The sequence below is a fragment of the Lithobates pipiens genome, unplaced genomic scaffold (genome assembly GCF_037356315.1).
Source record: "Lithobates pipiens isolate NorthernLeopardFrog02 unplaced genomic scaffold, aLitPip1_a1.2 Scaffold_13, whole genome shotgun sequence".
NCBI classification, from domain to species: domain Eukaryota; kingdom Metazoa; phylum Chordata; class Amphibia; order Anura; family Ranidae; genus Lithobates; species Lithobates pipiens.
In genome coordinates, this window is record NW_027507718.1 from 404,954,679 (window position 1) to 405,098,857 (window position 144,179).

The window sequence follows — 144,179 nt, forward strand, 5'->3', positions numbered from 1 at the left end:
CCTGGAAATGGTGGCTGTTGAGACCGCCATGCCTTTCTTGGGACCAGCTACCAAGACAAACATCGAGTCTGACTTCCGAAAGGGAGCAGTGGTAGACGAATACACTTTCAGAGCCCGAACCACGTCCAGAGCGTGAAGGTCCACCTCCTTAGGGTGTTTCAGCCTAGGACAGAGAGATGGTAACACAATGTCCTCATTAATGTGAAAAGCCGAGACCACCTTCAGTAGAAAGGACAGTTGCGAACGCAACACCACCTTATCCTTATGGATAACCAGATAAGGTGACTTGCAAGACAAGACCGCCATTTCCGAAACCCTCCTGGCCAAGGTGATGGCCACGAGAAAGACCACTTTCTGGGAAAGAGTCAACAGGGGATACTCCCTGATATTTTCAAGCAGCGGCGATAACACCAGGTTCAAATACCATGGGGGTAACGGTGGACGCACCGGAGGGACTACATGACAAACCCCCTGAACAAAAGGTACTCACTATGAATGAGACGCCAGGGTCACTAAAAAAAGACAGCCAAAGCTGAAAACTTGCCCCTTAATAGCGCCATTACGCCATTTTCTGGTGTACTCCTTGCTGAAAAAACAGCAGGATCCTGGATATGGAAAAAAGAACGTGGATTCCAACCTTTTTCCGCACACATGGAGATGTAGGTCGTCCAGGAACGATGATATATCTTCCGAGCAGAAAAATTTCCATGCTCTCAACATAGTTGGGATCACCGAGTTCGACAGACCCCAGTTCCTCAACACCTGGCTTTTCAGTCCACCTGGAGCTTCGCTATAACGCCCCCAGCCCGACAGGACGACCACGGACAGATAAAAATGTCCCTGGAACCGCAAGCCTGCGAGTATAAGTGCTACCGCATGAAGGTTTTTCCCCACCCATGTCTCGGGTAGGGGTTCGCCTTCGGGAGTTTGCAGCCCGGTGGTCCCCTTGGTTTTCGACCAATGGACCTGCAATCTGATTTCCTTAGGCTACAAGATAGAGTTTCTCTCTTGGTCGCCAAACAGATTCTTCCTCTTCAGCATACTCATATCCCCGGCTTGCCTGGAGGCCCTCTTGGGGGCAGTAAGGGAGTTGCCGAGTTGCAGGGTGGTTGTACCGGTTCCGGAATCGGAACGTTTCCAGGGATTCTACTCAAATATGCTTGTAGTTCCCAAGAAGGAAGGGGTACGTCCAATCTTGGACCTAAAAGCCCTCTATTACTTTGTTGAAGTGCAGAGGTTAAGAATGGAATCAGTTCACACAGTAGTTGCTGCACTCCATCAAGGGTACTCCCTGGCGCCCTTGGACTTCCAGGATGCGTACCTGCACATACCCATATGCCTGGGACAGCATAAGTTTCTGCGATTTGCAGTCGGGAAGCCCACTACCAGTTTGTGGCTCTCCCTTTTGGTCTGGCATCAGCCCTCATGAGTCTTTACCAAGGTTTTGGCGTTGCTACGGCAACGTGGGGTCGCGATTGTGCGATATCTAGACGATCTCCTCCTGAGAGCATCTTCCGCCTCAGAATTAGAGGAGGATGTGGCAATCACCATGCAGACTCTGCGAGAATTTGGGTGGCTGTTGAACCTAAAGAACTCGGTGATTGTACCAACTCAGCGTTTGGAGTACCTAGGCTTGCTGCTAGACTCAATGTAAGCAAGAGTTTTATTTCTCCCTTCAGACAAGCTGCAGACTCTTAGATCCGCGGTAAAACTGCGGATGAACAGCAGGTGGTCGTCGCTTTCCTTTGCATGAGAGTCCTGGAGCTCATGGTGGTCTGCTTTGGGGCTGTACCGTTTGCCCAGTTCTACACCAGAGTCCTGCAGAAGGAGATCTTGTCAAAATGGGACAGATCTCAGTTGTCCCTGGATCGTCAGATTCAGGTGAGCCAGTCAGTCAGAGAATCACTGATCTGGTGGCTGAGGTCCCTGGTGATTCAGGCCGGAAAGTCGTTCATACTACTAAAGTGGACAGTGATCACACAGGACGCCAGCCTTTTCGGCTGGGGTGGAGTAATGGGGGTTCAGTCGGCTCAGGGCCTTTGGTCGACAGAAGAATCCAAGTTGCCGGTCGATCTGCTCGAACTGAGAGCATTTAGGCTGTGCCTCTCCACATGGTCAATGAGACTGCAAGGACGTCCGATCAGGATCCAGTCAGACAACGCCACTGCAGTGGCATACGTCAATCACCAAGGAGGGCGAGTAGCTCAGCCGCGGCACAGGAGGTCGCTCACATACTCAGTGGGCAGAGCGACATGTACTGGTTTTGTCGGCCATTTACATTCCCGGAGTGGAAAACTGGCAGGCGGACTACCTAAGTCGCCAGATGCTGGACCCAGGAGAATGGGCGTTGAATCCGGAAATATTCAGGTTACTGTTGCTGAGGTGGGGCACACCAAACGTGGGTCTTCTGGCCCGTCTCAATCGGAGGGTGCCAAGATTCGTGTCCAGGATAAGAGCTCCATGGGCAGACGCGCTGGTGGCTACGTGGGATCAGTACCAGCTGATCCATGCTTTTCCTCCAGTGAAGCTGTTACCACATCTGATTCGCAGAGTGGAAGCCGAGGGGATCCCAGTAATACTGGTGGTCCCAGTTTGGACTCCGCGTCCCCGGTACGCAGACCTGGTGCATCTGGTGGTAGACGCTCTTTGACGACTGCCATTATGAGAGGACCTTCTGTCTCAAGGTCCGATTCTCCATCCTGCTTTACCATCGCTGGCTTTAACGGCATGGCTATTGAGAGCCAGGTGTTGAGGAACTGGGGTCTGTCGGACTTGGTGATCCCAACTATGTTGAGAGGACGGAAATTTTTCGTCTCGGAAGATATATTATCGTTCCTGGATGGTCTACATCTCCATGTGTGCGGAGAAAGGTTGGCATCCGCGCTCTTTTTTTCCATATCCAGGATCCTGCTGTTTTTTCAGCAAGAAGTAGACCAGAAAATTGGGTTAAGCACTATTAAGGGGCAAAAATTTCAGCTTTGGCTGTCTTTTTTTCAGTGACCCCTGGCGTCTCATTCATAGCGAGTACCTTTTGTTCAGGGGGTTCGTCATGTAGTCCCTCCGGTGCGTCCAGCGTTGCCCCCATGGGATTTGAACCTGCTGTTATTGGCGCTTCAAAACCCGCTGCTTGAAAATATCAGGGAGTTTCCCCTGTTGACTCTTTCCCAGAAAGTGGTCTTTCTAGTGGCCATCACCTCGGCCAGGAGGGTTTCGGAACTGGCGGTCTTGTCTTGCAAGTCGCCTTATCTGGTTATCCATAAGGATAAGGTGGTTTTGTGTTCGCAACCGTCCTTTCTACCGAAGGTGGTCTTGGCTTTTCACATTAATGAGGACCATCTCTCTGTCCTAGGCCGAAACACCCTAAGGAAGTGGACCTTCACGCTCTGGACATGGTTCGGGCTCTGAAAGTGTATTTGTCTACCACTGCTCCCTTTCGGAAGTCAGACTCGATGTTTGTCTCGGTAGCTGGTCCCAAGAAAGGCATGGCGGTCTCATCAGCCACCATTTCCAGGTGGATTAGACAGACTGTAGTACAAGCCTACACCTTAAAGGGGCAGGTACCCCTCTTTCCGGTTACGGGCCATTTCACAAGGGTAATCGGAACATCTTGGGCTTTAAGACACCAAGTGGCTGTCGCTCAGGTGTGTAAGACAGCGACCTGGTCATCTGTCCACACGTTTACCAAGTTCTACAAGGTAGACGTCAGTGCATTGGCTGATGCCTGTTTGGCCGCAAAGTTTTTGCAGGCGGCTGTATAGTTGCAATTGAATATGCAATATTTTTTCTAGTTTTTCGATAAAAACTCAGTACCTTTTAAGAATGCACTGTTGCATTACTTCCGCAGTTTTTTTTTGTGTGCGGTTGTGGGTAGTCACTCCTGTTGAGCGTACCCTGATTTTGTGGTGGAGGTTTCTACGAACTATTGTTTTGTGGGTACAGTTTTACCAGTTCCCACTTGCCATGGTGGATGAGGTTTTTATGCTGTTTTTCCCACCCCTCGTTTGGCACTGCTTGGGGACATCACAATGGTCTAAGAGAGGAGCTGTGTCGGTCGGTGAATATAAGAGAAAATAGAATTTTTTTGTACTCGCCCTAAAATCCTTTTCTCTGTAATTCACCGACCGACACAGCACCCACCCCTCCTTTTATCTTTACGTTATACTGCTTGTTGACGTACTAATTACTGCAAGGCAGGGTGAAGGGCGGAACTGGAAGTTCAGAGTGTTGTGTTACAACTTTGCCTAGTGTCTCCTAAAGGGAAAGGTATACAGTGCCTTGCGAAAGTATTCGCCCCCTTGAACTTTTCAACCTTTTGCCACATTTCAGGCTTCAAACATAAAGATATAAAAATTTTATTTTTTGTGAACAATCGCCAACAAGTGGGACACAATTGTGAAGTGGAACGAAATCTATTGGATTTTTGAAACTTTTTTAACTAATAAAAAAATGAAAAGTGGGGCGTGCAAAATTATTCGGCCCTCTTGCGTTAATACTTTGTAGAGCCACCTTTTGCTGTGATTACAGCTGCAAGTCGCTTGGGGTATGTCTCAGTTTCAGGTCTTTTGCAGACTCCAACAGGTTTTCATCCAGAATGGTCCTGTATTTGGCTGCATCCATCTTCCCCTCAATTTTAACCATCTTCCCTGTCCCTGCTGAAGAAAAACAGGCCCAAACCATGATGCTGCCACCACCATGTTTGACAGTGGGGATGGTGTGTTGAGGGTGATGAGCTGTGCTGCTTTTACGCCAAACATATCGTTTTGCATTGTGGGCAAAAAGTTCGATTTTGGTTTCATCTGACCAGAGCACCTTCTTCCACGCGTTTGGTGTGTCTCCCAGGTGGCTTGTGGCAAACTTTAGTCAAGACTTTTTATGGATATCTTTGAGAAATGGCTTTCTTCTTGCCACTCTTCCATAAAGGCCAGATTTGTGCAGTGTACGACTGATTGTTGTCCTATGGACAGACTCTCCCACCTCAGCTGTAGTTCTCTGCAGTTCATCCAGAGTGATCGTGGGCCTCTTGGCTGCATCTCTGATCAGTCTTCTCCTTGTCTGAGCTGAAAGTTTAGAGGGACGGCCAGGTCTTGGTAGATTTGCAGTGGTCTGATACTCCTTCCATTTCAAAATGATCGCTTGCACAGTGGTCCTTGGGATGTTTAAAGCTTGGGAAATCTTTTTGTATCCAAATCCGGATTTAAACTTCTCCACAACAGTATTACGGACCTGCCTTGTGTGTTCCTTGGTCTTCATGATGCTCTCTGCGCTTTCAACAGAACCCTGAGACTATCACAGAGCAGGTGCATTTATACAGAGACTTGATTACACACAGGTGGATTCTATTTATCACCATCAGTCATTTAGGATAACATTGTATCATTCAGAGATCCTCGCTGAACTTCTGGAGTGAGTTTGCTGCACTGAAAGTAAAGGGGCCGAATAATTTAGCACGCACCACTTTTCAGTTTTTTATTTGCTAAAAAAGTTTAAATTATCCAATAGATTTCGTTCCACTTGACAATTGTGTCCCACTTGTTGGTGACTCTTCACAAAAAATTAAAATTTTATATCTTTATGTTTGAAGCCTGAAATGTGGCAAAAGGTTGAAAAGTTCAAGGGGGCCGAATACTTTCGCAAGGCACTGTACAACCCAATGGTCTAAGAGAGAAGCTGTGTCGGTCGGTGAATTACAGAGAAAAGGATTTTACGGTGAGTACAAAAAATCCTATTTTTTTTATCTATCAAAGTGTTTCCCAGCGCTAAACCTTTTATCTGATTTCTAAATTGCTGCATTTGTAAATTTCAAAAGCCAATATAAAGGAATAGTAGTAGTAAAAAAAAAAGCACTTGTGGGTTTAACCAATCTTGTTTTTTTGTATAATTCTCCTTTAAGGGGGCGTGGTAAGGGGTGTGTTCTATGCCTGCATACTTTTGCTGATAGGTATCCCTCATTCCCATCTCAAAAAGTTGGGAGGTATGGAAGTGACGTTCTGTCAGGGCCATCTTGATACACTCCGCACTAAGCCTACAGTCAAAGGATAGCAAGCAGACATTTTTTTTACACCCACCACAGTCTTGCATTTCACACTTATTTTTACCACTAAACTGAGCTTATATAGTGAAATGGGGGATTTTGAAATCCGTCTGTTTTGATGTTGAATTATAAAACCGGTGGTGTTCTCTCAGATTAGCAAACCTATGAGATCGGCAGGCTCGCCACTTTTAAAATTCAACATCAAAACAGTCAGACGGATTTCAAAATCCTCTTTCCCGATGCCAACATGGCAGCATACTAGTGATAAAGCTCCGCCTCTTGACCACTCCCTCAGGACCAGTGAATAGCATAAAAAAAGGATTGTGTAATATATGATAAAAGAATATACTAATGCGCAAACCAGTACCTAATTAATAGTGAGTAACTGGCAACATGAAATATGTTCCCACTAGTTAGCCGCCCCCCCTCCCTATTCTTCTTTTTTTCCTCTATGCACCAGAGAAGAGTAAGCAGTTCTATGTCCCCCACCTCTGGCTCAGTGCAGTAGCCGTCTGGGTTCAAGCCTCTTCCAGTGGGAAGTCCCAGCGCTCGGGATGCTAAATGCGCTGAAAAGTCTGGGAACCCCTTTTGTGGATCTTGATGGGGTCCTGCAGTGTTTCCTCATTAGGAACTACATCTGCCATCATGTGAAAGTGTCTGTGGACTGAGGCTTGGGAGGGGGCAGCTAGTTCATTCCTTTTCCTTTTTTGGTTCCTTGCACCATACAGAGCTGCCTATCCCTTTTATTCTTTGTGTCTCCTCATATGTGTTCTCCCTTACCCTGGTCTGTTTCTCTTTTGAGTGCCTCCCATACCTCCATTTTTGTTAGTGTTCTGTTCCTCTCTTGTTTGCCCATGGGGGGGGGGGGGGGATCTAGACTGTGCTACCTGGGGCGTCCCAGGCCTCCCTATAGGGAAGAAATGGCCACCCAGTGCTGTTTTTCTTGGGCCAGGGTGCCCTCGATGACATCATCGGGCTGTGCCGGTGATTGGGAGTTCCAACCATCATCTTGCTTATGGGCAAAAGCTCCCTCTTGACAGCAAAAGCTCTTTTGTTGCCCCCTACTGCTTTTTAACAGGTAGGATATCAAAAAAAAAAGTGTGTGTATATGTATATATATATATATATATTTCTTTTTTTATGATTTTATGAAGGCATATTTTATTATTTCTCCTCTCTCGTTCATGTCAAAAGCCCTTCTCTCGCTAGTGCTATTTTCCTTTTCTGGTTGTCCTCATTTCAGCTGGCCCTCCTATTTGTCCTCAAGCCATGAGTCAGTCACCGCTTATGCAAAAAGACCCTCAAATTAAAATTTGCATCAGACGTACTTACGGCCTTGCACTAGTTGGTATGCTAGTTCCACGCAGACAGGGGAAGCCTGTTGCTCTCCCAATTCGCGGTGCAAAAGTTTTGCCCACTCAGTTAGTGTCTGCGACACAAGTGCGGATGCCAGTACAGGTCGCATGGCTGACCCCACAAGCGTAAACAAGGAACGAGCCACCACCTCGGCCTTCCTGTCCGTGGGATCCTTGAATGCAGGAGTCCCCTCAACCGGGATCGTGGTTACTTTATTTAACGTGGATACTGAGGGGTCCACGACCGGAGGAGCCGACCATTTCTTGAAAAGGCTTTCCTCAAAGGGGTAACGCACCGCCATCTATTTGGGGACCGAAAAGGTCCGTTGTGGGCGACCCTATTCCTTGTAAATGAACTTGTAAATTAACTTGTCAAAATAAGTCAGATACGGGAATACCTTAGGTGAATGTGCTGGCTTGCGGGACCCAAAAAGGAACGGTACATCAGCAGAGGGATCCACTGGCTCCTGAATCTTCAGGGTATCACGCACAGCTGTGATAAGTGCTCCAACAAGCGCTTTGTTGCGCACGGACGGGGACTCATCCTCACTGGCCGAACGGTCCTGGTCAGCGTCATCAGACAAGACAGAGCAGGGATCACCGGCCTCAACAGGACCCGAGTCTGCGTCAGAGCTCTCCCCAGAGGACGGGGGGGGGGGCGCTTTTTAGCACCTTTCTTCCCATGCACCGCCTCCATCTTGGCAACAAACTAATTGAGGACCGTCGTCAGGGTGTCCATGGAAACTGCGCAGTCCGCAGGTGACCCGGTTGCAATTGCCTGGATTTCGGGGGAAGAAACACCAGTTTCTGAATCCATGCCGACCTTACCCTGTCTGCCACCCGAAGGGGACTTAGGACAGTGACAGTCCCACCCTCCCTGCTGCCGCTGACTGAGGGGTTCTAACCCGCTGGACTCACCACCCTGAGGAGTTCCGCGCTGTTCACAGCAGTGCCTGTAGACCCCTAGTGCTCCCAAGTGCAGAAACCAAAACTGTGCTGGTGGCAGTCCGTCAGAATGATCTGAAAAACACGCTCAGACTACATAGAACGGCCATTCAGGATCCAGGGACAACAAACAGGAAGCTGAGAGCACATGTAGCTGCTGCTGGAGAACACTGAAATGTGCGCAGGCTTCTAGAAAATGACCGCCAGTGTCCTGAATAGGGAAGCACTGGGAAAATGGCCAGAGGGACAGAGACAGAAATGTGGCAGAGACACAGCGCTGTACTGAAAACACAGCCAGACCCTGACAGGCACCTCTCGGGAGCTTAATACACAGGATCCAGGCACCACCAGCCAGCCAGCCCCCTATCCCAGGTGAGAGCCCTCAGGTAGACACACACACACACACACCGCTCAGTACCACATGCAGCAGGGGAAGATAGGGACAGGGGAGAGAAGAGAAGGTGTGGGACCCCCGAATCGACCTCCCAGGGAATGCCCAGCTGCTCAACCCCGCCGGGGCAGGAACAGCTGTACTTACCAGTCCTGAAGAGCTGGGAGATATTCCATTGTAGATCTACACCTAATCGGTACAGGGTAGCTACTGACCTCGACATACTGTGACGCAGACATCAGTAGCCCGGTCATATGTACTCCCCGGAGCAAAAAAGCTCACCGACCACCTCTGGAGCTGAGGTATGTCGTGGCCTGCTGAGCCGTAGCTGCGACCTGTACACGCTTGATGGCCGAACTGGGGAGACTACAAGGATAAGGGTATCCAGCCTGTCACCCAGCCGGCTGCTGGTAGTAGATCACATGATCAATCATCTTGCGCAAAAACCCAAGCTTCTGCGTAAAAAAGCATGGACCGATGGGCTCCCAGGGTTCCTAGGTCCTTCTCCTTTGCTAGGCAAGAAAAAACTGATGCTGCTTTGCAAGGTGGAGGGTTGTAGCCTGAGGGATCGCCCCCCTGGGCGGAACCAAGAGTTCTGAGTGTTGTGTTACAACTTTGCCTAGTATTGTCCTAGTGATAAGGCTAACAACCCATTTGTTACAGAGAGGAGCTGTGTCGGTTGGTGAATATAAGAGAAATCTTCTTTTGTCAGGTAGTCCACTTGATTCATATCTGAATTAGAGCTTGAATTGGATGCTTAAAGCATCATCACTCTGAAGTGTCATGTGGACCTTTGGCAGAGCGAATGTTCACCTGAGGTTTTGCTGTGGCTCCCTTATGTCTGGTTTCTGCCATAGTTACAGGTGAGGGTAATCCTCAGGAGGATACTCATGGAGTAGGGTGCAGAGTATAGGGTGAACATGTCTTCAAGGAGAAGGCAGAACCTGTGTGCAGACTGTCTGTAGCAAAGTCCTCATAGCGAGAGGGAGGAAGGAAGCGCCTGAAGGCAGGAGTGGCAGTAAAGTGGTGTGATGCAATACCTGGTCATCAACCTGTGACTAAGCTCTAAGTGGCTGAATTTGAAAACTTTGCTCTATGAGGTTAATAAATTCCAAGAAAGCACCAGTTTTTAACTGGATTTGCCCTGGCTGTTACTATCTATCCAGTCCACAATGCTAGTCCCTGCATCAGCATTTACTGGAGGATACATATACAGTAGTACCTTGGATTACGAGCATAATTCGTCCCAGAAGAATGCTTGTAATCCAAAGTTGTATATCAAAGCGAGTTTCCCCATAGGAGTCAATGGAAACTCAGATAATTTGTTACACAGTGACTGCTATTGTATGCAGTACCGCATGTGGCCAGAAGTGGGGGAGGGGGGGGGCGCCGGAAACACTTGGAGATCGCTCAGAGACACTCAGGAACGGAGTGTTTCCGAGTGGTACTGCACACCCCATTGGCTTGAATCCTGCTCGTCTTGCGAGACAACGATCGCAAACCAAGTCAGGATTTAAAAAAAAAAAAAAAAGGCTTGTATTGCAAAACGCTTGTAACCCACATTACTCACAATGCGAGGTATTACTGTATAGCATATTTCCCCAAAAGCGAAATTGCCATGTTCAGTGAAATAGGCCAAGGTAAATGCCAATACCATTCACTTGTATTGGTGGCTGTACATGATACCTGAGGCTCTCCAGAGGGGGAAAGCACTGGGGATTTTACTCTAGAGGATTTTGCAGCCTCTATACATTTGTATGCATGAGGCCTTACACTTACACATTATCTAGCATGCATACAATTATGTATAAAAAAATTATCTAATACTTGGTCTGCTTTAAAAATTCCATCTAAGGACTTTTTTCCTCTGAGAAGGATAAACAGCCTTTTTTCCGGCAAGTTGGCACGATAAAGGTCTAAAAGAAATATAATGGAACACTTTTTCCAATGGCAAATGCAGCTGGGAAACTGGATTTCATAGGCACCCTTCTCGGCAGTACATGAGGGGATAGGAGAGACCGAGCAGGGCTTTTACATCACTTCCCCAAACTGCTGAAGATGGAGCTATGTGCTGTCAACCTAGGAAAGGAGCCAGGTCCGCTGGCGGGGGACCCAAAAAGAAGAGGATCGAGGCTGCCCTGTGCAAACTACTGCACAGAGCAGGTAAGTATAATATGCTTGTTATTTAAAAAAAAATAAAAAAATCAAAAGTGTTACAATCACTTTAAGGATAACCTCTAAATTACCATAACATTTATCTCTGAAAATATACATTTGGACAAAAAATAAAATAAGAAAATAAATACAGATTTGTAGTCATCCTTTTTAATATGTACAATATTCCACAAGATACAAATCCCACTGAAAACAAGTTTAAATAGTAACAGTGTTTTCAAAGCAAAGTAAAAATGGGTATACCATTTAGACACAATTTTTCAGCTCCCCCCCCCCCCTTATTTGCACACAATCTAGCCCATTTGGCTGATGAACCACACTGCTAGATAGCATTTCTTTGGCCAGCTTTAGACTGACTGACCAATCCAAGTGAACCTGCTGGCAGTGTTAAACAAATGTACCCTTGCATGAACACCAACACAAGGATTTGGCAAACTGGCACTAAAGAAAAACTCTATTGTAGTTACAGGGATGAGACAGATCACTTACCACTGGTAGGGGTGATTAAAACAATCAGCTTTTATTTATGTAAAACCTTTATGCCAAAAGGAAAAAATAAATACAAATAGTTTGCTGTAACTGAATTTGCTAGTACATTTAACCCCCCCCCCCCCTCCCGACAATGTTGCTGTGCAAAGGTGCCCCCTGTGCTCATTCACCCAGAGACAGGGCACTCTGATACAGGAGATGTGTTACTTGCCAGATCAACTGGGTGAAAACAGAGGGAAAAGCAACCTAAAAAATAAAAACAATTCCAGCCACCACATCTAATGATTGCTAAGCTGCAATATATTACATTTTTGGGTTTGAGTTCAATACCACTTTAATCAGGGATCCCCCCAAATTTCATGAACTTGTGTGCCATGTTTAAAGAAATAAATTGGCAATATTTAAAGAGGTTTTCACAAGCCAAAGCCAATTTTAGTGTGAATCTATCTCAGATCGATTGTTAGAATAATGTCACGAATATACAGGAAGTATATAGGAAATCATTGCCTCTTATCTATGCACTATATTTCAGAGGTGCACTGTCAAACTTCAAGAACTGGCTAAATGTAAACTTATACTGATCTGTATTTGCTGGAATTTGTTTTTAATGACTTCTCTCCTCTCCACTAAAGGTTCTATGATGTAAAACACAACCCTACTAATGTTAACCCCTGAAATTCAACTCAGTTTTGTATTCCGCATATACATAGTCTGTAATAGTAATGGTGGACATATCAAGTAAACAATCAGTTCACCTCTGTTTGGACCATATCGTTCAGGTGGCATTCAGTCACCAAAATTCAGAGCCCACACATGGCCCTCAAGCCACTGGATTGGGACTCCTGTATAAATACTAATTTTGAAAAAATACAAAGTTAGGAACTAATGGCAACGGAAAAAGGCATTCAAGTGTTTCTTTAAAGACAGGGCATTGGAAGATTTTTGTGAGCAACAAGTTCTGCTTTACCTTTCCAAGCATCTAGTTTGAGATCCATGCATTTTAAACTGTAGGATTGACTGTCACAGCTCGTTGTCTGGCAAGTAGGCTGACAAAGCCAATGGTAGCAAATTTCAAACTATGGAGCTGGTTCTTCAATATGATGTTGATGGAACATACCATGGTTCATTTTTATGCATATATGACTGTTGATCTTTTACAAGACCCTGCAGGTCAATAAACTTTTATATTATAAATCCTAAGGGCATATTATTGTTTTTACGCAGACATTCCTTTTTTATTATATTGGTTTATCAAATTGATACTATGGACAAAAATTATACCCTAAGCGCTTTAGCGGAAGTTGTGTGTTCTCTATATTTTTCTCCCCACCCAAAGGGTGATCTCCAACAGCAATGGGCAGTGGATTGTCCTTAACCTTCTTTAACCACTTCAGGACCGCCGTATTGCCATTGTACGTCAGCACAATGGCACAGGCAGGCAGAATCATGTACATCTACGTGATTGCCTTCCAGCGGGTGGGGGGTCCCATCGGACCCCCTCCCGCTGGTTACGGCGGTCCGATTCGGTGCAGGAGCGCTCCGTGATGAGGGGATGGCCGTTCGTTTTCGGCCACCCCCTCTGGATCGCTCCTGGCCAATGAGAAGCTTCCTCCCCTGTGTATTGTTTACACAGGAAGGAGGAAGTGATGTCATTCTCCTCGGGGCGGTCTTTTTGACCGGACTACGAGGAGAAGAGTAAAAGTAAGTCTGCACGAACACTACACTGACATGTAGGTACACACAGGCACACAAACCCCCCCCGATCCCCCCCCGCCCCCCCTCCCCCCCCAGTCACAGTGTCACTGATTGCATTGATCATTTCTTTACTGATCAATGCATTCAGTGTCAGTTGTGACAGTAAAAACTGTCAGGACAGTTAGTGTTAGGTCCAGGGTAGCCCCCTATCACCCCCCAATAAAGATTTAACCCCCTGATTGCCCCTAGAGTTAACCCTTTCACCCCCTTTTGCCAGTGTCACTAAGCGATCATTTTTCTGATCGCTGCATGTGTCGCTAGTGTCGCTAGGTAGCTAGTTATTTTTTTAGGTTCACCGCCAGGTTTTTATATCGCTAGGTACCCCGATATACTACCCAATAATGTTTTTAACCCCCTGATTGCCGCTAGTTAACCCTTTCACCCCCTTTTGCCAGTGTCACTAAGCGATCGTTTTTCTGATCGCTGCATTAGTGTCGCTACAGTCGCTAGGTAGCTAGTTATTTTTTTAGGTTCACCGCCAGGTTTTTATAGCGCTAGGTACCCCGATATACTACCCAATAATGTTTTTAACCCCCTGATTGCCGCTAGTTAACCCTTTCACCCCCTTTTGCCAGTGTCACTAAGCGATCATTTTTCTGATCGCTGCATGTGTCGCTAGGTAGCTAGTTATTTTTTTAGGTTCACCGCCAGGTTTTTATATCGCTAGGTACCCCGATATACTACCCAATAATGTTTTTAACCCCCTGATTGCCGCTAGTTAACCCTTTCACCCCCTTTTGCCAGTGTCACTAAGCGATCGTTTTTCTGATCGCTGCATTAGTGTCGCTACAGTCGCTAGGTAGCTAGTTATTTTTTTAGGTTCACCGCCAGGTTTTTATAGCGCTAGGTACCCCGATATACTACCCAATAATGGTTTTAACCCCCTGATTTCCGCTAGTTAACCCTTTCACCCCCTTTTGCCAGTGTCACTAAGCGATAATTTTTCTGAACGCTGCATCAGTGTCGCTAGTGTCGCTAGGTAGCTAGTTAACTAGGCTCCCAAAAAGTCCCCCACATGTGGTATCCCCGTACTCGGGAGAAGCAGCAGAATTTATTTTGGGGTGTAATTTGACTTCTGCCCATAGCATGTGTGAGCAATATATCATTTAGTGACAACTTTGTGCAAAAAAAAAAAAGTTTGTAATATTCCCGCAACTTTTGGCAAAATATAAAATATTCCATGGACTCAACATGCCTCTCAGTAAATAGCTTGGGGTGTCTACTTTCCAAAATGGGGTCATTTGGGGGGGTTTTGTGCTATTTTGGCATTTTATGGCCTTCGAAACTGTGATAGGTAGTGAGGAGTTAAATCAAAAATTTGCACCCTTAGAAATCCTGAAGGTGGTGATTGGTTTTCGGGGTGCCGTGCGCGACTAGACTCCCAAAAAGTCCCACACATGTGGTATCCCCGTACTCGGGAGAAGCAGCAGAATGTATTTTGGGGTGTCATTTCACATATAACCATGGCATGTGTGAGCAATATATCATTTAGTGACAACTTTTTGTAAAAAAAAATTTTTATTTTTTTTTTTGTCATTATTCAATCCCTTAGGACAAAAAAAATAAATATTCAATGGGCTCAACATACCCATCAGCAATTTCCTTGGGGTGTCTACTTTCCAAAATGGGGTCATTTGGGGGGGATTTGTACTGCCCTGCCATTTTAGCACCTCAAGAAATGAGATCGGCAGTCATAAATTAAAAGCTGTGTAAATTCCAGAAAATGTACTCTAGTTTGTAGACGCTATAACTTTTGCGCAAACCAAAAAATATACGCTTATTGACATTTTTTTTACTAAAGACATGTGGCTGAATAAATTTTGCCCTCAATGTATGACTAAAATTTAGTTTATTCGATTTTTCTTATAACAAAAAGAAGAAAATATCTTTTTTTTTCAAAATTTTCGCTCTTTTTTCATTTATATCGCAAAAAAAAAAAATCGCAGAGGCAATCAAATACCATCAAAAGAAAGCTCTATTTGTGGGAAGAAAAGGACGCAAATTTCGTTTGGGTGCAATATTGCATGACCGCGCAATTACCAGTTAAAGCAGCGCAGTGCGAAATTGCAAAAAGACCTCTGGTCCTTAAGGTGTTTATTGGTCCGGAACTGAAGTGGTTAAGAGAGTATACACTTTAATTGGCGCCTGACCATCTTTGATGTGTTTTTTCAGTGTACAAATATGTTGCAGATCATTACTGGTAATGGCATTACAGTAATTTAATAGTGGTAACAATAAATCATAGAAAAGATAGTCCATGTCAAAAAAAGCAAAGTGCTTATAAGGAATCAAGGTAAAGCCTCAGGTAAATCTAAAAATATCCCTAAAGTGTATTTCCACTTTTTCAGTCAAATTTGAGAAAACCCCACTACATGTTTGTTATATTTTCCCATTCACACAGCATGTTTAAAATGCTACTAAAAACATTTTTGAAGCCGGCCATAGATGGTTCAAATGACTGATCGATCAACTTGGGTACAACCAGTCTGTTAGATTTTACATGCGTTTATTGCCATTGGCTTTTCTAGCTGCTAGCAACAATCACTGTGTTCTCCTGGCGGGGATGGCTTCCAGTACTGGGAGAACACAATGGCCCAGTGGGAGGGGTTCCCTCCATCAATACTGCCTGTGTTGGTGGGGGAATTGAGCAAAGTTGCAAGAAAGAAAAATCGCTCAGTCTTACCTTTTAGATGTTTTTAGGGGAAGTACCATGGCTCACTGTAAGATTTTTTTTGAACAATGCCAGAGTGAGTCTGTCCCACATCTGTCCTCATTAACATAAATTGCAAGAAGCCTAGCTACTAAATCTTTAACCCTCTGTTAGGACAAATAGTGTTCAGATCTAGTTACAATTGAGAATGAAGATCCATCTGCACAGTACAGACAGGGTTAAATATAGCAAACACATGTGCCCACCCCCACCACAAAGACTAGTAGTGTTGATCCTTGCTGGATGGTCCAGAAAAGAACATATAGAAAAGGTAAGCTGCAATGATTTAATATTTTTTTTTTTTTTAAGTTATGTTATGTGAATGGAGACATGTAACAAATATAAAAGTGGGTACTACACCAATTTGGCTACAAAAGTGGAAGTACACTATGGGGGAGATTACTAAACCTGGTACACAGAATCTGGTACACCTGTACATAGGAACAAATCAGCTTCTAACTTCAGCTTGTTCAATTAAAATGTAAGTTCAACTTTACGGAAAATCTGTAAGGTGACGTTACACTGGGGCCCCCTCCTCATCCCCTACAGTCCTACTGTACTGTAGTCATCTGATCCTGCTCTGTCAGGGACCAGAATGCCGCTGGCAAATCTGGGGATTTTAAATTCTCCTGGCTTCCTCTCCTCACAGCAGTGACAGGACAGGCTAGATGGATTCTGATTGGGCAGCCCTGTTCATACTGATAAATAAGAACGCCTCATCTGCACACGCTGAAAGCTACAGAAAGGAGATTAAGACATAGGGATTTCAAATCCCTGGACCAGTGAGTATGTGGCTGCGGTCCCCCGACAGAGCAGGATCGCAGGACTACAGTACCGGATGTGGGAGGTGGTCCAGTGTAAGGTCACCTTACAGATTTTCTGTAAAGGTGAACTTACAACTTTAAGCTTTGATAAAAAAAAAGCCTAGATGCTAATTGGTTACTATGCACAGCTGCACCAGATCCTGTGTACCAGTTTTAGGTCTCTATGTGCCAATTCAAAAAAAAATAAAAAATCATCAATGGATGTATCTGAAAATATCAAAAGTGACTGTCCGAAAATGATATATTTATTATTCTGCCACAATCCCCTGCACAACAAATAAAACAAAAAAAGGCAGACTATTTCATTGCACAAATCTAACTAGCATGTTGTTACTATGCTCTATGTTGGTTGAATGAGCAGCCAGGTGACACAAGAAGACGCAGTAGTGGGCAGTGGTGTCACCATCCTGGATATGATGTGTCTATCCATGTATTTAGATAGATATTTAGCAGATTTTCATCTTGATTCAGTATGGTATTTGTTAACCAATGGCCATCTACTTATCATAAAACCAACCACTTTACTGCTTCATCTACCATGTGTCAATGGTTTGAAAATCCCTCCAATAACAGCCTTCAGAATGGCAGATCTTGGTATGAGTGTATTATACATACTGATAAGCAGACCATTAGACATGCAGTCTAGCATAATAGATCCAACATATTCACGTACAGCTGTCACTTTGTGTTATATGGTACAAGTCTGTTAGACAAAAGTACTACCAAAGAGACATTCTTTTTTCCTGGTCTACGCATAGCCTCCTACTACTCAAGTAGAAATTGAAATAAATGGTTATATTCCCTGTGGTTCAGCTATTCCAAAGACTTTATCAAAGCATGGAAATGATAAAAATGTGTGTAAAATACTTGTTCGGTTAACAAAATGTATGGATCACCGATATTGACACTTTTACTTAAGATTTTATATGCGAATATAACGATCATTGCAGTAATGTTTTTTCAACTCTTGCTTAAATGGAAAGCTGACATGTTTGTTTAGCTTATATATTTGATGATTCATGAAAGACTTATGGTACACTAAACAGCATTGCTATTTGTCTAGTAAGCCCAGTGTCTCTTTAACTTGTCTGTGACAATTGCAATTATACAGTTCTCTAAACAATTACCTGGACCGCACCTACATTACAGTGTTTAGCATTAAATAATGGTGGTAGGCCTAAATGTACTTAGTCCATTTCATGTTTGTACTACACTTATGATGGTCAAAATTCTTCCTTGTCCAGTTAAAAGACAATTCCACCACTCATCCTTGTATATAAATGACACCTAAAGTGCTAGTTCCCTGATCTTTATTACACGTTGACTTGCTAATGAGATTGTGCAATACTGGAAAAATATTCCAAGATGTCCTGGATGGTGAATTCCATGGTAATGCCAACTCCAGTGTAACATTTCTCAATCAAACCTTCAAAGTGCTTGTATTGACGGATGAACTCATCCTGCATTGTGTGCCAGACCACCTAGGGAGGAAGAGAAAACATGACAAATGCCTGAAATTAGGAATGCACTATGGAGGCAAAAAAAAAAAGAAACTGTAGAACGGAAAATGTAAGGTTATTTCACAAATGGTATTAACTTGGCCACTAGATCCAATGTCTGAATTGTTACTGCAATTAGAGGATAACTATGAACACCAACATTGTTCTCACCCTGTTCAAACTGCAATAATCTTTAAACACATGGTCAACTGAAACAAGACCAACTGAAGTTGCCAACTGGAAAAAAAAATGAACAGGGGGCTGCAACTGCTGACCACCTCCTGAAAGTTCTAATTGCCTTGCTGTTATGCTTAGTTTCAATGGTCACTGTCAGCATGCAGATCAGTAAAGACATTGAGAAGTCAGATGTCATTGTTATTTATATACTTGCTCAAGGTCAAAGACTTAGGCTGGCCATAGACTGTTTGAATCTCGGCCGGTTCAGCGGGGACTGGCCGAGATTCAAACCATGTATGGGCAGGCTGAATGTACCAAGGGTACAACCAGCCTCCTAGATTTTACTTGCAATTATCAATAGGGGCTGCTATAGCCACTAGCAATAATCACTGGAGAATACAATGTCTCGGTAGGAGGGATTCCCCTGTCAGCACTGTCTGTGTTGATAGGGGAATCGTGTAAATTTCTTCCCTACAACCCGAGGTAGCAGGAAAGAAGTTTTCCCCCGTCGTATGACCTGCCTTAAAGTAGAAGGAAAGGCTACACAACATCCCATTTGTTAAATATTGTGACTGCAAAGCTCTGACTCTATTCCCTTTCTCTATTGTGATAAGAGTGAACTCTCTCCCAGCTGACAAAGCCCTGTATTATGGACACCGGCAGATGACATCACTGCTCTAATAGATTCAGCAGTGTTGTCGACCCTCCACGGTACACACAGGTTACCAGGACTTTGTGGTCACTAGACCGCATATAAAGACTTAGGAATAAAGTATTTAGATGGCAATAAAGTTCTACAGAGGGTATCAAAGCAACGGGGGAAGTAACATTTAACAGGTCGGTTTTTTGTAAACTTTTCTTCTACTGAGGCAAGTCACAGTTGGACAACTAACATTTTCTGAAACAAGTGCCAGGCTTTTTTTATTCATTCGAATTGCTTTAACTGGAAGATCATTTAAAACAGTTCTGAAATATACCCATAAGCACAAAGAAGCAGTTCGTACCTGAACGTGGAAAGGGTTCTTTGCATAACAAGGCCTCTAATTAGGAAACTAGCCTTGCAGAGGTGATGGGTATGAGCCATGTGAGTGAGAGTAGACAGAGTTAATAACTCTGATAGGTTCAGTTTCTGTAGAACTGAAAGAACCAAGCTGAGATCACACAGGGTAACAGACTGATGAGGAACTATGTTTAATGTAAATTAAAGCTTTCACTAAGGAGTGAGATGCACATAGTTTTTCAAAGAGAACTGCTAGGGTATATATTTGACCCTCGATGGTACTTCAGGGCATATGTTGATCAAAGTCAGATATTGATCCAGGCCTGACTGAAGAAAGGTCAAGATTTGTGAAGGACTTTCCTCACCTTGCACACCGAGAAGTATGCTTTCCAAATGTGATAATAGAATTAGCAAAAAGTGGATTTTCTAGCTTTCAGAAACATAGGGATAACAGATTTGGGCAGACCCCTATCTTTTAGGACCCGGGCCTCACCAGGCATTAAGGCCAGAGACTGTGGAGAAGGGTGGAAAGCTGATCCTTGGTACAGTAGATCTAGGCAATTTGGGTGAGCCCACGTTGTTGACTGAGAAAACTTATCTGCCAATTTTCCATGTCCGGAATTTTCATGGAGGACAGAGCTGGAACATGAAGTTCTGCCCAAGTCAGAATCAGGTTGGCTTCTTTTTGAGCTTCTCTGATGGTTGAAAAAAGCCACTGCTGTGACATTATCTGACCAAATCCTGGTAAGCTATTCTTGTGCTCGAGAGATCCAGCATGAAGGGATAACCGGATTGCTTATAGCTCCAGTACACCGATAGGTAGACAAGCTGTCTCTGGCAACCTGGTCCCTTCGACCAAGAGAGGATCTAGAACACCTACTTTGCATATCAAGCTGTCATCAATTGTAAGAACCTTTCAGGCTAGTGTAAGGAATTTCCCAACTCCAGAGCTGTATTTGTAAGTCACCAGGGCAGGAATAACCTAGTCTTGCGTGTCAGGTGTATGTTATCATTAGGCGGATGTGTCTTGCTGTTCTACGCAGCCAAAATGTTGAGCTTCAGAAATCTGGAGTGAATTTGGGCATACAGAACTGCCTTGAAGGCAGCAACTATCAGGTCCATAAACCTCATGCAAAAGCGGAGGGTTGGATTGCTTTTGGACTGCAGAATCCAAACATGGGAGCAGAGATTCAGGAGCCTGTCCTGCAGAAGACAATTAATGTACTCCGCAGTATCCAGGATGAGAACTAGATACTAAAAGCCTCTGCAGTATTTGAATAGTTTGTTGGACATTGATTAATGCAGTCTGTGCTGTTTCATAAGAAGAAGGTTATCTAGGTATCCCACTATAAGGATCTCCTGAGGGAAGCAGAGCAAGTATAGAGGGCTAGCACCGTAGCGACAGGTCCAAGGGAAGGGCAATAAAACTTGAAATGTTACATGCCCACCACATACCTAACAATGTTGATGTGCCCAAAAAATTTGAATATTTATGTAGGCATCCTTGATGTCCACAAAGGTCAGAGACTCCCAGATGGAGGCAAGCAATGACCAACCTGGAAGATTTCATGTGGAGTTTGTTCTTTACTCCAGGGAAGATGTTCGGAATCTTTCCGTTCAGCATGGGGCAAATGCCTCTTTTCACTTTGGAAATGATGAACGGGTTTGAGTAAATACCCTTGAAACTTTTATGGAACAATGTCTATGACGGTGACCCCTTAATAAAGGAGATGAGCTAGATCAGTGTGAAGATCAAATACTCTTAACAGAGAGGTCTGCAGTTTTGACAACATGAACTACAGCGGAACCAGAGATTGAAATTCTAGCTTGTAGTTACTGGACACCATATTCTGAGCCCAAGTCTATGAAAAGGCAAAGGCTAACAGATGTCTCCCCACTTTAGTAAGGGGGAGGGGGGGGAGGTCAAAGTCTTGTGATGGAACAGAGTCCCAGGTTTTGACTTGAACATCTACGCCTGGTAGAAGAGATGGAACACTTCTTAGCCCCAGAGGTAGAGGGTTTACAGCCTGAGACTTGACTTTCTTTTGCTGAGGCATTAAAGGGTGCTCTTCCTTCCACTGACATCAGTGATAACATTTTCATGAGATGAGCCAAAGTGCCACTCACCATCAAAATGTATACACAATAAGTGTTTCTTGCACGGATGTTCTGCAGACAAAATCCAAGCAAAAGGGTGCTTCCCTAGGTTTCCAGCTAGGAGACCTATTCTGCATATGAGGCTTAAAAAATATCCACAAGGCCATCAACAACATAGTGGAAGGCCATAAGCATGAGTTCTAATTGTTGGATAATGCAAAGATCAGTTAGGACAGATCCACCAGAAGCTTTAGACCTACCCTTGGAGCAGTTACTCATGGTTTGGCTGATGAACACGGTAGCAATGACAGGTTGCAGGGCAGGGCCAGTCAGGAAAATTAATTGCTTGGAGAGGGCTTCCAGCCTTTTATCCACAAGGGCCTTTAAATAGCTAAGAGCTAAGTGTTTTGGAGGAAGAAAAAGTGTTTCAATTAGATCAGTCACTGTACAAAATGGGTTGTAGGAAAGAGTGCTCAGGAAAGGTTTTAGCAGTCTGTAGACTTTGAAGAGATCTCACAGTGGTAGCTTTTGACATTGCAGTCACGGGTTGCTCTAGCTCAAGACATGACAGTTGACAGAATCAGCAGTAGTTTTAAGGAAGTCTGAGACAGACTATGGAAGGAGAAGGGAATGAAAGGGCACTTGTGACCCCTGTATTCCGAGTCAGCTATCATGGCCGCAATTAGAGAGGTCTGCACTAGCCAGGGGTATGGCGGCCCTAGACCTGTAAAGTGCTCTGCAGCTAACCCCCACGGTTCACAAAGTGTCTGGAATGTGTTTCAACAGACTCCAAGGCCTGCTGGTCACATTACATGTTGGCCCCTTGCTCACAGCGGAATCCGAGTATGGCCTCAGTGGCTATGTTGAGGATCAAATGATCCAGAAAGCTGTAAAATTTGCCATTTTGGTTCTGCAGCATCTGGACACCCTTGACAGAATTAAAAAATGTCTTGATAGAAAAGTAAAAAGAGAGAGAGAAGACATACATTCTCTTAAGAGACTAGAAAAACTGGAGCAAGATGGCAGTGGAAGGGCTTATAATTTGGATGGTGTCCAATCCCCTGCAAGCAGCAGTATAACCCAGTTGTACAAGATTTATATCAGCCCCATTGGCCTTAATGAAAGATTAAGAATTTTTTGCTTTTGAGTTCATATTCGCTTTAAGAGAAGACTCTCTTCTGCAAACAAGAATTAGTACAATGCCATTGTCACAGATTGGGTGAATGTCGAAACCCCAAATTACATTACACACATTTGACACAAATACAAGAAAGGCAAGTGTCATCCAGAGCATCCAATGTGTTCACTGGAACCTAAAGTTGGGTTATTGGAGGGTGTGTATTTATATACAATTTGTTTATGTTATTTTTTTTAATTTCCTTCTCTTTTTAAACATCTTTTTATGGGGAAAGCTGAATCTGGAAAACTTTCTTTCAGAGTATGTTTTGGGGGAACAAAGTTACCTGTAACAAGTTCTCTTCCTCACACAAATGCTTGTCCATCTTCTTGTAGAGATTATCCAGTCCTTTCTTTACCTCCTTACCAGGATAATCCTTTATGACTTTACGCAGTTCTTGCTTGCTAAAAGCTAGCTGGTAGCTTACTTCTTCATAGCCAATTCCTTGTGCAACGCGAGCTTTTACCCCTTCGAAGAATATCTGATATGATATAAACACATATAAATTTGTTAAATTAGAGAATTCAAATGATCAAACATAAAAAAAATGCAGACAAAAATGTTTTTTACTCTGCACCCCAACATTTGCTTTGCTGCAGAAATTTGGCAAATGTCTGAAAGTTGCAGCTAAAGGCAGGCTAGAAAAGCAAAAAAAAAAAAAAAACAAGAAAAAAAAAGTAATTTGTTTATTCATCATGAAAACATGTGTCTATTGATCCTCTGTATAAAGCCCACCCCAGCCATGCGACCCTCACAAATTATCATGCTCATGCAAGCTTCAGCTTGTATAGAAGCACTGTGTACAAATACAAAACATTTAAAAGTTTTCATCAAGCTTTTTTGCAACAGTCAGGTATTTTTAAGGTTTAAAAAAAGAAAATGCTGACCACAAATTGCTGTAAGCTTTACAGATGCAATACAACAGCTTGGCAAACCCTGTGGGTACAGGACTTTAGACAGTTCTACACTAGAACACAAGCAATGAAAGAAGATTACATTTAGTTTTTCCAGTGGATGCCCTAAAGAATATATGACATATGACTGCAGATGGTCATTATATTTCTGCTTGGCATCCCTCTTCTCGGTTTCCAGGCAAGAGATCTTCAAGCGAGAGAGAGTAGCAAAGATGTGATGAAAGTTTTCCATCATGACTACATCGCGGGGTGTCTTCTGGCTTTCATTTGCAACTTTTTCAACTAGAAGAGAAGAAACACTTCTTAAAGAGGAAGTAAACTCTCCCACTCTGATGCTTCTTTTCATTTAGTCCATTATAATAAGTAATTATCAAACTATAGCCACTGTAATCCAGCCCAAATCGCATATTACTCACTGTTTAAAGAAACTTTAAAAATCTTGTTTCCTATGTAATGCCTCACCCTTTTGTTTGGTTTTGTTTTTTGTTTTTGTTCTCTCTTAGTTGGTAAGTTGTAGTGATCGAGCCAGGGTATGCCCAATAGGCTCTGTAGTGTTTTGTTCACATCTTGAAATGTCAATAAAGATAACTTTAAAAAAAAAATAAAATCTTGTTTCCAGGGGTTAAGGCAGCACCATCTTAAAGTGGGGTACCCCTTAAAAAAAAAAATTTAAAGTCAGCAGCTACAAATACTGCAGCTGCTGGCTTTTAATAATCGGACACTTACCTGCCCCAGGGTCCAGCGATGCGGGGGAACGAAGCCCCCCCCTCCTTCCCCGCTCTGCTCGTGGCGCCGTCATGCATACTGTGGGCACCCGGCTGTGGCTTCACAGCCGGGCACCCACTGCGCATGCGCGAGCGGCGCAGGGCGCCGTGATACGCCGTACAGTCACCTGGGACACGTGACAGGTCCCAGGTGAATGTGCGGCGCAAGGGGAAGTGATGTCACCAGCCCGGGCAATGAAGAAGGCAGACTACGAGGGACCCCCTAGCAAACGGTATTTAGAGGTGAGTAAAAAAAATTTTTTTTGCCAATTATTTTTAAATTTTTTTTTAAAATGAATTTTAACCACTTTCAGACCGGACCAATTTGCTGGTCAAAGACCAGACCACTTTTTGCGATTCGGCACTGCGTCGCTTTAACTGACAATTGCGCGGTCGTGCGACGTGACTCCCAAACAAAATTAACGTCCTTTTTTCCCCACAAATAGAACTTTCTTTTGGTGGTATTTGATCACCCCTGCGGTTTTTATTTTTTGCGCTATAAACAAAAATAGAGCGATAATTTTGAAAAAAACGCATTATTTTTTACTTTTTGTAATAATAAATATCCCCCAAAAATATATAAAAAAACATTTTTTTCCCTCAGTTTAGGCCGATACGTATTCTTCTACATATTTTTGGTAAAAAAAAATCGCAATAAGCGATTATTGATTGGTTTGCGCAAAAGTTATAGCGTTTACAAAATAGGGATAGTTTTATAGCATTTGTATTAATAATTTTTTATTATTTTTTTTTTTACTAGTAATGGCGGCGATCTGCGATTTTTATTGTGACTGCGACATTGTGGGGGACCCATCGGACATTTTTGACACATTTTTGGGACCATTGTCATTTATACAGTAATCACTGCTATATAAATGCAGTGATTCCTGTGTAAATGACACTGGCAGTGAAAGGGTTAACCAGTGGGTGGCAGTGTAGGGGTTAAGTGTTCCTAGGGGTGTGTTACTAACTGTGGGGGGGTTGGGCTTTCATTTAGTGTACACTGATCTCTGCTCCAATCACATGGAGCAGAGATCAGCGTCACTAGTTGCTAGGCAGAATGGAAAAATGTTGTTTATACAGCATTTCCTCCATTCGGCCGCTCCGTGAGACGATCGCGGGGATGCCGCGGCGATCGAGTCCGCGGGTCCCGCGACCGGACTCACGGGGGTCCCGACCAGCGTGGGAGCGTGCCACCGGCGGCGCGCTCCCGATGGCACGGCGGCAACGAATATTGGACGTACATGTACGCCAATATGCCTGCCCGTGCCATTCTGTCGACGTACATCGTCGTGCGCTGGTCGGGAAGTGGTTAAGCAGCTTTTCATTTTTTGGTGGCAACACCACTTTAAGTATTGTTTTCCGAGTCCACAGTGGAGTGTATTTCTGCCCTTACATTGAGCACTTCCTGTACTGTTAACCAAGCCTCCTTCTCAATCCAACGTTTCTATGGCAACCCTGCTTCCCTGTTCATAGCTGACTTGTTTTATTTCATAGTATTGACTTGTGCTGATTACCTAGCGTTTGCCTATGTGAGTCCTATCAGCTTCAGCTGATAAGACTGCAGTTATTTCTGTCCCATGCCCTGCTTTACACTGTATGTGATCTCACATTGTCACATGGTGTGTAGAAGGAAGCTCTGAGTGATTAGCAGCCTCCTGGGAGTTCAGTGTTGTGTGCCGTAGGAAGTCCTGATAACAGATAGATAAGACAGAAAGTGTGTGCAGTAAATCAGGGGAGATCTAGGCATGCTCAGTGATGTCATTCTAAAGAACAAAAAGGATTACAACAATACTAAGCAAGTAAGGAGATATCTACAAGCAATGTTCATTAGGGTTTTTTATGCTGATTTACATGGGACAAAGTTGTGGGGGAGGGTTTACAACCACTTTAATAATCATTAAAGTATAACTAAAAGTAAAACTTTTTTTTTAGTTTTGGATAGAGTGGAGATGGATTAGAACATCTGTCAGTTTTTATTGCTGTTTACTATTTATCACTAAAAGTAAAATTAATTACCCAAATTTTGGGTTGTCCCCAGAAAAGTAACAGAGGGAAAATCTTCCAATGGGTATACTAGTTCTGGTGACCTGGGGGTTCCCAAGGATTTCCCTTAATTGACAGGGATTTTCTCTCACTTCCTGTTTGGCCGTGGGACAGGAAGTGATGGGAATTTCTGCAATGGGACACAGATGGCGGAAAAAAATCTGACAGGGGTTAAAACCCTCCCTTGCTCTATCCAAAAGTTCCATAAAGTTTTGCCCATAGTTCTACTTTAAAGAACAGAGTTTCTGGGCCATTCACATGCCTTGACAGAGTTTACAGCCTAGTGTCCCCAACATAGCGCTAGTTATACAGAGGAAGATATGCTGTGGCCAGACTGAATGGGCTTGGATTATTCTATTAGTTTGTTTAATAAAAAGGATTCTACACTTTCAGCAAGCAGATGATTTGTTACTGCAGTGGTTACATTAAAAGAGCATTTTTGACTTAACATAAAATCCTTTTCTTGGAGTACAGTAAACTAGTATTAAACCCTCTGTTTTTTTTTTTAGCTTAAAAGTGGTTGTTAACCCACTATTGTATAAGCATGCAAACCCCTCAGTCATATAAACACTATGTGCCCCTGTGCTTATAAAAAAAAAATCCTGATTTGTACCTATATTAAAGCGTCTCCCAGTGCTAACGTGACTCCTTAGCTCTCTCCTCTGCCCGGCTGACAGCTATAGTGGACGGGGTTGAGTACTGCCGCTGACGTCGGTCGGGGAGGAGAGAGAGTCGAGGAGACATGTGAGCGTCGGGAAACGCTCTGATATAAGGTATAAATCTGCATTTTTTTTTTTATATACAGCACAGGTGCTCATAGTGTTATATAAAACAGAGGGGATGGCATGCTTATACAATCCTCCCCTCCTGAGGGCAACAGGAGGGGAGGATTGTGGAGTGGATGGAGCTGACAGGCAGAGAAGGGAGGGGGTAGGACGACAGAGTAGGACACAGGAGAGCAGAGAGCAGGGGTGTGGATGACGGAGGTACGTAAACTGACCATGGTGTCAGGGCTGAGCAGCCATGATAAACCGTGGTCAGTTTACAGGGGGAGGGCATAGCCAGGCAGGATCAGCCAGGTATTTCAGGTGATACAGGGGGCCAAATTACACAGCACAAGTACTGTGCTGTGTAACAAGCTTTAAGGGAACAGGATCCAATTTATTTTTTTAGGGTAACAAACACTAACTGAACAGTGCAGTCTCCAGTTAGTTATCTTATAAAAGGGATGGAGGAAGAGAAGGGAGGAGCAGAGGAGTGCTTTGCCATCCTAGGCCACAGGGTTGTGTCTTTCTATTGATGCATACAGCATAGGGAGAGACCACTCTAATCCCTGCATGCAAGGGAGGCTCCAAAGGATGCTCCAAGAGAAGGGAGCCTTGAATGAGAAGAAGTTATTGATTCCACCTAGTGGAATGTGAAGCAGGTTGTCTACTACAGGGACATTTAGGAATGACAAAGAAGGAGCATCAGCAGAAAGATAACGGTTCGAACAGCATGTACCACATCCAGACAATAGAGAAATATCTCCTTAACCAATTCCATATCGGGCCTACAAATGATGATATTATTTATAACAAAGCAATCTCATACAAGGTTTCCTGTAAAAAATAAATCAACCACTCAAACACAGGGAAAACATGCCATCTTGATATAGACAATGTGCCTCCTGAACCCAAAACCCTACAGCTACAGTAATCTATTTTGCATGTTCAAATAATATTGGGCTATTTATCAAGTAAAATCATGTTGATTTACTAACAAATCAACACACCAGTAACTATGATTATTTAACCATTTTAAGGCCGGCCATAGACAGTTCGAAACTTGGCAGGTTCAGCAGGAATTCAAACTATGGCCAGCCTTAAAGTGGTTAAATAATTATAGTCACTTGGCGTGTTGATTTGTTAGTAAATTGATTCAAACCGTGTATGGGTAGGCTGAATGTACCAAGATGATCAATCGACCAACGATACAAGCAGCCTGCTAGATTTACTTGTGATTATTGCTAGTGGATGTCTGCTAATGACTGTCTTCTGCCGGCGGGGGGCGGCCCCATGGTTACAGGAAACATTTCCACCATCTATGCCTGCCTAAGGTGGCCAAAATCATTATCTTTCTCTTGTCTGATAATCATCATTGGGGAAAGATCAAATGACAGTACAGTTACCCATTAAGCACTTTATCAGATATTTTTGAGAATTTATATGTGAAAATTCTGTCCGTCAGATAGGCAAATAGGAAATGCTATAAACTAATTTTAGGTTTTGCATAGGGATGCAGCAATAACATTTTTTACGAGTACCGATACTTTTCTTTTATTACTCACCAATTACTGATACCTACCACAACCCATTTGTTTACACTTCAGCTGTCGGCAATGGTACAAAGCATTAAAAAGTTACAGTATTTAAAATTGAAATAACTTTTTTTATTTTGTGCTTTTTTCAATGTGAAACATGTAAATATATTTAAATGGTGTAAAAGTATTAACGAACAAAACAGACAAAAAAAAAGTTTTAATTATTAATAGTTTATAAATTAGAAGTGAACAAAAAAAAAGTCAACAGGAAAATAATAATTAAATGGAGATGAAGAATAAGGAGTTAAATAAGGATAATTAGAGTAAATTAAGGGTTAATAAAGGGGTTAAACAGAGAAACATTTAATTTTAAAAAAAATGTTTATAAAAAAAAAGTTTATAACTTTGCTCTGTAGATGAATAAACAGAAAGATACAAAAAAAAACACAATGTTTCTTTTCATTTTTTTCCGTTTCAGCAGATGAGCAATGTTGTTGATAAACACTGACTGATTTTTCATTTTTTTTTGACAGCTTCAACTGAACTTAGTTTACATTTCAGGTGTCAAATGGGGGAACTTCACTGACAGCTGAATGAGTCATCGGTTGTTAAGGACACGTCAGCCCCGCCTCCTTAACCAATAATTTCCGGCTGTCAGATACTCATGCAAATGCTTAGTATTGGCACCAATAACATTATCAGTGTAACCGCAGTTTTGCAGCAATCACTTTATTTTTATTTTTTATGTAGGATCAGGTTGCTCGCACGATGCCCAACAAACCTTCAGAGAGGACCAAGGTATTCCACTTGCCTGGGTCACCATCCCGATACTACCTGTGGTAAAACGACTTAGGATGCTGCAACCCTATAGGCCTTACCACTATGACAAAGTAGGGTTTCCTTTGTGAGGGCAGGTAATAGAAGTTTAGGTGGCACTGATTCAGGCCTATCCCATTACACAGCGGCTTTTTTTGACATTCATGGGCAAATGTGATACATAAAAAGAAAAAAAAAAAAGAAAACAAAAGAAACAATAGAAATGTACTGCTACTTACCATTTATAAAAACTGCTTTAATAAGCTTCGTATAAGCTTTGTCTAAATCGCCACGTCTCTCAGATCCTCGAAAGATTGACTCTGCCAATTCAGCAAACTCTTCAAACCCAGACACAAATGGAAGAATGCCAACCTTACTCTTCTTTGAGATTTTTACATCCTCCATCTGCTTGATTTGGTTACTCTGCAAAATACAAAGTGTAGAATGTCACGCACATAACCGTATCAATTGTAAAAAATGGGAGAGAGATATCAAACCATGGAAGGTTTCCTAGGGAAGGCCATTCATTATGCTTCCCAAGAATAAAGTGACTGTTCCTCAGAAATAAATGAGGATTGTAGCATGCACAAGCTGACGAGCTTGAATAGGAGGCTATTGCAGAAGTCATTGTGCAGTTGCCAAAAGGCCACACACTGAAGGTCATTTTTTTTGGTGGAGGGGGTTTGATACACTTTAACAAATGACATGATAACATGGAAGCTACAGCTATGCTTAGCTAAGCTGGCACCTACAATGCATTTATCAAAGTTCCTTTTCACAGTAACCAGGACATTGCCAAGTGTGGTGCTGAGGAAGGAGGCGGAATCGACATTCTCTGCTGTCCACACATGGTGGCTCATCTTCACAAGCATATACAAAGAGTTAAAGCTGTCAATCTTGTCGCCCAGAGCAATGAGGTTATTCAGTTCTGGTTCAATACAGCGGAATATGTGAGTCATCATCTGTCGGACCATTTCCTTCCTACAAAAAAAAAAAAAAAATTAAGATGATTTGGGATTTATGATTTTGGTAATATAAGCCCAATAACGTATGCAATGAGTAAGTAATTGTCATTGTGAAAAGTAGAGTAGGAACTGGCCAGAGAGGGATCGTTTTGACACAGTTGGCCAGTTTGCATACACTTGAATCCAGTATATGAAATTGTATAGCATTGTGCAAAGAGTTAATTGAGAATCATACAATCCAAAAGATCTCAAAGTGCGAGAAAAATGGAGAAAACAGACCTCTAAACAGCACATGCCAAACGAAAATAAAGTGGTTCTAAAGTCTAAAGGTTTTTTATCATAATGCATTCTCTGCATTAAAGTAAATACCTTCCATTGTCTGTAAACCCCCCTCTTTTCCCTAACACTTACCCGACTCCCGTATTCATTCAGCGTTGTGCTCGGTTGCAAGTCTTCGCTCCTTCTCTTGCGGGTCTTACAGGCTTTGCTAAGAGCAGTGGGAGCCATTGGCTCCTGCTACTCTCGGTCAAATCCTGTGACCAGAGAAGCAGGCGAGTATAAACCCGTTTATTATTTGAATATACCGAAATGACTTTACAATTGCTATTAATCATCGTTTTGAGTTAGAAATTTCTTTTTTCATTGACCTCCGGGAAGGTTTTACCACCTTCATGACCAGGGCATTTTTTGCTATTCAGAACTGCGCTAATTTAACTGGCAAATGCTCGATCTTGCAAAACTGTATGCAAGTTAAATTTATATAATTTTTTTTAACACAAATAGAGTTTTCTTTTGGTGGCATTTGATCACCACTCTTTCTTTTGAATATATAAATGAAAAAAAAACAGGACATTTAAAAAAAACAAATCAATCATTTTTTTACTTTGTTATAAAACATATCCAATTAAAAAAAAAAAAAATAAAATAAAAGAATTCTTCATAAATTTAGGTGAAAATATAGTCTGCTACACGTCTCTGGTTAAAAAAAAAAAAAAACTCCAAATAAGTATATATTTATTGGTTTGTGTGAAAGTTATAGCATCTACAAGCTATGGTATATATACACACCGACATAGCGACTTATGATAGGACTGCGATAGTGTGGCGGATAATCTAAGCTAACAGACTAAATTACACTGAAGTCGCTAGTGACACCAATACGCTGATCACAAATAATATTGTAAACTAACACTACACTAATAACACTGTCTCAGAAGGTGTTAACATCTAGGGGCAATCAAGGGGTTAACTGTGTGCCTAACAAGTGTAATATATGCTGCCTTTACAAATCTGGATTTTTCCCCTGCTTTTTAGGGAGAAGAAACAGCCAGATCGCTGCTCTTTGTACAGAGTCCTGTGTGTTTGTGAACACACAGGACTCAATTCTGTGATTGGCCACAGCCAATCAGCAGCTCCATGGCCAAAATCATTGGCCGGTACCTGCTGACAAAATCGTGCTGTAGCCAACTCGAACAAAGCTAGAAGATGTACATTTATGTTAAACAGCCTGGCTGCGACGCACGCTCAGCTGCAGTAAATGTACTATAGGCCGACAACAAGTAGTTAATTTACTAACTTACTCTGAAGACAACACAGCAGTAGTTTGATGTCGAGATGAAACCCCACCATCGCCTTCATCAACTTCACCCTGTTAGAAAGGAAGGAAAAAAAAATGCATAAGAAAACACCAAGGTTCTTTCACACGGTCATCAGCGGATCAGTCATGTTTTTATGCCAAGAATAAAACTGATACAGATTCAGGTTACATCAGTTTGCACATCCATCTTCACTTCACATAATTTTTTCCATCCATTTTTTTTTTCGTTGTTGCAGAAACCAATCATATGTGACATAATTATAAACACAAAATGTTTCTTGCCTAAAAATGGACATAAAAAACAGAAAAGCCTTATTCCATAAAAAAAAAAAAAAAAGAGACGGATGTAGGCAGATGTAAACGGATGATAATCTGTTTACATTCGCCCAGCCATAAACACACATTGTGGTTCAGTCTGGATCCATCTGAAAAAAACTGACAGACGGATCTAGACTGAACGCCAGTGTGAAAGGGCCCTGAAGCTTTCTCCCTTTCAAACCCAAGCTGAGAAAAGTCAACTGGAAAGTGGCTCATTAGGTTAATTAGAGACAAAGATTTGTAACTTAAAATTTACTGATCTCCTTTTATTAATCACCTCAGCTCTAGAAATCTTTACCCCCTTCATGATCGGGCCATTTTTTGCTATTTAGCACTGCGCTACAATTGAGCAGTCATGCAACGCTGTACCCAAATGAAATTTATATTATTTTTTTGAAAACCAAACTATGATATATACAGTGGAATTTTTATTTAGACTACTAATGCGGTGATCAGCGACTAATAGTGGGACTGTGATGGTGCGGCAGGAAATTTGACATTGGGTGGGAACTGACACTAGCATCACCAGTGACACTAATACAGTGGTAAGTAATAATACTATATATCTAATATATATCTATATGTATATCTATATACATATACACATACACACACACACTGTCACTGTACTAATGACACTGCCTGGGAAGACGTTAAAGTGGGATTCCGCTCTTTTTTTTTTTTTTCTTACCTGTCTCACAGGTGGGCGAGTGCTACCTTTGATTGGCATCCACGTCCGGCGTTTATTTGACCCCCGGCGCGACGAATCTTTTCCTCAGGATGACTTATAAAAACCTGCTCTGGCATTTTCCATTTTAACTGTGGGCGTCTGAAGCCCACAGGCATTTACTTCCTGGTATATGATGACGTCTGGCTCCCAGCATGCTCCGCTCCATCTTGCACATGCTCAGTGAGAGCAGTGTAATGGCAGATACAGCTGCCTGCCCACTTTAAAAATGGCAAATTCGTACACGTCCTCGTCACGTGACCGGCGTCCTAACGAAATCTCGCGAGATTTCGCAATTTCATTGTCCCCCATGGATTCTTGGGAAATAGCTTACAAATTTCCCAGGGACCATTGCGAGGACGATAGCCACGCCTACTCCCACGGGAGGACAACCCGGAAGTCAGCTGAAACATCAGAAATAAAAGGTAAGTAAATAATTTTTTTTTTTTTCAGGTTTCGTTTAGGTAAGTATGCTATCTGTTGATTTTAATAACATGTACTTTCATTTTTAGGTACCAAACCACTTTAACATCTAGGGCGATCAAATGGTTAACTGTGTGCCTAACCATTGATTGATTTTTACTAATAATCTTTTTGTTTCTTATCACTGCTTTGAGATCTTTCACTCTGTACAGAGTCCTATGTTGTTTATGTTATGGGTCCAAAAACCTTGCCACTTAACGTGTCAGATGCTAGACATGTGCACTGCCGAAAAATGTATTAGTTTTCATTTCATTGGGTTTTTGTTTTTTTTTGTTTGTTTTTTGGGTCGTTCATTATGATCACAATTCATAAAATTCGAAATAAAAAAATAATAAAAAAATATCAGAAAATTTGAAAGAACTAGCTTACTTATAAAAACTAACTATTAAATTATAGGTATTGGAATTTTCTTTGAAATTTTGCGGTTAGTGAATATGGCAAATACAAATTATCAGAAATAATGAATGCCGCATCTAAAACAAATAGAACAGAACAAATTAACAATAATAATAATAATAAAACATTATTATTATTGTTAGTCAATTATTAATAATTTATGTTCCATTCGTTTAGATACGGCATTCGTTATTTTTCAGATAATTTCGTTAACTTCGGATAAATTCGTATTTGTTACATTCACTAACGGCCAAATTTGAAAGAAAATTCCAATACCTATAATTTAATAGTTAGCAATAAAGTTATTATTAATTAGGTATCATTTCAGATTTTTAAAATTTTTTGGGTTTTCGAATTTACAAATTTGAGTATTCGGAAAAATTAAATTAAATGGGTTTTCGGTAATTCCATTATTTCCAAATTAATTAATTTGTCTAAATTTGTTAAAAATTCATTTGGAACTAAACAAATTGCACATGTCTATAAAATTCCCTTCCCATCTGCTTTTTTTATATTGGGACCCCATCTGTGTTATATACTGAGAGATGTCATATTGCTGTATGTTAAGCCGCTTTTTATGTGCAAGTATTTTTTGTACAAATAAAAGTTTTCTATGGTTTTAAAAAATAAATAAAAAATAAGTGGGTGTGGCTAACCGCTGCGCAAGATGGAAATCGGATCCCTCACCTCCTGCACCGACTGGACTATGACACAGAATAGCCGCTATTCAGATATTGACTATTTAGGACAACAGCGAACCAGATTACACCCCTAGAATGTCCAGCCTCATCTGCAAGAGGAAAGACTACCTAGCGTCAGCCAAAGAAGCTGACAGAATTCTTCTCACACCCGCCAGACACAAGAATCCAAGATGGCATCTGCGGCTCTGCACACGGATCAGCAGCGGCTTACACAGACTTTCCTGATGCAGAGGGAATGGAAATATCTACGCAGAATAACTCCTTCTTACCCAGTGTGGCGAACCTTGGCACCCCAGATGTTTTGGAACTACATTTCCCATGATGCTCTGGCATTCTGCAGTGTAGTGGAGCATCATGGGAAATGTAGTTCCAAAACATCTGGGGTGCCAAGGTTCGCCAAGACTGTTCTTACCTATCATCATCTGCAAGCAACAGCCCAGCAAAGTCGCGGATGCGACTGGATTCAGATACAACTGGTCATGAGGTGAGCCCTGTATCTGATCTCATCCCAGCTCATCAATCTCCCATAGCAGCCTTCCCCACCATAAATCAGCCTGTATCAAACACATGAAACATGAAAGAGATGCTCATCTCTCGTCAGAGCTCCCTTCATAATGACATCGCCTCCTTGTTTACCAAAGTCTCATCACAAAATACATGGGGCAGAAAGTTCACAATATTGAAAGTCAAATAGGGAATATGACTGAAAGGGTTAACGATCTAGTAGATGCCCATGACCATACCCAGGAAAAACAAGTGGATGAGAGCCAAAATGGCAGACCTAGAGGACAGGTCACATTGTAATAATGTAAAGATCGGAGGTGTACCCGAGACCATCATGACACGTGACCTTAATACATATGCCAGAAAGCCAATTTCCATGCTATTGCCTGACCTTTCACCCATGGAAACTATAAAATCGATCGTATTCACTGCCTCCCTAATTCCCCCACAACTCCCTGCGGAAGTTCCCACGATGTTCTGACAAAAATTAAAAAAAATTATGCCAAAAACCAACTTCTACTCAAGGTGAGACATCTTGGTCAACTCCCATCACCATACGCCAACCTCCAGCTATATGTAGATCTCTCGCAGCATACGCACCAATAGGAAACAACTAAGCACCATTACCAAACCACTCAACAACCACAAAATCCCTTACCAATTGGGTTTCCCTACTAAAATCACAGTCACCAAAAATGGAGTTAAAATATCTCCACAATGGATGAGGTCCTCAATCTTCTAAACACTTGGGGAATCATTCCTGAACCGCCTAGGTCAGCGCAACCCAATAGCAGGGAGAACACCCAGCCTTTCCAACGCGATCCTCCATGCCGGTAAGCACTAAATCCTAGCTGATTAGTGGACTCAAACATGATCCATATAACCATACCTCCGGTCAGATGCCTTACTCATTGCAAATTGCTCCATGAACTTGCACCCCATAGTTACACAGCAGTCCCAGTTACAATCGGTTGCTGTCACCTTGTTCCTGCTTACTTTCTTCTCATTGATTAGCTCATCTTGTAGGCATGACAACATTTACTAATTAAAAGGAGACAAATTCATAAGAAAATCCAAAAAATTTCTTAGAATGCTCCACTTACCTTTCCCGACGCAGGGTTTTCTGTGGCAAAAACCAACAGACCCAATCTTCACCCTTCACAGTGGGTTCCGTTAACAAACCTTCAGGAGCCGGGGATACTCGGGGAAACCCACAATCCTGGACCTGTAATAGCACCACCACCAGTAAAACTTTATGGCCTTAATACCAAAAGTACTGGATCCTGGGCTCCAGCTCTCTAAAAAGAGAAGCGTTTACAGGCAAAATCTAATTTCTTTGGACACAAGGCCCGAGTACCATTCAATTTGGCCTAAAAGACACTTTGAATGGATCCAGCTGCTTAGCTAGCCCCAGCAAGGACTGCTCCAGTGGAGCTCAGCACAGCACATCTTCACTCGTGACCAACACCTTAGACCAGTGATGGCGAACCTTTTTGAGTCTGAGTGCCCAAACTGAAATAAATAAGTTGGTTTTGTGTTGTAAAGTGCCAACACGGCAATTCGCAAGAGAGTGGTGCTGAGCAAAAAAGAGAGGGGGTGTGTGAGAGAGATGTGGGTGTGTGTAAGAGAGATAGGGTTTGTGTGTAAGAGAGAGAGGGGTTTGTGAGAGAGAGAGAAAGGGGGCTGTGAGAGAGAGAGAGGACACATAGAAAGAGAAAGGTGACAGAGAGTGAGGGGGACAGATAGAGATGGGGGACACACACAGAGAGGGGGGACACACGGGGGGCAGAGAGAGAGGGGGGACAGAGAAATGGGGGCACAGAGAGGGAGAGGGGTGTGAGAGATATGGGGCAGAGATAAAGGGGAGGGCACAGTGAAAGAGAGAGAGAGAGGACAGAGAGAGACAAGGGTGACAGAGAGTGAGGGGGGACAGATAGAGATAGGGGACACACACAGAGAGGGAGGACACATGGGGGGCAGAGATAGAGGGGGGACACAGAGGGGGAGGAGTGTGAGAGATGCTGAGAGAGGGGGCAGAGAGAGAGAGATGGGACAGAGAGAGAGATATGGGATAGAGATAAAGGGGAGGGCACAGAGAAAGAGAGAGAGGGGACAGAGAGAGAGGGGGGACACAGAGAGAGAGGGGGGACACAGAGAGAGAGGGGGGACACAGAGAGAGAGGGGGGACACAGAGAGAGAGGGGGGACACAGAGAGAGAGGGGGGACACAGAGAGAGGGGGGGGACACAGAGAGAGGGGGGGGACAGAGAGAGAGGGGGGACACAGAGAGAGGGGGGGGACAGAGAGAGAGGGGGGGGGACAGAGAGAGAGAGAGAGGACACAGAGAGAGGGGGAGCAGAAAGAGGGGGACACGGGGGCTGAAAAAGAGGAGAGCTGAGAGAAAGGGAGACCTCTAGCTCTGTCCTTATCTGCAATCCCTGCTCTGCCTCCCTGCCCCAGTCTTTGTCTGCAGGTATTCAGTGTATAATTGTGCCCGGTACCTGTCTTCATCCCTGTTCCATCCAGCGGCTCCCTCACAGCCTGCGCCTCTCGCCTGTCCTTGTCTTCTGGGCCCACGGTCAGTCTGTTCTCCGTGCCTCACTGTTGAAGGAGGTTTGAGTAGTCCAAGCTCCGGAAGGCGCCAGGGATGCTGCGCCGCTCTTCAGCCATACAATGAAGCAGTGAAGCTCTTCTCTCCCTCCCGTGCGTGCTGTCAGGCCTGTAGCCTACCACGCGGAGAATGTGGGCCGCCCACTCACTCGTGCAGACAGTTTCCCACACCTTGCCGCTGCTTGCTTCTCTCCCTCGCGTGCTCTCAGGTCTGTAGCCTTCCACGCGGAGGCTGCGGAGCCACCCACTCACTCGTGCAGTTAATTTCCTGTACCTCGCTGCTGTTTGCTGCCATGTTCTCCCCACCGTGAACCAGGACCCTCTCGTGTGCCCACAGAGATGGCTCTGCGTGCCAGCTGTGACACGCGTGCCATAGGTTCGCCATCACTGCCTTAGACACTGGCGAAAAAAACTGAGATACTCCTAGTAGTGGGAGGGGATATATAGGGAGGCAACTTCCTGTTTAGGGTGTGCCAGTGTCCAGCACCTGAAGGTGGACTATAACCCACATAGTAATTGCTATGGCTCTGTGTCCCGTGATGTACAATTAAAGAAAGATGAATCTACCACTACCCAACCATCCATAGAAGACAGATTCCTTCTTACAAGAAATTAATCTACCCAAAATCAACTCCCCAAACTGAATGCCCCATTTACTCCACTAGAAATTTTAGATGTAATCTCAGCATTACCATCTAACAAATCACCTGGACCAGATGGACTCACTGGGGAGTACAAAAAACAATTCCGTACAGTCCTAGCACCCTTTTTATCACAAATATACAATGACGCTGCCTCCTCTTCTCTCCCAAAGGAAATGCTTAATGCGTTGAACCTACCTCACTACAAAACTTCCAACCTATTTCACTTCTCAATATAGACACAAAAATCTATGCCAAACTAATAGCAAACAGATTAGTAAACATTATGCCGTCACTAACTCATCCAGATCAATCTGGTTTCAAGAAAGGGAGACAAACATTTGATGTAACTCGTAGACTCATAAATATAATCCACAATGCTGAATCTACTTAAACGCCTTCTCTGCTATTCCTGGACACAGAGAAGGCGTTCGATAGGGTCCACTGGTCATATCTCCAAGTGACACTTCATAAATTTGTATTCCAAGGCCACATCCTCTCCATTATAATGGCTTTATACTCAACACCATCAGCCCAAGTATACACGTTTGACATGATCTCTAAGCCATTCTGAATTACTAATGGTACCTGCCAAGGAAGCCCCCTATTGCCACTTATTTTCAACCTATTAATGGATTACAGGTTTCAAAATTGGCACTGTAGAACATAAAATCAATCTGTTTGCTGAGGATGTGATGATGATTACCAATCCTGTGTCTTCTCTGGCTTCGGTACAATCTGTGTTATAGAGATTTAGTACCATTTCCTATTATAAAATTAACGAAAATAAAAGTCCTATATTCTAGATTTGGGATTAGATGCTACAACTAGCAACCTACTACGCAACTTCTATACATATCCATGGGCAGACCCTGGAATGTCTTATTTGGGAATTACACTTACCAAATCTACAAAAGGGCTATTCAGTACATTGAAGCTAAACAAATGCTTATTAGAGAAACAGCCAAACTTTCCAAATACAAGTTTTCCTGGCCCGGAAGGCTGGCAGTCTTTAAAATGCTCATATTCCCTAGATTGCTATATATATTTCGTACAATACCTATACCACTTATGAATTCCTACATCAAATCTCTTCAATCCATTGTACACAAATGCGTATGGCAGGGCAAAAAAACAAGATGTAGTCATTCAAAAACGATCAAACATAGACTATCAGGGGGAATGGGGTACATCGACTTGAGAGATTATTACTTAGCCATCATACTGTCGCAAATGAAAGACTGGGTAAATACACACCCAAACACATTAAGGGGAAACATTGAAACACACCACGGCACCGGGTAACAACCTTAAACATTGGTTGTTCAGCACCACCACCAATCTACCACATCTACACCTATATTCAAGCCTCAGTCAAAGCATGGAAAATACTACATTTCACTAAATGGTCTAAACTTCCCACCAAACATCTCCAAATACCTCTCTACACCCTGAAATTATTGTGACCTGGCCTAATTTTACCCCAGTGAATATTAGAACAGGCAACCTACACGTCTGAACTCAGGGCCAAGATATTACAGAAACTCTTTGCTCAAATTCAAACAACATACAATGCACCCATAAAAGATTATTTCAATTACTATAGAATTCAAAAATGGCTCTCAGCACACCCACACCTAGAAGGGGAAATCTATCAGAAAATGGAAATACCATTTCTCACTAATTTACTCTACACTACATGGTTTTCCATAAATCTAAATCTTTTAAAAGATTAGGAAGAGGATTTTCAACCACACTTTTCTGAACAGCAATGGCAAACTGTGATAAGTCAATGTATAAAGCTACTTGTTGCACTTCCGTTTGGGAATTGACACACAAAATAACACTGAGATGGTACTTGATACCACAGAGATTGGCCCAAATTTCAATCAAACACCTCACCCATCTGCTGGAGAAATTGTAACCAAACAGGTACCTTATTTCATAGCTTATGGTCATGCCCAGCCTTAACAAGTCTATGGAAAGAGGTAGAAAATATAATTTAAGATATACAGTATGTCACTTCCCTATCAACTTTACTCCGCAATTGGCTATCCTGAATATGAACGCAGATTCACTACCACTAACTTTTAGACTAGTGATCACAAACAAACATACGCCTAGCAACCAGATTACTCCTAGCTAGGTGCTGGAGAACACTACCACAACTTTGTCAGAAATAGTTACCTTAGTTCAATCACATTACACGTATGAATCTATAATATCGTGTGGAAAACCCTCATGCTCTAAACTTCATAATCTATGGCTTCCCTGGGAACAATGATATGCTAAAAAACTTGAACAACCATTTGACAACACTACTGTACATTTGGTTCAAATTGCTACAACTGCATTTATTGTGCTGCTTTCTCCAGAGCTTCAAAGGTTGCCACTGGAGTCCTCTTCCACTCCTTCATGACGACATCACAGAGATGGTGGACATTAGAGACCATGCGTTCCTCCACCTTCCCTTTGAGGATGCCCCACAGATACTCAATAGGGTTTAGGTCTGGAGACATGCTTGGCGAGTCCATCACCTTTACCCTCAGCTTTGTTAGCTAGGCAGTGGTCATCTTGGAGGGGTGTTTGGAGTTGTTATGTTGGAATACTGTTCTGCAGCCCAGTCTCTGAAGGTAGGGGAACATGATCTGTTTCAGTATGTCACAGTACATGTTGGCATTCCATGGTTCCCTTAATGAACTGTAGCTCCCCAGTGGCGGCAATACTCATGCAGCCCTAGACCATGACACTCCCACCACCATGCTTGACTGTAGGCAAGACACACTTGTCTTTGTACCCTTCACCTGGTTGCCACCACACACGCTTGACACCATCTGACCCAAATGAGTTTACCTTGGTCTCATCAGACCACAGGACTTGGTTCCAGTAATCCATGTCCTTAGTCTGCTTGTCTTCAGCAAACAGTTTGCAGGCTTTCTTGTGCAATATCTTTAGAAGAGGCTTCCTTCTGGGATGACAGTCATGCAGACTAATTTGATGCAACGTGCGGTGTATGGTCCGAGTACTGACAGACTGACCTCCCACCCCTTCAACCTCTGCGGCAATGCTGGCAGCACTCATGGGTCTATTTCGAAAAGGCAACCTCTGGATATGACACTGAGCACGTGCACTCAAAGGTCTGTTCTGAGTGGAATCTGTCAAGTTAACCACTTTCAGACCGGACCATTTTGCTGGTAAATGACCAGAGGTCTTTTTACACTTTGGCACTGCGCTGCTTTAACTGGTAATTGCGCGGTCATGCAATGTTGTACCCAAACAAAATTTGCGTCCTTTTCTTCCCACAAATAGAGCTTTCTTTTGATGGTATTTGATTGCCTCTGCGATTTTTATTTTTTGTGATATAAACGTAAAAAGACCGCAAATTTTGAAAAAAAATGATATTTTCTACTTTTTGTTATTAGAAAAATCCAATAAACTCAATTTTAGTCATACATTTAGGCCAAAATGTATTCAGCCACATGTCTTTGGTAAAAAAAAGTCAATAATTGTATATTTATTGGTTTGCGCAAAAGTTGTCACATCTACAAACTAAGGTACGTTTTCTGGAATTTACGCAGCTTTTAGTTTACGACTGCCTATCTCATTTCTTGAGGTGCTAAAATGGCAGGGCAGTACAAAACCCCCCCAAATGACCCCATTTTGGAAAGTAGACCCCCTAAGGAAATTGATAAGAGGCATGTTGAGCCCATTGAATATTTTATTTTTTTGCCTCAAGCGATTGAATAATGACAAAAAAAAAAATTTTTTTTTTTTTTACACAAAGTTGTCACTAAATGATATATTGCTCACACATGCTATGGGCGTATGTGAAATGACACCCCAAAATAAATTCTGCTGCTTCTCCTGAGTATGGGGATACCACATATGTGGGACTTTTTGGGAGCCTAGCCGCGTACGGGGCCCCGAAAACCAAGCACCGCCTTCAGGCTTTCTAAGGGCGTAAATTTTTGAGTTCACTTCTCACTACCTATTACAGTTTTGAAGGCCATAAAATGCCAAGATGGCACAAAACCCCCACAAATGACCCCATTTTAGAAAGTAGACACCCCAAGCTATTTGCTGAGAGGCATGTTGAGTTCATGGAATATTTTATATTTTGCCACAAGTTGCGGGAAAATTACAAACTTTTTTTTTTTTTTTTTTTTTTTTTTTTTAACAAAGTTGTCACTAAATGATATATTGCTCATGCATGCCATGGGCATATGTGAAATGACACCCCAAAATAAATTCTGCTGCTTCTCCTGAGTACGGGGATACCACATATGTGGGACTTTTTGGGAGCCTAGCCGCGTACGGGGCCCCGAAAACCAAGCACCGCCTTCAGGCTTTCTAAGGGCGTAAATTTTTGAGTTCACTTCTCACTACCTATTACAGTTTTGAAGGCCATAAAATGCCAAGATGGCACAAAACCCCCACAAATGACCCCATTTTAGAAAGTAGACACCCCAAGCTATTTGCTGAGAGGCATGTTGAGTCCATGGAATATTTTATATTTTGCCACAAGTTGCGGGAAAATTACAAACTTTTTTTTTTTTTTTTTTTTTTCACAAAGTTGTCACTAAATGATATATTGCTCACGCATGCCATGGGCATATGTGAAATGACACCCCAAAATAAATTCTGCTGCTTCTCCTGAGTACGGGGATACCACATATGTGGGACTTTTTGGGAGCCTAGCCGCGTACGGGGCCCCGAAAACCAAGCACCGCCTTCAGGCTTTCTAAGGGCGTTACAGTTTTGAAGGCCATAAAATGCCAAGATGGCACAAACCCCCCCCCCCAAATGACCCCATTTTGGAAAGTAGACACCCCTAAATTTAGGGGTACACTAGTGAGACTAGGTAATAAATGGCGGGTGCCCTGAAACTATAAAAAAATAACTAACCAACCAGCGTCACCTGTAACAGTTATATGGTGATCACTGGTGAAAGGGTTAACTAGGGGGCAATTAGGGGGCTTTATGCGGTAGTATATGGGGGTCCCTGGCGCTATAAAAAGCTGCAGCGAACCTAAATACCTACCTGCCTAACTAGCGTCACCTGTGACACTAATACAGCGATCAGAAAAACGATCGCTTATTAGGCTGGGTTCACACTGGAGCGATGCGGGAACGCCACGAATGCGCGGCGGGTTCCCGCATCGCATGCCTCCCGGCGGCAGTTCACACTGCCCTATGCGAACTGCTGGGAGTGTCAGTGAAATGTTACTGACACCCCCAGATTAGTTCGCATATCGCAGTGCGATCTGCAAACTCGGATCGCATGGTGTGAACACCCATGCGATCCGATTCTGCTGCGGGCCAAAAAAAGGGTCCCGTGCGAATTTGCGGCGGGTGCGGCGAATGGCTGAACTCGAATCGCACAGAGATCGGATGTGATTTGCACTGCAGTGCAGTGCGAATCACATCCGTTCTCATAAACCGCTGCAATGTGAACCCAGCCTTAGTGACACTGGCGACGGGGGGTGATCACGGGGTTAAACCTTTATTGGGGGGGTTAGGGGGGTACCTTAGAACTAAAGGGGGCTAACCCTAACTGCCCTAACAGTTATTAGTCACAAATGACACCCGCCGGGTGATCAGGGGGTTAAACCTTTATTAGGTAATAAATGGCGGGTGCCCTGAAACTATAAAAAAATAACTAACCAACCAGCGTCACCTGTAACAGTTATATGGTGATCACTGGTGAAAGGGTTAACTAGGGGGCAATCAGGGGGCTTTATGCGGTAGTATATGGGGGTCCCTGGCGCTATAAAAAGCTGCGGCGAACCTAAATACCTACCTGCCTAACTAGCGTCACCTGTGACACTAATACGGCGATCAGAAAAATGATCGCTTATTAGGCTGGGTTCACACTGGAGCGATGCGGAAACGCCGCGAATCCGCGGCGGGTTCCCGCATCGCATGCCTCCCGGCGGCAGTTCACACTGCCCTATGCGAACTGCTGGGAGTGTCAGTGAAATGTTACTGACACCCCCAGATCAGTTCGCATATCGCAGTGCGATCTGCAAACTCGGATCGCATGGTGTGAACACCCATGCGATCCGATTCTGCTGCGGGCCAAAAAAAGGGTCCCGTGCGAATTTGCGGCGGGTGCGGCGGGTGTGGCGAATGGCTGAACTCGAATCGCACAAAGATCGGATGCGATTTGCACTGCAGTGCGGTGCGAATCACATTCGTTCTCATAAACCGCTGCAATGTGAACCCAGCCTTAGTGACACTGGCGACGGGGGGTGATCACGGGGTTAAACCTTTATTGGGGGGGTTAGGGGGGTACATTAGAACTAAAGGGGGCTAACTCTAACTGCCCTAACAGTTATTACAGTCACAAATGACACCAATGCAAAAAAAAAAAAAAAAAATGACATTGGTGTCACTGTGACTGGGGGGCAGGGGTAATTGGGGGGGTGATCGGGGGGTAAAGGGGGGGTGTGAGTGTGCCTGGCATGTTCTACTGTGTGCGTAGAGTGTTGGTGCAACTCACCGATCCGCTCTCCTCCGTGTCGGAACGAAAAATACCGACACGGAGGAGAGAATACATCACTTCCTCTCCTGTGTTTACATTACAGGAGAGGAAGTGATGTCACCGGGGATTTCTATTCGTCGGGAGCGATCGCGAGGGGGTGGCCATGAATGAATGGCCGCCCCCTCGTCCCGGATCGCTCCCGGACGAAAATCGACCGCCGCAGGCACCGGGCGGGGGCCCAATCGGGCCCCCGACCCGCGGGAGGCAAGGGACGTACATGTATGTCCTTATGCCTGCCCGTGCCATTCTACTGACGTACATCGGCGTGCGGCGGTCGGCAACTGGTTAAACTGCTGTATGGTCTTGGCCACCGTTCTGCAGCTCAGGGTCTTGGCAATAATCTTGTAGCCTGGGCCATCTTTATGCAGAGAAACAATTGTTTTTTTCAGATCCTCAGAGAGTTCTTTGCCATGAGGTGCCATGTTGAACTTCCAGTGACCAGTATAAGAGAGTGAGAGTGATAAAACCAAATTTAACACACCTGCTCCCCATTCACACCCGAGACCTTGTAACACTAATGAGTCACATGAGACCGGGGAGGAAAATGGCTGTCAGGTCACCTGAGACCAGGTGACAGATGCACTCCGTAGGAGTCGGAAGTGCACCGCTAGGTAGTGGACCTTAGGACTGACTGCTGCGGATTGTACCCAGGGAGATTCAGGACACAGGTCTACTGGATCACTAACACAGATCCCAGTAGGAGCTAGAGCATAGATTCCCCAGGGTACGGAGTCTAAGAGCCAGCAGGTGTTTACCAGAGCCTCCAGTGGTGAGGATGGACTTCGCTGCAGTCTGGCCCCTAGGGTCACACAGCTCACACTCACAGTAGACTACAGGAGAAGGAAGCAGCAGGCTGGAACAACAAGAATAGTAAGGGGATAAGGCAGAGGCCAGGGCAACTAGCAGACAGGAACAACAGAGTACACACCAAAGGTTCAGGGTCACAGGCAGACAGGGATGGTCAGCAACATGCCAAAAAGGTCAAGGTCACAAGCAGACAGGAATCGTAGAGAACATGCCAAGGTCGGTAACAGAGACAAACATAGAGCACACGGCAAGCAGGAAACAGGAAGCCAAACACACAATGGATACACAATGGTTGATCAGCACCGCTGCCTTGCGGTGCACAGGTTAATATAGGGTTCCCTGATAGGGCCTGGGGTGGAGCCATGCTTAGAGGAGAGGTTAGCAAACAGAGGAAGATTACTGCATAACCATGACAGTGGCTAATTGGGCCCAATTTGGACATTTTCACTTCAGGGTGTAGCGACTTTTGTTGCCAGCAGTTTAGACATTTATGGCTATGTGTTGTGTTATTTTGACGGGACAGGAAATTTACACTATTATACAAACTGTACACTCGCTACTGTACATAGTAGCAAAGTGTCATTTCTTCAGTGTTGTCACATGAAAAGATAATAAAATATTTACATAAATGTGGAAGGGTGTACTCACTTTTGTGAGATACTGTATGCTATTGTTTAAATAATAAATTGCTTCCTTCCTGATCAGACTGATAAGCTGAAGGTGCTCAAGCTTCCACATTCAGCCATTAGCCTTATAAATTACAATATAAATGTCAGCCAGACTTTTACAAAACCACAACAGATGAGTGAAATTAATAATTCAGAACGTCATAATTTAGATTTACTAATCAGTCCTCTGTGTTCCTTTAGAAATATTGGGTAGCAATTTTGTGGTTCACTCATCAGTTCATCTTCACATAAAAGCTTTCTGTTATTTTCGTAGATGCTTTTAATAGACAGACAATAAGTAACCATATTTTGGTTTAGACCAGAAGTCATTTGCGTCTGTTTTTAGTGGTGTGTTATTACAGTAAATCCTAGTCCAAAAACAAGATATCATACCTAGATATATAGAAAAAAGCATGTTCGTTTTGATGGCACAATAGTTCTAGGAGATAAACTTTCAGCAATAGACAAAAACAAGTAAAAAAGCAGCCCTATTATGAGGGCTCAAGTGATCTAACCCTACCCATACCCGAGTCCCAATATTTAAGGGTCAGTTTATATTTCAGTTCTAGTTGAAGCCCAGTTGGCTTCAGTGGCGGCTGGTGCTCAAAACTTTTGGGGGGGGGGGGGGGGGGGCGTAAACCAACTGAAAAATTCAGAAAAATACTGAAACAAAAACATCAATTGCAGCCACTGTGCCCATCATATGCAGCCAACTGTACCCATCATATGCAACCAACTGTGCCCAGCAAAAGCAGCCACCTGTGCCCATCATATGCAGCCAACTGTACTCTATCAATTGAAGCCTTTGTTCCCATAATATGCAGCTACTGTGCCCGCCTACTGTGCCTGGCACTTACTCCATCGTGGTGGTGGGTCAGGCAGCGGGACAGGTAGCACGGTGATGGCTCCCTGTCCTCCATGCATCCTCACTGTGTGTCTTCTTCCTGCTTTGCTAGGCGGCCAACTAGATTGCCTCTACCTTCAGCTAATCAGGTGCCTGGCATTACATCCGGGCCTCCTGATTGGCTGAGATGCAGTTCTGTGTTAGCAAAGCAAATATTAATTTGTTTTTCCAACACACCTGGGTGCACTGCGAGCGCAATGCTTTGCGCTCACAGTGCACCTTTTTTATGGCTATTAGAGTCTATGGCTCTAATCAGGTGCTTCAAAAACAATACATGAATCTATCCATAGTACACAGAGGGGGGTGGTTGGAGAGAGGGGGCGGCGCCCGAGTGCCCCTAACGGACGCACCACCACTGTAATCATCAGTTTTTATGTTTTACGTCTCCAGTGATGAGAGCAGTTCCAACCCTCCTGCTGCATTTTACAGGGAGAATTGTGGGGGCCTCTAGCAATGGCCACAGCAGGTGTGCAGACCTGGAGCATCACCCCTGATGCAGAAACTTGTATTGCTCCAAGCAAGAGAACATATAGTATGACTGTATCTCTTTGCAACTGACAAACTTTTCACCATATCCTGTGTGTCAAAAGTATAAATGGAGGATTTTATAAGCAGATTTCAGCCTTTCAGGGTGCTACAATACCCAGCCTGCCCCATTATCTATCCAAAATAGGACTGTCTTGAAAACTATTTAAGTCTTAAAAAGTAAGCAGCAACATTCCTAAATATCCAGTGTTCATATCAAGGCAACACCACAAAGATTATTCATGGTTTCAATGAGTGGTCTTCATCAGTAACAGGTTACATAAACACCAGCTCAAAGAACATTCTTTAGGGCCAATTCATAAGAGACCCTGTCGCCGACTTAAAAAAAATGCAGGTAAAACACAAAAAATCAAGTGCTTGTTTTTTCTTCAAATATGTATTTAGTTACCGTATTTATCGGCGTATAACACACACTTTTTCCCCCCTAAAATCAGGGGGAAATTGGGGGTGCGTGTTATGCGCCGATTCCCCACTGTTGCTAGGGCTTTCTGCCACTATCTGCGGCTTCTGTGTATTTTTCGGCCGCACTCGCCCATTCATGGCTATCTTCGGCCGTTCTCGGCTATCTTCGGCCGCACTGGGCTGTTCTCGGCGGCTTTCGGAAAGCCTCCGAGAACGCCCGTGTGTGCCCAAAAATAGCCGAGAACGGCCGAAAATACCCGAAAGCCGCTGAGAACGACCAAGTACTACCGGTGCCATTTTTAAACGGCAAATGACTGACAAGGCTGCAAATGCAAGGCTGCATACGATTGACAAGGCTGCAAATGACTGACAAGGCTGCATATGCAAGGCTGCATATGACTGACAAGGCTGCATACGCAAGGCTGCATACGACTGACAAGGCTGCATACGCAAGGCTGCATACGACTGACAAGGCTGCAAATGACTGACAAGGCTGCAATGGAAGGCTGCAAATGACTGATAAGGCTGCAATGCAAAGCTGCAAATGACACTGACAAGACTGCATTGATGGGCATTTAAATGTTTTTTTTCTTAAACTTCCTTCCTAAAACTTTTTTCTTTTAAATTCCCTCCTAAACTTGGAGTGCATGTTATACACCGATAAATACAGTATTCACTTGCAATGTTTCTATTAAACATGATAGATATTTGACCACCACAGGAGAGTCGATTCCCTAGCACAGTGATGGCGAACCTTGGCACTCCAGATGTTTTGGAACTACATTTCCCATGATGCTCATGTACTCTGCAGTGTAGTTGAGCATTATGGGACATGTAGTTCCAAAACATCTGGGGTGCCAAGGTTCGCCATTACTGCCCTAACACAACTCCCTACCTACATGCACACGATAACACTTATCTTCTAGGAGTGTCTAGTTAATCTCTGTGCAGGCCCAGCATCTCTGCCCCTTCCCTAACAACCATACAACCTTTTATGTAGCCTCCTGGGAAGGAGTAAAGCGAATACTATAGTGTCAAGTGATCGTTCTAAATGTGCTGGGGCTGCTGACATTACATTCAAGATGAAGGTGCCCAGCATCAGTCTCAAGGCTTACGAATGTCCACACTGAGAAGACTTTTACAGGTATGTATCATGCATAAAATATATTATACATATAATCATTACACATATAATCTTGCCATTGACCCTCAATTAGCTGTTATTTAACATCTGGCTTCAATAGGGAATATCATTTTTTGCTTCCTCCTCATTTTTTTTCCCTCTTGCACTCTGTAGCTTTTTATTTCCTGGCTTGAAAACAAACTAGACAGAAATGGTAATAAAACTAACACAACTAACATTAATAAATAAATAGTGATCCTTACCATGGATGTCCGAGACATGCTCTGATGCTGAGATAGATTAAAGAATTTACTGATGAAGTCTTGTTCTGCCAGACAAAGCGGCTCCAGTTCACTTAAGACCTGTTCAAATATCTGAAAAAATACAGGATAGATTGACTGTGTAGACCTTATTAAGCACATTGAGCATTTGAAACTATGAAAGACAATAACCCAAAACACAAAATGTAATAATTAAAAAACACAAAAGGCAGAAATACCCATACACAGTTTAATAGTGGCCATATACATATAGTCAGTTAAAGGCTGCTACTGCCAAAGTGATAATTTTTCCATGACCAAAATATGCACAATGACCTGTCTGCCCAGGAATTAGCACTGCTTCTGAAAGTCAGGCAATGGCAGCTGCTTATTTCTGGGCAGCCGTTTATAAACTGCGCTGCAGAAAACAGGCATGTGCATCCAGTGTGCCCAAATAATGCCTATGATCAGTCATTATTCCAGGCAAAATGCACAAAGTCAGAGTGGCTCTGTGCCTTGTGATCACTGTGATTGCCAATCACAGCAATCACAAATGCAAACAATGCTAGTGTTTGCATTAGAAAGTCCTCACCCATATCCCCCCTCCCCCACCGATCAGTTATTAAATACAACCAAATAGCTCTACTGGTCTCAAAAATGTATACAAAACTAATTTCTGTACAGTGTTGCATGACGAGTAATTTTCAGTAAAACTATCAGAGCACTGAAAACTGAAAAATGGCCTGGTAACAAAGGAGTATGCATGATAAGCCAAACTCAGGAGATAGCAATGGCCAAAATCCACAGTGCACTAGGACAATCTCACCGACTGTTGTCAGTCTTTGACTCCTTTATCAGGCATAGAGTATTTCTGGATCTGGTGATAAAAACAGCTCCCTCCTTGTCTTTTTCAATAACTCAGAACACATAACTTTCACCATTCCTAGAATCTATGATGCTATTCACATCCTGCACTACTAATGAAAGTATCATGGAAGCCTTTTTGCATTTATGCACTAGGCTTTATTAAACTCAAACTCATCATGACCATGACAGTCTTCTTTATTATCTTAATTCTTTTGACCTTAGCTTCATCATTGCAACAATGAGAATTTTTACATTTCCCAATTCATGAGGAAGGAATTGGGCAGACCCCATCTACATTTTCTAAACATAAAACCCTGGAACTGAATGGTTATCACAGAGTGGTACATAATGTACAAGGATAAAGAGATCCCATGCCTAACAACTCCATATAATGAAATTCTCAAAAAGTAAATTACCCTCTATGAGAAAAACTTTAAATTGTATTAATCCGCAAAACCAATAAGGAACTCTAATGCCGGGAATACCCGATCAGACTTTCCGTCAGACTTGATCCGGCGGACCGGAATCCGTCAGACAATTCAATCGCGTGTGAGCTCCAGCTGACTTTTTTCCCCAAAAGTCAGACGGAACTAGAAATAAAACATGTTTCAAATCTATCCAACTGACTAAAAATCGGGAAAACAGTTCGTCTGTGTGCTAGTCTGACAGACCAAATACGACCCAAGAGCAGCTGTTGGCTACTGGCTATTGAACTTCCTTGTTTAGTCCTGTTTATGTCATGACATTCAAAACGAAAACGGACTTAGTGCAGTCGTGCGTGGCCAAGTCCGTTTCGTTCAGAAAGTCCGTTGGACCGCCTCCAAAAGTCTGTTGGACCTAGTCCCTCAAAAAAATCGGGTCGTGTGTACGCGGCATTATACTGTGTATCTGAATCCTTGCTTAGATGTGGTGACTGCATTCTTTTGTTTTTCAGGTTTTTTTTTCTTTTTGCACCTGGTAATTTGCAAATGGCACACACTTTCTGTCTCTCCTATGGCTACACACAATTCTTCATTGTATTTATGGGGGAAGCCTTTGTTAATCCCAATTACATGGGGAGCAATGAGACTAGTAGTTTAAAAAAAGAAAAGTGAAGATGGTTTTTCAACAAGGTGAAATTTTAAAATTAATAATCCATGGTAGCGCACCAATATTCAAATCAAATCTCACAGAAACAAACAGTGAGTAAAATAACAAAGTCCATAAAAATTTAAGACTAAAAGTCCAAAATTGTGAAAAAGTCTTGTATCACTCTGAAAACATCTACTCTGAATCTACTACTGAAGATTCAGGAAGTGTGAGCGGCCGCTCTGATCCATGAGGGACGGTGAGATCGCAGCACTGTGACGCCTGACACCGATTTTAATTATGACTTTGTTCTTTTGAGTGTTGATGTAATTGCATTACTTTTAAATAAAGCGGGTACCTTAAAGTTTTTCCACTATTGGAGGCGTTGTCTTTATTTTCCTCTACATGTGGATATCTTCATGACATCTGGATGGTGATTGGAGTTTTCTGATATTTTTATATCAGCATAGGCGCTATTTGGCAGTCATGAGAATGAATGGCAATACCATTTGGTGAGTTTTAGTCTTAAGGAGGTAGAACCCGCATAAAACACTGTGGTGGTGGATATGCAGTATATGTCTTCAGAGTGATGCACCACTTTTTCACAATTTTGAACTTTTATTCTTCAATTTGCATGGACTTTGTTTTTTTACTCACTGTTTCTTTCTGTGAGATTTGATTTGAATATTGGTGCGCTACTGTGGTTTAATTTTAATATTTCACCTTGTTTTTTATGATTTTAATTTTATTAAGTGATAGCATAGGATGGTAGTGAGTATTTATGATATTTTATGAGCACAGTGCACATATTTATATGAAGATGGTTTTTATGGTCTTTTCATCTCACAGGGAGTGACAAGAACACTGAATTTCTGACACGATCAACTGTTTTTTTTCTGTACTTAATTGAAAATGTTCTTAACCCGAAAAAAAGAGAACTGCGATATAATACATTTTTTACATGTTTCTGGGTACAGATGCACTTTTAGACATAATTCAGACAGGTTTGTTTTAGTCACTTTAAAAAAAAAAACTACTAAGACAAAATAGCACTGAAAACAGTCTGAGAGAGTAACCTGAAAATACCTTGTCAAACTTGGTGCGGTCAGCAACATCCAAATCAGAGGCAGACATGTTGCCCATATCCAGCAATGAGGATGATTGAGACCTGCGACTTCCTGAGCTCTGGACCGACAGCTTATTCAGACTTGATGTGGAGCCCGTCAGTTTTCCAGAGCTCCCATGAAGACCTAGATTCCAGAAATACACATTGTATAATTTGGGACTAGAAATCATGATCATCTATAACGCTGACTATACTGACATACCAACCAACCTCCACTGTCTTGGCTTCCCTAAATATAATTAAAGCACTGGTGGTTCAGTAAGTGATTTTTTTTGTTTTGTTTTTATAAACCTGCCCTGGAAAGACTTCACTATTACTCTAATATTATTGCTATTATTATTATTAGAGAACAACTCAGGGAGAACCTGTCAAATCCTAACTTACCTGTAGAGAACACAGCTCCCTATAGTGCTGCATACTCTATGCTTTGTTGTGCCTCCCTTCGGCCCCGAATAATAGGTCACCATGATGCCAACTCTCACAGATCTGGGCATCACAAAGCCAGTATAGTGAAGAATGCAGGAAATGATGGCTGATCTGTAAGATCAAACCTTGAGCGAATTGAGAAGATCTTTTTTCAGTTAAAAAAAATGTGCAACTAAAACATAATACCACATAAGTTATTATGCTTTGTTAAATGGACCCTTATAAAAGTTGTTTGTTTTCATACCCCAAATGTTGCATGCTATTTTGTAGTTGTTTTTATGCAGGCTAAAGGGCTTGAAACTGCTCCGTGATACCTGTGGCGGTATCTACAGCTTGGGTCTTTATGTAAAATGTGGGCCACTATCCTCACACTACCTAAACCAGCAATACAGGGCCTGTGGGTGCAGTTATTTCTTTACCATCAACAGCTCCTTTTTTCACAATCTTTAAAGCCCAAATCAAGGCAAAACAAGTACCCTAGCAGGGGGGACCTGCACTGCAAGGGTTAAATCCTGTTAGATCTAGGGGTGCATAGATAAAAAAGGTATAATACTTGCTCTATTCCTTGTTTGAGTAGGTTCCCTCCATCATTGCGACCATCCCATGGAGCCACCTCTCTAAGTGGCTCTTGGTCGCCATTGCACACCTACCTCCTCTATGGACAATGCAAGAATAATGCCCTGTACACATGGTCGGACTTTCCGATGGAAAATGTGCGATCAGATCTGGTTGTCTGAAAATCCGATCGTGCGTGGGCTAGATCCGACTTTTTCCGCCGGAATTTCCGACACACAATGTTTGAGAGCAGGATCTAAAATTTTCCAACAACAAAATCCGATCGTTTAAATTCAGATCGGGTGTAGACAATTCTGATGGACAAAGTGCCACACATGCTCAGAATAAATTACGAGACGAAAGCTATTGGCTACTGCCCTCTTTATAGTCCTATCGTATAGTCCTTATGTCGTAAGTGTTCTACGTCTCTGCGTTCTGAACGATCTGATTTTCCAACAACTTTGTGCGACCGTGTGTATGCAAGTAAAGTTTGGGCCAAAATCCATTGGAAAAAAAATGACGGATTTTGTGGTCGTTATGTCCAACCGTGTGTACAGGGCATAACAGTGCTACAGGAGAGAAGTAGAGGAGAGCACCAGAACCAGCTGGAGCAAAGTCATGGTAACTAAAACAGCCTGTTTCTCTGCCCCTAGACATAATGAGTATTCAACCACTGCAGTGCAGGGGAGCACAGCAACAGTAGATTTGGTCTAACTCCTGGAGTTGGGCTTTAATGACTTCCTAAAATCAGACAGTTATCAGTTACAAACTAGCCGTTTTGTTTAGGAATAAACTGGGCAATATTATTTGTGAATTGACTTCTCAAGTCAGGACCTAGGTTGCTAAAAACATGCATCATATGCTTAACTAGCCTAAAAAGTGTGTGTGTGTGTGTGTGTGTGTGTGTGTGTGTGTGTGTGTGTGTGTGTGTGTGTGTGTGTGTGTGTGTGTGTGTGTGTGTGTGTGTGTGTGTGTGTGTGTGTGTGTGTGTGTGGTGGGGGACACTGGCATCTCATTGCAATATATATAAAAAAAAAAAAAAGCCAAGGATTCTACATCATGATAATAAACCCACATATTGTATATGATTATTTCTAAATGTAATACAGAAACGTGAGAGATAGATGGCAATTCCTAAATTTCTTTTTTTCACCAGCTACAATCTGATGATTCTTTATCATTTGTACAAAAAGTCATTTGTCAATAGGGTATTGCCTCAGCTGAGAGTTTTTCTAGGGTAGGGGTGGGTACCTTCATCCAAATATTAATAGAAAAAGGAGTGCCCCTGGCAAGGAGGAGAAAAGTTTGGAGAAAAATATGTCAGATATGATGCGTCTTGGCGATTGTCCTTTACTAGTTTCGCAGTGATTGCTGCTTCTTCAGAAGGAGGCAGTCATAAGCATCCATTGAAATAAATCATGATCGTAATTTCATATTTAGTTTTGTTTTATAATACTGGTACATATTCCAAAACAAAAAGATTAATTCCTTTAATATCATGCAAAGTTGATATGAGTTCTGAGAAAAGGATATATATGCATTGCTTACCGAAAAAACAGCCACATCAGTGGGGCAGCACAAACAGAGGCACCCGAAGGTGTCCCCCTCCCCCCTCCCCCCACAGCGGGCACGGGAGGCGATAGGGACCACTGAGTTCTAAATTTACTGAATTTATAAATAGTATGGTATATCATCCACCATTTACTAGGAAGTGTATAATACAAATAAAAAATGGGTGGAAAGAAAAGAAAAAGGAAAAAAAAAAAACAACAGTTGCCAGGTAGCAAAGGAGAGAGGGAAGGGGGAAAGAGGGGGGTGGGGGGAGGAAAACTAGGAAAAGGAAGGGGGGAGAGGGGGAAGGAAGGGGGGGTTAGGAAAGGGAAGGGGAAAAGGGTATAGGGAGAAAAGAAAAAAGCTAAGATGGAAAAAAGGGGGGAAAAGGAAATAGGGGGGGGGGGAGGGAAAAGAAGAGATAATACAGGGGAAGCAGAAAAGGGGAGAATAGATCAGGTATAAAAGTGAGATATAAATTAAAAATTAAGCAGTTAGAAATAATAAAAGTATGAAAAAAGAAAAATTTATTGAAAGAGTTGATATATTCCGTATGTTCAGTGACCGACCTATTTTGTCAGAATATCCAGTGTAGTAGCCTGGGGAAGGAGATGCAGGAAACTTGGTGCGATTTCAATTGATTGTTGTTAACAAAATATTGCCAGACAGTTGTTGATTGGTGAGTTTTTAGATAGGGGTCTTCTCATAAGTTATCTCTCAACCCCTGATAGAGATTTAATATATAAATAAATAAATGGTATCTCAAATGCTGATAACTCTGCGTCTTCTTCTGGTGCTAATCTCAGCACCACATGCACAGTTAGAGAATCAGCATGGGTATACAGCTTGCATTCCAAATGATAACACTCACTGTCTATTTCTCCTGCATTCAGTTATCCCCAGGGAGCGGCCCCCATACTAGGGGCCGTTCCTAGCATCCCTATATGTCTACAATCCAGCTGATGCTCATCAGCCGGGAGGCATCGCTGAGTCCGACTCTCCTCAGTGCCCATACATTGGATGCGGCCTACAGCCATCATCCTGGTGGGCATGGGTTGTCGCTCACTGAGGAGCATCTCCCTTCCCTGTAGAGGCGCATGCTCGCCGTGGGGGGAGCTAAACCTCAAGCTGACACAACTGATCTTAAAAGCAATGCACAATACGTAATTTATGACAATTTATAGCTTTGAATAATATTAGGATAGAGGATAAGGGAGTTATAGAAATTAACCATGGCCAGCTTACTAACCAGGATACATACAGTACAGACCAAAAGTTTGGACACACCTTCTCTTTCAAAGAGTTTTCTTTATTTTCACGACTATGGAAATTGTAGATTCACACTGAAGGCCTCAAAACTATGAATTCACACATGTGGAATTGTATACTGAACAAAAAAGTGTGAAACAACTGAAAATATGTCTTATATTCTAGGTTCTTCAAAGTAGCCACCTTTTGCTTTGATTACTGCTCCGCACACTCTTGGCATTCTGTTGATGAGCTTCAAGAGGTAGTCACCTGAAATGGTTTTCACTTCACAGGTGTGCCCTGTCAGGTTTAATAAGTGGGATTTCAAGCCTTATAAATGGGGTTGGGACCATCAGTTGTGTTGTGCAGGAGGTGGATACAGTACACAGCTGATGAATAGACTGTTAGAATTTGGATTATGGCAAGAAAAAAGCAGCTAAGTAAAGAAAAACGAGTGGCCATCATTACTTTAAGAAATTAAGGTCAGTCAGTCCGAACAATTGGGAAAACTTTGAAAGTGTCCCCAAGTGCAGTGGCAAAAACCATCAAGCGCTACAAAGAAACTGTCTCACATGAGGACCGCCCCAGGAAAGGAAGACCAAGAGTCACCTCTGCTGCGGACGATAAGTTCATCCGAGTCACCAGCCTCAGAAATCGCAGGTTAACAGCAGCTCAGATTAGAGAACAGGTCACACAGAGTTCTAGCAGCAGACACATCTCTAGAACAACTGTTAAGAGGAGACTGTGTGATTCAGGCCTTCATGGTAAAATAGCTGCTAGGAAACCACTGTTGAGGACAGGCAACAAGCAGAAGAGACTTGTTTGGGCTAAAGAACACAAGGAATGGACTTAGACCAGTGGAAATCTGTGCTTTGGTCTGATGAGTTCAAGTTTGAGATCTTTGGTTCCAACCACCGTGTCTTTTTGCGACGCAGAAGAGGTGAACGGATGGACTCTACATGCCTGGTTCCCACCGTGAAGCATGGAGGAGGAGGATGTGTGATGGTGTGGGGGTGCTTTGCTGGTGACACTGTTGGGGATTTATTCAAAATTGAAGGCATACTGAACCAGCATTGCTACCACAGCATCTTGCAGCGGCATGCTATTCCATCCGGTTTGCGTTTAGTTGGACCATCATTTATTTTTCAACAGGACAATGACCCCAAACACACCTCCAGGCTGTGCAAGGGCTATTTGACCAAGAAGGAGAGTGATGGGGTGCTGCGCCAGATGACCTGGCCTCCACAGTCACCGGACCTGAACCCAATCGAGATGGTGTGGGGTGAGCTGAACCGCAGAGTGAAGGCAAAAGGGCCAACAAGTGCTAAGAATCTCTGGGAACTCCTTCAAGACTGTTGGAAAGCCATTTCAGGTGACTACCTCTTGAAGCTCATCAACAGAATGCCAAGAGTGTGCAGAGCAGTAATCAAAGCAAAAGGTGGCTACTTTGAAGAACCTAGAATATAAGACATATTTTCAGTTGTTTCACACTTTTTTGTTCAGTATATAATTCCACATTGTGTTAATTCATAGTTTTGATGCCTTCAGTGTGAATCTACAATTTCCATAGTCATGAAAATAAAGAAAACTCTTTGAATGAGAAGGTGTGTCCAAACTTTTGGTCTGTACTGTACATATATTTACACATATACAATTATTAACATATTAATTCCACATCGATCAATATTGTAGTATTCAATAGTTTTGATTCCATATTGGAGTCAGAAAAAGAGAATTGAATTGGTGTATCTCACTAGAGTAACATTATTTGTCTCGCACCGCAAGGACAGGGACAGGTCTAGCATGGTCAATATATAAGGATATTTTGACCATGATTATAAAAATGCTTTGTATACATGTGTTTCGTTTAGGCCGGGGGGGGGATTATTAGCGTTTAATCGCTCGAACCAAATAGCTTCTCGCTGAAGGACTATGCAATCCCAATCACCTCCCCGCACATCTTCAGGGATCACTTCAAGCACCACAAATTTAGCTACTTCAGGCTTAAACCTGCATTTTTATAATCATGGTCCAAATATCCCCGGGGATAACTGAATGCAGGAGAAACAGACAGTGAGTGTTACAATTCGGAATACTAGCTGTATACCCGTGATGATTCTCTGCTAACTGTGCATGTGGTGCTGAGAATAAGATCAGAAGAAGATGCAGAGATATCACCATTAAAGAGGGAGTCCACCTAAAACAAAAATATTAAAAGCCAGCAGCTACAAATACTGCAGCTGCTGACTTAATAAATGGACACTCACCTTTCCTGGAGTCCAGCGATGTCGGCAGCCGAAGCCGAGCAATCGCTCTGCTCTCAGCTGCTGCCGGTGCCATTCTCAGTGAGGGAATCAAGAAGTGAAGCGTTGCGGCTTCACTTCCCGGTTCCCTACTGTGCGTGAGTCGCGCAGCGCAATGAGAATGGTCTGCGCTATCTCTGGGACCCGTACGGGTCCTAGCAGACAGCGCAGCGGGACAGCAAGAGGCATAGATTCCCGTGGGAGTCTACGGCCGGAAGTGGGTGCAAATACCTGTCTTAGACAGGTATCTGCACCCCCCTCCCCCCTGAAGGGTGTCAAATGTGACACTGGAGGGGGGGGGGGGAGGGTTCCGAAAAGCGGAGGTTACATTTTTGTGTGAACCTCCGCTTTAATTGAGATACTATATACACACATACATACATACATACATACACACACACATAATAATACAGTATATTCTCCCTTCCTCCCTGATAGAGATGATAGATATCTCTCTATCAGGGGTTGTGATCTTGTTGAGATATACCTTATGAGAAGCCCCCTATCTAAACACTCACCAAACAACTGTCTGGCAATATTTTGTTAACAACAATCAGTTGAAATTTCGCACCAAGTTTCCTGCATTTCCTTCTCTGGGGCGCTACACTGGATATTCTTTTTTATAAATTCTTTATTTTTTCATCTTTTCTTTCCATAGATTTCACATTACATTTCGTTTTACATCTACAACTTCTTTAACAGCTATAACAGTCTTATAATATTTCAATCCGTACCTCAATTCCATGTCATCCTCCCCCCTCCCTCACCCTTCCCTCCCAGAAAAATAAATAAATAAATATACAAACAAGAGAAAAAAAAAAAAAAAAAAGTTTGAATTTTCACTATAATCCCCCCCCTCACTCCCCCCCCCCCCCCCACCACCACCCGCCTGCTCTATCATATTTCGAAATGTTTCACATCATACTTTCTCTATAATTTAGATATGGAGCCCAGATCTTCTGATATTTCTCGTCTTGATCTCTCATTGTCATTGTTAAATTTTCCATTTGTTGGATTTCTGCAATTCTCTGAAACCACTGTGCTCTAGCTGGAGGGTTGCTTTTTTTCCACAGAACCGGGATGCATGCCCTTGCTGCTATCAATAAATGTCTCAGCAAAGAATTTTTGAATCTTTCTATTGCCATTGGGATGTCCAGCAGCAGAAAAGTTGCCGGTTTATCTCCCAGGTCAATTCCTGTAATCCTTACAATAGTATCGGCTACCATCTCCCAGAACACTCTCATTTTTGGACATTCCCAAAATATATGTAATAATGTTCCTTCTGCTCCATGACATCTCCAACATGTCTCTGATATCTGGGGGTAAATTTGATGTAACACTTTTGGTGTTCTATACCACCTAGTAAGGATCTTGTATCCCCCTTCTTGATATCTGCTTGCCATCGAGGCCTTTTGATTAAACCACAGCATCTTATCCTTTTGTTCTGGGGAAAACGTAGTCCCTAAATCTCTTTCCCAAGCCTGTAAAAAGGGCAAATCTTGTAAAGTCTCCTGTTCTATTAACATACTATAAAAATAAGACATCAGATGTCTCAGTTCCTCTCCTTTCAAACAGATCTCTTCAAACTCAGTCAATGCCCTTATTTCTACGTATACCTTTGATTTAGATCTAATAAAGGCTTCTAATTGCCTCATTCTGAAAGGGTCTAGTCCTATTGTCATTCCTTTTTCAATATCTTTTTTAGTCATTAACCGGTTGCCTACCGAGAAATGACAAATTCTACTCATACCTCTATCTTGTATTGTTTTAAACTTTGGATCTGTCATTCCCGGTAGAAATGCTGGGGTACCAAGGATAGGAAGGAGCGGACTGGGAATTCTTGAAATAGATGTTTTCCTGAATACTCTTTTAGTTATTCGTAATGTCTCCCCTAGTATTGGATGTTTTCTCAATCCCATTGGTATTTCTGTATCTGGAATCCACACTAATCCTTCCAATGGGATATCTGTCGCTGCTTGTTCTGTCTGTATCCACGGTTTTTCGTTTTTAAGCCTACACCATTCCACTACTCTAGTTAAGTGTGAGGCCTCCTGGTATTTTATTGGATCTGGAAGTCCTATCCCTCCTTTTCCTTTGGGGAGTACTAAAATATCTCGACGTACTCTTGCTGGCTTCCCAGCCCAGATGAACTTCATAAATCTTGATCTAAGATCCTTAAACAAACTTGAAGGGATCTTAATTGGTATAGTTTGAATTATGTATAACAGTCTGGGCATCACATTCATCTTAATAATATTGGTTCTCCCGAACCATGTAAAAATCTCTTTGTCCCATTTTTGAAGATCTCTTTTGATCTGTCTTACCAGTGGGATATAGTTAAGTTCAAACAATTCATTTAGATTTTTTGACATTTTTGTTCCTAAGTAACTTATATATGAATTCGTCCATCTAAAATCAAATTGCGTGGACACTGCTTGCAACTGAGGCGAATCCATCTCTACTCCCATTGCCTCCGATTTTCCATAGTTTATTCTAAAGTTGGATATTTTCCCATATTCTCGTAGCTCCATTAGTAAAGATGGGAGAGATGTAATTGGGGACGTTACAAAAAAGATCAAATCATCTGCATAAGCTGCCAACTTCTGATCCTCATTTTTTATTTTTACCCCCCTGATATCCACATTGGCACGTATTTTCCTTAAAAAAGGTTCTATTGTCAAAATGAATATCAGGGGTGAGAGGGGACATCCCTGGCGTGTTCCATTTAAAATGGAGAATGGCTCTGATAATCTGTCATTCACTTTCACCCTAGCACTTGGTTTTGAATATAAGTTTAGGATCCATCTCAGCATCCCCTCCCCCAGGCCTATATGTTGTAGTACTGCTTTTAAGAATATCCAATCCACCCGATCAAACGCTTTTTCTGCATCCGCAGATACTATCACCATTGACTTATGCAATTTTTGTACCAGGTAAATTGTGTTCACCACTCGTTGCGTATTTTCTCTTCCTTCTCTCCCTGGGACGAATCCCACTTGATCTGGGTGTATTAGTTCCGGTATCAAATTTATCAATCTCATGGCTAATATTTTTGTGAACAATTTAAGGTCCACATTCAACAACGAAATAGGTCGGTAGCTGGGACACTGAGAGGGATCCTTTCCTTCTTTCGGTATTACTGTTATATGCGCCAGTAACGTTTCTGTTGGAATTTGCTTCCCTTCCCGTATTGAATTATAGGCTTCCACGAATCTCGGAGCCAATTTCTCCGCGAACATTCTATAATATGACAAAGTAAATCCATCTGGACCTGGTGATTTACCTAATTTCAATATTTTTAATGCTTTTGCAACTTCCTCTAGAGTGATTGGTACATCTATTTCTCTGGCCATTTCCTCTGTTATTTTTGGCATTTCTGTCCTTTCAATATATTCTCTAGCGATCTCTCCTTTTTTTAACTCCTCTGCCAACGTAGGCTTCTTTTCCAACTGATATAGCTTCTCATAGTATTCTTTGAATACCTGAGCAATTTTCTCCGATGTATTAACCATTTCATCTCTCTGTGTCTTAATTTGTGTAATTGAATTCCTAGTTGTGCTTTCTCTGAGGGCGTTTGCCAACAGTCTCCCTGGTTTATTCCCAAATTCATAGAATCTCCGTTTCCCTCGAGTTAGCTTTGCTTTCGCTTTATCTATTAATTGGAGATTTAATTTTTCACGCAGACCCTCTAATTTCTGTTCTACTAATTGTGCTTGTGATTTTTTATGTACTGTTTCTAGTTCCCTAATCTCTTTAAGCAAGTTATCAATCGTTTCATTCATTCTGCGTTTTCTATGTGCTCCCATGGATATAAATATTCCTCTCATGACACATTTATGTGCTTCCCATATACAAAAAGGTGTTGTTTCTCCTACTTTATTTGTTGCAAAAAAAACATCCAGTTCTTGTTCTAATTTTACCTTATATTCATTATCCTTTAGTAATGTTTCATTTAACTTCCATTGCCATTCCCTTGGTTCAGCTTCCCCTAATTCAATCACACAACTCGTCGGGGCGTGGTCTGATAGTGTAAATAGGCCAATTGAGGCTTCCACTAGGGATGTAATCACATTCTGGGAGATTAAAATATAGTCAATTCTAGAGTAAGATTTATATTTTGCCGAGAAAAAAGTATAATCTCTGCTCTGTGTGTGAACAGCCCTCCAGCTGTCGATCAGCTGCAGTTCTTGCATCATTCTCTTTACTTTCCTTAATTTGACATAAGATAGATGAGACGAGCCTTTTGATGTGTCTTTTATTGGATCCAAAGCCATATTTAGGTCGCCTCCTAACACTAATATTCCCTCTTTATGTTGTTGAATAATCTGTAAATAGATTTCTAGAGAGGTTACTTGGTTTTCATTTGGCAGATATATATTTACCAATGTCACTTTTTGGCAGCCCAATGTACCTTTTACTATCAGGAGGCGACCTTCCTCATCCATGTATACCCCTTGTTCCTTCCATGGTGTCTGTCTTGCTATTAAAATAGATACCCCACAGGATTTCGAGTTCTGTGAGGTGCTATGATATACCCAGGGGAAATAGTGACCTTTACTCCAAGGGATCCTATCCTTTTTAAAATGAGTTTCCTGTAAGAAAACTATTTGAGATTTAAATCTTTTCAACTCCATTATTAATCGTGTACGTTTCTCTGGGGTGTTTAGTCCCTTAACATTGTATGATGTGAAACTTATTTTAGTCATTTTTATTGTCAGTTCGGGGGGGGGGGGGAGGGAAAAAGAGAGGAGACGAAAAATAAATAAATATATAAAAATAAAACCCAATCCACGCCCCAAAACTACCCCTTCTTTCAGATAAATGAGAGACAGATACTATATCCGGAGCTGTCCCCCAAGAATAAAAAAAAAAAAAAAAAAAAAAAAAAAAAAAAAAAAACCCAACGCCTCCGACTTTTCCTCCACCTGGAGGAGAGGCGTTTAATATGGGGGTGTTAGTGAGCAAAAGAGGAGCAAGTGAACCGCGCCCACAACCAGCGTTCTCCACACTAACAATAATTATTTTTCTACCACATTCATCTTTTTCTTGTTAACATAGACATGATCTTTATCATTATCTTTACTTAATCCTTTACTTTTCACATATTATCTCTATTCTTCCCCTTTATTTCTTTTCCCTTTCTCTTTCTCTTTCCCATCTTCTCTCCCTCCTCCCCCTCATCATTTCTACTGCTACCCCTCTCTTCTTTTCCTTAAGTAAATTACTCTCCCCTCAACCCCCCCCCCCCCCCCCCCCCCCCCGCTATCAACAGGAAAGGGAGGGCAGGAGGGGAAGATGTGCGGGGGACACAAAAAAACAAAAAACAAAACACAATCTCCCCCTCCCCTCCCCTTCCCCCTCCAAAACCGAGTAAACCTTCACCCCCCCTCTCTATTCACTCTACTTCCCCACCCCACCTCTCCCCCCTAAGGGAGTCCTATTAAATCAATCCACATTTTGTGTCATTTGTGTCATATCCATGCAATCAGAAAAAAAAAAAAAAAAAATATATATATAAACCATAAGGATACTTATAATTTCCTTTCCCATCCCCTCCCCCTACCACATCCCCTGTCTTAAATCCAAAACCGTGTATATCAGAGTGCACACATTATCTCACACTTCCATTTTACCATCCCACCCTCCTCCCAATCCCTTTAACCTACCATACCCACTTCTCCATTTGTAAGAAGTCCTATTAGATCACTCTACAAAAACAAAAACAAAAAAAAAAAAAAAAACACAATCTCCCCCTCCCCTCCCCCATCCCCTCCCCTTCACCCTCCAAAACCGAATAAACCTTCACCCCCCTCTCTATTCACTCTACTTCCCCATCCTACTTCTCCCCTCCAAGGGAGTCCTATTGAATCAATCCACATTTTGTGTCATTTGTGTCATATCCGTGCAATCACAAAAAAAAAAAAAAAAAAAAAAAAAAAAAAAATATATACATATATATATATATACACACAAACATATATGTACACATACACATATATATACATACATAAACCACAAAAATACTTATAGTTTCCTTTCCCATCCCCTCCCCCTACCACATCCCTTAACATAGATCCAAAACCGTGTATATCAGAGTGCACACATTATCTCACGCTTCCATTTTACCATCCCACCCTCCTCCCAGTCCCTTTAACCTACCATACCCACATTCTCCATTTGTAAAAAATCCTATTAGATCACTCTACTTTTTATATGTGTATCATACAAAAAATAAGTAAATAAATAAATAAATAAATAAAAAAAAAAAAATAAAAAATACTGCAGCTGCTGACTTAATAAATGGACACTCACCTTTCCTGGAGTCCAGCGATGTCGGCAGCCGAAGCCGAGCAATCGCTCTGCTCTCAGCTGCTGCCGGTGCCATTCTCAGTGAGGGAATCAAGAAGTGAAGCGTTGCGGCTTCACTTCCCGGTTCCCTACTGTGCGTGAGTCGCGCAGCGCAATGAGAATGGTCTGCGCTATCTCTGGGACCCGTACGGGTCCTAGCAGACAGCGCAGCGGGACAGCAAGAGGCATAGATTCCCGTGGGAGTCTACGGCCGGAAGTGGGTGCAAATACCTGTCTTAGACAGGTATCTGCACCCCCCTCCCCCCTGAAGGGTGTCAAATGTGACACTGGAGGGGGGGGGGGAGGGTTCCGAAAAGCGGAGGTTACATTTTTGTGTGAACCTCCGCTTTAATTGAGATACTATATACACACATACATACATACATACATACACACACACATAATAATACAGTATATTCTCCCTTCCTCCCTGATAGAGATGATAGATATCTCTCTATCAGGGGTTGTGATCTTGTTGAGATATACCTTATGAGAAGCCCCCTATCTAAACACTCACCAAACAACTGTCTGGCAATATTTTGTTAACAACAATCAGTTGAAATTTCGCACCAAGTTTCCTGCATTTCCTTCTCTGGGGCGCTACACTGGATATTCTGACATAATAGATCGATCACTGAACATACTGAATATATCAACTCTTTCAATTTATTTTTCATACTTTTATTATTTCTAACTGCTTAATTATTAACATTTTTATCTCCCCTTTTCTACCTGATTTATTCTCCCCCTTTTTCTCCATCCCTGCATTATCTCTTCTTTTCCTTTTTTCCCCCACTTTATTTCCTATTCCCCCCTTTTTTCCTTGTTACATTTTCTTTTCTCCCTATACCGATTCCCCCTTCCCTTTCCTAACCCCTCTCCTTTCGTCCACTCTCCCCCTTTTTACTAATCCCCCCACCCCCCTCTTTCCCCCTTCCCTCTCTCCTTTGCTACCTAGCAACACTGTTTTTTCCTTTTCTTTTTACCCATTTTTTTGTTATACACTTCCTAATAAATAATTGATGGATGATATACCATATTATTTATAAATTCAGAACCCAGCGGTCCCTAGCGCCTCCCGTATCCGCCGTGGGGGGAAACGCCTTTGGGTGCCTCTATTTGTGCTGTCCCACTGCCGTGGCTGTTTTGGGTAAGCAATGCATATATATCCTTTTCTCAGAACTAATATCAACTTTGTACAAAAAGGGGGGAGGGGAAATTGGGACTTTAAATGAGGCAATGAATGTGTAGATTTATCTACCTCCATCCCTAGTCATGTCTTAGGGTAAAATAAGGTGGGACTTTAAATGAAGCATAGCTGCAAAGTAGGTATGCAAGGACATGTTTGACAATTCCTTATCCATGTACAAAATTTAAGAGTAAAAAAATATAACATAGGTAACAACAGTATCAATTGGTTATCTTGTATTTCATATACGTATACACACAAACACAAAGTCCAACATGATCTACAATGGTAATAAACATATCGTTATGAGGTATACAGTTAGAAATCACATAAATAATCTCCAATTTTTTAAGGATAAAACATTGTAGATAGAATCAGGGAGAATTTCAAACACATACTTGCAAGTGGTAGCATAAAAGCGCTCTACGCGTTTCGTGGAGTTCATCCACTCATTGTGGGCGGGTCCCCCATCGCATCGATGCCACGTCGTGCGCATGATGTCACTTGATGGCGCCGTGCGTCGGCCCGCGTGACATCCATTTGCAGTTGCCATGGGGGAGGTGTGAGCGCCTTATTTTTCCCTTAATATCAACTTTGCATGATATTAAAGAACAGAATCTTTTTGCTTTGAAATATGTACCAACATTATAAAGCAAAACTAAATATGAAATTATGATCATGATTTTTTTCAATAGATGCTTATGACTGGCTCCTTCTGAAGAAGCAGTAATCACTGTGAAACTAGTAAAGGACAATCGCCAAGACTCATCATATCTGATACCCCATTTCAACACTGGGGGTCATCTCCATCTCTTCTACAATGTTTAAGCAGTACATATGGCTGTAACTATTGACTATATTTAACAATTATTGGTGCTTTCCACAATGTTTTTATTCTTTATACATTATTTTATAATTTTTTTTTAAATATATACTATTGTTTATGTCCTTGAGGTACCAAGATAGTCCAAACTTTTCTCCTCCTTGCCAGGGGCACTTCTGAGGTGACCCCAGGCTCCTTTTTGTACAAAAAAATAAATAAAAAATTAGCATGTGGTACATTACACATGGTACAAAACCCCAGTATAAGCAACTGTATTTTTTTAACATATGCTTCCTTTTTTCTTTGTTATTCACTGAGGAGGTGCACATTCCTTCCCCTTTTTTCTCCTAAACGATTTAGGCCAAGCTGTACTTGTCTGTCTTGCTTGGCTAAACACTGGGTGCATTCATACATGTAGGTTATTAGTGCTGGGGTTTCTTGCTAGAAAGCCCAGAATGCTTTTAAAACCATGTGTCATGCATTCACACTGAATTAATGTTAATTTTAAGAAAGAAATAATTTATACAATTAGAAAAAAGCTAAAAGAAAAAAAGCCAATTTATAAATGACCAAAAAAACTATAATTTTTATATTAATGTTGTCTTCTACATACAAATTTCCAATTATATTTATCAATAATTCCAGTTCCAGTTTATGATGTCAACCTTAACCCGAGAGATGATTCAGCTTACCAGCCTATACAGTACTTGTATCATTAATATAATCACTGGGTAGGTATCCTTACACCTACTGCAGGCTTGTAAAAAACCCAGTAAGCAAAAACATAACTGTAGTGTTTAGTTAGACCCTAGACCAGGGGTCTCCAAACTTTCTAAACAAAGGTACTTTATGGGGGCTGGATTGTGGCTATTGGGAGTAGAAAATATTCCAGCATCAGTGGAAGTAAAACAATTTTATACAACGCCTGTAGTCAATAGCAGAAGGAATAATGTCCCATCATTGGTATTATTGGGAGAAATAGCTTCCCATCATTGGTATCAGTATGGGGAATAGTGCCCCATCATTGGTATCAGTAGGGGGAATAGTGCCCCATCATTGGTATCAGTAGGAGGAATAGTTCCCAATTATTAGCATCCATGGGAGGAATAGTTCCCCATAATTGGGATCATTGAAAGGAATAGTGCCCCATCATCGGTATCAGTGGGAGGAAAAGTTCCCAATCATTGGTATCCATGGAGGGAAGTTCCCCATCATTGGTATCCATGGAGGGAAGTTCCCCATCATTGGTATCCATGGAGGGAAGTTCCCCATCATTGGTATCCATGGAGGGAAGTTCCCCATCATTGGTATCCATGGAGGGAAGTTCCCCATCATTGGTATCCATGGAGGGAAGTTCCCCATCATTGGTATCCATGGAGGGAAGTTCCCCATCATTGGTATCCATGGAGGGAAGTTCCCCATCATTGGTATCCATGGAGGGAAGTTCCCCATCATTGGTATCCATGGAGGGAAGTTCCCCATCATTGGTATCCATGGAGGGAAGTTCCCCATCATTGGTATCCATGGAGGGAAGTTCCCCATCATTGGTATCCATGGAGGGAAGTTCCCCATCATTGGTATCCATGGAGGGAAGTTCCCCATCATTGGTATCCATGGAGGGAAGTTCCCCATCATTGGTATCCATGGAGGGAAGTTCCCCATCATTGGTATCCATGGAGGGAAGTTCCCCATCATTGGTATCAGCGAGATAAATAGTGCCCCATCACTGGTGTCAGTGGGAGTAGTAGTGCGTATCATTGGTGTTCTGTGGAAGAAATAATGTCCCATCATTGATATTATTTGGAGAAATAGTGCTTCATCATTGGCATCAGTGGGAGTAACAGTGTCCCATCAGTAGCAGGATTTATGAACCACTGTTGGTGTCAGTGGGAGGAATAGTTCCAAGGGCCAGATACAGGAAATAAATGGGCCGCAATTTGGCATTATTGGGAAAAATGGCTCCTCATCATTGGTATCAGTAGGGGGAATAGTGCCCCACCATCGTCATCAGTGAAAGGAATAGTGCCCCATCATTGGTATGACTATCCTAGACCTAAATTAGATATTTTTTTTTTTTTACCACAGCATTCATAAATAGACCAGTCTCTCCTTCAGTCATGCTCCCAGCAGAAGGGACAACATGCTGGAAGTGAAGTGCATCATAGTAGTACTCTGTTTTAACTAGCCGATAGAAAGCTTGTTACTAGGAGGAGGCGAGTCAAAAAATATTGTACAAAGAATGCATTATGTGCATTTTCAGGCGCTTCCATTTAAGTCTGTAGGAGCCAAAAATGTGCTATTGGCCCTAAAGAAGCTCATGTAACTTTTTTGAGCTTCGAGCCACAACCTTTAACTGATGGATTGAATTGGAATTTTGAGGTTGAGCTTTGAAGCACTTTGGCAAATGTGCTTAAAATCGTTAAGGTGGGAATGAGGTCTAAAATGCTACAGAGCTATGAGGAGCGTTATACTAGTTCACTGTGAGGGATACTTTCCAACTAGAATCTTCAACCCTTAATAGTTATCTGATCATAATGTGCATGGCTTGGGCAGTACAGCTCAGACAAGTTTCTTAGAAGTAACACTACCACCATAGAATTTCATCCTGCCGTTATTGCTTGAAAATCTACAGGAAAGAAACCTTCTTCACCTGGCAGGTAAGCCTGCAGTAATCCTGATACATTGATGCTTCTATTTGTGATGAAACAGATAAAGACTCTCCACCACATTCCCACAGTACAAAAAACACAGAGGTGCGGTGGAAGCAATGGGCTTGTTCTCTAGTTAGGTAGGGATATCTCTCAAATTAAGGAAAGATAAAAAGTACAAACTTTTTTATTTTTTATTTTGACGATTCCTTCTAGCACTTTTTAGTGCGTTTTGAATTAGTGACCATGCATAGGATTTGAAGAGAACTCATAAGTTAACACCATGCAATTAAAGCATACTCAACCTCAAAATACAAAAAAAAACAGTGCTGGCTTTAGTTGGACAGATACTTCACCCATGATGGGCTCCAATATTTATACAATATTTCTCAGGTCTCCCAATGAATGCATAGAATCAGCTCAGTTAACCAGCTCTATTCTATGAATGGGTGCATGACAGCTGAAATGGCAGATTGGGATGAGCAAACTGACTCGTATATATGAGCGATTCTTTGCACACCAGGCTGATCTGCATTCAGGCAAACCCAACATAGTCTGCTCATCACAAATTTGTCGGTCCCCTGAATATTTGTGCATAAAAATCAAGTGATTATCTAAAAGGAAGCCAAATATCCCACGCACTGGGGTTGATTTACTAAAACTGAATGAAAAATCTGGTGCAGCTTGCAGAAACCAATCAGCTTCCAGTTTTTTTTTTGTCAAAGCTTATTTGAAGAAGCTTAAGTTAGAAGCCAACTGGCTACCATGTACAACTGCACCAGATTTTGCACTCTCCGGTTTTAGTAAATCAATCCCATTAGGTCGTGGAAGCATCACACACTTTTTTCCAAACCAGAACATCAACGTAAGGACAGCATAGGTATGGAGTACCAAAGAGCCCCAAACTAAGTTTCTTTGCTAAAATTAGTAAAAAAAAAAAAAAAAAAAAAAAAAAATTCTAAAACCCCCTTTCTTCTTATTCTTCCAGTAATATAGAAGAGCTACATTTACCTACCACATTTCTACGGTTAACAGCAGCAGAACTCCTGGAAAACTGCTTGTAGTGTTTGAAAGTAAAATGCATTATGTCTTATAGAGAATGGACCCATTTTATGGCTATGCTACAATACCAAATTTTAGCAGTCTGGCTTCCATAGTTCCCATTTATGATAAACCCAGGAACTGTTTGACAAAAGGAACCCCTCAATTCTACCTTTTCCAAAAAAACAGGGGATTGTATGTTTCTTCAAAATTTTACTTTGCCTTAAATTGTTCATAACCGCTCACAAGAATACTGCCATTGAGATTAAAGTGGAAGTAAACCCATCGATTTAAACAGTTAATAAAAAAAGGCATGCCGGGAATGCTAACTGCACATTGGCTGTGCTTTCAGCCAAACTATCAAACCATCCAATGGCTGGTGTCGTAACAAATCACATGTGCAGCACCATAGCAGTTGAAGATTAAACACAGGCAAAGATGGCAGCTTCCTTGGCTGAAAACAATAGGGGAGTTTACTTCCACTTTAAGATGCCAATGAGATAAATGCTTAATCTCAATTGAGCAGAAAACTCTGTTCACCCGTTGGCAACAAAAGCCTATAACAGTCTGTCCAATCAGAGCCCACAAGGATCATTATATATTGTCCTTAGATCAAGAATTCATCAAGGAAGGATGCTGGTTGAAGGTGACCAGCTCATACTCACTTTCTGTCTCCTGTTTCACGGCACTCTCTTTTCGAGGCAGCGTAGCTGGGATGAATTAAGTTGCAAGCATCAAAGACAAAGATGCATTAGAAAACAGGCATTTAGCAAAGACCGTGCACAAGAGGTAAGTTAAGCACTAGTAAGAAAGACATGCAGAAGGCTATATTATGCAGTTACAGTTATCTTAGGCTGTAAACAGTTACATGGACAATCTTACATTTTTCATGTAAACACACACACACACACAGTCATAAGCTGTATTAGAACTTCAGTCTTATGTATGATGTAAAGGGATGATGGGGTTATGTGCATTTCAGGCATGAAAGAGGCACTAACAAAGACAGGGAAGCAAACTACGCCTAAATGCCTGTTTAAAGGACCAATGCAGATTCATTCAAGGGTCATTTGCTTTTTTTTGCCATACTGTTCATTTAGTGGACTTGTATACTTTGGACTACTAGTAGAATTATCAATCATACATGACCCTGAGTAATAACCTATATACATGGGAAAGTATATTATCCATAGCAATCTAATTATTATTTTAAACCTATAGCTGAATAAAGTTAAAATGTAATTGATTGCCAATGCCAGCACACCTTTTTTAAAGAAGAAGCGCCATTGACTTTGTTTTTGTTTTTTGCCAGAGCACTGTGGATTCTTGTGGGCAAATATGACGTTAGGTAAGAAACAAGACAAGATTATTTCACAAGAAGACAGGGGTTTTCTGACTTAGGAGGTGAACATCAGGGGTTATTTCATACACTTAGTAAACAATAATGTGTTTGCCTTCTCCTTTACCGTTTTTATTGATTATTCTTGTTGAACCAACATTATCTGCATTAAAAAGGAAAAAAACGTGTAGTGTGAAGACAGCTCATACCATGTAACAAATAACAAGGCCACCACAAAACCAGACATGCCAAGCCACACACCTCCAACCGTCAGCAAGCACAACATCTCACACAAGCAATGAAGTGCAAGCATCATAGAGCACTCTATGATAAACCCAGTGATAGAGCACAATTCAAATATATCCCACAGGTAAGCTCTGCAAGGGCTACATAATAGCTGGAAAGCACCGAATCTTTGAGAGCATTGTATTCAGATATGGTTTTTATCTGAATAGGTCTTGTTCACACATAGCAGAGATGCTAGAGCATTGCCACATGTAGTAATTAGACAGCAAGCCCAAGAGATCTACATTTATAATTTTGCTTCCATCTAACGTATCTATCTTTCCACAAGAAACAAGCCATGCAACTGTTTCATAGGTGGAAGTTAATATTGCTGGTGTTCCACAGTTCTAGGTAGGAGTACAGGTGTGTGCATCAGTATTCGTTTTTTTAGACACCTGTAATTACACGGGGCGGATCAGTTCTGATCCGCCCCCTGGATATCCGTTTGCTCAGCGGGGATCACTCCGTCGATCCCCGCTGAGCAGGGAGATGACAGGTCCGTCTCTGCACACTGCGCAGGGACGGACCGGTCACAGCGCCGCTCTCCCCTATGGGAGATCGGATGACGACGGACTGCAGTGCCCGTCGTCACCCGATCCGATCCGCAGACGGATGGAAAAATAGCTTTTTCCTCCGTTACACTTTTTCGGATCGGAGCGGGTCGGATGTCAGCGGACATGTCACTGCTGACATCCGACGCTCCATAGAGCTCTATGGAGCACCCGTTCAGGTCCGCCTGAAAAACTGACAGGCGGGCCTGAACGGAACGTCAGTGTGAAAGGGGCCTTAAGAGTAACTACACTTTTGTAGAGAAAAAAAAAAAATCCTTCCTGGGTGATCTACAGTATGTACAAAATAGCCGTTTGTCTGTGTCCATGTGCAAAGTGAATGGGAGTGACTTTGTAATTATCAAATCGGCTGCTGCACTTGTAAGGTTCCAATGAGGAAAGTGTCTGAATACCTTTAGATGCGATTTCACCCGAAATTAAATTTTTGTTGCAGGGGATGCCCAAAATCTGACTTGTATCTTAGTGCAGACTTCTCGGAAAATCAGTAAGTCAATCACACAAGAAATTACATTTCTGGTGGTACTCCGTACAGTATCTGTGTACAGAACATGTCCAGGTTGCCATATTGCATTTTACATAAAATTACAGTGCTGCAGATTGAAAAGGAAAAGCTATTTTTATTAGCATTCAATTTGAATATGGCTTGTGCAGCAATAGTATATGCTGTAATATATACATTTTTTCATTTGCCATTTTTTCCAAAGAAAGTAGAGTTATCCTTAAACATGGAAGAGCTCCTTTTATTCCTGCCCATGCCCCCAAAAACCTGATAGTGGATGTAACAATTCCCAGCTCTTCTAACACAATGTACCTCTTGTTGTTCCTGTCATCCACATTTCATGGATTTTTTTTCTATTAATTCTTGTCCCTGTGACATTGTTTTAACACTTTCAGAGTCTAGCCAAAAAAAAAAAAAAAAAAATGACTTGAGTTTGGATTTTTATTGCTGAACCCAAGCAAAAAGTCTAACTGTACAATTTCAATATATGTATATAACTTGTTTGACCCACAAAGGGTTTTTAATCTGTCCAGCCAGTCTAAAGCAATTCTGCCAGAAAACAGGATGACCAGGTGACTTCACTTTTCTCCTCCATAGTTTAGCAATACAGCTTGGTCAGCAAGTGCTCATGGCCTGTAACTGGACATAAAGAGAACAGAACAGAACAGTGCACCGATATGGTCAATCCTACTTTCCCTATATATTTGTATTCTATTGACTAAAAGTAGAGGGATTTCCCCATGGTACTGCTCTTCTCTCCTCCATTCTAAAGCTGGCCATACACAGTTTCTGTTGGACTGCTTAAAATTTGCTAATGGGTAGCCCTATTTGCCCCCTCCCACCTGACATCCCTCGACCAAAAAACTGAATGTGCCAGATGGAAAATTGTCGGTCAAACTGCACTTGTAGCCAGCCACTGATGCAGACGCTGTTATGTTATTTTGATAGCTTTTGGAGCTGGCTGTTAATATACAAGAGCCACAGCAGAAAATTGACCCATCCACGCTAAATCAGCATGGATAATGGAATCAGTTTTTATTTTTTTTGCTAGAAAATAAATCTATTTGCATATGGCTTTAAGTCTTATGTGCCGGTATTATAAGAGGTCCAGAGCTGTGAAGGAAAAATTAATCACACATCCAAAGATCAAAGACTTATTAGGTTATTTTAAAAATCACATATTTACAGTGAAGATCTGAATTTCCAACATACTACGTGTTTTATTCAAACAATAGGCTTCTGAAACAGTTATCCTAAATAATGATTATAAAAACATAATAGAAATGAGATTTATGTCGTGTACACACGACCGGACTTTTCAACATCAAAAGTCTGACGGAATGATTCCGGCAGACTATTCGATCGTGTGTGGGCTGCAGCGGACTTTTGATTCGCAAAATTCTGACAGACTTTAGAAATGGAACATGTTTCAAATTTTTTCCAAAAGAACTCCGCTGGACCCAGTTCCTACTGAGAAATCCGCTCGTGTGTGTGCTAGTCCGACGGACAAAAACCGATGCGAGGGCAGCTATTGGCTACTGGCTATGAACTTCCTTATTCTAGTCTGGTCGTACGTCATCACATTCGAATCCGTCGGACTTTGGTGTGATTGTGTGTGGCCAAGTCCGTTCATTCGGAAAGTCCGTCAGAACTCTGTCAGAACTCCGTCGAAAGTCTGTCGGACCTAAGTCCGGTCGTGTGTACGCGGCATTACAGTTCTGTCAAATAAGGCAAGTGGTCCCAGAGCTACAAAGAGTCTCTCTCTCTACACAAGCAGACGATAGTATATGTTCTTGTCAGTGCTGCTGTACCATCAAAATAAATTCCAACAGACAGAAAATTATAATATTTTAAAGTATGTTACGATGCTACAAACACTTCCATAAAGTGTGTTTATACTAGCTTACCAAACTTTTTTCCTTCTTTGGTGGCACCGGTCATCTTATTCTTAGCCACCTCAAAGAAATCCCTGATCTCTCGGTCATATAACCGCACAATGTAATCAATGTAGTTCTGCAAACAAAAGTAACACAAAACACTCATTACATTCACCATCATTACTGTAGAGAAATACATTTCCTTTCAGCTTTGACGGACATCTTAATTTTATATGGAAAACCAATTTGCTCTGGACTTGCTTGCTATGGAAGTCACTTCCTCAAAGGGCCAAGCCATTGCCTAAACTAAAGCATGCACTTACAGACTACAGCAACCAACACTGGTCTGCTTTGTTTAGACAAGCAGGAAACAAACACTAAGGAATCCAACTGAAATCAAGGCCCAGCTTGGACAAGTGAGAAAAAAAAAAAAAAACTAGCCTTTCTCAACGGGGTGCCACTGCATATTGGAGTGCCTCCTGGTTTAGACACGAGTGCCCTCAAAGACAGCAGCCCTGACATTAATGGCATGAACATATAAGCAGCATCATGGAAGCTGGCTTTTTTCCTTGTGTATTTGGTAATGCAGTAAATTGTGCGACCCCCAGCACAGAGACTGTGTTGTCACCGGTAGCTCTTGGTCTCAAATTCGACTGGCATCTAATCATGCATACAATCACAGTGATAGCCCTCCACAGTGATCGCTAGTATTAAGCTGGCCATAGAGGATTCAAACAATGTATGGGCAAGCTGAATGTACCCAAATTGGTCAACTGTTATAGCCACTAACAATCACTCTGCTGGGAGAACACAATGGCTCGGCGGGAGGGAATCCCCTGTCAACACTGTCTGTGGCAATGGGAGAATAAAGTGGTTACAGTAAAAAAAAATTGCTCCATCTTTGGCTGGCTTTAGAGGCGGCTTCTATATGATAAACTGGATCTTTGCTAGAAAAAAAAAAAAAAGTCTGTCCACGTTAGGGTCAATGCCAGTGGGTTTTAAATTTGGTGTCAAAACCCTCAACAAAATATGCACACCATTTTTCGTTGCCACCAATACTGTTACAGCAAATAATATAGACATCGGTTATATGCTCAGCTATTTTTTGGCCAGTTTTCTTTTGACAATAAAAAAAAAAAAGAGAAATTAAAAACATATCAGGGGCGATTAATATTTAGCATTAAATGAAGGCCACCCCCTCCCCCCAAAAAAAAAAAAAAAAAAAAAACTAAGTGGTTTGACTGAAAGTTTTTTGGGAGAAACTTTGCTCCAAGCTACTAAAGTGCATTTCAAAACACCAGATGAACAGAAGAGGATACCTCTATTAAAAAAATAAAATAAAAAGGATTTCCTAAACAAACGTTTCTTATATAAGGAGCGACAATTCAAGATATCCTAGGAACCCTATACTCAAGACAATCACCACCCTGATTTCAGCCAGACTATCGTTATGACCAGACACTCCCTGACGAATATTCTTATGTGAATAGTCAGTGAGGTTGGAACTGCTTACTGTTGTTTCTACTGTGTGTATGCGCTTTCTTCTGTTACATTACTTTGGAAATCAACAGAATTTCGGAAACCTGAAGAAAACTAAATGGTAATGGATCTGTATACAATTATATTTTAATGAGTGCTCAGAATTCAGAGAATATTTGCTCATCTTCTTTACATCTGATATAAAAATAGGCATGGTCATATGTCAACAAGTGCCCTTTAAGAAAGGCCAGTCATTAATTAGGTTTAATGATACATTTTGCTTCCAGCAATAAACTGTGTTTAATCAATAATGGCTTGTATTGAGAAAGATTCAGTGGTAAAAGCAAAAAGGGGAAGTAGATTATTGATTAGATAATATGAAATCTGGCATGGATACATGCTTCACCACATCTCGATTATCACACTTCCTGATTTTAAATGAGCAGTAAAAGTTACAGAATAATGCCTTATCAAGTTACTCTTTTTATGTCAATAAACAAAAGTCTCAATTCTAGCGTTTGCATGGAATTTTAAGTATGATTCCCATACTAATTCATGGGTATTTGTAATAATAATCTGAACCTCCACTCTTAAACTAAAGCCGACCATACACTAGTAGAATTTTGTTCAAAAAAAAAATTAAAAAATTTGAACGAGCTGGACAGAGTTTTTTTTTTCTCAATAAAACTAAATTCTAACTGTGAATGTGTTTTTTTGTAAAACAAAAAACGTACATATATCAATGTGCACATGAAAGGTGCAAAAGAAAAAACATGCAAACCTCATTCTACTGGTGCCCGCTCACCTAAAAATATATAACAGTGTGGGGGATCTGACCTATCACTTGAACCAATAACAGAAATATACCCTGGGACAGGCCCCAGGGAAAAAAAAAAAAAAAAAAGAATATATGTTTTTAAGGGGTTTTGGTTTTGTAATTTAAAAGTTCACAAAAAATGTTTTCATTAATGAAATTCATTATTCTGCTTAATAACATAACCTCGAAGGTGTTTTGGCTTTATAATTGTTAGCCGATTTAAGTAATATGGGGAGGGATTAACCTCTTTTTTTTTTTCCCTGGGGCCTGTCCCAGGGTATATTTATGTGTATGGTCAGCTTTACCTCTCAGAGCTCACTTGTTATTTGGATTACCTACTTGTGTTCTCTATTTAGAGCAGAAATACCCAAGAATGCTTACTGAAGCAACTTTACATCGCCTAAAGCAAAAATTCCTTTTGTGTAAACACACTGATAAAAAGCAAATTTAACTGCTTTATCATTTTATTATTATGTATTTATTAATTTAATTCCCTAATTCTGTTAGTATTTTTTTTTAAATGCATGACTTTTAAACTGTAGCCATTTGATTTTTTAAAACTGACCAAAATTTCAAAAACACTGCTTCCATATGACCATGTCAACACTTGCGTTTTCTATACAAATTGACTCTGGAAATACCTTTTTTTGCTCATGTGACTAGCTCACTGCTGATTTTTATTACATGGATTGACCATGTGGTTGTAACCGGTAGCTCTTCCCACTTACCTGAAATACATTTGTAAATTTTAAACAGAACAGCAGCAGGTAAAAACCTACAAAGACATTTGCTAAAATTCAGAAAATGTGATTATAAATGGACCTAGAGGGTCTCAACATAAAAAAAAAAAAAAAAAAAAAATTTAAAATACAAACCTTCATAAGTCCTTCGTATCTAGCATATTCTGTGTTTTTCAGCCACTCCATCAGTTTGGCATATCGTAGAAGATCTCGGTGGAAAGGATGATGGTTTGGAAGGGTCATTTCAACTGAAAGTGTGGAAGTCTGATCATGTCCCTATGTACAGATCACAAAGAAAAAACACATTTTTTAACAAAACCTGCACCTCACTTCCACCTTCTTTAAAGATGCACTTCAGGCAAATGGCTTAAAGTGATTGTAAAGGATTTTTTTTTTTGTTAAAAATAACAAAAATATTATACTTACCTGATCTGTACAGTGGTTTTGCACAGAACAGCCCACATCCTCCTCTTCTCGGGTCCCTCTTCGGTATGCTCCTGGCCTCTCCCTCCTGTTGAGTGCCCCCACAGCAAGCAGCTTTTGCTATTGGGGCACCCAAGCTGAGTCACAGCTCCGTGTGTTCTCCATGTGTTCATTTAGACATGGCGCTGTAGCCCAGCCCGCCCCCATAGAATGCATTAAGCTATAAAACCTTCTGCCTTTAATATAGAGGTTAAATACATATATGTGGTCTGTTTTACCTGACAAAGCACTTTTTTTTTTCTTGCCATCGTGTTTCCAAGATTTTAATGTTTATACTGAAGAAGTTGACCCCTACTTTACTATGCACTAAACCACCTCTAACAAAGTCCCTTCCTGAGCAATACCAAACCCCCAAAAAGGAAGCCATTAACAATTAGTAAACCCCACATCTGTCTCTTGACCAGTCCTCCAACCCCAACACTTAACATTCCTCCTACAAATGTTCCCTTAAACACGCACCCCACCCCCAACACCAAACCTCTAAACCTAACACTAACCCAACACTAAACTCTTTTGTATACTTACCTTAACCTGCTCTGGGAGCGTCTGTGCCAATTATGTACAGGTGTTGCACCAAAAGCATGCATTGCTAAGAAACCAACACCAGTGTAAACTGATTCAGCTGGGCAATACATGGCGCCCAGTGACTGTTTAGGTTTTGGACAAACCATAAATCCTATTATCTTCTTGCCATGGACAAAAAACCTTTATGACCAACATCGGCCAATTCATGGAGAACATTTTAACAAGCCCCTGTCAATGGTAGTTACTAACTGATACATTTTCCTTCCTGAAGCATGCACACCCTGCAAGTTGTCACAGAGTAAAACTGCTTAGTACACACGGGAAAGCTTCTCATAAATTAGTAAGGCGTTTGTTAGAGTAAAAGGCTTACTCCTGAATCTCTAATTGGGCTTAACTATGAAATACCTGTCATGGGCATTATGCTTGTTCCATTAATTATGTATTTTCTAGAATGGCTCACTCAATGGTATTAATCAGATATATGTGTGTCTAAGGTGCTGTAAACAAGTCATCTTATATAAAATGATGCCATGAATTTCTGTAAACAAGTGGTCCCATGTAAAATGGTCCCATGAATTATGGGGTTTTGAACTGCAACAGCAAAGCGATAAAGTCCACAAAAGATCCTCTAAAGGTTATCACCTAGTTCATCATTTTGTAATCTCTTCTACAATAGTTAACTTAATCTTACATACAAGAGCATAAGGAACCGCGGCCAGCAGACAATTATAGGTTTTTGAAAATACAACACTGGCTCTCCTTATAGGACCTGCAGTGGGGAAATTAATGATTTGATCCCCTGCATATTTTGTAAGTTTTCCCACTTACAAAGAAATTAAGGGTCTATAATTTTATCAAAGGTGTATTTTAAAATGATAGACAGAACATCAACCAAAAATCCAGAAAAAAAAACACATGATGATACAAATGTTATAAATTAAGTTGCAGTTCAGTGAGTAAAATTTAAGTAAGTATTTGATCCTCAAGCAAAACATGACTTAGTGCTTTGTGGAGAAACCCCTGTACAGGCGGTACCTGGGTTAAACAAGATAGGGTCTGCAAATTTGTTCTTAAGTTGAATCTGTTTGTAAGTCGGAACAGGTACGTTTTTTAAGGGTAGCTACAGCCAAAAAAAACTATTTTTAAATTTTTTTTTTTTTGGATAGCATAGGGAAGGGTTCGAAGATTTCACCTCACTTTCTGACAATTGGATTTAGAAAATTTTGGGTTGTTGTGGAAACGAGCCTTGGTGATAAAGCATCAGTGGAGGTACCCTTTTCCCATAACTCTTACAGGAGTGAATTTCCCTTCCTAGTTTTAGATTTCCTCTCACTTCCTGTTGTCTCCCTCCATTTGTAAGTCAGAGGTTTGTAACTAGGGGACTGCCTGTAGTTGGTTACCAGGTTTGCACACATCTCAGGAGGGATTTTGGTACACCCTTCTTTACGGATCTTCTACAAATCCTTAAACCAACTCAAAGTTTCAGCTCCCTCCATATACTTTCTATAGGATTAAGGTCTGGAGACTGACTAGGCCACTCCATGACCTTAAAGAGGAAGTAAACCCTGATGAGTTTACTTCCTCTTTCATTCCCTGCAAAGGCAAAGCATAATGGACTACTATGCATTGCATAGTAGTCCATTATGTGTCACTTACCTGACACAGGAGCCAGCGAAGTCGCCGCTGTCTCCTGTAGTCCGCCGCATCCATCTTGTTGGTGGCGTCTCGCAGCTCCGCCGCTGCCATTTGGCGAAGCCGCGATGACGTCACTCCCGCGCATGCGCACGTGAGTCGACACGCGCGGCAGCTCCATTCTTGGAAATGCTGCGCTCAGTGCGCCTGCGCGCCGCTGTCTACGGCGCATGCGCCGTAGACAGCGGTGCCCATTTTCGGGCAAATATCTCCTAAACCATATAGGTTTAGGAGATATTTCTTGGACCTACAGGTAAGCCTTAATCTAGGCTTACCTGTAGGTCAAAGTGGTTTGTAAGGGTTTACAGCCACTTTAATGTGCTTCTTGAGCCACTTATTTTTTGCCTTGGTGGAATGTTTTGGGTCATTGTCACGCTGAAAGACCCATCTTCAATGTTCTGGCTGAGGGAAGAAGGTTCTCATCCAAGATTTTAAAATACATGGCCCCGTCCATTGGCCCCTCAATGCAGCAAAGTAAGCCTGTGCCTTTAGCAGAGAAACAGCTCCAAAGAAAAAAGTTTCCACCTCCACGATTGACTGTAGGGATGGTGTTCTTAGTGTAATAGTCAGCATTTTTCTTCCTCCAAACACAGCGATTTGAGTTAATGCCAAAGAGCTCAATTTTGGTCTCATCTGACCTCAGCACTTTCTCCTACTCCTTCTCTAAATCAATTTAAATGTTCAGACGGGCCTGTACATGTGCCTTCTTGAGGAAGGGGACCTTGCAGGTGCTGCAGGATTTCAATCTATGGTGGCGTATTGTGGCGCTACAGCACTTTAACAGTTCACGGCATTTCCATGCTCGAATATCAGGCAATTAAGGAAAAATGTAAATAAATGTAAAAATTTGTGGCCACTTTTCCCTCCTCCACATTACAGCTAAAAAAAAAATGTATCTGTTTCTATGATGTGGTTAGGTTAGAAAATGGTTGACAATTTCCAAAGGGTTGTGGATCATTAAAAACAACAATTTTCCCAACTAGGATCCTAAATTCTGATCAAATGTAAACAAAAGTCAGTTAAAGTGGTTGTAAACCCTTACACCCAACTTTGACCTACAGGTAAGCCTAGATTAAGGCTTATCTGTAGGTCCAAGAAATATCTTCTAAACCTATACGGTTTAGGAGATATTTACCCGAAGACAGCCACCGCTGTCTACGGCTCATGCGCCGTAGACAGGGGCACACTGACGTCACCGCGGCTTCAGCGAATCACAGCGCCGGAGCAGCAAGACCCGGAAGTCGCTCCGGGATACATGGCAGCAGTGAAGAGGATGACGGAGGACCGCTTCGGGGCTTCATTCTCAGGCAAGTTATTCATAATGAGCTAGTATGCTATGCATACTAGCTCATTATGCCTTTGCCTTACAGGTTGTGTTTTAAAAAAAATAAAAAAAAATTTGCCTTTACTTCCTCTTTTATATGAACTTGATGCCATTGTGGCCAGCCTATTAAGGAAAAGGCCTCTTAACAGATGAAAGATTGCATTGGTCCGAGTCACTTACTTTTCAGCCTTTCAATACATTACATCACTTGCTAAAAATCATGAAAGACAATATAAATCTCCTACATTGTGCTATACAGACATTTCCAAGAAAAGGTAATTAGTAGACTCTACGGTTATTCCGTACGCATCACTGCAAAAACATTTCCAGCTTTTATACAAACAAGCATTTGTAGTTCCCGGCTTTAATTTTCATTCCATAGGTTAGTTCAGCATCCATAATATGAAAAGACTTTAGTAGCAGCCACATCAAACTGATAAGAAGCACGTTCATTTGACTCATTTATAAAAAGTGGAACAAAACAAATACAACTACAATTATTAAGCGATGCTAGATATATGCCCTAATGGTCTTGTTTACCGTTATCATCAAAAGTTAAAGTAAAAGAAAATCCCAAATTTTAGGTTGACATAAGACAGGAATAAAGGGGAAACCTTCCAATAGAGACACACTAATTCTGGTGACACCACAGGATTCCCTCCCCTTTGAGAAATGTCCTCTCTCTTCTTGTTTTGGCTTCGAGGCAGGAACGAAGGGAAATCTCTGAGATGGGATACAGATGGCAAAAAATAAAAAATAAAAAAAAAACTGGATGGGGTTATAAAGTCTGCTTTCCTGCCAGCCCCCGACCTCTAACAAAATTAACATTCAAAATAATTATAATAATAAAAAAAAATTAAAAAAAAAAAAAAAAAATAAAACACACCACACACACCAAAAGATAGAAAATACCTTGATCTTAACTTCTGAGAGGCACAGGTGGCATCACTGTACATTACTACGGCCTCCTGAGGTAGTGCGGCACTCAAAATCCTGCGAGAATGCATTCCACCCCATTGAAGGAGTACATTCTTGCAGAATTTCGAGTGACCAGAAGACAACGTCATCTGCAGCTCCCAGAACCCAGGACAGAGGTAGGTAGCTTATCGGGTTTCTTGTAAAATCTTTAGACCCCTTTCACACCGAGGTGCTTTACATGCGCTAAAAATAGTGCCTGGAAAGCGCCTCTCCTTTCACTCCAGGGCTTTCACACTGGGGCGGTGTGCTGGCAGAATGCTCAAAAAAGTGCTGCAAGCAGCAACTTTGAGGCAGCATGTTTGAGGCTCTGTAAATCAACAGGCATTTAACCCTTTTCTGCCCGTTAGCGGGGGTTAAAATCTCCCCGCTAGTGGCTGAAAAAAGGACGGTAAAGCATCTGCTAAAAATAGCGGCGCTTTACCGCTGACACCCGACGCTGCTCAGTGTGAAAGTGGCCTTACTGTTTGAAGATATATTCACAGCAGATTTGATTGGGTGTTGGGGGGCTGGCAGGGAGGCAGGCCTTCCATTTGCATTGAAAGTGCACTTTAAGTTGCTCATATATTTTCCTAGCTTGCAAGGTTTTTTATAAAGAAGGCCCAATTGAAATTTGAAGATCCAATAAGATGAGGAACCCAACACTTTGAAAACCCTCCAAATCAGTAGAACTTAAGGCAAAACTTTTTTTTTTTTTTAAACTTTGGATAGAATATGGGAGGAATAATACCCGTCAGGCTTTTTTTATTTATTTTTTTTTTTTTTAAATCTCTGTTACATTTCCCTTCACTTTTGGTACCCATTGGAAATTTTTGTCTCTGTTTTTGTTCTGGAAACAACCTAAAATTTTGGATTTTCTTTCACTTTAGCTCTTGGCGATCAAGATAAACAGGACACATAGGGTGAATCCCCCCTAAAGGTGGCATAGCAAGCAATAAAAGCCTGACAGGTGTTCTAATCCCTCTTCACTCTATCCAGAGTTAAAAATAAATATTAATATTAACTTCAGGCACACACTAAATACATGATCAAAAAATAATGTTTACTATTAAAGAACGTGTAATTCTATATAAGCATTCTTAAGTTTTACAAAAATCTGTTATAATGGACAGCCAGGTAGGTGACACACTCATTGCATACTGCACAATTAATCAGCCCGCCATCATCATGTCTGCACAGTGGGCTACAGATGTGGCATCACAAGACCAGCTGAACTGAATTAAAAATCTGCTAAACATATCTGGTAACATATGTATTTCAAAAGTGTTCCACTTTATTATAAAAAAAGACAAAAATCTAGACGTTTCCATTTGATTACACAATAAATGCAGGCTATTTCACACATATTGTTAGTACTGAAAATTTGCAATGGGAGGGCAGAACAAAATACAAAACAAAATATCAACCATACAAACATTACACAAACATTGCCTTCATCTCCACACAGAGTACTCACTGCCATAGAGAGATAGTAGGACCTGCTATATAAGTGAGGGAACATCTGAGTAAACTAATAGAAGATAAAATATAAGAGTTTGACATAGAAAGAAAAAGAGAAAAATGCTAAAAAGTAGGCAGGAAGAATAAAAAATTGATGAAGTTATAACCTAATAAAACTTAAAGTGAACCTGTGGGATTCTCCACTACTGGGAGCTCAGTAATGCAAATATTGATATTGAATCCTGTTCTCCACAATCCCTCAAGTTGCTGCAGGTAAAGCGACCTCAAAAGGGTCAAATACCTGCTACCCCCACTGCACACAATGGTTCCTCCTGCTAGTTGGTATATCCTGTAGGCTGTGGCATACAAGCCTGCGGAAGAAAATTTTGCATATGATGGAAAGAGCACACACCTGAAAGATACAGGCCACCGGAAAGGCGAGTATAGTCCTCTTCTTTTATAGGGATGATCTTTTTTTTTGTAAGTGACACTATGGTGACAATGTCAAAAATACTGAAGCCAGGGACTAAAATAATAAAGCTAGAGCTAGATAACTTACATGCTAAAGAAAGGACAGAAGTAAAGTAAAGCGAAAATGCTGCAAAATAACCTATCCCTTTTAAGTGCATTGGTTTAACTCTTTACAGAACCTCTTAGCAAATCCTCAACACTAAAAGGACAGCAATTTAATAGAGCACACTTTTTACATCAGTTTTTAGGCTCAGTTTACATATATACGAATTGGATGCGTTTTAAACCACAGCCCAATTTGCATGACAAGTGTACCGAATTGGCTTTCTATGGAGCTGGTTCACATACTATATGTCTGGGATGGCAGCACTCTGGTTTTAAAAAAAGTCCTGTACGATTTTAGGCCCGGTTCAGGCGCAAATTCAAGTGTCATACACTTAAAAAATTTGCACCAGAGCTGGTAAAGGAAACCGCACTGGACTACTTTGAAAAAAAAAAAAAAAAAATCGCAAAGAAAACCAGACATATGTACGCCTGAAAGTAGTAGATCCTGTAATTATATATATATATATATATATATATATATATATATATATATATATATATATATATATATATATATATTTGCTTCGAAGCAAAGAGCACAACAATGCAGAGTGTGAAGAGCATGGCTGTAGTTCTTTAAGAAAATATATCAAAATAAATTGGGAGATACTCCACAGAACCACATAATGCTATGTGCTCCACTCAACGCAAAGGAAACAACTTGCAGATATTCTACAGAAGAAGTCAAACTGGAATACCATCAAGTTGTACAGAGATGTGCTCTGCTAAGCTGTATTACCAAATGAGGATCATTAGATCTTTTTTGTTACAGCACAACTAAATGCCTTTTACAACAGAGTGCGGGCAGGCAGGCAATTATCACACAACGGGAATGTAGGGGGTTATTTACTAAAGCCGGCGAGTGCAAAATCTGGTGCAACTCTGCATAGAAACCAATCAGCTTCTAGTTTTTATTGCCAAAGCTTAATTGAACAAGTTGAAGTTAAAAACGTATTGACTACCATGCACAGCTGCACCAGTGCATCAGTTTTAGTAGATCTACCCCATAGTGTCACTTTTGCAATAAAACACACCTACCTACCTGCCTGCTCGCAGTCTTCTGTGGCATGTAAGTTCAGCTTACATTGCTGGCAAGATTCCTGTGTGGTGGCCCTCCTTCTCTACTGAATGGTTTCTTTAGTCAAAGCCAACTTGTAGAATGGCTTGTGGCAACTATCTAAAGTGCCTAGATTTCAGGGCCTTGGAAAGGGCCACCAGCATATTCTCTAAAATGTACCTGTTATCCCTGGACTGTTGTTGGCGAGTGAATTTTATTACATGGATTTTGCTAACACAAACAAAGGTATTTCTGTTTCCTTTTGTGCGTTACTTAGACTTCCTAAAGGGTTTCCATCAGTTGCTTGGGTCTTCAGTCCCATGCATTTGTTTCACACATTTATATTTTACTCTGCTACAAAAATTCTGTTCAGGCTTTATAATAAACATAATAAAAATATAGTAATGAAATGATAGAAGTACCTGTTGGACAAATACATTGTTTAGGTGGCTGGCTAGTCGGCGAGCAAACTGCTCTCGGAGGTCAGTGAAGAGCTGTTGCTGCTGTTTTACAGCTTGAAGCATGGAGTGTCCTAAACAGGAACAAGAATTCAGTAGGTCATCGCAAGGAGCAAAAAACTGACTAAGATTAATATAAACAGATTAGATTTGCACTTAAAGTCTAATGTCCTGTGTATACTGGAAAAAATCTGAAGATTTTCTGAGATCCCTTCTGCTCAGGAAAGTGCTTAGAAAAAGCAGCACGAGCATGGAAATCCAATATCTTCTTTTAAAGAGCATGGTCCAAAAAAAAAAAAAAAGGAAATATTGAATCCAGACGGTCAGAATCATGGCTAAGTAGTAATTTTAGGTGGAGGCTCATCCTCTTCATCCTGCACATGCACGCCCAATGCATTCCTATGGGGAGTGTCATTGTTCACAGAATGCTGGTGCCACCACGAGTATGGCCCACCATAGGCATGAACAGGTGCAGAATGAAGAGGATTTGAGGACACTTCCAGAAAAAAAAAAAAAAAGCAGTGCAGTTAAAGGCAGAGCCGCACAGTGATGTTGGGTACAGTCATCCTTTAAAGCAGAATGTCACGCTCTCAATAAACATTAAATATTTTTAAATTCTTATGCTGCCATCATTAGTAAAATAGATAGGAAAGCATTTTCTATCCCAGAAGTCTTTAGGAGGGGAGGAGGGGTTTTCTCAGCTAAGCACACATTCCTGCTTGCATGCCTGAGCTAAGAGCAGATAAATTCCAGGAAGTAAATGCTACATGAAACATCTTATTCAAGATGGCTACGACCAGAAATGCTTGGGACTGTTATTTCAAAGTGATTTCTCAGCAAAATAAAGCACAGAAACATGGATGGATGGAGGAGTTTGCATAAAATATTAAAAATGAATTCAATAGCATTTTTGGTCTGTGGTGTTCAGATGCAGTGTATTTACACTTAAATAGTCAAACTGTCCAAAGGCAATGGAGAGTGACCCCGACTGCTCTCAGGCTCCCTGCAGCATCTGTCATCGCCATTAATCCTCTCACTTCTAAAGAAACTCACTAAATATGCACTTGCTTTGCAAGCCAGTTAAAATACTGACAAAAGATTAAAAACCTCCTTTGACCAATTATACCAGGTGCTGAGTATTAGCAAAGTGGGTGATGTAGTAAAAGCAAATATGCTGTTCACATTGCTAGGGTTTCCAAGAACTTAGTGAATGTGGTGAAAACTTATTTTGCAAAGAATACCCAATCATGTGCAAGGAAAAAAATAAAAAATATGTATTTTTCCTTGCAGATGATTGAAAGATGGAAGTCAGCAGAGCTTCACCTCATTCACTGTGCTAAGGGCAAATTCCCTTGCATAGGGAACAGGCCTATTAGCCTCTAGTAAATCAACCTCAATGCATCAATTACTAGCAGTGCTATTCAGAGAAAAGTATAACAACCCACTAACAGACAAACAACATCCTTATCCTCTCAATGTTCCACCAAGGTCAGATCCGTTCATGTTCAGGATCTATTACTACATTAATAGCACCATGGTCTTTGTATGCATTGTGCATTTAGGAAACCATAAGCACACAGTGTAAAATGCATTATTTTTCTAAAACTGTTTACTTTGTGGTTGTGGCTTGTGGTCAGGGTAGGATCATATAAAAAAGCGGATTGCAAAGACATGAAGTACCACACACATATTAGAAATGTTGTATAAATGGAATACCTGGTCGAAGGGATACATTCATACACTGCAGAAGTGCCTCTGCTGCATTAGTACAAGCCTCAATACCACGAGAGGAAGAAAGGTCAGCATCCTGAAGGGCTTTAATATGACCCTTTGATAAGTCCATGTGGTTCTGGAACACAATCCAATACAGTTGGTTAGCAATAAGCACTACAATGATATTTATTGTTCACATAACTTAAACCACACACTTTCAAATTCACCTCTCTTCTACTTATACTCGAAGAGGCACAAGCTTTAGATCAAAGAATACAAAACAGATGGATATCTAGAACTACAAGCAGGTTAGGCCAATCTCAAACAGATATTAGATTGTAAATGCTAGTCTGAATAAAATCACATTCAGCAAGAATTTACAAAACATAAAAAGTAAGCATAATTCCATTAATTTTAGCCAAGCATTTAGGCCAGATTCACACCTAAGTGTTCTGGTAATGCAGACAGTAATGCGCAGTAAACTTGGTAAACCGCACAACGCACTTGTGGAGCTATTATTTTTACTAAACCTAGTCTTGCAATTTGTCACGAGAACAACACACTCTGCATTTTATAATATAAAATCAAGTCAGCTCACGATACAAATGCCACACCCTGTGTGCCATTTGTATCGTGAGCTCATTTGATTTTAAATTGTAAGTACCAGTCTGTATTTTTTTTTTGTAATTCTTTTATTTAACCAAAAGTTGCATTATACAAACCAAGACAAGAGAAATGCAAAATACAATTACGTTGGTATGCTGGTAACAGACATCGTTAAAGCTACACAGGCAGCTCAACAAAACAATAAAGTTCTAAGTTGGGCGGATATGAATCTAACTAAGAAGGCTCAGGGGAACACATCTCCAAGATTCCCAACATTATTATATTGTATTATATATATGAGCCCCAACTTAGTAATGCAATCTTGTGGGATATAGAGTGAAAAAATACCGGGGGTCAGGAGAGATCGCCTGGTGGCCAGTATAACCCAATAAAGGTGTAAGGTCTAAAAGACATCAGGTACATAAGAACAGCAAAGAAACTGCAGGAGAAAGGCGAATGGGAATACATACAGCAGAAAGAGACAAGGGCACAAGCCCAAAGCAGGATAAAAAAAAAAAAAAGATGAAAATAACGAGAAGAGCCATAGAGAGACATTAAGAAAAGCAGAAAAGCAAATTCTCTCACCTATGGCCTCATAACAAGTCTCAGGAGAAATCAGTCAGGTTGTGACACCTCCTGTAAATAGGCACCGTGAAAACAAAATATTGCCATGGCCTCCAAGTATCATGAAATGACTCCTCCCAATTATAGAGGGTAGTCGTAAGGTCTTCCATGTCCCAGAGTTCATTGATTTTAGAGAACCAGAGAGACTTTGAGGGCAGGTGTACAGACCTCCAGCACAAGGCAATGCGCGCCTTGGGCACGTTTAATAGCTGAATGGTAAGAGAGGCCTTGTATTTTGTAATGGGCAATTGCGTCAGGTGCAGCAAGCACGCCGCAGGGTTATCCACCAGATCACCACAACTGTTTGATAGTACCTTGCCAAAATTGTCTAATTTTCGGGCACTCCCAGATGATGTGCAACATTGTGCCTCGGCCAACTTTGCGCCACCAGCACGTGTCAGGTACCTGCGGGAAAATACGGTTTAGGGTTGTAGGCACCCTATACCACCTCTTTAGGATCTTATAACTGGTCTCTTAGACCTAGGTGGCTATGGAGAATTTTCTCCTTTTGTGAGTCGGTGAACTGCATAGCATGGTCAGATTCCCACTGGTAGATAAAGGAGGGGATAAAATCTGTCTCCAGTCAAATCAGGGCAGCATAGATAGTAGAAAGGCTGTGGCAAATACTCTCCAGCTCCATGAGCTGACGAGGGATACCGTCTACATTTTAAATAAATGTATGCCCACCTTCTCCCCATGTCCATTCCCAGAGCCCTTTGTATTTTGGGAATAAGTTCACAGAATACAAAGCATTTGGCGAGTGGAAGAATGGAGAGGGCGTGGACAAATGACAGGATGGCTGCAGTGTAGGAAAGCCACATCTGTCGGAAGTAATTACATACAGTACATTTCCTTTAAAAAAAGTTATTTAAATGCTTGTAAATGCATACTGAATAGAATGCTCCTCAAATCGGTGATAAACTGGTATCTGCAGAAAATTCACTTTACAGGTCAAAAACAATGGTACAGTATAGGCCCGATGCAGTCTGTACAGCTGAAAGAAGCTCATAAAACATTGTACTTACAACAAGAAACTCAATTTCGCCCAGCAGAGTCTCGCTGTTGGTTTTGCTGAGCTCAATGAGGTGGTTACTCTCAGAAATCTGATCCATTTGTTCTTTTACACTTTGCAGCATCTCTTCATAGCTGCTGAGCTTCCCTTCTATCTGGTCCACCTCTTTTAGGGCCTCATCCAGCAACTGCATAAGAATGTTAACCTGTTTCTCTGAAGCCATGATGGACTGGATATTTGCCTGGAAACGAAGAGAAATATCCTCAGTAGACTAACAAACTACAAGAGATAGTATAATTACATATGATCATTGACATAATGGGTTTCATTTACTAAAGGCAAATAGGTTGTTCACTTTGCAAGGGAATTTTCCCCAGAGCTTAGTGAATGTGGTAAAATTTCAATTTGCAAAGAATCTCTAATCACATGCAAGAAAAATATGATTGGCTGACAGAAGTTAACAAAGCTTCACTAAGCTATCGGGGAAGTCCCCTTGCAAAGTGCAACTTTCCTTATAAAGTGAACAGTTTATTTGTCTCTAGTAAATCACTCACAATATCCCTTTTACAGCCAACTCTCATCCCTTTTTATCTTCTTTGGTGGCTGTGGATTTCAATTACGTCAGATTCACAAGGCGTGTGTAACCTTTTCTTGTTCCACAAAATATCTGTTTAAATATTATAGTCAGTACTGTCTTGAACATTAAAGCCAACTGCAAGACATTGATGCATTGGCGGCTGGTGAAGTTTTAGGATGGGGGGGGGGGGGGTGCCAGGCCCCGTCCCTTCCCAAATAGCCCCTCCCATTTATCATACACCACACCCCTTATAGAATCCACCCACTCCGTCCCCTGTATTCCACTTGCTTCCACTCATAGTGTCAGGAGTATATAGCTCAGCATCACAGGCCAGAGTATATAGCTCAGCCTCACAGATCATGTTATATAGCATTTCTCACAATGCCTGGCATATAGCATTTCTCACAATGCCTGCATATAGCATTTCTCACAAAGCCTGCATATAGCATTTCTCACAAAGCCTGGCGTATAGCATTTCTCACAAAGCCTGCACAATTACCACCCCCCCTGTCTGCACAATTACCATCCCCATCTGCACAATCCCCCCCATCTGCACAATCCCCCCCCCCCCATCTGCACAATCCCCCCCATCTGCACAATTACCACCCCCTGTCTACACAATTAACCCCCCCTTGCACAATTACTGCATCACTGGACCCCTTTACATTACACAGCACCCTGCATCACTGGACCCCTTTACATTACACAGCATCCTGCATCACACAGCACCCTACATCACTGGACCCCTTTACATTACACAGTGCCCTGCATCACTGGATCCCTTTACATTACACAGCTCCCCTCAGCACAGACGCCCCCATTCAGCACAGATGGATCCCCATTTAAGCACATACCCCCCTTCAGCACAAAATGGACTCCTCTTTCAGTACACACCCCCCTATTCAGCATAGACCACCCCTCAAGCAGCACAGACCCCACCATTCAGCACAACCCCCTTTAGCACAGACGGACCCCCCCCCTTCAGCACAGATGGGCCCCCCCCATCCCATTCAGTACCTCCTCAGATCAGCACAGCACAGGCACAGCATGTCCCCTCTCCCCGTGTACACAAACACTGGAGAGGGAGGCGGCTTCACTCTGCTCACTGTGCCTGTGTGACATGTGGCCCGGGACAGCTCAGAAAGCCTGCGGCTATGAGAGAAGGGGATGGTTGGTCAGGTGCAGTGGTGTCACCCCGCACCAGACCACCCCCCCCCCCCCGCAACGCCATGGGGAGAAGCTCGACCTGTCTCTCCCTGTGGGGTCAGACTCAGACAGCAGCGATATGGATAGGCAGCACTTACCTTCAATGTTGCCGCTTGTCCTCTCTGAATCCACCGCACACAGCCACACAATCACAGAAGCGATATAAATAGCCACACCGTATCCTCCGGTGTCCTGTCCCAGTCGGGTCTACTACACCCCTAAACAGTGACACACGCAAATAGTACCGCCCACTACTATCCTCTCCTCTGGTCCTTGCCAATTGTAGCCTCTACTACAGACATGCCGACGAATCCCAGTAGAGTGGGTGTGTGTGCGGGTGCACAGCTTGTGCCCTGCACACGCCCTAAACACAGGCAAATCAGCTTCCCAGCCTGCAATCAGCTGATTGCAGGCTGGGAAGCTTCCCATAGACCGCCGCATGTCTGACGCCTGGTCACTCTTAAAGTGACATTTTTTTATTTTATTTTGCATTGATGCTATTGTAATTCATCTGAAGTTAGGAAGTACACATTGATCTAATCCTACCTGAGGTCTGTAGACCAAAGTTTCAACCTTCATGATGCTTCTGTGCACCTTAGGAGCTTTGAGAAACCCTGTTTAAGTTTCAAATTTGCAAAAAGTTAAAATGTTGGCACAGCAAAAGCCCTTCCCATTACATCCCATAGTGCAACGCAGGTGCATTTCAATTGACCACCAAAACACCCACATTGTAAATCGGGAAACGCAGACACCACTTAGATGCATTAGAAGGCTCCTGGAGCACAGTGATGGCACAGTGAAGACTATGACTGCAGCGTACAGGAACTGTGTAATTGCAGAGGACAAAAGATGAGCATCTGGCAAAAATCCACGCAAATACAAGGACAGCAAAAATTCTTATAGATATTATTCTTGTGAAAATCAAAAGCTCCTGCTATCTGGTCAATGTCAATCAGGGAAAATAGTAGTGAAGACTTTTAACCAATTTAAGACCAGGCCAATTCTGATACTTTGTTTACATTTAAAAAAAAAAAATCTGTATATATATATATATATATATATATATATATATATATATATATATATATATATATATATATATACACACACACACACATATACACACACACACACACACACACAATTATATAATATTTTAAGCAGGAGGCTATAAAGAATAAAATGGTAGGTGATGCAATTTTTTAGGTCACGCGGTATTTGCACAGCGTTTTTTCAAATGCTATTTTTTTTTGCAAAAAAATAAACTTTATTCATTTTAATGCAGAAAAACACAATATAATACGCAATTGTGAAGTACAAAAATAGATGATGTTACATCAACTAAATAGATACTTAACATGTCACACTTTGAAATTGCGCACGCTTGTGGAATGGTGGCAAACTACTATACTTAAAAAAAAAAAAAAAAAAAATCACCACAGGTGATGCTTTAAAAGCTTTTACAGGTTACCAGTTTAGAGTTCTTGCTCTCGCTATAATGCTTGCAATTATGTTTAGATATGCATGCGCGACCTATGTATACATTTGCTTTTAAAAAATAAATAAATACATTTAAATTATGTTCTTTTTTTTGCTTTTCCATTCGCCACGAGCTTTCAAAAAAAAAAAAAGTTTTTTTGATTATTTTATTACTTTTTTAATCACTTTTATTGTTATCACATGGAATGTAAACATCCCTTGTGATAGCAATAGGCAGTGACAGGTACTCTTTACTGAGCGTTTTGGAGTCAATTAGACCCCTGATCTCCCCTATGTCCTTGAAAGCTTTGGATCCGAAGCCTTCCCTTGTCAGTATTGGCCGTCACTTATACCATAGAGATGATTGGGGAGGTTCGCGTTCCCCCAATCAGCACTATGGTAAGCAAGGAGAATTGCCGGCTTCATGCCAGGCTCACTGGTGGAACGGTAGAGCTCAGAGACACATTGGAGGGGAGCGGGAGGAAAATCACCTCTTGCTGCACGTAAAATCAATCCACCTGCCAATTGGCCGCTAGAATGGCTTTTACATAAAACAGAATCGCCAGCCCAAAAACAATACCGGGATAATGCCTATAGCTGCAGGTATCATCCCGGTAAAAACACTTACAGTGCCAACATGAATCTCTGTAAGGCAGTCTGCAAGTGGGTAACTCTTTCCTCCAGAACTATTTTGTAATATAGAGGCCTTACCCCATCCAGGACCTGTAGCTCCCTGGAAAGTTTCTCTGCGAAGGCCTCAGCATTGGAAATGGCATATTCACAGCCCACCATCATAAACTCGATATCTTGTTTCTCCCTGGTGTTCAGCTCTTGGTATTCGGCAGCTGCTTCTTCCTCTCCCCCAGCCACACTCTGGTTCTCGCCACTAGGAACGGACTCTTCAAGATGATACAGGTGAAGACAAAAATAATGAATAAAACAAAAAAAAGAAAGAAAAGAACACGCTGTTAATATCCATGGCACATGAAATCAGTAAAAGTTACTGGGCAGGGACTCTGCAGCATGGGAACACACAAGGTCAGGTTTACAGATTTAGAATGCAAGAATGGGAAATGAAAGGTTAGAGAAACAAAAAATAATGGTTCAAAATTTAACAATACTAAAACAGGGGACACATTGGACATGAACATTGGTGCAAAATAATAGGATGGACGTGAATGTGTGTTTAGACTGGCAATTCTAGTCTTGGCAACCAAAAAAAGAACATGACTTAAAGTGGTATTAAACCCAAAAGCAAACATTATATTGCAACTTACAAATTCTTGTGATGGCTGCATTACTTTTCTTTTAAGAAAAGTTCTCCTGTAAATGTATCAGTTAAAGGTGTTGAGACAAATACTTTACCACCGATGGGGGTGCCTACAATGATCAGCTTTTTTTCCCCCAAAGTTTTTAATGCTTTAATATTTCTTTGTTTTTTGTTCCAAAAACATTTTTATTAAAAATAGTTGTACAAAGAGTCAGCATATGGTCGCCTAACAACACAGATCCAAAATATCAAGATACAAAGTTAGAGATAAACAATCGAATCTCCCAGTGCAGAGAGCAGAGAAACATCCACTAATTAGAATAAGAGATGTAAACCAAACAATAAATCAATGTCTCAATTCCCCTTCAAGAAGTGGGGGTAAAAAGGTAGCTGATGCAATGATCTATGGGAAGGGCCTGTAATTAGGAGCCAGTCTTCTAAGAAAAAATAAAATAAAAAAACGGAAATAGGAAAGAAAGCATATGAGAGAATACAGGGAGAGAGATAGACCCTGAATGGTATATTCATTGTGCTAGAACTACAACTAAATGTCTAGCTGGTCACCCATCAGCTGAGGGTCCCAGGATTTGAGGTCCAGTGAAAGGAATAATAGAGAGGAGGTCCACGTTGATTCCTGACGAACCCCAACATGCAATGGGATGAGATAAGATCAAAAAGGTGTAAAAGTTAGAGGATGGGGACCATATATGCCCTGCTAGCCTCCCCCTGGCAAGGGGCCAAAATGTGATCAGCTTTTATTCATTCATGCAAATCCCCAAAAAAACTACTTGTGACAACTGCAGTGTGAGCTGGAGTTTGGCTTCAATGTGTTAGCGTATCTAAATCTGCTAGTACATTTAACACTCCCCCCAGATTGACAATGCTGCTGTTGGCTGTGCCCCGTGCTCCTTTATCCAGAGGGGGTATGCTAATACAGGAGGTGTGTTAACGGCCAGATCACCAGGTGAAAACAGAGGAGAAAAAAAAAATGCAGCCACCAGATGTAATGACTGCTAAGCTGCAATATATTAGATTATTGGTTTTGGGTTTAATACCACTTCAAAGTAGCCACTAGCATCATTCTTTCGATAATGGACAAAGCTCAATAGCTTTTCAGGCAATTACAGTATTTTACTGCTATTTTTCCACAACTGGAAACAATCTGAAAAGATTGGAAACCAAGATGAAGCAAAGAATGCAACTGTAAAATATTTTCCATAGTCCTAAAATGAATAGTTTACATTATGTAGTGCACTCTGAGTCAGCATCCATTCTACATAGACATTAGCACAGCCATTAGCGGAGACTCTGCTGTGTACGTACAGAAAGTAGTATTTCCATCCTGAATCACATGCTTTGTGAACTATGGTTTACAACAGGACACACAAAATTGCAACAAAGATGAACAGTCACTGAATAAGGGAAAGAGAAGTAAATAAGGACACCCACCTTCTGCAACTTTAGGAAGTTCTGAAGTGTAATAGGTTTGGGGAAAAAGAGCAGAGGACAGTAAGCAAAAGAGTATTAAAGCCAGACAGACAAAGGCAGAATGCATATAGCTGCGGAATATACCGCCAAACATTAGCAGTACAGAACCCAACAGACAAATACCAATTAGACAGGCTTCAGAAAAAAAAAAATCTGTCAAAAACAGGCCATGCAAAGAGTTAACTATTGTATTGCAAAGGACAGGCTTCACTAAGCTGTCATAAACCCTGAATCAGTAGTTTTACCACTTGATATGTGCAATTTTTTTTTAAAAAGGACAGGTGTACCTCCATAAACACTTTCTCTAATTAACCCCTAAAGCTAAACTGTGTAAACTACTACCCCCCCCCCTTCCTTTCTTCTTTCCCCAGCTACTTACTTATCTTCATTCCAAAGCTGCATCCCCTTCTGGTGTTTACAACCCGTTTAGTGTCCTGGCCATGGTTGCACATTGAGCCCCCACTAACTTAAAGGAGGTTGTAACCCAAAAAAAAAAAAGACTGTTCCCTTATAGCAGGTTAACAGCATAACTCTTGTGAAAAACCTGGTTGATCCTGCCTGTTCCTGTGTCCCCCTATGTAAACTGACCATGGAAATCAAGGCAGCTGATCCCTTATTCTATGGTCAGTTTACATGCCTCTGTCACCCTGCTGCTTCCCCCCCTTCCCCCCTCCCCCCCCCCCCCTCACGCCGGTCCGCTTACACACAGGAGCTATCTCTTCCCTGCTTCTCCCCTCCTGCTGGTATTAGTAGCTGCCAGTAAAGTCAAAAAAGATTTATGGCCATCCCCTCTGTTATACCAAGCTATACTACATAGCATAGTGTAAATGTTTGTATAAAACTATGCCTCTAAATACCTTATTTCAGAACGTTTGTTTGGTCATGTGACCTCCGGTCGCTCTCCTGCTCCGATCTAAGTGCTATAGTGGGAGGGGCTGAGCAGACCACACAGTGGTCACGTGACCTACCCAGCTGACGTCCGAGAAGAGTCTCAGCCCCTCCCACTTTAGCCCTTATGCAGGCCATACACTGTCGAATTTCGAAAGAATTTTCTTTTCAAAATCAGAAAATTCGTTTTTTTTGTGATCCGATGATGCCACCATTGATTTTCGAAATTCGGCTGACCAAGCCTTCAATTTCACCTCATGTTGCTACAGAAAATAATTTTCTTGGCTGGGAATCTTCTTTTCTCTCCGTAAATTTTCTTTTATCTCCGTACATTTTCTTTTCTTATTACGTTTCTCGCACGATTCTCCCATCATTGATTAGAAAATCGTTCGTTTTTCTAAAAATTTCCAACATGTCGGATTCCTCAAATTTTATTTCCGCACGAAAATCGGCTGTTGCTGCAGCCTACTAATGGTGCGAAATTCATACGAAAATTCTTAGATACGATTTTCGAAAGAAAATTCTTTCGAAATTCGAACCGTGTATGGCCGGCATTAGATCGGGGTAGGAGAGCAGCCAGAGGTCACATGACCAAACAAATAACGATCTGATATAAGGTATTTAGAGGCATAATTTTATACAAACATTTACACAGTGTAGTATGGCTTCGTAAAACAGAGGAGCTAACAGTAATCTTTCTTTGACTTTACAACCACTTTAAAAGGCCAAGTTTACCTTTTACATAAACTGTACCATGCAGTCAAAAGGTCTGCAGTAGTTTTAAATGTACCGTATGGTTTGTTTAAATATAGCTAGATGCAGATGCCATATCTACAGTCCCTTTCTGTCCGCCATGCAGCCTGTCTGAAATCCCCCATAAGGTTGATCATTACACTCTAGGTCAATTGCAGGACACTGCAGCCGGTGTTGATTGCCCCCAGCATCAGGCTTCCCATTTCAAAATCCACACATGCATAGTACATGTTCCCTTTACACCTAATCCCAGGAACGCTGATCTCAGTCACTGCTTGGATACGTGGAGAGCGAGCACTACATGGCTTTTGAAACAGGAATTACACTTGCACCTGTGAAGCTAAGAGTGAGTGCCAATGGCTGCCGCGTTCTGCAATTAGCCCAGGGCGTAAGCAACAGAGTATTTCAGCCAGGCTGCATGAGGGACAGAAATGGCCCAAAGTTATGCCATATTCCTCTAATTATACTTTAACAAACCTCTAAGTGCAATTCAAACTACTGGGACCCCTTATCTGCATGGGAGAGTTTATGTAAAAGGTGAACTTAGCCTATAAGTCAGTGGGGGCCTCAACTTTATTCTGGCTGCTAAATTCAGCATATATTCAGTAAGGCTTACTATGCAATAATACAGATTCAGCTCCTGACCTGAAAACAAGCTACTACTCAATTGCAATAGAAGATGGAAACAGTGTCATTTATAACTGAAAACCTCTCAGTCGATCATTTTCAAAATAAGATTTCCTTTGATTTAGGTGTGGGTTGCTTAACACCATTGATGATGAAATGTGATCTCCTAAGGACTTACCTTCCAAAATCTGTGGGCTGACGTTGGCAAGGTCAATTTTTTTTCTCAGGTACCTTTGGTTCAGTTTCAAGATGCAGGAAATGAAAGCATTTTTTTCAGCTGGGCTGCTGGCGACCCACTTGTAGACTTTATCAAAATGCAGATCAAAGTCAGGGTTTTCCTAGAAAGAAAGCAGATTCACATTGCCTTGAAAGAATTGAGGTACCCACCTATAGGTCATCGATATACAAGATCTAGGTAGTCTAATAACAATAGTTTTCACCCAGGATTAACAAAGTTTTTATCCAAGACTCACACATTTTTCTATTTGAATTCAATTTGAAAATTGTTTGAATCCTGGATGAAATTGTGGGTATCTTTTGTAAAAACCATATAAGATAGACCCAGATCCAGTGTCTGGATTTGCCACAAAGTCTGTACTGGATTTCCGCCAGACATATTTTGTGTCAAGGCCAAATAATTCAATTTTAGCCTCATATGACCACCTTAAATGCACTTTTAAGATTGCAAGAAGAGGCCACATAAAAAAAAAAAAAAAAAAAGTGTTCTGGTCAGACGAGACTAAAATTTAATTATTTGGCTTCAACACCACACGAAATGTCTGGCAGAGATCCAATACAAATCACCATCCAAATAACACCATTCCTACAGTAAAGCATGGAGATGGTAATATTCTGTTATGGGGTGGTGTCTCTCTGCAACAGAGACTGGAGCACTTGTCAGGATAGAAGGAAAATGGATGGGGCAAAAATACCATCAAATTCTTGAGGAAAATCTGCTGCCCTCTGCTAGAAAGTTGTCAATGGGAATAAGGTTTACCTTCCATAATGACAAAGACCCAAATCACAGCAAAAATGACCACCAGTGGTTGAAGGAGAAAAAAAGTGAATCTCCTTGGATGGCTTGGTCAGAGCCCAGCCCTAAACACCATTGAAAATTTGTGGAAAGACTTGAACGGTCACCGTCAAATATTGCAAAGTCTAGATGTGCAAAGTTAGTGGAGACATATCCCAACAGACTCAAGGCTGTAATAAAAGCAAAAAATGGTTCAACAAAGTACTGACATAAGGGGGGTGGATCCTTTTTCCAACTCAGTGATTCTGTTTTTGATTTTTTTTCAGACATGTTGGTGTTAAAGCTTTCACTTGAATGTTATAAGTCGCACTAGTAAATACAGCTGGATAAAACAAAAACTGTGTGTCTTCATTTGAGGCTGCAAAGCAACAAAATGTAGGTTCAGTAACATTATCTACCACTATTGAATTGTGCCCGAAGTTATTTAGATACTGGACAAATATTATAGATGAGATCAATAAAACCTTTAAGATAACATTAGAAACGACGATCAAGTCTTGCCTCTTAGGCTTGCTCGAGGGGTGTAATATCTCAAGAGATACCCTTGAACCGGTTTTAAGATGCTTATTCCAAGCAAGAAAGTTAATTGCCCAACAATGGCAGTCACACTCACACCCGCTAGTCGAGACCTGGCTGGCAAATATAAAAGCAACAATCGGTAATGAGAGGGTGTTTTATATTAAACAGGGTAACAACAATAAGTTTACAAGAATGTGGGGACCTTGGTTGGAGAAATTGGGATCCCCTTTTAGGTTGAGATGAGGTATTAGCATTAGCTATAAAAGATTAAATATATCTTTCTCTATTTTGAAATGTATTTTAAATTTATTGTTTTCTTCTTTTTTTTTTTTTCTCTCTCTCTCTCTTTTTTCTCCTTTTTTTCTTTCTTTTTTTACTTTTTTTTTTTTTCCCCTCTCTTCTTTGTAGACTATTTCCTCTCGCCTTACCCCATCAATTCAACGGCATCATATGAATAAGCCCAGAGAATTGGGAGGAAAGAGGAGAGGAAAATGAGGTGTAAAGTAGAGGTGTAGAATGTTGGAGTAGTGGGAGGAGGGGGAGGGGAGATGGCGGGGGAGTGGGGAAAATAGGGCAAGAGAGGAAGAAAGGCAACACTAATGTGTGTGATACAGGGAATAAGCAGTCCATAGAGTTATTTTGTCATGATTAAGGAACTTGCCCGAGCAGATGTTTTATATTTGTCTTGCACCCCTTGTAAAAATGTTTTGATACTTTAACTGTAATTTATGTATATGTTAATATTCAAAGAAAAATAAAGAAATTAAAAAAAAAAAGAATTGTGTCCCATGTCCTGCTCATTAATCTTTAGTGTAGAAATGTTCCTGCAGTGAAGACAGGTCCTCTACACATTGCTGAACTTCCAGGGCCGAGAGGACCAACTTCCTCAACTAACATTGCAGTACAGGATCCTCTCCCTCATTCAGAGAACATGGTGTATTCTGTGGAAATAATAAAAGGACTTTTCTCCATGGAGAAGAGGGCAGAAAGTGGTGGGCAGCCATTGGGACTTGTTCAATGTACAACAATGTTAGCATACATTGACAGTACTGATCTGTGCCATGATGATGTGACTCCCGTGCGATTAGGGAGTCATCGCAGCCAAGCAGCTGAATGGTCGGAACCAGGAAGGAAGCCAGGGAGAAGAGGAAAGTACCTGTGACTGACGGGAATCGCTTGCCAGGCAAGTCTACCACAATGTGCTTATTTGCTCTACATACTAGCGCATTATTGCTAAAAGCTCCTGGAGACCAATAAAAAAAAAAAAAAAAAAAGACGGAGGTTTAATTCCACTTTAACCCCATCACTGATGGAAGTTCATCAATGTGAAGAGGACTTAATTACAGGGAACATTTCTACACTAAAAAGCAATCAGCAGGATGTGGGATACACTTCATTAGGAGGTAAGTAACGTTACTGAACCTATAACCGAGAAAAAATTAATTAACTAAACTTCAGCTTTACCCACTTGACCTCTGGAAGATTTACCCCTCTTTATGAGCAAGCCATTTTTTGAGATACAGCGCTACGTTAATTTAACTGACAATTGCGTGGCCATGAGAGACTGTACCCAAACAAAACGTTTTCCCTTTTTCTTTTTACTTCTGGGGGGGTCGAGCTTTGGGTGTCCACATCACGCCCGTTTGAAGTGGACACCTCCTATTGGTGGAGGCAACACTTCCAGCAGCCAGGTCCTCTCTCATAGGCTACAGTGGAAGAAGAACACACAGAGGTAGTGAGGTGACAGGTGTTCACGAAGAGAACGATTGGGGAGAAATTTGCCATCTCCAGGGCAAGAAATTAGCATGGCTCATTAAGGAAACTGACTTTAATAGATTACACTGCAGGATGGCATAGGAGGAGGTGTTTAGAATCAAGACTGAAAATTAAGGGAATTGATGCACAATGCACTAAATTTAAATTTAATTTTGCCTGGGAGGTAAACTTTATATATAATATAGTTTCCTGCAGAGTGTACCTCTCTCACTACCCATGCTGCCTAAGGCCTAATAAAGGGAAATTGTCCCTGAACTCTCTTCAGACATGGACACTTCCAGGAGTGTCGATCCTCTGGTCTCTCACTGTGCTCAGTGGTTCTAAACACTGACCCCTATGCAATACAAGACATTGTAGTGATTTACGAGTGGGTAGGAAGAACCACTGAGCATAGCGGGGAAAACCGGAGATTAACATAAACAGAAGTGTCCAGAGATTTCACAGGGTGATTTCTCTTTATAACAGTCGTGTTTGTCAGTTCAGGCACCGGCAGAGATGAGTATCTACAATTTTATTTAAAAAGGGGCGGTTTTATATACACTTTAGCTCTGATTGTCTGTTCATATCTATGCAGCTGACACGAGTATTTTTAGGGATGTCCATCCTGTCCCTTACACCCATTACTTACTCCTATTATTCAGCTACAATATTATACCATATGGTTATGTTTCTTTACAGATCACCATTGCATTCGCCCCTGAAGAGTTGGTATACCCCAATGAAACGCGCCGGGCTTATATAGATGCATGATGTCCATACAAATGATTTTATGTCTCTTATATTGTTTTATTCTAGATTTCCCAAGACTATCCAGCCCTTCCAGGACTCGTCTTTACCCCATGATATGCCAAGTACCATGGCGTCAGTATTTATGTGGGTTTTAGCATGCCCTGCATTTATGAGATTCTGTGTATGCCTTTTTTGTGTCATTCAGTATGCTGTACATGATTTCACAAGGTATAATAAAATGTTCTTTGCCAAGACTGCTCTTTGGTATACATAAGTCCCCAAAAAACTCGGCCCCTTTTTGTTGGAACCCATAAAAGAAATACTGTGTTTTATAGCCCACATGCTTACTCTGTATAGTGATTGGCCTCATTCAAAGTCCCAGCGACCAAACTTTCTCTCTTTTTGTTCAAATTTGGGATTGAAGCCAATTACTTATGGTGCCTTGGACCACATCATTCTCTCTCTCCTTATTTACACTTTGAGCTTAACAGAGTGGTTTTAAAGCCCTGCAGATGAGCAGGGCTATTCACTGGTTAAAGTCCATGTCAGAGAAAACATGGCTTACCTTGAGGTCATCTTTTGCATCCACCATTGTCAGGTCTTGCAGTAGCCATGTGGTCTGGGTCTTATAGAAATCCCCTTTGTCAGATTTCTTTACTTTCACCACTCGAACATGAACTGGACGCTCCGTTGTTACTTTTGAAAAGAGAGAATTTTATAAAAATGTTTGTATATAATGTAAAAATCACAATGGTTAAAAAAAAAAAAGACTGCTATCAAGAACAGTAAAAGAAGGCGTATGTTTGCGTGCAAGTGTACATTTATTAGCCAGCACACCATGGAACAACAATAACCGTCCAATAGATTTTTTTATTGCAGAGAGATCACATCACAGAGACAAGTGCAACATTTTGGAAGCCGCGCAGGACCCCTTCGTCAGGCATGTGGAAGGGGTCCTGAGCGGCTCCGAAACTTTGCACTTGTCTCTGTGATGTGATCTCTCTCAATAAAAGAAAACCTTTGGACAGTGATTGTTGATCCATGGTGTGCTGGTGAATATGTACACTTGCTTGAGGTTTCCAGGACCCAGCTGGTTATCGCTGCAGCACCCACCATTTTATGAGCCCTATTTGCCAGGAACGCGTGCGATAGAAATATAGAGAAGTATGTTTTTGTGTGTTATGCCATGTGAAAACGTATGTTGCAATAAGAAAGACAATTCAAAATTAGTCGGTTGACAATGTACCATCGCACCACAAGTTAGTGTGTTGCACGACGCATCCGTCAGCAGGGTGTTAGAGTGCCATTCAGAATAACTGGCGCCACATTGCACCAATGCATGCGACATGGCATTGCAGTAAGTTACTGCAATACAATAGCATGAACGAGCGATCAAAGTCACACCTACTGCAAGCTCTTCAGCATGTAAAAAGGACCCATTCACATTGTTCTGCCTTGTTGAAATCTATTAACATGCACTGGCAATTATAGCAGCACATTCATTTAAATACATTGACAATGCACCAAAATGCTAAAAAAGTTGGGCATGCATAATTTTTTCAGATGCACTGCACCATATATCATAATAGTACATTACTATGTGCTGTGGTGCAATGCAAAGCAGGTGTGTAGGGGTGCTATTGAAAATTAATGACATCGCACTGGAGGTGTGTGAATTGTCCCTAAAAAGACAGCAGTACTAATGAGACCGTACGCCATGAGGTTGATTTACTAAAGGCAAATATACTGTGCACTGCAAGTGCATTTGCTCTAGAACTGAGGGCAAGCTCTGAAATGAGTGCAAGCTCCTCTGATTTCTATCATCCAATCATGTACAAGCAATAATACCGTTTTTTATTTTCCTTGCATGCGATTGTATTCTTTGCAAAGTGAATCTTTACCTCATTTACTAAGCTCTGGATCAACTGCATTAGCAATGCACAATGCATTTGTCTTTGGTAAACAGGGATGAGCTCAGGCGCGTTCTCATGGAAAACGTGCAGAGCCTGCCAGGAAGTCGGCACAGCGCTGCGCTAATCACAAGCAGTGAGACATTGCCGATCTCTGCAGCCGCACATCGGGGCAATGTCTCACTGCTTGTGATTAGCGCAGCGCTGTGCTGACTTCCTGGCGGGCTCTGCACGTTTTCCATGAGAACACGCCTGAGCTCATCCGTATTGGTAAATCAACCCCCATGTTTTAAGGTTCTTGCGGCTTTTGAAATCAATAATATGAACTTCTAAACTGTGGGCATAGGTAAGAACGAGGCACGCTGGCTATCTGGACCCTGCGATTGACCAGCAGCATCTGCTGTGTGCATTACAGAGAAGGGAAAAAAAAAAAAAACATATAGCGGCTTGGATGACCTGCAACTTAAAGTGTTAAATACACAATGCATTTGATACAGCTAACCTTACATTACTAAGTGCTTTAATTGCTTAGAAAAAACCCATAAGGTAATTGTAGGTTATGTAAGCAGTTCCTGCATTAGCAGCCATTAGTTACTGTGCAAGCTAACTGTCCATCTAGATGGTCTGCACAAGTCCCCCGTGTAGAAAAGAGAGAGATATATTCCGCGCAAAGGAAACATTCCAAAACAATGGTTACCCTAAAAAGGAACTGCTGCCCCTACTATTATACTATCGCCTAAGTGAAAAATACCAGATTGAAAAGAAATAAAGTGTAAGTATGGCGCTGTTCCAATATTCAACTGAAAATTAGTAAATGACACTGTCTGCAAAAAGCAGTAATAAAAATAGGGACACAAAACAGGATGGAGCCAGCTGACAATCAAAAAATATTAAAGTGTGACCAGGCATATAGTTCCAATACCCTATGTTCCTACACAGTGTGTCCCCAACCTCTGGCTGGTGTTTTCACTCCTACTGATGGAATAAAGAAAGTGTAAAAAGTATGAATGAAGTGCGTAAAAGTAAAAATATAGTGATACCAATAGAGAAAGAGTGAAATTGTGTATGTGCTAGGTGAAACACTTATAAAGGTGTAAGAAAAAAAAAAAAAAAAATGTGTTATACCCTCTGGCGGGTGTTATCATGAAATTATATGTTCAAATGCAATAGCTTGAACACCTTAATACAATTAATCTGTGTACTAGGCTCAAATAATAATATTAAATATATACCTGGTCACACTTTAATATTTTTTGATTGCCAGCTGGCTCCATCCTGTTTTGTGTCCCTTATTTTTACTATTGCTTTTTGTAGACAGTGTCATTTACAAATTTTCAGTTGAATATTGGAACAGCGCCATACCTACACTTTATTTCTTTTCAAGTCCTCCATGTACCTGTGATATCGATGCTGGCAAAAAACACACTATCACAAACGATGGATAATAAAAACCTATGCTATGTGCTTTTAGCATATGTCACCAGGTCAGGTTTGCGTCTCTTCCCAACCACTGAAGGGTGGGAAAGACCAATGGTCTTCATTCACATCCCTTTAAAGCAGGGGTGTCCAACCGTTTGACTTTCCTGGGCCACAATGGAAGAAGAGGAATTGCCATGGGCCACACATAAAATACATAAACAATAAGGATAGCTGATGAGCAGTTCCTCCTGCAGCTTTCAACTGGTAGGTGCAGCTGCTGGGCCCGTTCACTATAATGACAGGTCGCCATTGGCCGCATCTGTTTGCAGTTCTAATTTTGAATGGCCTGCCAAAGGACAACAATGCACCTAAAACTGGACAAGAACTATTTAACACATGCCATCTGTGCAGTATGGTGTGCTGAAACACACATGGAGGTGCGTTTACAAGCTGTGATCATTTTGAATGGCACTGCAAAGCACTGAGGTTGGCGTTTTAGCGTGCGTTACTGTAATGCAAACGTGTAAATCGGTGTGCTCTATTTATGCTTAAGGCTCATTTTGCATTGAGTAGAGTCAGGATCATTTTGCTAGAAATGAATCCAATAAATAGACTTTAATTGTCTTAAATCAAACATTTTCAAATCCATGTAGATCAATGGCCTGCCACAGCACAGACATGGCATGACCTCAGGTTAGCGAAACACAAAGCCAAACCCATGTGGCACACTACATTCTTATGGTTCTGGCACGAGGGGGGCAATTCGTAAGAGTTGGAAATGCATGCCATGGCCCTTTGAGAAGGAGCTGACAGTTACCCTCTTGTATTGACTTACCTGTGGCACATAAAAAGCAGTTTTTCTTCTTTTTTCCAGCTTTGCATACATTCACAATACTGAGGAGGCGCTCATCATTTGGAGTGAATATGTCCCTCTGCAGGGCATGCTTGATGGCAGTCATCTTGTGAAAAGATCTCTCACATCTATTTCAAGCTGTAGAACAAGGCAGAGATGTCAATGTCACCCGTAATTTGTTCAGACTTTGAATGAAATGCCTAAAATAAATATTAATATACACACATTATATATATATATATATATATATATATATATATATATATATATATATATATATATATATATATATATATATATATATATAGATAGATAGATAGATAGATATACATACATACACACACATATACATACACACACACACAATCTCACAAAAGTGAGTACACACCTCACATTTTTGTAAATATTTTCATGTGACAACACCGAAGAAATTACACTTTGCTACAATGTAAAGTAGTGCGTGTACAGCTTGTATAACAGTGTCAATTTGCTGACCCCTAAAAATAACTCAACACACAGGCATTAATGTCTAAACCGCTGGCAACAAAAGTGAGTACACCTCTAAGTGAAAATGTCCAAATTGGACCCAATTAGCCATTTTCCCTCCCCGCTGTCATGTGACTCGTTAGTGTTACAAGGTCTCAGGTGTGAATGGGGAGCAGGTGTGTTAAATTTGGTGTTATCACTCTCACTCTCTCATACTGGTCACTGGAAGTTCAACATGGCAACTCATCGCAAAGAACTCTCTGAGGATCTGAAAAAAAGAATTGTTGCTCTACATAAAGATGGCTTAGGGTATAAGAAGATTGCCAAGACCCAAAACTGAGCTGCAGCACGGTGGCCAAGACCATACAGTGGTTTAACAGGACAGGTTCCACTCAGAACAGGCCTCGCTATGGTCGACCAAAGAAGTTGGGTGCACGTGCTCAGCGTCATATCCAGAGATTGTCTTTGGGAAATAGACGTATGAGTGCTGCCAGCATTGCTGCAGAGGTTGAAGGGGTGGGAGGTCAGCCTGTCAGTGCTCAGACCATATGCCGCACACTGCATAAAATCATCCCAGAAGAAAGCCTCTTCTAAAGATGATGCACATGAAAGTCCACAGTTTGCCGAAGACAAGCAGACCAAGGACATGGATTACTGTAACCATGTCTTGTCGTCTGATGAGACCAAGATAAAAACTTGTTTGGTTCAGATGGTGTCAAGCGTGTGGCGACAACCAGGTGAGGAGTACAAAAAAAAGTGTGTCTTGCCTACAGTCAAGCATGGTGGAAGTGTCATGGTCTGGGGCTTCATGAGTGCTGCCAGCACTGGGGAGCTACAGTTCATTGAGGGAACTAGGGCTGAAACAACAAATCGATTAATCGACAACTAATCAATTATGAAATTAATTGATTACCATTTTCATAATTGATTAATCAGCCAGTTACATAATGGGGTTAAAAAAATAAAAATAAAATGAGCTCTTTATAGTACAAAAATAGCAAATAATCGCTACTGTAAATACCACTTTCACAGTTCTACAGTTAAAAATATTAACCCCTTACAGTAGTGATTATCTGCTTTTTGGTGTACTATAAAGGGCTACTTTTAGTTTTTTTTAACTCCATTATGTTACTAAACGTCTTAGATCTGGTTCACATCTATGTTTTTGGTGCTTTTTGCAGAAATGCACTACAGTTCATTTACATGGTTTCCTATGGGAAATTTTTAACACAAAACAATGCTTTTTTTTAGTTCAATATACTTCAATGAAGAAGCTGCAGAAAAGCATGTAATGGGATTTGCAGCAATTTGTGTTTTTTAATCTGCTCAACAACAAATTGGCCAAAAAAAAAGCAAAAACACAAATCACAGCAAAATCACGTGCGTAAAAAGCACTGCAGAGACAGATCAAAAGCAAACTGCATACCGAGCCTTATGCTGGCCACAAAGATCAATTTTCAGACGAAAAATCATTGTACATTCGCTGAATGAAAGAATGTCCTTTTGAAATTTTCACTTGTTTTTAACATTCTGATTTTAAAATGAATGTGTGGTTATAGCCGTGTGTTCTGTGGCTGGGGAAAACTTCCTACTGTCAGAATACAATAACTCAGCAAGGAGGATTCCCTCATCCACAATGAATGTGTGGATGAGGGAATCAGGTGATGAAAAAAATATATTAATCTATGGGCTGCTTAAGTGTGCTTGCAACAGTATTTTACTGTCAGTGAGTGGATTTGGCTGACCATACACTATACAATCTGACTGTACAATTTCCTTTATAGTTAGTAAAACTACCATATTTTTCGCTCCATAAAACGCACCTAGGTTTTAGAGGTTGGCAGAGTACTGGCAGGGTATTGCAGAGTATTGGCAGGGCATGGATGGCTGTGACTGCACTTGTCACAGAGCAGCGCTGTGGGCACTACAGATGCAGCCCACTCCCCTCCACTGTACAGACCTGTACACAGAGGGGAGAGAGGAACCGGCGTCATGATCATGACGCCGGTTCGTTTACAAGTGATTGCTCTGTCATTTGACGGAGCGATCACATTGCAAATGGTGGGTGCACCAAGATGGCCGCCGCTCCTGAGCTTGGCCGAAGCCGCTGCCTTTCCTAAGGCCGAGACCGCAGAGCGATCCGGAGCATGGCGGGGGGTGGTGGCAAGCGTATATTCGCACCATAAAAGACGCAGGCACATTTTCCCCCATATTTCTGGGGGAAAAAAAGTGCATCTTATAGTCTGAAAAATACGGGTATATGAGGACAAAACCTAAGCAATCTTTTCAATTAGTATCCAATCAAGCAGGCTCCTACAATACATAGCTGATGGTAGATCAAGGAAATCGTACAATCAGATTGTATTGTCCGCCGTACACGTATAGAAAGCTGCATCACTGATTTCATTGTGGTATGATGGAAAGTGCCAAGTTTGCAGTACTAGTGATAGATGTATGAACAGCTATGTAAATAAAAGGTATATACACACACACCAATCAGCCATAACATTATGACCACCCACCATAACCTATTTAACCACTTGCCGCCCGCCATATAGCAAAATGATGGCAGCAAAGTGGTTTAAATATCCTGACCAGACGTCATATGACATCTTCAGGATAATAATCACACTGAACCACCAGGGATGCCCACTACCAGGTATGCCACCCTAGACCACCAGGGATGCCAGTGCCCACAATGGGCATCACTGATTGGCAGGCATTGTTTGGCACTGATTGGCCTCCATCAGAACCATATGTTAAAGTACATCAGTGGCACCCATCAGTGCCCATCCATGCCACCTATCACGGCTGATCAAGATGTAAACAGGAAGAGCCAGTGATCAGCTTTTCCTCGCTCACGTTTGTCAGACGCGAGTAAATGAGAGCCGATTGGCTGGTCTTCTGACGGGGGGGGGGGGGGGGTCTGTGCTGATCAATTATCAGCGCAGACCCCCCCCCCCCCCCCCCCGAGGATGCCCACACTGGACCAGCAGGGATGCCTACCACCAGGGATGCAAATCAGTGCCCACAATGGGCATCACTGATTTGCAGGCATTATTGTCCGGCGCTGACTGGCATCCATCAGAGCCATATGTTACAGTACATCAGTGCCACCTATTAGTGCCCATCCATGAGGCATATTAGTGCCCATCAATGCCACCTCATCGGTGCCCATCAGTGCAGCCCCATCAATGAAGGAGAAACCTTATTTACAAAGTTTTGTAGCTGAAACAATAAATAAGAAAAACAAACAACATTTTTGGTCTTTTTTTATTTGTTTAGCAGAAAATAAAAACCCCAGAGGCGATCAAATACCACCAAAAGAAAGCTCTATTTGTGGGAACAAAATGATAAAAATTTAGTTTGGGTACAGTGTAGCATGACCGCGCAATTGTCATTCAAAATGACAGCGCTGAAAATTGGTCTGGGCAGGAAGGGGTATAAGTGCCTGGTATTGAAGTGGTTAAAGCGGGGTTCCACTGCCTAAATCTTTTTTTTGTTACAATGAAGAGCATTAAGCCCTTTAAAGTCATTACTCACTTGCTCTAGTTTTAAAGTCAGTCAGATGTCAATTTTCTCTCTAAAAAACAAATTAGATTTCGTCTTGTGGGCGGTTGTCATCTTGCCTGTGGGCATGTGAAGCCCACAGGCATCCTCTTCCGGTATACAGTGTCGCTGGTGTACCAGCATGCACTGCGCGTTGTATCGCGATCTCGTGCATGCGCAGTAACTATATTTTGGAGCGCCGTCAACAGCTCAGGACCAGGTTGCCATCGCAACAGGCAGCGGCGGCGGCGTCGTCGGAAGTCCTGCCCCGTTGAGATGGCAACCTAGCTTGACGTCACTTCAGGTTTCTAAATCACGCCAGGCCGCCACACAGACGCCTGGTAACAAGCAAAAAAGATCCCAGGAGACAGTGCGGAACAAAAGGAACTGACGAAATAGTCGCAGCAATCCCACCCATATTCGCAATCCCCAGAACTAGGAAAAAGGCAAAATGTGCAGGAAAAAAAATACATTAAAAAAAGGTCCGTTTTATATTTACAGCAGCTATATAATCGTCGGGAGCCATTGTTTATAAATCGGGTGGAGCTCCGCTTTAAGCATGGGCTCCACTAGACCTCGGAATGTATGCTGTGGTATTTGGCACCAAACCATCAGTCTCTTTACACAACCCCTTAGGTTCCGCAGTGAGTATTACCAGCATGCTTTACTGCATACACAATGATTTTACTGTTGAGGGTTTAGTAACACCTAAGGCCAGGTTCTGGGGCGTTCCTGTTCACCGATTCAGGTCCGAATTTTGCCTGAATTCGCACCTGAATCTGAACCAAAAGATGCAAAGAACCCTTTCCAAATGCAGACAGAGGTCGCCCTGGAGATGTGTGAGCCGGCTCCATTGCGAGTTGGGCACACTCTCCTGCCATGCGAATTGAGCACAGAGAAACTCGCATAAGCGTGAACTCAGCCTTAAAGTCCTGTAAGTTGTGAGTTGGGGCCTCCATGGATCAGATTTGTTTTTCCAACACATCCCACAGATGCACCATTGGATAGAGATCTGAAGAATTTGGAGGTCAAGTCAACACCTCAAACTTGTTGTGTTCTTCAAAACTATTCTTGAATTCATCAGAGCAGGCCATATTCTTCCATTGCTCCATGGTTCAGTACTGACGTTCATGTGCTCATTGTAGGAACTTATGGTTTTGGACACGGGCCCCATACACAACAAGCTGCATTGCACTGTGTCTGACACCTTTCTATTGGAACCAGCATTAACTTTTTCACCAGTATGAGCTATAGTAGCTCTTCTATTGGATTGGACTACATAGGCCAGCCTTCACTCCCCATGGTGATCAATGAGCTGTGGCAGCCCCTGATGATCCTGTCACTAGTATGCCAGTTTTCCTTCCTTGGATAACTTTCGCTTAGGGACTGACCGCTGCAGACCGGGAACGCCCCATAAGAGCTGCTATATTAGAGATTAGGAATGAGCTCAGGCGTGTAGAGCCCGCCAGCGCTAATCACAGGCAGTGCGACATTGCCCGATCTCTGCAGCCGCACACAGGGAAATGTCTCACTGCCTGTGATTAGCACTGCACTGCGCCAACTTCCTGGCGGGCTCTGCATGTGGCGTATGTGAACACGCCTGAGCTCATCCTTATTAGAGATGACCCAGTCATCTAGCCATTACAATTTGGCATGTGTCAAAGTCGCTCAAATCCTTACACTTCCCCATATTTTCTGCTTTCAATACATCAACTTCAGGGACAACATGTTCACTTGCTGCTTAATACATCTCATTCACTTTCAGGTGCATGATAAGGAGATAATTAAGGTTATTCACTTTATCTGTCATAATAGTATGGCTGATTGGTGTATAAGGCTGCTGTATGTACAATTTTGATTGTTAGGAATTCCACAATGACAGACAGACAGGCATTATAAAGCTGCAGATCCGGGGTCTTGTTGGCCCTCCATGATTACTGGAGGGGGGAGGGGGATCTACCAATGTTAGTAAACAGAGCCGATCGGGGAGATCAGATCGCGCACACACACAGCTTTTCCTGTCATCACTCGATCCCCATACAGGGAGGTGCTGGCCTCATCGCATACAATACACAACACTACAGGCCCAGGAAGAGTTCATACCGATCACAAACCTCTCCCCAGTCTCAGTCATCGTACACAGCACGGAGACCCTTCCCATCGTTCATTCTATCCGCCCCACACTCACCGATCCCCGCTCACACTGCTTTCTCTCTCTTCCCAGGGCCGGGCAGGAACAGACGCAGCTACCGGACTACATTTCCCAGAGAGCCCTTGCGAGAGAGGAAGCCATGATTCAAACGTAGAGAACTTTATTCGTTGTAAGACAGATAGGAAATCTTAGTAAAGGAGTCAGAGCATTGAGAGCAATACAAATTTGAAGAATTCTAACCATTTCCTACTCTATTCATAACAAACAAAAAAACAGGTGGAGTTTTTTTTTGTAGTGAGTTCCACAGCTTTTGTTTTTGTATTTCTAGTAACAAATGTATGGCTGAGGCTTGGTGCTCACTGGGTGCTTAGCTCAGTGAATGAGCATCAGTGTTAATTTTAGTCTTAGGACTAAAATGGCATTTTAGTTTTAGTCCCATTTTAGTCTTCTGCAATTGTTTTAGTCTTATTTAGTCGACTAAATCTCCAGTACATTTCAGTAATTGCAATTTAGTTGTATTCATAGTCTTTTGACTAAAATGGCATTTTAGTTTTAGTCTTATTTTAGTCTTTTGACTAAAATGGCTTTTAGTTTTAGTCGTATTTTAGTAATCTCAATTGTTTTAGTCGTATTTTAGTCGACTAAAATAGTATTCATTTAGTCGACTAAAATGTTTAGTTGACTAAATTAACACTGATGAGCATAGCTCTCAACTGTCCCTGATTTCAAGGAATGTCCCTCTTTCCATCTCATGTGTCCCTCATTTTGGTCTGATCTATTTAGTTTTATTTAAAATGCACTTTTTATCTTTCAAAAAGTGTTTGCAACGCTAAACCTTTCATCCGAATTCAAAATTTCTGCATTTGTAAATTTCAAAAGCCAATATTAACCACTTTCAGACCGGACCATTTTGCTGGTAAATGACCAGAGGTCTTTTTACAATTTGGCACTGCGCTGCTTTAACTGGTAATTGCGCGGTCATGCAATGTTGTACCCAAACAAAATTTGCGTCCTTTTCTTCCCACAAATAGAGCTTTCTTTTGATGGTATTTGATTGCCTCTGCGATTTTTATTTTTTGCGATATAAACGTAAAAAGACCGCAAATTTTGAAAAAAAATGATATTTTCTACTTTTTGTTATTAGAAAAATCCAATAAACTCAATTTTAGTCATACATTTAGGCCAAAATGTATTCAGCCACATGTCTTTGGTAAAAAAAAAGTCAATAATTGTATATTTATTGGTTTGCGCAAAAGTTGTCACATCTACAAACTAAGGTACGTTTTCTGGAATTTACGCAGCTTTTAGTTTACGACTGCCTATCTCATTTCTTGAGGTGCTAAAATGGCAGGGCAGTACAAAACCCCCCCAAATGACCCCATTTTGGAAAGTAGACCCCCTAAGGAAATTGATAAGTGGCATGTTGAGCCCATTGAATATTTTATTTTTTTGCCTCAAGCGATTGAATAATGACAAAAAAATATATATTTTTTTTTTTTTTACACAAAGTTGTCACTAAATTATATATTGCTCACACATGCTATGGGCATATGTGAAATGACACCCCAAAATAAATTCTGCTGCTTCTCCTGAGTACGGGGATACCACATATGTGGGACTTTTTGGGAGCCTAGCTGCGTACGGGGCCCCGAAAACCAAGCACCGCCTTCAGGCTTTCTAAGGGCGTAAATTTTTGATTTCACTTCTCACTACCTATTACAGTTTTGAAGGCCATAAAATGCCAAGATGGCACAAAACCCCCACAAATGACCCCATTTTAGAAAGTAGACACCCCAAGCTATTTGCTGAGAGGCATTTTGAGTCCATGGAATATTTTATATTTTGCCACAAGTTGCGGGAAAATTACAAACTTTAATTTTTTTTTTTTTTTTTTTCACAAAGTTGTCACTAAATGATATATTGCTCACACATGCTATGGGCATATGTGAAATGACACCCCAAAATAAATTCTGCTGCTTCTCCTGAGTACGGGGATACCACATATGTGGGACTTTTTTGGGAGTCTAGCCGCGTACGGGGCCCCGAAAACCAAGAACCGCCTTCAGGTTTTCTAAGGGCGTAAATATTTGACTTCACTCCTCACTACCTATTACAGTTTTGAAGGCCATAAAATGCCAAGATGGCACAAAACCCCCACAAATGACCCCATTTTAGAAAGTAGACACCCCAAGCTATTTGCTGAGAGGCATGTTGAGTCCATGGAATATTTTATATTTTGCCACAAGTTGCGGGAAAATTACAAACTTTTTTTTTTTTTTTTTTTTCACAAAGTTGTCACTAAATGATATATTGCTCACGCATGCCATGGGCATATGTGAAATGACACCCCAAAATAAATTCTGCTGCTTCTCCTGAGTACGGGGATACCACATATGTGGGACTTTTTGGGAGCCTAGCCGCGTACGGGGCCCCGAAAACCAAGCACCGCCTTCAGGCTTTCTAAGGGCGTTACAGTTTTGAAGGCCATAAAATGCCAAGATGGCACAAACCCCCCCAAATGACCCCATTTTGGAAAGTAGACACCCCTAAATTTAGGGGTACACTAGTGAGAGTAGGTAATAAATGGCGGGTGCCCTGAAACTATAAAAAAATAACTAACCAACCAGCGTCACCTGTAACAGTTATATGGTGATCACTGGTGAAAGGGTTAACTAGGGGGCAATCAGGGGGCTTTATGCGGTAGTATATGGGGGTCCCTGGCGCTATAAAAAGCTGCGGCGAACCTAAATACCTACCTGCCTAACTAGCGTCACCTGTGACACTAATACAGCGATCAGAAAAATGATCGCTTATTAGGCTGGGTTCACACTGGAGCGATGTGGGAACGCCACGAATCCGCGGCGGGTTCCCGCATCGCATGCCTCCCGGCGGCAGTTCACACTGCCCTATGCGAACTGCTGGGAGTGTCAGTGAAATGTTAATGACACCCCCAGATCAGTTCGCATATCGCAGTGCGATCTGCAAACTCGGATCGCATCGTGTGAACACCCATGCGATCCGATTCTGCTGCGGACCAAAAAAAGGGTCCCGTGCGAGTTTGCGGCTGGTGCGGCGGGTGCGATGCGAATTCAGCCATACTATCTGTATGGCTGAACTCGAATCGCACAGAGATCGGATGTGATTTGCACTGCAGTGCGGTGCGAATCACATTCATTCTCATAAACCGCTGCAATGTGAACCCAGCCTTAGTGACACTGGCGACGGGGGGTGATCACGGGGTTAAACCTTTATTGGGGGGGTTAGGGGGTACATTAGAACTAAAGGGGGCTAACCCTAACTGCCCTAACAGTTATTACAGTCACAAATGACACCAATGCAAAAAATAAAAAATTACATTGGTGTCACTGTGACTGGGGGGCAGGGGTAATTGGGGGGGTGATCGGGGGGGTGTGAGTGTGCCTGGCATGTTCTACTGTGTAGTGTCGTGTTAGTGCAACTCACCGATCCTCTCTCCTCGGTGTCGGAACGAAAAATACCGACACGGAGGAGAGATTGCATCACTTCCTCTCCTGTGTTTACATTACAGGAGAGGAAGTGATGTGACGAAGGATTTCTATTCGTCGGGAGCGATCGCGAGGGGGTGGCCATGAATGAATGGCCGCCCCCTCATCCCGGATCGCTCCCGAACGAATACCGACCGCCGCAGGCACCGGGCGGGGGCCCGATCGGGCCCCCGACCCGCGGGAAGGCAAGGACGTACATGTAAGCCCTTATGCCTGCCCGTGCCATTCTGTTGACGTACATCGTCGTGCGGCGGTCGGGAAGTGGTTAAGGAATAATAGTGGTAAAAACAAGACCTTGTGGATTTCATTAACTTTTTTTCGGGGTTTATCCTCCTTTAAGAGGGTGTGGCAGGGGGTGTGTCCTATGCCTATATACGTTTGCTAGTAGGTGTTCCTCATTCCCATCTCAAAATGTTAGGAGGTGTGAATGAGGCTCCAGAGTTTAGATGTGGGTGGAAGGTACAGGTGTATCATTCAACAGTCATTGTTTCAGGCATTTGCCCCTTGGCGCATACTGCCCTGAGGCTCGCTTCACATCGGGAGGTGCGACCGAGCATACATGTTTTTTGTTGCACGTTTACATGCGTCACATTTAGACCCCTTTCACACCGCCCATAGTAAAACGCTGCTAAAAACTTGCGCCACATTTTCGGCCGTTAGCAAGGAGCTTTTAATCCCCGATAGCCCGAGAAAGGGTTAAAACCGCCCACAATGCACCGCAATAGCAGCGTTTTGCCGATGGTATAGCCGCACTGCCCCATTGATTTCAATGGGGAAGAGCGGTAAACACACCGCTCCAAAGAAGCTGCTGGTAGGACTTTTCCTGATGTCCTGCCATCGCACCGCTCCAGTGTGAAAGCCCAATGGAGCAGCTGTTTGAGGGCAGATTGCAGGCATTATTTTTAACGCTATAGTGCCTGCAAAATGCCCTCGGTGTGAAAGGGGTAATAGAGCAGCCAGTTCTTTTCAATGGGCTGCCCTATGCACGAGAAACATGCAAAAAAGTGCCTGTGTTATATAAGATTACCGCTACCCATCAGAATATGTAACCTTAGTGACGTTCCGTTGCCGCCATCTTGCTACACCTGTTCTAGTCCACAGTAAGCCTACAGTCAGAAGGTGGCAAATGGACATCTTGTTACACCCACCGGAGTCTTGCATTTCACACTTAGTTTTACCAGAAAACTCAGCTTATATAGTGAAATACCGTTTTTGGAAGTCTGTAACACTGTTTTGATGTTGAATTTAAAAAGCAGGCTTGAAGATGCTTTTAAAATTCAACATCAAAACAGTGTTACAGACTTCCAAATCCTGTATTTTACTATATAAACTCAGTTTACTGGTAAAACTAAGTGTGAAATGCAAGACTTCGGTGGGTGTAATAAAATGTCCGCTTGCCGCCTTCTGACTGTAGGCTTACTGCAGACAAGTGCGGGTGTAGCAAGGTGGCCGCGACAGAACGTCACTTTGGTTGCATATTCTGATGGGTAGTGGCTTTCTGATAGAACACCTGCACAATTTTAAAAAATCATATTCCCACTGCAGAAACGTGCATTCTTGCAAAGGCACACGTTTAAAAGATCGCTTTTTTTTTTCAGATTGTGGTAGCAAGCGGGGGGAGAAGATTCCCCCCCCATCGTTGGGGGGGGGGGGGGGGTGCTTGGGACGGTAAAATTGTAATATGTTACACTCTGAATATGCATACCTCTCAACTTTTTGAGATGTGATCAGGAAAAGTAGCAAAAGTAGGTAAGCATAGGATACACCCCCTGCTGCCACGCTCCCTTAAAGCGGAGCGCCACCCACAAGGGGAAGTTCAGTTTTAAGGCCTCTTCCCCGGCTTCTGTTTGTGAAACAGAGCTTTTGGGAAAGGTGGGGGGGGGGGAGCAGGTACCTGATTTTGATACACTGATGGGTACTTATGGGTGGCACTGATAGGCGGCACTGATGGGCACTGCTTGGCACTGATATGTGGCAATGATGGGCACTGATAGGCATCACTGATGGCACTGGCAGGCATTGGGGATGGGCACTGATTGGCAGCTGCCTGGGCAATGATTGGCATTTCCCTGGTGGTCTAGGGTGGCATACCTGGTGGTCCAGAGTGGTGCCAATCCCTGGTGGTCCTGGTCAGGAGAGCAGACAACCGGCTCTCCTCTACTTGTGTCTGTCAGACGTGAGTGAGGAAAAGGCTCTTCCCGTTTACATCTTGATCCGTCAGAGGCGCTTTACCGAGATCGGTGTAGCGGTCTGTCAGACTGGCACACCACACCACCGATTGCCGCGATGCTCGCCCCCACGGGCACATGAGAGCGGTCGTTCTGGGAGGCTGTCATATGACGTCCACCTAGAACGAGAGCCGTGCCACCCAGCTGCCATTCGAGGGCGGGTGTGAATCGGTTAATAAACAAAAAAATGGCTGGAACTCCGCCTTAAAGAAGAATTATACAAGAAAAAAAAGAAATTAGTTTTCGTTTTTTTTTTTTTACAACTACTAATCTTTTTTTTTACAACTATTAATGTAAAATGGTTTTTGACATTTACAAATGTAACAATTTAGAATTTGGATGAAAGGTTTAGCGCTGGGAAACACTTTTTGAAAGATAAAAAGTGCGTTTTATATACAACTATATGGATCAGACCAAAATGAGGGGCAAATGAGGAAGACAGAGGGACTTTGTTCCAAATCAGGGACAGTCCCTCTAAATCCGGGACAGTTAGGAGCAATGAATATGAGTGTAACTTATTTAAAAAGTGAGCATATCCTTTAATACAACAGTCTCTCATAGTCCTTCAAAAACAGTGTTCAAACACTAGCTAACTCAGGCTGCCAAGGTTCATACTTTGCTCAAAGCAAAGTTTATTCAGCTCAAGTCCAGTGATAATAGGTTCCTAGTTCCAGTGAGAATCCCATGCAGGTGACCCGGTATTGGGGACCCCACATTCCAATGGGATCACATCACTCAACAGGCCCTCTTTAGAATTCTCAAGTGGACAACCAGCATGTCTGAGCCCTCCTCTTGTATTTTATATACCCCTTCCAGGGGGCAGGACCCTAGAAAAACTTGGCAAAGAGCCTGGACTATGTTAAAGTGTTCTTAAACCCACAACAGTAAAATCTGTATATGTAGTTAAGCATGCTTGTTATACTCACTGTGAAACCTAAGGGGTTATTTCTCCACATTGCGTAAAAAGGCTTTTCCATCCTGTCTTCTCTGATCCTCCACTTCTTTTACTGTCCCCAAACCATCTGCTTATAGAACAGAGCTCTAGGAGGCACTTTGCACATGCTCAGTTTGATGTGTAAATGTATTGCTAGAGAGTTTTATCTTTTTTGGGGGGGCGGGGGAAGTTAATGCGATCATGCGATCAGCACAGGGCCAATCAGCACTGTCCAGACAGAAAGTCAGGGGTCATGCAGCCTCATTGGACAGTCGGAGGAGAATGAAAACTCCTACAAGCTTTAACCAGTGTTCGGCCGAGGACTGATGGAAGTCACAAGACTGCTATATATTGCTGATAAGAAAATGTATTTAGCAGTTTATATTTACCAAAATAATTGCATTTGCATGTTCTGTGTACTGTGGGAGATCAGATATAGTGAATGCAGGGTCCTGGGATAAGTAACACTTTAACCACTTCCCATCCTGGGCAACTGCAACTATGTTCATGGCTACACAGTGCAATTTATTACAGGGTCAGCAAAAACATTCAATGGTAACCTGTAAGCACCTGTTTACATGGTGAAGAGGTAAAAAGTGACCTCACCATCAGTTTTCATGAGTAAAATGCACAAGTAACCGGATTGATAAATAAATGGGAATGATCCACTTTTGCAACAGTTTTCATAAATTGCACCTGTGACCTTATTCTTTAAATATACCGCTAAATAAAAAAACATTATACAGTTACCCCAAGCAACCAATCATCTGACAGGCTGTGTTACTCAGGGGGATATGAGATTTCACAGGCCAAGTTATTGAGGAGATATCAGAATTCACATGAAGTTTTAGTAAAAAGATACTAAACTTCAGAGAATACAGGATTTGTTTGAATGGGGTGACTGTTTGTAGCCCCAACCCTTTCTTAGCATGCCATGCTGGATGCCCAGCTAAATTTCTGGTATAGGTTTTTAATGATGACCAACTTTTTATTTAGTTTTTCTTTTATGATAGAAATTTTCTAATACCAATATGTACTGTACTGTGCTTTTAATCTGAAAAAAAAAACTCAACATAAAACTAAAAAACTTTTATAATTATATACATAATAATCAAATTCAATCAGCTCTAATCTTTTTTTTTATTTTTATTTCTGTGTTGCTGAACATTTCTTCATCTGTTGTCACCCAGTTTTCATGCTGGCACAAGCGTCTCTCATAGCTAACCCCTAGAGGGAAAAAGGAGGCAGCCATTTTGGTGTGGTATAAAATCCATTGCTGGCAAGCTGTTAGGGGCAGAGTGGACCCTGAGGGCTGCCTTAATGAGAGCAACATAACAGCTCGATATATTCACATTTCTTCCTTCTAGATAACATGAACGGTAAGCAGATTACTGAAATACATGCTCACTTAGAAGTAGAACTAAATAAAACACTTTTTTCTCATTTTGGATAGAGTAAGGTAAAGTTATAATGCCTGTCCATTTTATTCTCTTTTTTTTTTCATCAGTGTCCCATTGGGGAGATCCCCCTTCACTTCCTGTCCCATAGCCAAAATAAGAAGTGAGAGGAAGTCCCTACAAAGTGAGGGAATCTCTGTTTTTTTTATATTTTTTATTTATTCTTTATTTTCCACGTTTTCAAATATTATGACTCATTAACAAAAAAATACAATCAATACATCGTGATTTCTGTAATAAATACTTCCTTTCACCCCAACCTCTCCCTGCCCCCCCCCCCCCCTCTCGCTCGATCCTTCCAATAATATTTCTCACTAACATTCACGCAACTTGAAGTAATTTTCCCCCAAAATATCTGTATCTTGGGACACTCCCACCACACATGTGCAAAGGTTCCCACTTCCGAACAACCTCTCCAACACGTTGAGGGGTTCTCTCTACTAATTTTATTTCCTTGCTGTGGGGTTATATACCACATCGCTAAGAGTTTGTAGGACATCTGTCTTGTTTGTGAGTCTATGGCTACCGAATAAGTTGGTCTCATAATCCTATTTCTCTGATGGTCATTACTTAAGGGGCCAATTTCTCTTTCCCACTTCTCTAGATAATCAGGGTAATTATGATCCACTGCATCTATTAAAATTTTATATATTTTTGAGATCCTTTTTTCAAGGCATTGACGGCTCACTAGTAACTTCTCCACGGGTCTGAGTTGCTCCTTACCCCGCAGTGGTTGTGGTAAAGACTGGGTGACATAGTATAGTTGTGAATATCTCCATTCATCTAATGTCTTGTGTCCCCACTTCCCTATAATTCCCTCATATGTGCATAGTCTGTTTCCTTCCATAACATCCTGTAATCTAATATTATCTTTCTTAGCCCACCTATTAAAATATATATATTCCTCTTGTCCTGGTGTAAAAAATGTAGTGTCCAATAACGGGATTAGTGGTGAGTTGTGCTCCCAGTTATGTTTCTTATTTATTGTGTCCCAAACCCGAATTTAACTTTTTGCTAATATACTTGTGTTAAGCCCTAATTCTCTACATCTTGGCGGTATCCATATTAACTCTCCTATTTTCTTTTTACTTAACTTAAATTCTAATTCCACCCAGTCCTTACCCTTTTCATTATGGATCCAATCCGTGATTTGTGATATCGCTATCGCCTCATAATACTTTTTAAAGTCAGGTACTGCCAAACCTCCTCTGCCCTTACCTCTAGTCAGAATGTTAAAAGCCACCCTCGCCGCTTTTTTTTCACAAATAAATCTTATGATCATGGTTTTTAATGTATTTAAATATGCTTGTGGTAATGATATTGGGACCATTTGACATGTATATGTAAATATCGGTAAGATAAACATCTTAACTACATTTATTCTCCCTATCCATGAAAGAGCTTTATACTGGATCCTTCCTAAATGCTGTTTAATTTTGTTCAGGAGGGGGATATAATTGACCTCAAACAGGTCTCCCATCTTTGCTGTCAATTTTATTCCCAAGTAACCTAATTCTTTCAGGCACCACCTAAAAGGTAATTTAGTTTGAAGTGCGCTCTGTTCTTCTACCGGAATATTTAAATTAAATATTTCAGATTTAGTCATGTCGCTTTAAAATTGGAAACTTTCCCAAATTCTAACAATTCCTTCATAATCACCGGAATAGAGGTCCTGGGGTTAGAGATATAGAGCAGAAAATCGTCTGCGAAGGCGGCGGTCTTATACTCCCTCCCCTCCACCCGTATTCCCTGGATCTCTTGGTTTTTCCTAATAGCCGCCAAGAGGGGTTCTAGTGACATTATGAATAATAGCGGGGAGAGCGGGCAACCCTGTCTTGTCCCATTGAAGAGTTCAAGGGGGCAGGACAGGGTCCCGTTAATTCTTATTTTGGCTTTGGGGTGGCAATACAAGGCTTCTATCCAACCCCTCATCCTCTTTCCTAATCCACAACATTCCAACGTCTCAAAAAGGAACCCCCAGCTGACCCTATTGAATGCTTTTTCAGCATCTATGGACATGAGTACCGTGGGAGCACCCTGCCTAATAGCTTCCTGAATTAGCATAGTGGTCTTCAATACGTTATCCCGCCCCTCTCTCCCTTGAATAAATCCCACCTGATCATTCTGTATCCAATCTGGCACATAAGGCCCTAATCGCTCCGCAATAATTTTTGCAAACAATTTGATATCTGAATTTAATAGAGAGATTGGCCCATAGCTTTCAACTGCCATAGGGTCCTTTGCTTCTTTCAGGATCAGGACCACATGTGCCAGAAGTGTCTCTTCTCAGAATCTTTCACCCTTCCCCACTGCGTTAAAATAACCACATAATTTTGGGGCTAGCTGTTTTTGAAATTTCTTGTAATATAAAAATCGGGAATCCGTAGGGTACAGGGCATCCTCCCGTGGCTGTATTTTTAATTGCTCTCTCAACTTCCTTATTTGAAATTGGAGCTTCTAATGCTTCCATTTCTACTTGCTTAGCCCTGTATATATCTAACCCCTTCAGGTAGTCCTTTATTTCATCTCGGCCTCTACTCTCTACCTTATCCAGATGTCCAATATTATAAAGGGCCCTATAATATGCGTAGAACATATTCACAATATCCTCCGGCATGTTTTGTACTTCCCCCTCCCTATCTCTCACTTTTGGGATAAAAGTTCTACTCTTCCTTTCCTTCACCCTCCTGGCCAATCATTTACTTGATTTATGTCCCCATTAATACCTTTCCTTATCGAGAATATGATAAGCAGCCTTCCTATCCTGCTCTAGACAGTCTTCTAACTCCCTCTTTTTCATTATTAAATCCTGTCTATCCTGGAGCCCCATTGATCTCCTGCTCTGCTCCAGTCTCTGGATTTCCTCATACAGTAGGGTTTTCCTTCTCTCTCTGTCCCTCTTTTTCCCCGCCCCAATCCCTATTAGTACCCCTCTTATTACTACTTTATGCGTTTCCCATAATATTGGGCTAGAGATTCCGGGTGTATCGTTCAATCTGAAGAATTGTTCCACCTCCTGCTCAATCCTACTTACTGAGTCCTCATCCTGTAACAATGATTCGTTCAACCTCCAGTTTATCCCCGGTCCATGAACTTCCTCTATCTCCAGCTGAATCTTTACTGGTGCATGATCTGACACCGTTCTTGTTTTTATTTCCGCTTTCTTAAGTGCCGACAAGAACTTATGTTCCAAAAAAATATAATCTATTCTAGAGAAGGAGCCGTGGACCGGGGAGAAACATGTATAGTCCCTATCCTTTGGATGTAGTACCCTCCAGGTATCTTGTAACTGATAGATAGCCAAAGCCCTTAAAAATATTCTCCGCCTATGTTCAGATGTCCTATTCCCTCCCCCTGTAGTGTATATTTTAGGGTCCATGCTCCAATTGAAGTCACCCGCTAATATCAGTTTACCCTCCTTAAAACCTTCTATTTTATTTAACACTTTCTTTAGGAATTTGTCCGCATTCTCATTTGGAGCATAGACATTTACAATTGTACATTTCATATTAAACAGCATACCTTTTAAACACAGGTACCGTCCCTCCGGGTCCACTAGTCGCTCCTCTAAGTTAAACTTCGTTGTTCTACTAAAACCTATCGCTATCCCTCTGGAGTAAGAGGAAGGGGAATCCCCATAGATCCATACCGGGAAATTAACCACTTAAGGACCGCCGTATTGCCATTATACGTCATCAGAATGGCACAGGCAGACACAAGCACGTAGATGTACGTGCCTGCCTTCCAGCGGGTGGGGGGTCCGATCGGACCCCCTCCCGCTGGATACGGCGGTCCCTTTCGGTGCCGGAGCGATCCGCGATGAGGGGATAGCAGTTGGTTTCTGGCCATCCCCTCTCGATCGCTCCTGGCCAGTGACGAACTTCCTCCCCTGTGAAAATGTAAACACAGGAGGAGGAAGTGATGTCACACTCCTCGTGGCGGTCTTTTTGACCAGACAGCGAGGAGTGAAGACATACAAGTAAGTGCACCAACAGTCCACTGACACATAGGTACACATAGGCACACATTTCACCCCAGTCACCCTCCGATCACCCCCCCGATCGGCCCCCCGCCCCCCCCCCAGTCACAGTGTCACTAATGCAGTGTTCATTTATTTATTGATCACTACATTTAGTGTCAGTTGTGACTGTAAAAAGTGTCAGGGCAGCTAGTGTTAGGCCCCTTTAGGTCCAGGGTAGCCCCCTACCCCCCCTAATAAAGGTTTAACCCCTTGATTGCCCTCCCAGTTAACCCTTTCACCCCCTTTTACCAGTGTCACTAAGCGATCGTTTTTCTGATCGCTGCAATAGTGTCACTAGTCCCGCTAGGAAGCTACTTTTTTTTTAGGTTCAACGCCAGGTTTTTATAGCGTTAGGTACCCCGATATATAACCTAATAAAGGTTTTAACCCCTTGATTGCCCCTAGAGTTAACCCTTTCACCAGCGATCGCTGCATAAGTGTCACTGGTGATGCTGGTTAGCCAGTTAGTTATTTAGTTATTTAGGTTCCCCGTCAGGTTTTTATAAAGCTTCAGGTACCCCCATATAAATACCCAATAAAGGTTTTAACCCCTGATTGCCCTTAGTTAACCCTTTCACCAGTGATCACCGTATAAGTGTTACGGGTGACGCTGGTTAGGTAGTTCGCTTTTTATAGCATCCGGGCACCCGCCATTTATTACCTAATAAAGGTTTAACCCCCTGATCACCCGGCGGGTGATATAAATTTGGTTTTAGGGTCAGAAAGGGTCTGCGTCGCCCCAGGCAGTGCTAGGTTAGTGCCAGTACCGCTAACACCCACGCGCAAAGCATACACCTCCCTTAGTGGTATAGTATCCGAACAGATCAATATCTGATCTGATCAGATCTATACTAGCGTGCCCAGCAATTTAGGGTTCTAAAAAAACGCATTGTTAGCAGGATCAATCCAGATACCTGCTAGCACCTGCGTTTTGCCCCTCTGCCCAGCCCAGCCCAGCCCAGCCCACCCAAGTGCAGTATCGATCGATTACTGTCACTTACAAAACACAACACACATAACTGCAGCGTTCGCAGAGTCAGGCCTGATCCCTGCGATCGCTAAAGCCCCGTACACACGAGAGGACTTATGTCCGACAGACTTCCGAAGGAGTTCTGTCGGAGTTCTGCCGGAGTTCCGACAGAGTTCTGACAGACTTTTCGGCTGAGCGGACTTGGCCACACACAATCACACTAAACTCCGACGGATTTGAACGTGATGACGTACGACTGGATTCGAATAAGGAAGTTCATAGCCAGTAGCCAATAGCTGCCCTAGCGTCGGTTTTAGTCCGTCGGAAATAGCATACACACGAGCGAATTTTTCGAAGGGACCGGGTCCGGCGGAGTTCCTTCGGAAAAATTTGAAGCATGTTCCATATTCTAATGTCCTTCAGACTTTGGCGAGTCAAAAGTCCGTTGCAGCCCACACACGATCGAATAGTCTGACGGAATCAGTCCGTCGGACTTTGGATGTTGAAAAGTCCGCTCGTGTGTACGGGGCTTAACAGTTTTTTTTGTAGCGTTTTATACAGTCGCTGACAGGCTAGGTGCTTTTTTACCTGTGAGTCTCACTACTGTACCCCTAAATTTAGAGCCCAAAATGGCAAAGCGAAGGTACACTAGTGAAGAGGCCTACACGTTTCTGAGCATGACAGATAGTGAAGAGGAAGACACTGATCTGTCAGATTCAGGCTCAGAATACGAACCTGTAGAGGACAGCGCCTCCATGTCAGATAGCTCTGACGACGAAGAAGAGGTCCCTGCTAACGTCAGGCGTACCCGACCCCGATTTTCTGATGTTGTTGAGGTGCAGGAACCGCAAGTCCCTCGTATGGAGTATAGAGCCAGTACTAGCGCCGCTCATCCTTTTGGTGAACTGGCAAGCACCAGCGGCCTAGTACACCCTGGACGTACATCCAGCACTGCAGTATCAGGTGGTGACGTGGCGAGTCCCATAAGTGCAGTTCAAGCTGGCGAGGTGGCAAGCACAAGTAGTGTCCCGCTGCCACCAAGAAGACGAAGACAGGCCCGTCGTTCCCATAGTGCCCTTCCTGCAGAATTCGCCAATCCTGATTGGGTGCCCACCACTTCTGCAGCACCAGTACTTCCCCCATTCACTGCCCAACCCAGTATTCAGGTGGATACAGATGATTTTACGCCACTCGATTTTTATTCTCTGTATTTCACGGAAGATCTCTATAGATCTATTGTGGACCAAACCAATTTATATGCTGGTCAACACATCGTGGCTAATCCCCAGTTGCCGTCTCTTGCCAGAGATTGGAAACCAGTTACGGTTTCCGAATTTAAGACCTTTCTGGGCCTTTCCCTCAACATGGGCACACATAAATTCATGAGGATGCGGGCTTATTGGTCCACGCATCCGGCTGACCACATGCCCGTGTTCTCTAACTCCATGTCCAGGAAACAATACGAGCAGATCTTGCGGTTTTTGCACTTCAGTGACAATGAACTTTGTCGTCCATGTGGAGACCCTGAATACGATCGGCTCTACAAAATTCGGCCCCTCATAAACCACTTCAACCAACGTTTTGCAGACTTGTTTACTCCCCAAAAAGTTGTCTGCGTTGATGAGTCCCTGGTTAAGTTTACTGGTCGCTTGTCATTCAAACAGTACATTCCCAACAAGCGTACCAGATACGGGGTCAAGCTCTATAAGTGCTGTGACAGGGCCACAGGCTATGCATGGAGCTTTATGGTTTATGAGGGTAAAGATAGTTACGTAGAGCCGGAGAACTGCCCTGATTACATAGGAAGCGCTGGCAAGATAGTGTGGAAATTGGTGTCACCCTTATTCGGAAAGGGGTACCACTTGTACGTGGACAACTATTACACCAGCGTGCCACTGTTTAGTCATTTATTTGATCATCAGATTGGAGCATGTGGCACCGGGCGACCTAATCGCCGGGGCTTTCCCCAGCGGCTTGTAGATTCCCGTCTTAGGCTGGGGGAGAGAGCCTGCTATCGGTGTAATAATTTGCTCGCTATGAAGTGGAGGGATAATAAGAATGTTTTCGTTCTTACCTCCCTTCATGCAGACACGACGGTCCAAATTTCTACGGCGACTGGTATTGTGGAGAAACCCCTCTGTGTCCACGAATATAACAAAAATATGGGAGGGTGGACCTCAATGACCAGATGTTGGCGCCGTATCTAGCTTCCCGTAAGGCCAGACGCTGGTACAAAAAAGTGTCTGCTTACTTATTTCAATTGGCTTTGCTGAATGCTTTTGTGCTATACAAAACTTCAGGCGGGACATTAACCTTTCTTTTCTTCCAAAGAGAGGTTGTCACAGAGCTTCTGTATCCAGAGGGTTCTGCACCTCACCATTCCCAACCAAATGCAGTAAGCCGGCTGCATGAGAGGCATTATTCTTATGTCCTCCCGAGTACCCCTACCCAACGAACCCCCCAAAAAAGATGTTGTGTCTGTACCAAGCGCGGATTTAGGCATGACACCCGTTCTTAGGCCGCGTACACACGCGGGGACTGTTCGGCCAACTTTGTCCGCTGAACAGTGTTTCGGCGGACAGTCCGCCCGTGTGTGGGCTTTCAGCGGACAGTTTCAGCGAACAGTCCGCTGAACAAGGTTTTTCGGAAATTCCGAAAAACTGTCCGCTGAAACTTTGTTTCAGCGGACAGTCACCTCGTGTGTAGGCTTGTTCGTCAAACTAAGTTCCGCGCATGCTCAGAAAGAATTTACACGCCGAAGGTTGCATTGCAGTGTATAGGACGTCGTTTTCTAGTCCCGTCGTACGTCAGGGTGAGTGTTTTGAACGCTACCACACACTAGTGAAGTATTAGCGTAGGGTACAGCATTTCACAGGCTAGGCACACTAACACAGAGTCTCCCAAGATGCCATCGCATTTTGAGAGACCCGAACCGTTAGGCCGCTGAACAGTGTTTCGGCGGACAGTCCGCTCGTGTGTGGGCTTCAGCGGACAGTTTCAGCGGACAGTCTGCTGAACAAAGTTTTTCGGAATTTCCGAAAAACTGTCCGCTGAAACTTTGTTTCAGCGGACAGTCACCTCGTGTGTAGGCTTGTTCGTCAAACTAAGTTCCGCGCATGCTCAGAAAGAATTTACACGCCGAAGGTTGCATTGCAGTGTATAGGACGTCGTTTTCTAGTCCCGTCGTACGTGCCGTTCACGTCATCGTGCACGGTTTCAGCGGACTGTTCGTTCGTCGTGTGTGGGCAAGTCCGTCCATGCTATTTTTGAGCGGACTGTCCGCTGAAACTGTTTGACGAACAAAGTTGAGCGAACAGTCCCCGCGTGTGTACGCGGCCTTACAGTTTACAGTTAAAAAAAAAGTGTATAAAAAAAAAGTAAAAAAAAAAAAAAAAAAAAAATATAATATATAAAAACCAAAAATAGTTGTCGTTTTATTGTTCTCTCTCTCTCTCTCTCTCTCTCTCTCTTCTCTCTAATTTATTATACTTTACTGTTTACTGTGTTATTGTTAACCATTTTTCATGTTTTCAGGTACGCTATTCAGCTGCAGCGTGGATTTATTTATCTTGACAGCAACAGCGTTTGCTCCCACGATACATAAAGCCGCGACTCCAGTGCTGTAGGAGGTGATTTCACCACCACAGTTAAAAAAGAGCATATATGCCGAAGCATGGGGGCATAAGGGGTGGAGGAGCGATTTTGCTCCTAATGCCGCGTACATACGGTCAAAATTCCGACGGAGGGCTTGCCCGTGGAAAAGTTTGAACGTATGTACGCGGCATAACTTTTTTGCGGGAGGATGCCCCCATGCTTCGGCATATATATATTTTAGGCACAGGTTGTGTTAAAAAATGTTTTATTTTTTACTGTTTTTTTTGGCATTTGCTTTGCAGGTATGGTATGGTAAGGTTTTCCTGTGATGTTACTTTGTTTTAACGTTAACCATAATTTGCTTAGCAGGTACGCCATTCAGCTGCAGCACGGATTTATTTATCTTGACAGCAACAGCGTTTGCTCCCACGATACATAAAGCCGTGACTCCAGTGCTGTAGGAGGTGATTTCACCACCACAGTTAAAAAAGAGCATATATGCCGAAGCATGGGGGCATAAGGGGTGGAGGAGCGATTTTGCTCCTAATGCCGCGTACATACGGTCAAAATTCCGACGGAGGGCTTGCCCATGGAAAAGTTTGAACGTATGTACGCGGCATAACTTTTTTGCGGGAGGATGCCCCCATGCTTCGGCATATATAAATGGTGCATGTATGTCCATCATTAGAAGTGGGTGGATGAAGGGAGGTATCTAATGGTGGGCATACCCACCGATCAATCTCTTTTTTTTCGTTCAGACAACATGACTCTCAGTAAATAGCTTGGGGTGTCTACTTTCCAAAATGGGGTAATTTGGGGGGGTTTTGTGCTATTTTGGCATTTTATGGCCTTCGAAACTGTAATAGGTAGTGAGGAGTGAAATAAAAAATTTGCGCCCTTAGAAATCCAGAAGGTGGCGATTGGTTTTTGGGGCCCCGTACGCAGCTAGGCTCCCAAAAAGTGCCACACATGTGGTATCCTCGTACTCAGGAGAAGCAGCAAAATGTATTTTGGGGTGCAATTCCACATATAACCATGGCATGTGTGAGAAATATATAATTTAGTGACAACTTTTTGTAAAAAAAATAAATATTTTTATTTTTTGTCATTATTCAATCCCTTGGAACAAAAAAAAAAATATTCAATGGTCTCAACATGCCCCTCAGCAAATAGCTTGGGGTGTCTACTTTCCAAAATGGGGTCATTTGGGGGGGTTTTGTGCCATCTTGGCATTTTATGGCCTTCAAAACTGTGATAGGTAGTGAGGAGTTAAATAAAAAAATTAATGCCCTTAGAAATCCTGAAGGCGGTGCTTGGATTTCGGGGTCCCGTACGCGGCTAGGCTCCCAAAAAGTCCCACACATGTGGTATCCCTGTACTCAGGAGAAGCAGCAGAATGTATTTTGGGGTGTCATTTCACATATGCCCATAGCATGTGTGAGCAATATATCATTTAGTGACAACTTTGTGCAAAAAAAAAAAAGTTTGTAATATTCCCACAACTTGTCGCAAAATATAAAATATTCCATGGACTCAACATGCTTCTCAGTAAATAGCTTTGGGTGTCTACTTTCCAAAATTGGGTCATTTTGGGGGGTTTTGTGCTATTTTGGCATTTTATGGCCTTCGAAACTGTGATAGGTAGTGAGGGGTGAAATCAAAAATTTGCACCCTTAGAAATCCTGAAGGTGGTGATTGGTTTTCGGGGTGCCGTGCGCGACTAGACTCCCAAAAAGTCCCACACATGTGGTATCCCCGTACTCGGGAGAAGTAGCGGAATATATTTTGGGGTGCAATTCCACATATAACTATGGCATGTGTGAGCAATATATCATTTAGTGACAACTTTTTGTAAATTTTTTTTTTTTTGTCATTATTCAATCCCTTAGGACAAAAAAAAAAAATATTCAATGGGCTCAACATAGCCATCAGCAGTTTCCTTGGGGTGTCTACTTTCCAAAATGGGGTCATTTTGGGGGGGTTTGTACTGCCCTGCCATTTTAGCACCTCAAGAAATGAGATAGGCAGTCATAAATGAAAAGCTGTGTAAATTCCAGAAAATGTACTCTAGTTTGTAGACGCTATAACTTTTGCGCAAACCAAAAAATATACGCTTATTGACATTTTTTTTACTAAAGACATGTGGCTGAATAAATTTTGCCCTCAATGTATGACTAAAATTTAGTTTATTCGATTTTTCTTATAACAAAAAGAAGAAAATATCTTTTTTTTTCAAAATTTTCGCTCTTTTTCCATTTATATCGCAAAAAATAAAAATCGCAGAGGCAATCAAATACCATCAAAAGAAAGCTCTATTTGTGGGAAGAAAAGGACGCAAATTTCGTTTGGGTGCAATATTGCATGACTGCGCAATTATCAGTTAAAGCAGCGCAGTGCGAAATTGTAAAAAGACCTCTGGTCCTTAAGGTGTTTATTGGTCTGAGGCTGAAGTGGTTAACCGAATTCAATCTGACACCTGAGGTACATATTATGTGCGTCTCTTGGAGGCACACTATATTTGCTTCCATATATTGCAGTTCATCATTTATCCTATATCTTTTCCTTTTTGTATTTAAACCCCTTACATTGTAAGTAACTACATTAATTACTACCATACCTCTCTTCTAGGAATAATTCCCTCTATTTTTGGAGCGTCTAGTGAACCCAGTGGCACCTGTTCTTACTAAACCTATGGAAGGATCGAGTGAGAGCCCAAAAGTAAAAAACACCAGCAAGAGAAACAAAAAATCCCCCCTGCACCTCCTCCCTTCTCTGAGAGCTGAACTGCTGTGTGTCTCGGGGAGTCCTTTTATTCGTAGGTTCTTTCTTCTACTCCTGTTTTCCTGATCTTCTAACCTATACTTAATTGTTCTGTTTCCCTTCCGGAGAGCTGTTACCTGCTCTAGTATTTCATCTATCCTTTGCTCATGGGCCTCTACTCTATTTTCTATCTCCTCCACTCTCCCCAGAACCTGGCCAATATCTGCCCTTATTGTCGCAATATCTGCTTTTAGAGAGGTTTCCATTCTCTAAACATCTTCAAAAGCATCTCTCTTATTTGTGGAGCTTGTTCTAGGTGTAGGGTTTCCACATGCCCTCCCAGAGCTAATTCTCCTTCCTCCATGTTTACTTCCCCCGCTCTTCCTTGAGGTCCCTTCTGCCTTATATCACTCATTTGTGAATTTACACCATTTCTTTTTAACTCTGTTGACTTTGTGGCGGGGTTCTTCACCTCCCTACTCTCTTCCCCTTTCTGTCTACTTGGTCCGGACCAGAGTAATTTTTTAGCCCTAGGGCTCCCGGCCTCTTCTTCTCTTATACTAGAATTTGCGGCCATATACTTTTGAATTCTGACCGGGCTTGCAGCTGGAGTGATTGGTTTATTTGTTTTACCTGTTTTCCCTCTCATGTTGACAAGACAGGGCTCCCCCCAATATACCAAAATGTTACCAGAGTATTACCAAATCTTTAATCCCGGCAGAACGATCTCCCAACTTACACCCCTCTAACCCCGCCCTGGTCTGTTATGGTGCACCTCCCCTACCACTTAAACCCCTTACCCCTCGAGCACCCACCGCAATCCTATTCAAACTGATAAACAATACCCAATACTCAGGTAACAAAGTTTCACTAATATTCACTAATATTTTTTAGGGGTAGCAAAGCAGAAAGAGAAAGGGAAAAAGAAAAAAAAAGTATTGTCTATTGTTATTCCGTTACAGACAGTCCCTCTTATATTGACTCACCAGACATTGTCCAGACTCATGTATCCTCAGTTACTGTTACTTAACACCAGAGTATACTGGGCGGAAATTTTTATAGGGGTCTCGTTAGTTCCGTCTTTCTACAAAAATACACATTGCTGATAAAAAATTGTGTAAATTATGTGCACTTTTTAGCCAGTAGATGTCATCAGGTAACATCAATCCTCCATCCTCCAGAGCTGCAGCGAAAACTGCAAAAATTCCACGGCAATAGTAAGGCCACACTTAGCGCTCAACAGTATCAAGGTTTCCTTTAAAGACGTACTCTGATTATGACCTTATTGACTTTACCGACCTTTTGCGTCAACACAAGGAATTCCTCCAATAGCCACTATTCGGTGCAAACACACCTCCCCTTGCGACTTTACTTATGTATATTACTGTCTCTTATCAATCAAGGGGGGCACCAAGATGAGCAAAACTTCCAGCACCGTTTTTTTTCCAGCAGCAATTATAGATAACAATCACCAAGTGTAATAACGTCCTTCATATATCCCCGCTCAGCTCCACTTACTTATTCCAGGAGGAAGAGGGGGTAGGGGGGTGCAACTTCCAAGTTACCTAAGATCTTATCCCCCTGTCTGAGTTAGCGTCCGTGCATTCCTCTAGTCAGCATCATCATCCCCAACATCCCCATCAGACTGCTTGTCTTACCGCTGCCTCGAGCTCCCTGGATCAGCTGACTCCCATCTGTACTCAGGTGTTCATATGCTCGAGCGCTCACCCTTCTCAGCTGGCAGGGGCACACTAGTGAGATGGCGTACTGGCGTATGGCGATGTATTGAAGGAGGATGAGAGCGGATTCCAGGCGGCCGGTCAGCTATCATATGCTGGGGCTGAGGCTACGGCGGCTGGCAATTTAGCGTGCGCTGGGGCTGCGGCTGAAGCCGGTGTGGAACGTTGCTGCGCTGCTGTCACTCTCGGCAAGCCGGTCAGATGGTGACCAGCGCAGCGCGGCCTCGGATCGGAAGGAGGAGGGGAGATAACGCGGGGTCATCGGGAGGCTCGGCTGGAAGGATGCCTCCTACATCATGACACTCCGCCCCCGGCCGAGGGAATCCCTGGTTGTCACCAGATCTAGTGTATCCATTTGAAGACTTCTCTTCTATTACTGTTTTAGGGACAAACCAAAATGTGTGATTTTCTTTTACTTTCAACAATAATGATAAACAGGACAAATTGACAGGGTAAATCTCCCTATCAGGGGCATAGACATAAAAAAAAACTAACAGATGTTCTAATCCACCCTCACTCTACGCAAAACTAAAAACAAAGTTTTGCCTTTAATTATATAACCCCCCCCCAAAAAGTTGGGACACTGTAAGCTCCACAAGCAGGACCCTCCTGTCCCTTCTGTATTGAACTATAATGCGATTGTACTGTCCCCCCTCTACATTTTAAAGCTTTGCGCAAACTGTTGACGCTATATGAATCCTGTATAGTAATAATACATTAAAAAAATGCATTGATTTGCAAAAACTCATATTTTGTACAGAATAGAAAATAGAAAACATACCAAATGTTTAACTTAGAAAATTTACAATTTTAAGAAAAAAAATAAGGTCATTTTGAAATTGATGGAAGCAACACTTTTAAAAAAAGTTGACACAGAGCAACAAAAAGCTGGCAAAGTACAATCCTAATTCTAAAAAAGTTGGAACAAGGCAATGTTTTAACATCAAACGTCTAGGGAATTAGGAGACCAGGTGCTGGGGGGAAATGTCCTAGTCTTGCTTGATATAGGATTCTAATTACTCTGAATGGCAGGCTGGCCACTAAGCACCTGGCCTCTTCTATTACAAAGCCATGCTGTTGTCAGAGATGCAATATGGGGTTTAGCATTGTTCTACTGTAATGCAAGACCTTGCCTGAAAAATATGTCATCTAGTTGGGAGCATATGCTGCTCTAAACGCTGGATATAACTTTTGATGATGCCTTTCCAGATGTGCACACTTGTAAGGGTAGAGCGGTGGTACCTCCTCCATGTTCCCCTCCTGGGCATAAAGTAAGGGTCACGTGACGTGAGAGGCCTTCCCCCAGGGTGGGTTCTTCTGGGTTAAGCTATGTACTTTGGTAAGGGTCACCGTCCCACACGTAGGGTACCTTTACTTGAAAAACTGACTGAACTCTCTCCAAGTAACACACCACTACGGTCACTTGTACATTTAGGAGGGACATGCAGAGCCAATGCCCTCTCCATCTGTCTTGCATATCACCACTACCTCACTCCCAGTAATGGTATGGAGCCCCGTCTGGCTCCATACGTGCACTTCATTCATCTCTTCCTCTTCCCTACCTGTGCACAGTGTCAGGCCACCTGAGGCCAGGTGACAGATGCACACCGTTTCCATTAGCAACCAGAGAAAATATGTAAATGAGAATGAGGAGCTACAGGGAAGAGGTGCCCCACGATCCTCATACAGATGCCAGTGAGATTCTGCATGTTGGGTGAGTGCCATCTCCCTTAGCAACAGGAGAAAGTCGCCAAGTAACATGCCAGGAATGTGGTCAACTGGGGCATGGGATCTTTTCTTGTCCCAGTTTGTGGAATACAGCTGCTGATATTGTTGCTAGGCTTAATTCTTCACCTGCAAGCCCGGAAGGCTGCAGAGGTGTCCCTAGAAACCTCAAGGGAGCTCTGTGTGTTGGAGCCAGAGGTTGCCTGGGACAACTGTGGTGCCACTCTGATGGATAAGAGGGTACTTGACTTTGGTGATAATGTGTCAAATGGTAAAACTAAAATGTCTGAAATTACTTGTGGTAATAATGGGTTAATGCGGTCTGTCACTGCTGACAGCAAAAGTCTTCATGAGTTTAATGAAGCGCCACCCGAGCAAGGTGGTGAAGTTATGGTATTGCAGCCTGCTGTGTTTAAAAATGTTTTGCCACAGGTTAGTTTAAACAAAAGTGATATGTGCAATGTGCCTGATGTGGAGCCACTCTGTCCTGTGTCTCCTTCAGCAGTTGGAGCGGTACTGCGTAGTACCTCTGATGGAAGCCCAGAGAAAGTAGACTGGGACAGATGGGCAACAAGTCTGTTGGCTTTATTAAAAGAAATTTCTGAAGGTAATAGTAAGTTGGACACTATTGCTGCTGCGACAAATGGAGAGGCTGCAAAGCCAGTAGACACTGGTGCATTGGCTGTTGCAGAACTTAACCCCCTCCAGGTGGAAGGATCGGAAAAGGGCGCATACATAGCAGAAGTTTTGTCCACAGCAAAAGAGATGAGTAATGTTTAGTGTCAGGAAGGTGGGATAATGGATAGGGACTTGGAAGGGCTCAGTATTGCTGAAAATGAGAGGATGAGTGTGACACATGCGATTTTCAGTGCTCATAGGGAGCCGCAAGTTTTGTCAGTTGCCTCTGAGGTGGAATTCTTTTTGAGTGTCTTGGCCTCTCAAACCTTAGCAAATGAGCCCCTCCACGTCGTTGGTAAAGGAAAAGTCCCTAGAGTTCTGTGTTTAGATGTGGCATGTCTTGAAATAATAACTGAGATGTTGTTGGAATTGGTGAAAATCTTTTCAATGTACACCTGCATGTATCCACAGCAGAGGGGCGACCTGGTACTGCGTAGTACCAATCGGTGGAGGCAGGTGTTACAGGCGATGTTAAGCAATGTTGTTAAAAATTGGTTACTGCACTGTTTGTTACTTTTGTGGAAAGTTGGCTCACAGTTCTCTGCGAGAGTGCTTTCAGCCGCAGTTATGTGCAGAAGGCTCTTAGGGGAACTGCTGGAGGAATCAGAAATAATAGACATAGTGGAAGTCTCTCCGTATGCTGGTGTGGTGGGGTGCATTCCTGCTGGTGCGGTCCGAGGTGCGGCCCGAGCAGTGGTTGGTACATGGCGCATGTACTGTCTCACCCACTAGTCCTCATGTAAAGGAAGGGGCTGGGAAAGATGCGGCAGTAGTGGGAATTCAGCCCATCACTCGCAGGGAGGTGCAGTTTGAGGTACCCGGAGACACTTTGACAGGAAATAACAGTGTTGGTAACTGTAATGAAAAAGTGTATGAGAAGCACTGTAGAGCACTGTCAGACAGCTCAGAGGTATTGGTTGAGGTAGCAATGGACACAGAAATGGTTAAAGAGATTGGTGTGGAATAATGTGGCGAAAAATGTGTATTGGTAGGACAGTCACTATTGGAGTGTTGGAGAACAGGGGGCGATGTGAAACTGCGGAAATGTCCCATAGGGTGTAACTACTTGCCTGTAGATGGTCCCTCCCTAGACACTGTCCTAGCAAACAAGGTGTCAAGAGGTTCTGATGATAATGTTAATATTGAGTTGAATAAGCCCTTGTGGAAGGAACATTGTTATTGAGGTTAAACAGAAACATGTGGTGTTGATCTCAGATGATTTGGTTGCCAAGGGTAACCACACAGGGGTTAGTGAACCTGAGAAATGGATGTTGTTGGTTAGTGTTGCATCAGGTAGTGAGAGGGGTCAGTCCCTGATGGGTTTCATGGAAGTGGGTCCCCAACAGCCCCACGAGAGTAGGTCTATGGGAGAAAAGAAGAAAGGGAGGGTCCCGTGGCCAGAAGGTAGAAGGGATAGAGAGATTAGTGTGACCCCACGGTTTAGGAAGAAGTGCTAGTGGAAGCACACCCGGAAGAAGATGTGAGTGGAGTGCCCCTTTAGAAGAAAGGTTGAGCAGATTAGGACTCCTGCTTCTGATAGTTGGCACAGAGGTGCCAAGGCGGAGTGCTGGTGGAAACATACCCAGAAAAAGAAACGGGCCCACGCAGCTAATGGCTGGCACAGAGGTGTCCCATCCATGGTGATGGGTTTATGTTTTCCTCCCTCCGGTTCGAAACAAGGGGGGGGATATGTAGCAGTAGGATCCTGTGCTACCTGGAGGATTGCTGGTTTACACCAGATTTTGGAGAGACTGGCACGCTGATTGCACAGTTGTGTGCTGGGATATTTAGTTTTGACCTGGCTATGGCTCAGTGTTCCACCTAACAGACAGGAAGTCTATGCATGGGAGCCAGGTGGACTCCCATTCCTCTGAGAGGAGTCAGGAGCTGCAGGGGTGTAGCCAGAGCATGCATGTCTGCAGGAGGCAGACATACTTGGTGACAGAGCAGCAAGACGCTGATCAGGAGTGAGCTAGGAGAAAGCTTAACTCTAGGAAACTCTTTTGGGTCTGAGGAGCAGACTTAAGGCCTAGGCTAAAGGCCTGAATCAGCCGTAGGGGAAGAATGTAAGCCAGGAGGCTAAAGTATTGAGTGTGCAAGATACAGTAATGGGTACTGGTGTCTTTGTGAACTTTTCTGTGCTTTAAAATAAAAGTGAGCTACCAGACCCTTAAAAATACAGTTTTGTATTGGCGTACTCACTGGAAAATGCACCTACCGTTTGAGTCTGATAACCCCAATCCTAATATATATATATATATATATATATATATATATATATATATATATATATATATATATATATATATATATATATATATATATATATATATATATATATATATATATATAATATATGTGTGTGTGTGTGTGTGTACGTCTATATATATATATATATATATATATATATATATATATATATATATATACACACACACACACACTGCAGCATACTGCCAGCTTTTCTCCAGTGGTGAGGAGGGAGGGGATGATGAGGTCACTGACTCTACGTGGGTGCCTAATAAAAGAGTGGAGGAGGCGGCACATCTCCAATGAGGCAAGATGCCCTCCAGGGGCCAGCTTAAGGACAGCCAACCGACTGCATCACACCGCAGAGCTCTGCATGTGCAGGGTGTTGCATGTGCTGGGCGCTGCTGACTCCGCAAGTTTTTTCAAAAGTTCTTTGGTGTGGGCTTTTTTTGAAATGTGTGCAGCAGATCGCACCGTTGCTGTTTGCAACATATGTCTGAAGCGTATCAAGCGTGGTCAAAACAGCAGCCACTTGGGCTTGACCAGACATATGTCCAGCTCCCATGCTGTCCGTTGGCAACAGTACTTAAAAGACCCACGCCAAAGAACAAGGTGGGCCTCTCCTTGCTCCTCATCAGCTGGGATCTCCAACCCCACTATACCTTCAGTCCTCTCAGAGACCTGCACTGAGAGGAATGAAGGTGTAGAATTAGGTGTCCCAAGCACTTGCGGGCAATCTGCTAGCGGTACACCTAAAGCCGATTGTAGCAGGCAAATTTCCCTACCCCAGTTGCTAAACCATTGAAAGAAATTCGGTCCCAGCCATCCACATGCTAAGTGGCTGAATGCTAGTTTGGCTAAATTGCTAGCAATCCAACTGCTGCTTTTTCAGCTGGTAGACTCTGCCCCCTTTCGAGAATTTGTGGAATGTGCAGTACCTCAGTGGCAGGTTCCCAAACGCCATTTTTTTCTCGGAAGACCATTCCGACTCTCTAACGGCATGTGGAAGACAATGTCTTGGCCTTGTTGGACAAGGCATTCAGTGGTAAGGTGCACATTACCACTGATTCATGGTCCAGCAGGCATGGACAGGGACGTTACCTTTCTTTCACGGCACACTGGGTAACCCTGCTGCCAGCTGGGAAGGATGCAGGACAGGGTGCAGTAATGTTGGAGCTTGTTCCGCCACCACGCCTCCAAAATGCTGGTAGTGGTGATTCTGCCACACCTCTTTCCTCCACCCTCCTCCTCTTCTTCTTCCTCTATGGCCTCTTCCTGTGCAGGTTTGTCCTCTGAACCAGCGGTGCTCTGTAGGTGTTCTAGGGGATACGCAAGCACTCAGGCAAAAAGATGCCATGCGGTGCTTGAGTTGGTCTGCTTAGGGGACAGAAGCCACACTGGGGAAGAGATTCTGGCAGCTCTGCAGGGGCAGGTTCAGAGGTGGTTGGCGCAACACCAGCTTAAGGCAGGAATGGTGGTTTGCGACAATGGCACCAACCTCCTCTCCGCTCTCTGACAGGGACACTTGACCCATGTTCCCTGTTTGGCTCACATCCTTAATTTGGTGGTGCAGCGGTCCTTGTGCAGGTACCGGGGCTTACAGGATCTCCTGAGGCAGGTCAGGAAAGTCTGTGGGCATTTCCACCGGTTATATAATGCCAGTGCTCGGCTGGCTGGCCTTCAAAAGGAATGCAACCTGCCCAAGAACCGCCTAATCTGTGACATTGACAATGCTGTAGTGGCTGCACACACAGCAGAGGGCCATCAATGAGTACCTGTGCGAGTATGGCACCAGGACAGGGTCAGGGGAGCTTGGCTTTTTTTCGCCACGGCAGTGGCTAATGATCAAGAATGCATGCACTGTCCTGTCACCATTTGAGGAGGCCATGAGGATGGTGAGCAGTGACAGTGCATGCATCAGTGATACTGTCCCTCTTGTCTTCCTGTTGGAGCACACTCTGTGTGGAATAATGGACAGGGCACTTGAGGCAGAACAGAGGGAGGAAAAAGAGGACTTCCTTACCTCTCAAGGTCCCCTTTATCCAGACAGTATTCCTGCAGGCCTCACACAGGATGAGGACGAGGAGGACTGTGTCAGCATTGAGGTGGAGCCTGGCACTCGGAATCAGAAGCAGTCTTCAAGGGGTCGTTTTCAGTCCCCAGAAACCCATGGATTTGTATGTGGCTGGGAGGAGGTGGCTGCGGTTCATGTCCTTAGTGACCCAGAGGACTCTGCACCGAATGCCTCAGAAAACTTACGCTGCATGGTCCTGAAAAGCCTACGAAAGGACCCTTGGATTTGTGGTATCAAGGAGAGGGATCAGTACTGGCTGGTAACCCTTCTTGATCCACGTTACAAGGGTAAGTTTGTGGAACTTATCCAGCCTTTGAAGAGGGAGCAGAGGATGAAACATCTTCGGGAGGCCTTGCTGAAAGGTTTGTGCAATGCGTTTCCAGAGCCTAGGAGGTTGCAATTTCCTGGTCCTCCTGGACAACATGTTGCTGAGGCTTCAGTCAGTCACAAAAGGAGCGGTGGAGAAGGTGCGATGCGTTTAGACAATTTTTTAGTCCGCAGCCCCAAGGTCTGATCGGTTCCAACAACCATCACCAGTGTCTGATTTACATGGTGCAGGAATACCTTGGGGCAAGATCAGACTTGGAGACCTTTCCAACCGAAAATCCAAAGAGTTACTGGGTCTTGAGGATGGATCACTGGCCAGAGCTTGCAGAGTATGCAATTGAGCTATGGCCTGTCCTGCATCCAGCGTTCTATCTGAACGCACATTCAGTGCTGCTGGAGGCTTTATAACCGACCACAGACTCGGTTGATCAGCTCAACTTTATAAAAATGAATCAGTCTTGGATCAACAGCTACCTGATGCTGATGTAACCGATTATTTTTTTTACGAATGTGAGATCCCTTGAACACTGCCTATGCTGATGCTGAGTGACTATCCTGTTATGCTGAGTGACTGTCCTATTCCTCTTCAGTGTTCATGTTGATAGCTTCCAAGAACATTTTTGGTTCTGGGTACCAGCACCAGTGCCTAAAGCCCAATTTTTCTGTCCCTGTTTAACAGGGGCATGTAATTAAAATTTTTGCTGTAATATTTTGCAGCAGGGCTCGTTCCTGCGCTCAACTAGAGTATCTGTGAGGGGTTGTAGTGTTGTTGCACCAGCACCAGTGCCTAAGGCCCAATTTTTTATTTTTGCATTTCTAAAGAAGAACAGGGTGAAAGTGATTCAGTGGCCATGTATGTCTCCTGATCTGAACCCAATCAAATACCTATGGGGAATTCTGAAGAGACTAATTGAGCATCCATCATCCAGGCTCTAAAAGAGGACGTTCTTGAAGAATGGAAAAATATAGATGTTGCAATATGTTGCCAACTCGTTTATTCCATGCCAAGAAGACTTGGTGCTGTCCTTCCAAATCATGGAGGTCATACAAAATTCTAGATGTAGTCGTTTTTGTTGTGGGGTGTATTCATTTTTGCAATTTGAATAAAACTGAAACTTATGTCATTTAACCACTTAAGCACCGGGCTTCTTTTTCAGATTCGGTGTTTACAAGTTAAAAAAAGTTTTTTTTGCTAGAAAATTACTTAGAACCCCCAAGCATAATACATTTTTTCTAACACTCTAGAGAATAAAATGGCGGTCATTGCAATACTTTCTGTCACACTGTATTTGCACAGCGGTCTTACAAGCGCAATTTTTTTTTATTAAAAAATAAGACACAGTTAAGTTAGCCCAATTTTTTTTTAAATTGTGAAAGATAATGTTACACCGAGTAAATTGATAACCAACATGTCAAGCTTCAAAATTGCACCCACTCGTGGAATGGCGACAAACATTTATCTCCATAGGCAACATTTAAAAATTTCTACCAGTTGCATGTTTTGCGGTACATAGGAGGTCTAGGGCTAGAATTATTGTTCTCGCTCTACCGATTGCGGCAATACCTCACATGTGTGGTTTGAACACCGTTTTCATATGCGGGCACTACTGTATGAGTTTGCTTCTGCACGTAAGCTTGACGGGACGTTTTTTTTTTTTTTTTAATTGTGTCACTTTTATATCTATTACAAGGAATATAAACATCCCTTGTAATAGAAAAAAGCATGACAGGACCTCTTAAATATGAGAGCTGGGGTCAAAAAGACCTCAGATCTCATATTTGGACTTAAATGAAAAAAAAAAAAAAAAAATTGTCATTTTGAAAAAATGACATAACAAAAATGTGCCTTTAAGCGGAATGGGCGGAAGTGATGTTTTGACATCGCTTTCGCCCTGCTACGGTATGGAGAAGGGTAGGGGCCATCTTTCCCTCGCTTGTCTCCATACCTAGCAAGGAGACAGACACGATCGCCTCTGCTGCTGCCGAATCGTCCGGTAAGCGACAGAGGGCACTGGATCGAGGCGGGAGGGGGGCCCCTCTCCCGTCACATATAAAAGTGATCTCACGGTGAATCCGCCGCAGAGACCACTTTTATCATCTAGCCGACTGCCGGCCAAACACGGGGATACTGGGGTTATGGCAGCTAGCTGCTGCCATAACAACGATATCTGTCCCCAAAGTAGGGCAGCGATATCCGTCCCCAAAGTAGGGATGTACATCAGCGTGCAACAGTCGGCAA

General features: G+C 42.4%; 1 protein-coding gene across 10 annotated transcripts; it reads right to left on the reverse strand.

Moving 5' to 3' along the window:
- Window positions 1-16,902: 16,902 nt before the first annotated feature.
- On the reverse strand, window positions 16,903-113,823 carry EXOC1 (exocyst complex component 1). Of its 10 annotated transcripts, XM_077477451.1 has the most exons (22): window positions 113,696-113,823; window positions 107,455-107,610; window positions 103,856-103,986; window positions 99,412-99,571; window positions 96,927-96,947; window positions 94,919-95,106; window positions 90,959-91,186; window positions 88,707-88,839; window positions 86,955-87,064; window positions 84,916-84,969; window positions 78,596-78,736; window positions 75,455-75,560; window positions 72,322-72,357; window positions 71,521-71,565; window positions 52,684-52,847; window positions 49,666-49,776; window positions 32,013-32,080; window positions 30,220-30,448; window positions 29,707-29,890; window positions 23,622-23,821; window positions 22,912-23,106; window positions 16,903-18,156 (listed from the first exon to the last, which is right to left on the reverse strand). In XM_077477451.1, the coding sequence occupies exons 2-22, from the start codon at window positions 107,576-107,578 to the stop codon at window positions 18,004-18,006; spliced, it is 2,781 nt and encodes a 926-aa protein (XP_077333577.1). In that variant the 5' UTR covers window positions 107,579-107,610; window positions 113,696-113,823; the 3' UTR covers window positions 16,903-18,003. The 10 variants fall into 10 exon arrangements, with proteins under 10 accessions (XP_077333577.1, XP_077333578.1, XP_077333581.1 ...); XM_077477452.1 differs by lacking the exon at window positions 96,927-96,947; XM_077477455.1 differs by lacking the exon at window positions 84,916-84,969.
- Window positions 113,824-144,179: the final 30,356 nt, after the last annotated feature.

Excerpts from the sequence above, each read along its gene's own strand:
- EXOC1 (XM_077477451.1), bottom strand. The coding sequence starts at position 107,578 with ATGACTGCCATCAAGCATGCCCTGCAGAGGGACATATTCACTCCAAAT. Across the intron at positions 91,187-94,918 it reads AGCTACAGGTCCTGGATGGG|GCAAATATCCAGTCCATCAT; the intron begins GTAAGGCCTCTA and ends CTTCGTTTCCAG. Across the intron at positions 23,107-23,621 it reads ATCCACTGGAAAAACTAAAT|ATATTCTTCGAAGGGGTAAA; the intron begins GTAATCTTCTTT and ends ATATCATATCAG.